General features: G+C 41.4%; 1 protein-coding gene across 1 annotated transcript; it reads right to left on the bottom strand.

Annotated features, from left to right (window-relative positions):
• Positions 1–25,906: 25,906 nt before the first annotated feature.
• Positions 25,907–130,714, bottom strand: epha7 (eph receptor A7). Its single transcript, XM_008287979.1, has 24 exons — positions 130,559–130,714; positions 128,903–128,967; positions 127,601–128,270; positions 108,107–108,262; positions 97,049–97,384; positions 61,427–61,551; positions 59,670–59,838; positions 56,416–56,524; positions 53,836–53,891; positions 51,019–51,144; positions 50,366–50,551; positions 49,956–50,017; positions 49,521–49,730; positions 49,167–49,182; positions 46,555–46,663; positions 43,979–44,034; positions 41,162–41,287; positions 40,509–40,694; positions 40,099–40,160; positions 39,664–39,873; positions 38,141–38,290; positions 33,043–33,236; positions 32,243–32,398; positions 25,907–30,779 (listed from the first exon to the last, which is right to left on the bottom strand). The coding sequence occupies exons 1-24, from the start codon at positions 130,650–130,652 to the stop codon at positions 30,665–30,667; spliced, it is 3,744 nt and encodes a 1,247-aa protein (XP_008286201.1). The 5' UTR covers positions 130,653–130,714; the 3' UTR covers positions 25,907–30,664.
• Positions 130,715–136,419: the final 5,705 nt, after the last annotated feature.

Raw genomic sequence — 136,419 nt, 5'->3', positions numbered from 1 at the left:
ACATTTAGGGCTGGAGAATAGTGTTTTGGTATCGTCTGTCAGATGACCCAGCAGATTCATAGCAGCACAATGAATGTCCAGATGACAGGTCAATGCATCATTTAACAAACATGAAGACTGTGGTTCCATGAGAACGTTCACCTAACTTTTGGCACATGTCCTTGTGTGTGTGTCCTGACAACAACATAGCGAAAATATCAAGTGCATCTGTCTCCTGGTGCCTCCTTCAATTGAATCGCTCTTGAGCATGACACTTAACCTTTAACTTAAAATACTCGAGTGGAGCCCCTCATTGGCCAAAAGATTAAACTGTGGCTGTTGCAGACAACTTCCCGGCCTAAATGTTTCATGTATGCTCAGAGAATCTTACCTGCTGCACAGGTCAGTTGAAATACTTTCCACTTACACCTAGATTTGACATTCTCTAACAAATAGCACAAAGAATCTTCCCTTATCCCCATTGTTTTACCCAGCAGAAGTTTCTCAAGGCAAATAATGTACTTAAACTTTTGAACAGAAATTGAAACTGTGAATAGGGGGGAATACTGATTTATCGTCTTTTGTTATTTGAGTGAGCTGACCTTTCGAATAATGGCAAAATGTAAATCCTCTGTAAAATAGGTTATTACTTCCATAATGAGGAAACGGGACTATATCAGAATAAGCTGGAAAATAAATCTTCATCTTGATGAAAGGTAAGGTGTGCACAGGCAGATTGTGAGACAATCGGCCCTGCAGGGTAAATGCCTAAACGTCTCCAACCTGATACGAAATCATGAAAACTAACTGGTGATGCTGATCAAACTGTTTTATCTGTTCATTTTGTAGAGTAAAACTATTCTGCTTTGAAACATTCACAGTACAAGTTTAGTATACACTGTGCAGTTGTCTGAAGGTGAAACACCTAAAATATTACATCTGGCATGGAATTGGAGAAACCTTAATAAGCAAGAACTTCAGAAACAGAAGCAGAAAAAGTTTCAAAAACACAGTCAGCATTTAACCATCCGACTCATGAAACACAAGTTTAGAGGCTATCATGAGTAAAGTGTACACTATATTCAAATTTTTACCCAAGGACACAGAGGAGGCAGCTTTATCTGATGATATGTTGCTTTTTAAAATCAAATCCAACAAAACAAGCAGCAACAACAACAACACAATTGTTTCTTTCCTCCTCTCCAGTCCCTTGAAATTTGTGGTTGTAGAGGAGTCCCCATTAAACAAATTGTCAGAAGGCAGGAACGGAGGAGCACATCCTGTAGTTTGTTAGGTGACGGGGAAAATTATAATGGGTATATTATACGAGTCAGAAGCAACATGAAGAACGGCCTGGGTGAATGTGTGAGAGATTCTTCCACACGACTGAGTTAGTGTGAGGTGACAGCTCGAGAGAAAGAACTCACCCAGCAGCGTCAGCGGAAATGACATGACTCCAATTGATCTTGGCTCCTCCATTGTAGAGACCTTGTGTATAAAGTCTGACAAAGGGTCAACAGCTTCTTCCAGGCCCAGACAATGAAAGAAATGTAAAATGCCGCATTAGATTGCTGACGGCGCCGCCACCACCACCACAGCCACGGCGAAGGAAGCTCTCGTTGTGAGTCCCGGATCCCCCAATGTTACCATTAAGCAATTAACACAGGTGGAACATATGGGTGCTACACACTGATGTAATCACTTATGCAAATGTACAGAACAATATTGGAAGGATTAATTGCAGTCCAAACATGTGCCGTGAAAGATGTCACGATTATCTCATGTGCAGATGGAAATCAAGATGATGATTACGTCAAGCAGGCTTGTCTCACAGTTTGCACGTTCAACCGTTCCTTTCAAAGCCTGGCAGGTATCAGAATTGAATTCAAGGTTACAAAACTCCTTATATTCATGACTTTCAAACCACAAATCTGATCACTCTTAAAGGATTTTGAAGGGGTACTTCACTAGTTTAGAACTGCTCTCCTATAACATTGTCAGACTCATTATTTTCAAACTTGTCAGAATCAGACATATCGTCTTTTTATTGCCCACATTCGTCTTTCTTTTTAAGAGCTGTCGCCCACACAACCAGCTGTCTAACCCAAACACTATGAAGGTACCAGCAAGAGGAGATGTGCTACAGACAAACAGTTAAAAATGATGAGAAAAATAAATACATATCCCTTTCATGGTGTGACCATGCTATGGTAAAGGTCTGGTTAAATCTCGATACAACACCTTCTTCATTACGTCCATCAGTTTTTCATGACTGCTATAATGAGAAGGTGGTTACAATTATGGAACTATCATGGTAAACTATCAGTTTGATAAGTTCAATGTTTTATCAACTCATCCACTGACCCCAACCTCCTCCCTGCACTGACTTCCTCCTTGGCTCCTGTCATAGTTACTACGGACACTAAAGGGTGCTGTCCCTTGAACTTAATTTGGGTAGATGACATGTTAGAAGTTGCTTTAAACATTTCTACGCCTATATTGCCCAAAACTCTGCTGCTGGTAGTTTTGTCACATGTGTGAGTGTGTTACACCAGCAGCAGTTAATGTAGCCTGGTACCAGTTGCCTCAAGCAGAGATTGTCCGCAGGCTGCAGGGGTCTGATCTTCATTCTGTCTTTTTAAGTCCTCTAGTCTTCAGACTCAAAGACACTGACTTAAGCGACAGTTCAAAACATGGCAATTGTCATCATACACAAAGTACAGCGAAATTAAAAGACAACTCCAGTAGTGCAAAAGTATAAAAGTATAAAAAGACAAATAAGAATAAAAGGAGCCAATAGGAGGTATATACAGTTAGCCAAGTGGTAGAATAAATATATTGCACTGTTGAGGTAGGAACACTGTGGATATATGAGAAATATAAACAATATAAATAAATAGTTATTACAAATAATATAATATATATAAAATATGCACAATATCACAATCATATCATCATTCACTTCCTGTTATGTTTGACAATTAGCTGTTGTAATAACGACTGCCTATCATTCTTTTCAATACATATGTTGAAATAGCACGTAAAAATATCTAGTTAAGTTATGTAAATAACATCAAATATTAATTTTAAAAAGTCTATTTTATTTGAAGGACAGTCACATCTGGATTGTCACCACTGTGAACAATCCAGATATCTCAGAAGTCAAGTTTACATATTTAGAGTCCATCCATTTGTCTTGTTGTTTATTTTTGTATGTGGAAATGCAAATAGTTGCATTTTCCTGTTAATTAGAATTGCACAAATCTCAAACATTAAGGTGGCATTTATTGTTAAGTGTATGTATAAGATGTTTCAAATCCAGCATATAAATCCCCCCCAAAAAAGGGACCAGAGACTGAACCATAGCACACACACAACAGGAATACCTCCGCTGAAAGTCTTATTTTTAGGTCAGATGTAAATCTATGCCATGGATGCCAGAGTTATTAGCAAGAGCTAATATTGAGTAAGTTTTGATGTCTCAGTCAATACCACAAATCTTGGTTGATATTTGAGAAACAATTATTATTACCTTGTTTGTCTCCCTTCAAGCTTCCAATTGCAAAGCCATATTAAAAAAAAACAACTAATATTTGGAGGTGGGTTTGGTCAGAGACTCCTTCTATCAATCATAGAAATTACTCGTCACCTTGCAATATTTATGATAATGCAACCAATGACACAGTGTTAATTGCATCCATTTCTCACCTCTTCTGATGGCGTGACACACGGATCAGGAGGAAGCCTGTTTTGTCTTGCTGCCGCTCGCGCTCAATCCATCATCTTCTACCCTTTGTGTGCGATGAATGCTACATTTATGGGGCTTTATTTTGGTTGTTTGCATGCCCCTGCTGTTCCAGTTCAGCGTTTTAATGTGAAATCAGACTTTTGTTTGCCAAACAGATGCCAACAGAGTATGTCTGCATGTATCCATACAGTATGTATTTTGCATCAGCTTGATTTGTTTTGGAGAGAATGAAGCGCTTACTGGATTATGATTTTTTATTTTTTTTTTTGCAAAATCTTCAGCACCTGCACATGTTCGTATGATCAGTTATGTATCCTCCTTTAGATAACACAGAACTGTTACTTTTAGTAAAAAATCGGCGACTAAAAAATAAATATTAGTTAAGGTTGGATCATGATGGAATAATAAAAAGATCCACAAGTACAGCTATGAGGTTTGGCATGGAATCTGTACCTGTTTTTAGGGTCTTATAATACCTTACAGTTGCATAGAATGCTTATAGCATACAAACACTAAACTGAGGAAAGTGTTTTAATGACTCAGAGTAAATAAGTTTAATGTACTTCATATTGTAAATTTTCAAAAACCTCACGAAGGCACTTTTCTAATATCTTTCCTGAAGTAATTTTGACATGATGACAATAAGAAACTCTAAAAGGTTCAACATTAGCACAGCCCAGACCAATTATTTATCCAAAATATCAGTATTGACACTGAGTTCATCATTATATTGTCATACAATACCTAAGCATGTAATTAAGTGTACTAAAGGACTAACTTGAAGGTGCAATAGTTCTTTATTTGGAGTAGATATAGTTACTTTTAATCATGTCATCTAAAATGATCATGTGATTAATTATATTTATGGTAAGAAAAGAATTCCCGTAGTTCCATCCATCCATTATCTATACACCACTTAATCCTCACTAGGGTCGTGGGGGGCTGGAGTCTATCCCAGCTGACTTAGGGCAAAGACAGGGGACACCCTGGACAGGTCACCAGTCTATCACAGGGCTACACTTAGAGACAAACAACCAAGCACACTCACATTCACACCTACGGACTATTTAGAATCACCAATTAACCTCAACATGTTGTTAGACTGTGTGGGAGGAAGATGGACAACCCGGACAGAACCCACGCTGCATGGGGGGAGAACATACAAATTCCACGCAGAAAGATCCCGGTGCCCCCACTGGGACACGAACCGGCGACCTTCTTGCTACGAGGCAACAGTGCTAACCAACTACAGCCCTTCCTGTAGTTCATTAATTAAATAAATAGTTCATTAATCATCAAAAAAAAAACATTGTGAAAGCTACTTTTTCTAATTAGTTTTATTTGTGTGACAGATTGTGAACAAACAAAAATAAGCAAACAGAGTCCACGGTGGAACATGCAGCCGATGCATCTGACGTTTTAAACTGTGACAACGAATTAACTGTGTCATGACATGGACCGACAGAAAAGTAAAAGAAACGTATAACGTAAAAGTAATGCATTGAAGCTAAACACCTGAAACATCAATGTCACCTTCCTTTTTGTGGTTTGTAACCCTCATGAAAAAAATCCCACATGTCAAAAGGTAACAGCCTGTAGTATAAGCTGATAGTATGGAGTTGAATGTATTGAATCTGTTAATCATCAAATCTGTTAAAGTAGGCAAAAGTAGGGAGTTTCCATTGCAGCTGAAAACTATTTTGTAATTCACAAATAGCCACTTGTTTTTTTTTTTAGGAAATTATTCTGTTACAAGAAAAGCTTCCAGAAAATTATCTGGATATGAGACCTCTAAATAAACAGTTACCAAAAACTTTCAACAAAGTCAAAATAGAAAAATAAAGTTTACTCAATAAAACATTTTGTTATATTTTTATGGGGAGACAAATGTCCCCTTTTCAACTTGTAAAAGTCAAGCAAAAGGATTTATGACATTTTCCCAGACTTTAAAGTCTTATTCTTAAAAAAACATCATACAATAGTTTGGAAGGAGTTAACAATCCAACACTGACGTCTATGCACGTTTAATGAAAGATAGCAAGTGGAAAAAACATCTCTGGTTTTGTGACAGCCGAACTGAGCCCAAACCTGCTGGAAGACATCCATTTTTCCAATTCTTTCTCGCTTTAAAATCGCTCCATGTGGATATCACAAGTTATAAAACTGAAATGAATTATTGCCTGTCTAGCAGTATGTTGATTGAGTCTTTACTGGTATATGAAAGAAAAGAGGAAAAACTTTTGCTTCCTCGGGCAACTGACGAACCATCAGCAGAACAGCAGTTTAATCTTCAGGCAATCATTTTATCTTGCATTTAGTTGACCTTTCTCATAAATCACAGCTGAGTGATCTGATCGAACTCTGCGGGGTGTGGAAAACTTTACGGTATAATGCAGAGTATCCTTTTTTTTTGTATTACAAAGCATCTCGGTGCTATAGTTGGGGGATCTTTTTCGTCCCACATTCTCAATTTGCCTGCAGATGTGCACCGCAGCTGACAGCTGCATCAGTGGCTGAAATAGAACGAGCAATTGCAGGCAAACATTTCATGTTAACAATTACAGTTGAAAAGTGATCTGAAGGTTAATTTGGTAATCAGTGAATCCGCAGTAATGATAGCTGCTGTAAATTATGACAACGGGAAACATCATTGAATCAAAAGAAGAAAAAAAAAAGGGATGTTTCCCAGCTGAAACTTGACAGGATACAAATGTGAAAGCTTTAAAACTGAGCGTGAAGTAAGAAACTGTTTCAGAATTATATGCAAAACAGTTGTGTATTCCATATGAATGTCCAGCCAGTGTGCAAACCATACCACGACTTTCCTCTGTTGTTCGCTTTTTCACGGATAGAAACGGCAGATACAACATTAATAAAGCGCTTGATTTAGCTTTATCTTTATTCCTATTAATGAGAAGATAAATAGGAGTGAGAGAGCTGCTGCCTCCTTCTTTCAGAGAGGAGAAGGTTTGCTCTTCTGTTTTGTCTTATGTTGGTCGGCATCAAGGAAGTTTGTGTTTTTCTCTGATCTTAGGGTTAAAGTGAGGTCACTCTCTGAAACTCTGCCGCCACACTTCTGCAGTAATGGCAAGAACACTAGAATGCTGGTGTCTTTCATAAAGTGAATTAGTAATTAATCACTCTAATGCATGAATCAGACATCAATAATAGCCTCATTTTACACATGATGAACAGGAAAATAGAAATGCATGGCGGGAATAGCATATTGACAGTATATTACAGAGCTCTCGCCCTCTCCTCAAAATTTCACAAGTCACGTTTTTAAGGGAGCTCATGTCTTATCAAGAGGAGCTAAACTCCCCCTGGCTGCCCTGAAGTTCACCGCCTGCCTCCAGCACAAACTTTCCACATCTGTGAAAGTCAAGACATGGACACCCGAGGCCGTTTCTTTGTTGAAAGTATGTTGAAAGTATGACAGTTATAGCATCTAATAGCCATTACGCAGTATCCTTTGATCTCTCTGTAAACTTCATCAATCCTCGAGATTGATTAAGAATTTTTTATCACGTAACTGTTGGTCGAGTCACTAATGGCCTCACAGTTGAAGCGAGGAGGACGTTTAGTTGTTTATACAGAATCTGTTTTTTGTGAAGTTTTTTGATGAACAGTCACAATTTTTCAATTTAGATTTGATTAATTTTCATGACAGAGCAGTTTGTCATAGATGAGTAGTTCACGGACCATCACGTCTCTTTCTGTTTTTACTGTTTCTGACCTTGATGAACGTAAGTTTGTCCTTTCAGACTTGCTGGTTGGTTTTCAAGTTCAAGTTGGCAAAATTGCAAACTATGATCTGTAATAGACAATAACAGTCAGTAGGACAAACAGAAACAGAAAAAAGGAAAAAAGAAAAAAATGATACTGCATAACTTGCTTGAGAATTGCAACATTTTAAAGTTTTCCAAAGGTTTAAATAATCCAGTTAACCAAAACTGCTTTATACATTTTGATGTAGACCTAAAATGTGAGCTGTTATCAATTTCATCAGTGAAATTAGTGGACAAAAAAAACCCAAAAAACTTTATTGTCATATTTTGCATCAAGATAATGTACACATTATCTCACTGTTAATCATAGGCATGGGCCTAAGAAACATTATTACTTGACCACTCAATTTAAATAAAGCGATCAAACTGCATTTACTGTCACAGCATCCCTCAGTTACTGCTGTGTACAAACAAAACCACTTGCAGTCTTCTAATGCAATGTGCCCTTTCCCTTTGAATTAGATCTCTGGGCAGGTGGGCAATAAGAGGCTCCTATATACATATATTCATATAATTTCCCTATAACTTTCTAATGGAAGAACTTTAAAAATCTCCCAACCTCCACTACTTCCCTGCTACCATTAAGGTAGATGAGGAGGTTTTTCATGAATCCAGTTAAATTATGTGTATTTTCAAGTCATGAAAAAACAGTTTGTTCAGCACCTTGGATCTTTTTAAGTCCATGGTATCTGGTTTCCAGGTGGCAAGTCAAACAGAAACTGTGTTTTCATATAATCTCTTTAGTCATGCAAGACCGGACATTTTGGACAGCTCCAAAAGCAACACATATATGCCTCAGCTGTCAGTTTACATACAGCGACATTTACCAGGATCTGTTTTGCTCATTTAGTGTGGAGTCCTGTGTTGTCTGCGAAATATCTTATTCTGTATTTCTTTGAATTTATTACAGAGTATGAGAGAGTGGGTGGCCCGAATGCATCCCCCTCCAAACATCTTCATCATAAACACTCTGAAGGTCTTCTTCCCCAGAGTCTCATATTATTAACAGCTGCTCCTCGGTGTAGAAAAGAGAGAGTCTGTAATGTGCATGTGTTTGTCAAACAAGTCATACAGGAATATGAAGAATCGGGTTATGGTCTATACAAAATACTTGAATATGATTTAAAGCAGATACGACATAAAAGGGAACAGTGTGCATGTACAGATATTTATTTACAGATGATGTTAATGGAACGAAACTGAACAGCAGTTCAATGAAGTTAAATAAAGAGGACCCCTAAGCCTAGCAATACAACATTAAGCCAGGGGCCTGCACTATGAAACAGGATTTGGGGTTAGCAAGGTAACTTAAATTAAATCCTGGGTTTTCGGTCCTATGATGGTGGTTCTCTTCTTACCGGGGTACATCACCATGGTAACTGAACGGCTAACCTGCTCCGCTGTAGGTTATGTTGGAGGTCGAGATCACTGGGTATAAAAACACTTCCACTGAAAATCAGTTCTCTCCCAAAAACTTCAGAAGGAGCAGAAAACGAAGCAGTTCTCAACAAAATGGCATCACCGGCATTTATAGAAGACCCGCCACACATCGGAACAGATGTGAGGGATCACTGAGGAGGGTCAGGGTTTTTCGGGACCAGCAAAACAGTACAGCCCGACGAGGATCTCTATGAGTTCCTGTCTTCATTCATTCATTTTTTTTTCCAGTTGGCTACAGGCAATGTCAAAGCTATTTCATATTTTTTTCATACCAATATCACCCCACAGCAGTAAACTGACTTTAGCATTAAAGCTTGTGTTTGTAGGATACATTAATAAGCTACACCGCTTTGAATTATGTTTGTGTTTGTTGTTAATTTGTTCCCACGTCTTTTTTACACTGCCAGGGTCGCAGCTGAAAGTAAAAAAAAAAAAAAAAAAAAAAAAGTCAGGTATGCCACAAGTGTATACATTAGTCAACAAATTAATCAAAAGGAATTCTCAGATGTGCTTACTGTCTGATACATGCCTTCATGATGGAACAGTGATCATATTTTATTACTTTATAAACTAATGAACTTATGCATCCAGTCAGCAGTTTTCTGTCAGCATTCCTTCCTGGCTTTGGTCGCTGCAACGGTGCTGCTTTTTGCTCCTATGATGTTTTTATATTATTATTCATATTTTGTAAAGATTATATTCTGCTCCTCGCCGGTACACTCAGCCGCTCTGCAGCCTGACTTGTCCATCGTCGCGATTGGTCAGATGCCAATTACTCCGCCCATTTTATGTGCATTCGCTCATACTCAGATCAGACAACCGTAGGTTGACTTGCCAAGTTGATAACCATCGTCGTAGGACCGGTCAACCCGAGTGTTAGGGTTAGTCAAGCTGGATCTCTGAAAGATATCCTGGTTATGTTGATCTTGCTTCGTAGTACAGACCCCAGATGTAGTGATTTTGAACCTCACAACCTTTTTGTTAAGTGATGATTAAGGAAAACTTAGGAAATAAGAACTGTTGAATTACAGCTGGATGTAAAGTACCTCCCTACCTGCTCATCAAATATCTCTGTCTCAAAACTGTTTCTCTCGACTTTACTACGTTGCTCATCACTTGTCTGGCACTAAATGTTGTCACTGGATATAAAATCAAACCTAATTCTGTCATTGTGTCACACGGTACATCTCTGGTGCTCCAGGCCTTATCCACATAAGCTGCCTGTTTATCTGGCCTTAAGACTGACGCTGACCTCTTTAGCGCTGCGTGCCACACTTTATGTGCAAGCATACTCTGGAAGCTAGTTTACATTCAATATACCACATCAAGGTCATTAGGGGACATGTAGGCTATACATCATAGCTGGTGGCTGCGAACGCTTATTCAAAGGGGGAGTGAAGCACTCAAGGGTAGCCTGGTTTTCTATTATGAGCCTCCTCAGCTGCTCTTTTACTATATTAGCTCACCTTTCAGCGACAAACCCGACTCCCAGTTGCTCAAATAAACATCTCCCAGAACAGTGTTGTGCATCTGAAAGGCGAGACAAAGTGAACACTTCTGCCCCAGTGTGTGATCCAAATTCTGAGGGTGGAGAGCACTTTTTTCTGCACTCTTTTCCATTAGTCCCATGGGGTGAACACCATGGGAGGATCAATACAGCCCCCATTAGGGACCCCTATTGGGTCTGGCTTCTAAGCATCGACCCGTCCACCCCGGTCGGTGAAGAGAGACCCCACGGGCCCCGCTGGCTGCTGAGGCCCGTCCCTCTCCATCAGCTGCATCTCCTAAAGGTGCATCACGTGCAGTTGTGACCTCTCGTGAATTCCAGCTGAGCGCCGTTATTATTACAGTGATTACTGGATGCTGTTCGGAGCGCATTTATCAGCTGTGTTTATTGAAAATCAAGCTTCCTGTGAGAGGACAGCCAAGCAGCTGCTTGCCAGTGCGACCAGGCTATTATAAATTCAGTGTAAGAGTTGCAATGAATTGTCGCTGATTTCAGAGGCAGCAGAATGTTATCTGCAAATGTGTTGGTGCAAAGAAAGCAGGGAAGGGACAGATGTTAACAATTGCTGCTCATTTTATGAATATCTGCAAATCTGCACAGTCTAATCATTCCTAAAGGAATGGCATATCATGCACGTTATATATCAGTTTGTAAGTAATCTCCAGGCAGCGCTTCGACTACTGCGACTGTATAAATACTCATCTATTGTTTTGTTTGCCTATCACCACTCACCCAAGCCTTTGGGATCCTCCACCTATTCATTCGCCATGAATAATGCGGCGCATCTCATGTCAGATGGAAAGATAATGGTGTCACAATGCTGGCCCCACATCTCCCGCTCAGCACAATTTACAATAGGCCATTCTCTGATTTTCCCGTCACTTCATGCCTCACATTGCTGCCCAGTGAGAGGGTGATTTGCAGAGAAGCACATCCTGACCTTACACAGGCATACACCCACACAAATCACTCTTGTTGACCTCTGACTGCTGGGATGCTACTGATCAGTCCTGATTGGGCTGGTTTCTTCGCTTCCTGCAGACCCGCTGACAAGACGCTTGGATACTGCGTTGCCTAGAGGGAGATTTGCTCGCTGTTTTGAACATACAGTGTCAATGAACTTTGCTCTTAATGAATATATTGTTTGAATTGTTTGGGAATGAAAACTATTCAATACAGAGCTTTGGCTATGAGAATATAGAGAAAAAGGGCACATACGTATGACATAAAACGCATCAAACAAAGAAAAATATCTGAAATCAATACGACATAAATCATTTAGACTTGGCATTTAGCCCTCATTATTTCTTTTTAATAGCTAATATACTCTGAAGCAACCTCCCAACTAGTTTTACATTCAGCATAAAGAACTTCAAAGATAATCATGAACTTCAGCTCCCAAGTAGAGATCTGTAGTATGTATGTTTCAACTTAAGTTTGATTTACAAGCTTTTTTTATATCTCGTGGTTATGAGCGTTGAATAGAACTGGCTCAAGTGTCAGTCAGAAGCTTGGAAACACATTCAAGGGTTTGTCCTTTTTTTTGTTGTTTGTTTTAAATCGTTTTCCATAGCGTAGAACAAAATTGAAATCATTCAACTATGACGTTAAACAAATGGAATTATGTAGCAGACAAAATAATGTTTCACACTTTAGATTCTTCAAAGTAGCCTCTGTTTGCCTTGATGACAGCTTTTCACACTATTGTCAGCATCTTAACCAGCTTCATGAGGCCACCACCCAGAATGTGTTTTAGTTAACAGGTGGAACTTTTTAAAAGTTAACTGCTCGTTTTTTGTTTTTTTTTGCCTTTTAATATAAAGTCATCAGTTGTTTTGTGCTGAAGTAGTGTTGGTAGACACCAAATTGACTGGTCGCACCCTAAAAAACTACTCAAAATTGCTTTATGAACCTGACAAAGAGCCCGAGACATTAACCTGGCCTCCAACCTCCAGCTCCTTATCTAATCGAACATCAGTGGGATTCACTGGAACAATCCCAATCCATGGCGGCCCCATCTTGCAAGCCAGAGGACCGAAACAATCAGCTGCCAGCATCCCACTGTCATATACCACACAACCACCCCAACGGTCCTGTATCAATGCTTCAGTGGGTCAGAACTGTTTTGATGGTACAAAGGGTACCTACACAATATTAGACAGGCAGTTTTGATGTTGTGGCTTTAACACTGTCAGCAAAATTTTAAGTTTTCTTTTTAATCCCACCTAAATTTGAGCTGCTGCACCCACATGAAACCAAACAGCAGGAGTGTTTGGAGATGCTCACACACGAGACCCGTTGTTTTGCAATTACAATTGCGTTTTCACAGTTCAGAAAGGGCCTTTAAGATTTTAAAGCCATACTAGACTTAATGTGCGCTTAACATAAAGGCTAAAATTGACAGTGTTGACATATTCATGTTTAGCAGTTAATAATTACCTGTTTGGTCAATCCTGCCACACCTACCTGTCAGGATGGGTGACGCATACTTGTTCCACTTACAAACAGAGAGAGAATGAAACCTTTAGGGTCGTGAGGCTCTGAGCGGCTGAAAAGTGGAAAAGAGGCATCAAAGTATCAGATGTTAAATCAATCGTTGTATAACCCGGTCTCCACAAATTTCTTTACAACTGATCTGCGTTCACGATTGTGTTTTGAAGGGAATGTAATTTGGTTTTGTAAGCAACATAATTTGTGATCTCTGATCTCAGCGACAAAGTCAACATAGGAGGTAAGACAGGTTGGATGTTGGCATAAACCAGGGGTTGGGTCCTGTGATGGACAACAGACCGTCATTCTACAAAACAAGCGTTGTTTTCTGCTGCTGTTTACTTTTGGCTTTTATTCGCGTTAGGTTTAGGTACAAAAACTGCATGGTTAGCTTTAAGAAAACGTCATGCTCTGTTAGATGCTTTAACAGGTTAGAAGCTTGGCTAAGGTTAAGCACCAAACTTACTTGGTTAAGAGTTAGTTATTTTGGGGTAAAAATACAAACCTTTTAGCACCTCCTTTAAGTGTCTCCTCTATTTTTTGGGTTAGCAGGGTGACCCGCCTTATCTAATATATGATAGATTGACTAAAAAAGAGCCACAGTGAAGCAGTAAAATACACGGCAAAGACATGCTGATCAGAAGCATATTTGTGATAAGTTACAAACAAAAGTAATCGAGCAGAAAATACGTTTCAATCATTATTAAGAATGCAGTTTAGTAGAATAGGAACCTCAATTGTGGAGACTAGGTAGCATTTCAGAACCATCTTTTCAGACATTAAAAAATGTAGTTCTAATAATGTACCTAAAGAAGTCTATAGGAATCTTTAATGAATACCTTCAACATTATTTGAGTAGGTCTGAGATTTTAACCCACTCCTTCTTTCTTGTTTTTCCAATGCATTCCAGCCATGTGATAGCCTGACAATACTGCTTCAGCTGAAGACTTTTTTTTTTCAGAACTCTTTTCGTCCATTTTAAGTTAAACTAAACACAGCACTGTAATTAGACTGAATATCAACACAAACATTTTAGTTATTCCAAATGTCAGCGCATTATTGCCATCCAAGTGAATCTGTTGAACTTTTCCAAAGATTGCTCCATGGTATTACAAAAGTCACTCAGTCTGATCATCAACAGAGACTGCTGCTCTGCAAGCTGTTGCAAGGGAGTAAAGATGGCAGCTGCTGATGAGGACTGGTATATATTTGTATGTACTGAAAACACACTCAAACTTCAATTTCAATCAATCAATCACACCGTTAACCATCTGTGCCACTGTCTTTGCATTAAGAGACTTTCGCGTACTTTTGTTTTCGCCGCTACAGTACGGCGAGAGCTCATTAACTTTATTACATGCAGCTGCTGTCAGTGTGGCCGGATTGAACTGCAGTTAGTTTAGCTTTAAGATTTAGTTGTTTTTTGTTTTTGTTTTTTTAAATGTGGGATGCAAACAAGATGCAAGCACAAATTTAAATCAAGACAGGATGAACACACTTATTTCCATACTGGTTCTCGTAATAATTATTATTGAATCTATGCACTATTTGCATAGTGTATGTAGTGCATCAGCTTATGTGGTGCACTTCTTTTCAAAGAAGCCTCTCTGGAGCAGGAAATAGAGCTGGGCTACTCTCAGCAAGCAGAAAGCTAATGGCAGCAGCACCATCACTCATTCTGCTCCACTGTGTCTTTGAAGGAACCATTGTATCTGCCAAATCCATCAACCTTTCCCACAGAGGCATTTGCCAGCCTGTGAAACTGATCATCTACCTTGGGGATTGCAGACCATAGCGGGGGGAGCAATATTTTACTGCCTCCTTAAACTTAATGCAGGAAGGTGCCACTGGCCCAGCCATAAAAAGGACCCCATGAATCCAAAGGGGCCAGGCCACTCTCAATCAGCCGAAAGCACCCTGAGACACTCTCGATCCAGACATTTGATGAATCTGACTGTCGCTGCAACACTTAATCAAGATGAAATTTAGTTTCAGGAAGAGAAGCAGAATGGTAAATTAGTGTTCTTCAAGGTAAGGTGGTCAGATTTGCATTAGAAACACATTATCCTTTGATTTGCCAGGAACAAATGACTGTAATCAACTTGTGGTGTACTTATCTATACTATCCTTTATGAATAACAATCTCCTTGCGCTTTGGGCAAGTTTCCCCCTGGGAAATGAGTACGCTGAGATTATTGTAGATGGACTCACACAGACTTAAATTGTATTATTTACCATAATTTCTTCAGCAGGTTTGAAACATTTCTCAATCTGCTGTTGATGACAAAACGGTAATAGAATGGGAATCAGGAATGGCCTTCTTTACCATTTTAGCGAGGCCTTACTCAATTACAATAATTTCTTGTTCCACTTTAAGAAAGTTTTAAAAGTGCATATGAGTAAAAAATTTGCATATAACCCCAATGAAATCAAGTTTATTTTGATTTGATCTGCTGCTTATGGCAGTGGGTTGGACAGTGAAATCAAATTGCCATCAAAGTAGAGTTTGCATCCCCTCAATGACCGAGAAGAACTAACATTTTCCAAACTGTAATCACAGTGTATAGTTGCAATGTGCAGACACAGTATTGTAAAAAGTGGTCATATGAAAAGTTTTGCAGCTGAATGTAAAGAAACAAGATTCTGGCATTTGGATTTAAGAGTTTTGCCATTTGGCACAGTTAGCAATGTGCTTCAGTATCTTAATTACGAGCTAAATGTTAAACAGAAGCTAATAATACTTGCTGCGGTTAGTGACTGACCTCTTTTAATTAAGTTTAGTTATTAGTTTGATTAAAGATTCCAAAACAATTCAGTTATCTCAAAATGAAGGCAAAGTTTGTCATCTTTAAGCTATGATGTATTATTCTGCAACTTGGGATTCAGCTTTTATGCTATTAATATGGCATCATCTAAATACACATTTCATGAGCAGGTAGTTTCTAAAGTATAATTAACAGATTTTTTGTATTTTTTATTTTTTTTTGGCCATTTGGGGGCAATTGAATGCGTTACCAACATAGCCCTGACATATTATCACCCAATAGTGTGAGCATGTTAGCAAATAGCTGCCTATTGACACCCGTAGTAGACACATTGATATTCATTTGGAGCTGTGGTTCTGCAAACCTGACAAATGCCAGACAGACATTTACTCTGCCCTAATTGCAAAGAAAAGTATTTACCTCTGCTGAGTGCTGCACTAATTTCACTCCCAAGTTACATACTTTGTCTGTCTGCAAAGTTAGCAGACAGATAATTATCAAAAGTTTGGGATCAGACAGCACAGAGCTGCTGGGAGTGTGGTGAGACTAGATTATAAGGAGTACATTCGCAAGCTGTAAAACAAAAACACTCCAACACAAAGAAGAAAAAAAAAAGTGGACCTAGGACACTTCCCTGCTGGACCCCGTAGTTTATCGGTTTAGGGCCAGAAAGTATCACAAATTACATTCATATCCACTTGTACTTGTAACCATTTACCTGCTGCTTCACTGAAATGAGTGATTGATAATACAGCAACATTTCATGATTCACAGTCCCAAGTCTGTGTTGAAGATCCACCGTGTCAAGTAGTAGTAGTGTGTTCAGGGAAACACAGGTGCTCCAAATTCAGAAAAATCATCATATTCTGTCAATTTTTAAGAAAGAATTTAATATGTAAGACAATGTGGTAGTCACTAACTTCCTGTGTGATTTCACAGTGCATTATTTGCTAATTTTTTTCCCCCCTAAAAGCATCCTTTCCGTTCAGATGCCCTTGTAGCTGTCAGTCAGGCTTCTTCATTACCTCCGCCACAATCACGTATCCTGATTTGTCAATCAGGAACAGATTCAGAGGAAATGCGAGTGCTGAAAATATAATGTTTACCCTGCTAATGACGAAACCAGAAAGAAGATTAAGCGGAGAGACGGTGTTTGATTTACCGATTATTTTGTTGACATCTGACACTTGGAGCCTGAGTAGCTTTTTACTGAGGATTACACACGACATTAAAGGGAAAATCAGGGAAAAGCTCTGCTGTTTGCTGTATCAGAAAGCACCTCATTGGCTTTCTATTCTGCAAACAAAGAATTCTGGTGCTGGGTGGCTTTTGTTTTATTATTTGAAGACCCTTTCTGAGATTGCTGCATTGCTATCATTGTTATATTAATGATGCATTTATTGATGTGTTAGGTCTGTCCTCAGGCACTTTGGATTGAGGTTAAAGCATCTACTTACACCTTTAATTTAATAGTTTTATATCAACGTCTTTTGCACAGGTTAGGACATATATCCCCGTAGAGACACTTCACATCAAAAGAACAAGGAAAGAGCAGTTGAAGGCCATTGTTTTGTGCCACTTTCTGCCTTTGTGTCTTGCAATCTTGCTCTTTTTTTTTAAAACAAAGTGCAACATTTTCCTTTTTTGCATATGATACCCATCTCTATCCCCTTCTATTCAGTCTCCAATTGTTGAGTAAAGGCAACAAAAATAAGAATGAAGTGTAAACCCTTAGATGTGGTTACAGGTGCGACAGAGCATTACCACACCCATGAGTGTTCCTAGGCGTGGTTAGAGGTGCGGCGCTTGAAACTTTGATCCACTGAGTGCAATGAAACCCAACTTACCAGCCTAATCTTTTGTTTTTCTTCAATGAAGGTCACATGAACAAAATCGATCCATTTTAAATGCTTTTTTTGTTTCAGTTTGAGTTGTTGTTACAAATTCGAACGTCCTGCAGGACAGGAGAAAGACTGTCAGGACATAATACATGAGCTTATCGTGTCCATTTAAAGTGATCCTTTATGTAAACAGGTTTACACGAGAGCCTTCCTGACACTTCTGAGACTGAAACTGATAAAAATCCAACATGTCAGTTTCTGTACTGCAATTTCTCATTATTTACTCGATGACATGCGCCAATGCTGAGTTGTGATAAGCCGATACACTGTGCCAACATTATAGACACACATTGTTCACATCATTGTGACTGATGGAAAGAACGCAGGAAGAGTGATTTGAGATTACTACGTCCAGTTCCTCTGAGTTATTTGAGATGCAACATTTGCGCTGCTTTTATTGAGCTATCAAACTGTTGTGTGCTGACATGACAACTGGCTTGAAATTACTTACTCTGACACCTAAATCAACATGGGATGAACGAAGAACGTCCTCATATCTTGTTAGGTTTGTCCACTATTATACTATTGGTTGTCCATGATCCAAAAATATGACCAATGCTGTTTAAGACACATGCAATTTTTAATATTACTTTCACTGTTCATATTGCTCATACACTGTTGTTGTAATATTTTATTATCAAGCATTTCAAGCTGTCTTTGTACTTAACTGTGCCCTGTATTGTAATCTTGAGTTATTATGTGACTATTGCTCTACAAGCAGCATTGTCCAGAAATATGCGGAACACGCAAAAACATCCACAAGTTCCACATACAACTTGATCTGATTAGCAAAAGCGCTTTCCACATAATGAGAATGAACCTAATGAGAGTGGATTGATGTGCTGCTTCTTCAGGAAAGTCTGGGACTAAACTTTGGATGAAGCACCAACTCTTTTTTTAGGATACAGGGCCCCATTCTGCTGAAATCACCTCCATTTTTCTCCGAAGACAAGAGTAACAGATTAGGCGTGAAAAGTCTACATTCTTGCATCTGTAAATACCACATAATATTTCCCCAAAGGATACACCTGAACTGTGAAAAGCACAGCCTTTGTTTTCTAAATGGGTCGTGATCTGTTTTCCCTGTGGAGTCCAACAGGTAAACCATTTGTCAGGCCTGCACGTTCCCCCTCTAATCAATTTACACAGTTTAAAACCATTCATCTCCATATCCCCTGTTTGACTTCTATATTAGATGCAAAATGTCAGATACTGTAATAATGGTGAAGCAGGGCTCTGGATTATTGCAGAATCGCCAAATACAAATGATTTCTTTCCCTGTTATCTTTCCCTGGCAGTCTGCCAGGTTCCTCTGTTTTTCTGTGGCAGTACATCAGTGTATTGAGGAGATGTAGATGAAGACATTTCAGGCCCTGTTATATAAAGATTCAATATGTGATGCATTGCAGGGCGGTGATTAGCTAACAACTGTAATGTAATCGAGTGGTTCTTGACTCAATAAAGATTACGTCTGCTTTCCTATTTCAATGTAAAGAACATACAGAGAAATTACATTTAGAGGACTGAAATATAATGCTTGTAATCATACAGAGAAGATGGATTCATCTGTGTATGTTCAAGCCAGATGCAATTCAGGCATGTGCTGTGCTTAGCTTAGTATAGTTCAGCTAGACCTTTTTGAATTAAAATAAATACCTTCCAACAGCTCGAAAGCTGTTTCATAACAACATGTGTCCATAAAATAAAAGACACAATCAAAACTCTACCTTGAAAACCGTGGCTCATCATGATTGTACTGAGTAGCTTTAAAAGCTGATAAGTGCAACCTGACTGACTTTTAATCAATACTTGATTTGCAAAATACAAGAATGATATACACCAGTGAATACCATTGCTGGCATGGTTCTGCAAGGACACCTTGGGTCCTGGCATTGATGTAGATGTTACTTTGCCACATATCACCCACCTAAATGTTGCTGCAGCATGAGTTTAATACCATTATATATCTGAAGGGTTCATTTGCAAAAACAGGTAACTTCGTTTTCACAAGCCTTCAGAAAACCCACTTTTCCATCGTCTGTCTGAGACAATATCAATCAAACTAAGGTTATCTCTATTTTTGTCATGTCATTTCTACTGAGTCAAATCCACTTAACTTCAGTTTGATTGATATTATCTCAAGCAAACAACAACAACAAAAAAGGCTTTCGGAAAATCTACAAAAATGGAGTGATCTGTTTTTGCAAATGAACTCTTTATTTGTGATTTTCAGTCATGAAACAAAGTGAAGTTTCCTATAAGTCTGCATCATAAAGTCAGGGAAAGAAGATAAAGGCCATAACTGTGCACAATGTAATGAAAACATGGTCCAATCACATGCGATACATCTGTCTAGCTGATGTTGGTCAATGAATATCTAAAAAATACAACACTGAAACACAAATCCAGATCTAAACCATAGATATCTATTACAGGACTCCCTTTCAGCCTTTGCTTTGACTACTAGATTGAAGTATGTGCTTGTATTTGCTCATATGCAAATTATCATGCTGTTGTGTTTTCTCATCAACAGCCCTCAAACTGTAAGATCTTCCTTTTTTTTTTTTTTAACCTCAACCAAAGTCGACTGATTACTCACGGCTTTGCTGAATATAACAAATAAGGGCAAGGCCAATGGTGTCGAAGCGTGCGATTTAAGGAAACCACACTTGTGCCACTGACAAAACAAACCCAGATCCCAGAACAGAAGAGCTGGAGGGATGAAAGCAATACGCAGGTGTCCATGTATTGTACTTGCCCTGAATATAGATAAAAAATATTAATGATCCACATAACTTCATGTAACTTTCTCTCTACAGCGTGCCAAGACGTGCAGGTGTTCAAACCTCAGAGATAACATTTAACGAGCATGGCCTTGAATGGATAATAAGTTTTGGTCTTTGATGATGGGTTTGAACATGCTCTCTTAAAACTGCCTTTAGGATAGACTCAGCCAAATCACATAGAATTAGCGATTATTTAGTGCCTGTAAATGTTTTTGGATCGAGCCAATTTACAAATTAAGTTATCTCAGGGTACCTAACATAATGATGTCATAACCTTAACATAATATACTTTTTGGAGAAACCCAACTATTCCATTTGAGCAAGCAATTGGCAACAATAAGGATAGAAAAATTGTTTGAGTACATTACAGATATTTGGCATCTAGATTTTGACCTCGTCGCTACCCTTAAAGAAACACTCATCTCTGCACAACAAACACATAAATCTCTATGGAAATATCTCAATTTTTTTTTAAAAATAAAGTGGAAATATAACTTTTCCCGTAGTGTAAAAGTCAAAAAGTTGATGTATGGATTAAAAAGTGCAAGAAAAAAAAAAGCTCATGCCATAAATGAAGCTTCTGCCTTAAATGACAGAAAAGCTTCTTCATTTGCATTTCTTTTTTGCTGATTTTCTAGAAACTCCTGTAAAATTTGAACTCGACACAAAGTTGTCACATCACAAAGCCTATTCTAGAGCTTTCAACCATATCACATAATCTTCTTGAGCAGATGGGGTTTGTTCAATTAGTGTTGCTTTTCTTCCTCTGTATCTTGGTTAGTTGTTTGAATGGGCTTCGTGCTGTTCGTTATGTTTAAATATCACTGGTAATTTGGGTGAATTACCCTTTAAGTGTCTTGTCACCCAAGCTGCTGCTTCACCAAAGCCACCAACATTTTTTTGACAGCAGAAACTAAGAAGAAGGACCGAATCGGTTTTAAAATGAGGCACGTTTGATCACAGATTAAGAGTGCCTCCTTTATCTACTGACTGTTAGGATAAGTATCTATCTTTAGATTTTAAAGCCTGGCACTAAGACAAAGCACCAGGGCACCATTCCTCCTTTGCACATGCTCAATCCCACTGCCGCACTTCTGCAAATGATCTAACCATTGAAGCCGGATCAGACTGTGCAGCTTAAGTTAATGGGAACTGGGGAGAACCCGCAAAGAGAAACACATGGAAGGAAGCCAAATTCATGTGAAAACCAAACTCGTGCCTCGCAGAGACAGTCGAGCAGGCTTGGAGACAGCATGATGAGCCACTACTGGACTTACCAGAATAAATACTGGAAGTGCTGAAAGATGCGATCAGAAGAAATCCATTCAATCTCTTTTGAAGAACTGGAACTTCTGGAAGATTAAAGTACAAAACAGGGAAGTTTGGAGGAGTGTTTGGACAATTCTGACGGTCTTATCATGCATGCATGTTCAAACAAGTTTGCAAGCGTGTCCACACAGTTTCCCAAGCACATCCTCGCACACAAACCTCACTGGTGGTTGTAAACTAGGAAAAGATAAATGTGTCTTAAAACACGTTGATCTACGACTTCTTGGGTAATCTTCTCAAAAAGCAGCCCTGTATCCCTATAATTGTGTCCATACTGGACGATGATGCACGTGTGAATGCTTGATGCCAAACCAGAAGGTAATGAGGCCTTTATGTGGTAAGGCAGGGTGTGGATGTATGCAAACCTACAAAACCTTATCATACTCAAATGCTTTACAGTATAGTTGCCTCACCCTAACTGTCCCATAAAGGTTTCATGTGGATTCATGTTTAAATTAAGTGCTAAGGTAGATTAAGTGTTACTTAGGGTGTCTGGTTGCGTGACTCTCCGCCTTCACAGAGTGAGGGATTGTAGCAATTCAACCAATTGGTCTTAGGTGCAGGCCTCCAGTCAACACGGTGTTGCCCCGTGGCGATAACACTACGCATAGTTCAAACGCCGATTGGTTGAGAAATTTTCTTGACCTGGAAATTGAACTACCACAGCAGAGTTCAAATTAGCACTGCTTGTAGCTGCAAATGCACCAGGTCTGCCAGTAATGCTCTTTCAATTTAATTTCAATTCACTTTTAACACTCAGTTCCACTCCACTTTGTCCACTGTGACGTCTGACTGGCTTTTCCGTGCCACTTGGAAAAAGCAAAAAAACACCAACAACACAGACATAAACATGAATTAGCTACATTTCTGGTTGTTTCACATATTTGTGACACAGTCCTAAGTGGCGGTGGACACCTGCAACAGGTGCATCTGCAAAGCTCCACCATGATGTAGGAAGGTTTCATCCTTTGCTTACCAAATGAATGTTTTCAAGGCATCTTCTTCCCCGTAAAGCACTTGTAAAGCAAATTTTTAAAGACTTTAGATTCAGAGATCCATTCATAAAAAAAATCCTTAACACTATGTTCAAAACACAGAACACCTTTAACCTTTGTTTTTTGCAATAACCACAATCTTTTTGTGTTAACCGAGTAGTTTTGTTTGCTCAGTTAAGGCTAAGGAGAGGGTACCAGTGTCCGAACCCCACATGTTTCAAAACTATAGTTTATTTGCCAAGACCAAGATCATTTTTAACCATACATACAGAGTTGGCACGCACAGATACAGTAAAAAGGGAGAATTGTTAGTTGGATGTAATCCAGAGTTTTGCTAAATTAGTCCACTATCAGCGTTCTTGTCTGTCAGCGGGGTTGCAGTCGAACACCTGCAGTGCAGCGCTAACAGTGCCAGAGCCTGGAGCTATCTGCACCCTACAGCCTTTAGGATGAAGACGAAAACCTTAGCAAGAGCTGAGCTTGGCAGGAAAAAAAACAGGTTTATGTTTAGACTTGGCATGTAGTATGTTGGAAAAGGTCTCAGCAACATCTGGGTGTGTAAATCTGAAGCCGGATTTGAAAGGGTGTGTTTTGCTTGGTTTAATTTGTTAAGTCTAAAAACAGCTTTTAAAAAGTGACTAAAAAAACGTGACTTTAATAATAATGAATTAATAATTTACCAAAATTCTTTTCTTTTCTTTTCTTTTCTTTTTGGTCTTTAGATTCTGAATAAACCAATTTTAGGAACAAATTTATAAAACTATTGGTTTTAACTTGAACATATGACATTTTCAGAAAAGGATTCTGTCAAAAAGATATGTTAATATTTAACTAATGGAAGATCAACATTACAGGATCAGAGAAAAAAAGACACAGTTGTAGTGAGTCATGCTACAGTGAGATAGCTCTGCTGTCTGAAGCAGTCACAGATGAAGCAATCAGCTTTAAGATTTGTTGCTGTTGTTGTTACCATGTGGTTAACCAAAAATTAACATTCTTCACTGGTTGTGACCTGTAAATTTTTGGAACTGAAAAGTTTAATTTCATAGATTTTCCATTTTGTGATATTACAGATAATAACTAGTGAAACCACCAAAACAAGTATTATTTCTAGTGTGTTTGCTCCTGTCTTGGCGTTCTTGTTCTTCTTTGATATAACTGAAAAGAAACAAACTAATTGTAAGAAGTTGTATGCTTAATTTCCCTGCGAAAATGAAATAAATCGACAGATAAAGATACAATCGCTCACTATTATTATATGTAAATGTTATCCTAATACATATATAATACAAAGTAGAGCTGAACACGCATCCCCCCCTTTTGGCACCCCGTCTTAGAATAATGTAATTGTAACTCAACTACTGCGCATTCATCTTATTGGTTGAACTCATCACCTGATCATTTATATGTCTTGCCTTCATATAGAACTAGGTCTGGTAGTAAAAATGGCCGTGATGCTTGAAAAGCCAAACCAACAAGTCATGTAAACTCAGTAGCTTAAGCACTGATGTCTATGAGTTTGCTTCACATGGGAGTACACTATTTAAAAGCGTTAATGGAGAGTTGCTGGATCTGTCTGTCATGAAAGCGCCAGAGATCTCACCCATTTCAAGTGTCCAATAACGACAAACTGAGCTGAAACTGTGTCAGTTACTTGTTTGGCTTATGGATATGACATATTTGGTTTTAGACTTTAAAAGATGTCTCTCTGGCTTTAAGGACGTTGTGATAGATAGTACTGCTAAATACAGTGTGCATGTGTTTGTGTGTGTGTGTGTGTGCAAGTGAAGTATTCAAGTTTGGCCTTCTCATCTTCCCATCTCATCAGTTCGTCTTCAATAGAAATGCAACATGATTCATAGCGAAGTTTTATGCTTTTAAGTGGTGTTTTTATGCTTGAAGTTGAGCTCCAGCTTTGTTACTACTATCATTGTTAGCCACAATGAGCAGTAATGTGTGTACAGTTCAGAGGGTTCTCCCATATGTACATCAGGTTATTTTTGTGGGGATTTAAAGATTTACGTGGATTGTGCGCACAAAGGTGAGTGCTATGGGTAAATCCTTTGTTTGAGCTCTGTCTGGGTTCTTCATAACTGGAAGGTCTCGAGAGCCACAATACCTTAGAAATATCCTGGTCGTCTAAGCCCTACTGAAATCTCACAAATTTACTGTATCGCAATGAATATTTATCGAATTATCTTGTAACAATGGTGTGAAAGCAGTTGGTTCTTGTCAACATATTGGATGCAGAAGTGGGCACGTGTGAAGACGTAAGCATCTTTGACGAAGGCCAGATGAATGTGGCCACATAGCTGGTTTGGAGGTTCAGCAGCGGTGCATACCTGCTTACAGTGGTTCGAGTGTCGGGGTGTTGGGAGATGTGCTGGAACAAGTCTGATCCACAGCGGCTCCAACTTTCAACTTACAGGGGTTTAAAGGATCTGCTGCTAACATGTTGGTGTCAGATAGCACAGGGCACCTTCAGAGGTCCTGCAAAGTTCAGGTCTTGTTTTGTGTTTTGGCAGCAGGAGAAGGACCGGCAGCACGTTGGGCAGGGGTAGTCATGATGCTTCAAGTCATCGACTGCTGCTAATGAGGTGCATTGCATAGACTTCAAGTGATAAATCTCCTTTGTGGTATAATAAGATGTGATGCTTTTTATTTCAATTGATCTGAGTGGAGGTGCTTTCTCAACAAGTTATGCTGTATGTTGCCATTTAAAATATATATCACTAAGTTTCACTTGGGCTCTATAGCTAGAAACCATCAGGTGAGAATAGCTGCAGTTTTGTAGATTTGATCTGGATTGATGTGGCTTTGAAACACTAAAAATAATCAGCACTAAAATGAAGCCAAACCCAAGTACAGATGGTATATCCATGAAGGAAGGACAGCGCTATGTGTTTGTATGTATACTGCATCGAATAAACCTTTTATACTTTATGTTTTGTGACAAGAAATCAGACATTCTGTTTGCATGTTTGAAAAGAAGCATTCTTGAATATTATAACTTGATAAAAGATACCAGTGAGGTGGATTTAAAGTGTCTGCAGGAGCTGAAACTTTCTTTACAAAAACTCACCACAAATAGGAAGGATGTCGAAGAAATGTGACCAAGATGCAAACAGGCTTCTGAGCTGCCGAGAATGTGATAAAAACACTGCAAAGGAGACCTGAAAATTCTATAGAGATTGTATTATATTTCCAAAAATATATGTACAGTCTATTACAAAGGTTACAAAGCAAAAAGAAGTCTATGTAACAAGAAATTGTCTAATTAAATGATCATACAGTTCTGCCATTGGGGAAAATACTTTTGACCAGTGAATATTCTCAGTACTTTCATCACAGAAAAATAAATAATAAATCGACAATTTGTATTACTGTACAACAAACTAAAAGGCAAAAAAAGAAAAAAAAAATCAAAACAAAGTTCAAAGTAAAGATGGGAATCCTATCAGCTGTCTTTGGTCCTAAATGAAAAATTATGTACAACTGAAATCTTGTGGGTGACAATAATTCATCTGCGAGATAGAAAAATATAGTGCATTTTCAATGTATTCAGAGCTCTCTACTGAGTAATATGTGTAAAAAACAATATAAATAAAATTTACAAGTTTTACAATTAGAACATATGCAAAGATCCCCTCAAGTCTCGGCTCTTTCTGACACAATCGACAGTGCTGCACTCTTTGGAATTACCCACCACCTCGCCAGAGCGGTGAATCTAATTTCCAACTGCTGAACCACAAAATTTGAAAAATAACTTCTATCTGCTATTCCTGATTCTGACCAACATTCTACATCCTGCAGATTTATAGAATTTTTTTTGTCTTTTTACTCTTTTTTTCTTTTTTCTGAAACAGAGCCACAACAAAACCTTTTTTTTTTTCTTTTTTTGTCCAGAGTTGAGCAACCTGAAGTTCAGAACGTTGATGAAACAAGCTGAAACAGATAGTAAAGTTACTTCTGTCGGTGAAGGTTGCAGGTGATTTGGACGCTGTATCGATTGTATCCTGGCCTTAATCTCAATTTGGCTCAAACTGCTGTCTCCCCAGCACAGAAAATTACAACAAAAAAAAAAAAAAAAAAAGGAGGAGGGGGTGACAGAGGCATCTACCCTGGAGGTGTGAGGACCCTCCACCTTCTCCTATAGCGCCCTGGTTTTAAAACCAGAGCGGGGAGTCGGAGGTGGGGTTGGTGTGGTGGGTGAGAGACGGAGTGCTGCCTGTGAACTGGGGAGTTTTGTGCTGACTGAATGACTTTATGCCGGTATTCAATTCAAAGGTCTGGCCAAGGCCCAATTGCTGAGCTCTGCTGTATGGATAAAGGGAGGGTGTGTGTGACAAAGAGGTCTGGTCAGGGCTAATTTCTGGTGTCTCTTCACAAAGGTGAATCGCGCAGTGAAAATGGATCTAAGCATGCGTCCACACTAAGCCAGAGATGCCGCTAATCTTCGTTTGTGCCTGAAAACGACATGCATCCACATTAGCTGTTGCAGGTCTTTTTATAGACTTCTCCGCCCGCATTCAAGCACCGAACCCGCAAGAGAACAGCTGCATTCTTCTCTTTCCTCTTTCGACGTGTGCTGAAAGTCCTCACCGACGCTGCACAATTTTGCCATTTTTATTTGTCGTGTTTTTGGAGCAACAGGATGCTCAAAAGCGCTACCTGCTAAAGGAGACAGCCGGGCGTTTTGTCATGCACATTTGTTTGCTTTGTTCGAGCGAGTTAAGCCTGCGTTGTACATCTGCAAGTACTTGAGTGTCGTCCGCCCGAGTCTAAAATTTGTGTCCGTGCAGCCGCCGAAAGCGCTCCGAGTGGAATAGAAAGTAGTGTAATAACACCAACTACACGTCGCAGCTGTCCTTGTTGGCCTCCACACGGGAGTATATTCAAGGCCTTAGATTAAAAGATTGATAAGACTCTCATGAGTCGCTGCAGTCGGGGTGCGGTTCGCCCAGCTTAGCATACAGACACTGTTTAAAGTGCAACAACACACCTACCGGCACCCGCTAAGTCTCCCAATTAACACGACGCATCAAATGGAAATTTAAAAGCAGCAATTTGTGGTTTTAGGTGGAGTTCTTGTGCTGAAACTAGTTCTTGGTGAGGTAGGAGCAGTAACTTATCTATGCCTTGTTTAACTGCATGGTTTCAGGGTGTTACATGACAAACCTGACTTCCAAAATGTGACTACTTGTTAGTTTTACAAGCAAATAGAACTGTGCAGTGCTGTCCAAATGCAGTCTTAACTTGAGATCATGTTGACTTCATTTGCAGACCATAAGCGCCGATCATATACGTCTGGTCGGTCGTGCACAGACATCGATTTTCAGACTATAACCTCCCCTTCAGAGGCGACAGACTTTAGTGAAACACAGCCCTTGACGGTGTCTAGGCAGACGTACGCCTTCTTTGTTTTCATTGCTAGATTTATCCACCACTTTCGTTTCGGTAGCTCAGTGTGGATAGAGGGTCAAAGCACAGAGAAAAGAAAGTGTTCTCAAATGTTTCTGGCTCGATGTGGACGTAGTCGAGGAGGTAATAGAGAGAATGAAGAAAGCTTCAAATGGTTTTACTGCTTGTTAGTGAGCTCAAGGTTGATTCCTGATGTGATTAAACGTTTTCTATGCATTGTAGATGGAAAAAAAAAAACAGCACTTTAATAAAAATGACCGCAGCTTTGAAAATATGGATTTGTCTCTCAGGTTGGAGCAGCAGCAGTAAAATGATGGTTTTCTACTGTGAACACCCCTCCTCTTTACGTGACGGTTGAATAACTGCATTTTCTATCAAAGAATACTGCACTAAAACATACTCAACATAGAAACTTTTCTTTTTTTTTTTTTCTTTGTTGATTTTTTTCTTTTTTTTCTTTTTCTTGAAGTGGAGATAGATGGCACCAAATAGGTTGATTGGCTTTTAGCACATCTTCTGCAAAGCCGCCCCCCCCCCCTCCTCATCTCTGTTCTCCATACAAAGCCGTATGGGAAGAAAAGCAGAGCAATCTTAAGAAAAACTTTAATGCATGTTCTGTCACATCTACGCCTGCGAGGGATGAGCAACGGAGACGCATGAAAAAACAGGGGGAGCCGCATCGCTGCCTGCAGAGCCGGGACGGAGGGATTTAACAGCACGGTCTGCGTCCGACGCGGGCTCCGTCGTTTGGTCCTGCATTTTCATACCCAAACCCTGAAGGGGGCTCTTTGATTTCGGGGCGACGCAATGTGTCAGAAGATGATGTCAGCATGGCTAATTGGCACCTTTCTAGTGTTTCAGATGGTGTCTCTTTCATCTCTGCAGCCACTGAATTCAACATTTCCATGCCATGTACGATTCTCATCAAACTTTTAGCATATCATAGTGGCAAAATACGACATGATTATTTCATTTGATGACTTGGCACGGCAGTTTTCTGAGCGCTTTCCAAAACCGTTTGTAGGTCAAAGAGGTACATTCCTTTCCTTTTCCGGCAGTGACTGAATCTTTCCAAAAGGGTTTGTCTCAGCACAGCACACATATGCATTTTTCTACCTAGCACCTTAAAAAAAAACCTCAGGTGAGGTGACCGTTTCTACCTGGTAATTATTGCTCTTTTTAATCCGACTCTTCCTCGCTGACTGTGTCACTTGTGGCATTAAACCGTGTCCGTGCGCACCAGTTCAAGTTCCACGTATAAAGACATCACGCTACAAGGAAAACAAACAAATGAAGAAAATAAAAAATAGGGAACTTGTCCACCCTTGAAATGAGCCGCAGAAAAGCGTTGCCATTGAAGTGCCTAAAATAGTGGCAATGCTAAATCTAAACACATTTTAAGGCAGTATTACGTCTACTCTTTTCTTGGATCCACCCTTAAAAACTGTATTCGCAGCCGAGCAATGCACTGAAACAAACAGCGTGTGCAACATTTTAGGCAAAATGATGGCAAAACAATATGCGGTGGCTGCAATTTCAATACAATCTTTTCAACTGTGCTGCAACATTCTACTCAATAACCAAGTTATTGTACTAAAACTCTGTTTCCCCGTAGTGAACACTAAGACGAAGGATATTGCTACTCTGATATAAAAGTCTGGTGATTCGAAGAACAATTTGCCTCCCGCATCTCCTCTGTGTTGCACTTATCGGAAAAAATTCCTTAATAAAAACTTTTGAAAAGTCGAAATCATGTGGAGAACCCACTCCGGTAGGCTGCCAAAACAAGCACGTGAGGATTTTCACCATTTTCACTTCAACAGCACATGAAGGAAAACACTAGTCACTGCAAACAGTCCAGCACATCTCAGCACAAAAAAAGTACCTTTAAGTCTGCAACCTATAAAGTTCCCTCTGCGTTTGGATAAAAGAGTTACCCTGTTGTGACGTCCACAGAGAAGAGGAAAAAAAAAAGGAACCTTTGTATGTGACACAACATGTCACTGTGGCAGACACAAATAAAATTAACAAAATTAGATAAAGAAAAGTGAAACCACCGCAAGTAGACAAGTTGTTTTTTTTGTTCTTTGTAAAGGAAAATCCACTGCCATGGTGTGCACTTAAATCATCCATTAAGTTAAAGAAACATAAGCGTCAAACTCCTTTCCAATGCACCGTTTGATATGTGGGTTGAGCTCGTAAGCGCTTCTACAAAAAAGAAAAAAAAACATAAGTCGTCTTGTCCAGGTAGTTTCTTTTTTTGTTGCTGTTTTTTTGCCCTTTTCCTCTCTTTAGTGCCCTTTTTTTTGAAGAGGCGGACCACAATCCTTCACTGAGGAACAAAGGAATGATTTCACTCCAGACACAGCCGGAAGAGTCAGACATAACAGACGTCCGTTTACTTTGACGATTATCCCGGTTACGTCCCCGGGCGCTGCTCCAGAATAAGTTCAGTTTTGTTTTTTTTTTCTTCCCATTTTCGCCCCGTCCGAAGGCGGCGTCCTGTCACAGCTCGTCACACCTGGACTCCCGTTCCATGGAGATGCAGCATCTGGGCTCTCATAGTCTGTATGCTGCTCATGATCTTTTTCTGATGGCCCACCAGCGTGATTCCCAAGCTCATCACGTCCCTGCAAGACGGGACAGCACATCAGTCAGCGCACCACATGACCACGATATGGGGCAAAACAAGCAAGATTTACAGCCTGAGGTTTTTTTTTTTTTTTTTTTCATTATTGTGAGTAAGGCAGCTAAACATAGCAGACTTATTTATGAATCTCAACACATTTTAACATCAATACCAAGGACACTGTAGCAAAATGTATGATCTCAAGTAGGTGATTTTCTTCCTCGGAAAGTTTTGGGAAGAAGTTGAGATGGGGACAGGCTGCACGGAAATATTTTTACCTTCTTAAAAACCCACATGACATGGAAATGAGAGACGTTATCCTGTGAGATGACGGATAAGTCACAGAGCTCGACTAACATGCACAAGTGCGTAGCCGCCCTCAACTTGTGGATGTGCATGCTGATAGAAGAGATGGGAAAAAGCTCAGCTTGCTGGGGCTATTTTGCAGAGGAAATATTTGCTCAAAGAAACAGTTCAAAATTTGTTGTATTTGTCAAATCTGTTAGTTTCAACTCTTGATTCAAAAGCACCTGGCCTCCTCAAAAGCAGCAGTCAAGATTTTAAAAAGCTAAAACAGTCTGGAAAGTTTATTGTTTCTATTCTTTCATTTATTCAGCAGCAGTTCTGTTTTGGTGAGTTGCAAGAGGTATACCTTCTTGCAGATTCTTAAATACTAGCAGTAAAAATAAAAGGCTGAGTAAAAATCAGCAAGGCGATAGAGTTGGCGGTGGAAGTATTGTATTTAGAGTAGTACAGCAACAAAAACACTGTTCTCCTAAAGCTGCACTAACACTATAGAGCCACAATCAACAAAACTCTGTGTAACTATTTACATTAATATCCAACCAGGAAATGGTAGAATTATGCCCTTTGAGTCTCTGAGAGGCTTTTATTGTGAAAAGTCTGTGTCGAAAGTGTTGATTCTCATTGACTTTCACCCTGAATGACAAACTGTAATGTGGATGTGATTAGAAATAGTTAATAATTAACAACTTTTCCAATAAGGTTTTGCATAATTCTCTTTTTGAACTAACCAAATGAGCACTGTAGAAATGTATACTACACCGAGTCTATCAAGACGACAGGTAAACATGCAGGAAGTGTTGAGTGTGCAAAAACAGCTAATTTAAACAGGAACAAATCAATAAATAGGCTTCTTACTAAATATAAAGCATAGTGATAAAACAGGAAATAAAAGTCTTCTTTCTGATATATACCTGTTTGAGATAAAGACGTGATTCTCTCTGCAGCTCGAGTAAATAAAGGCCCAGGGCTACTATTTGAAAATTTATGGTAAGTTACTCAAACTCGTAAATGTCATGGTATGACGCGCGACCACTGGAATACAAAAGTACATTTGTTTACTCAAAGGGAAAGTGCAGGTGAGATCACAGCCCTAAACGTGGTTGGTTTTAATGCTCTCTACTGATGCTTAACCCCCCCGAGGGCTTCATATCCACTTACTCGATTGACATCCTGGCCACAGATTCCAGGGAACTGTAGCCAGCTGCTGTGAAGTTGTCTCTGTATCGCTCCATCTTGATGGCTTCCAGCCACTCTCCCACTGAGCGGAAAGCGGTGAAGTCTGGTGTGCTCTGATCTAACAGTGGGCTAATTGGTCTGCGGGATGAGCACAGAAAGACATTTATGTCTTATGTGAAAAGGAAACATTCGGCTGAAAACACAATCAAGCAGCAGACAAGACAAAGCTGCGACCAAAGGCATCCAGCAGTGCGGTAAATTGCGAGAAGAAGAAAAAATTGCTGATTGGAGGCTTCAATCAATAAGAAAATCACAAATAGATGCAGCATGCCAGCCTCTGCTTCTGAAAAATGCTTTCGTCAATATCTTTTTAATCTGAATACATTCCCGAATACATACCCCGTACAGTATCCATCTAATAAAGTGCTTTTTAACCTGTTATAACCTCTTAGTTCCATCTCACCTCAGGAAAGTATGTTCTGACTGCAAATAGAATTCATTTGACAAACGTCAGAGTGAGGTCTGGAGTTCCCACCGCACTCCAAAGTACTAAGAACTCGTTATAGAGATTGATTTAAAAGCCCCGCTATTGACCATAAAGCCATGGAAGCTGCTTTGGGGTATCGATCTCCTGGGATTTATCTTTCATCTTTGAACTGGAGAAACTAAATCATCCACCGGACAGCTCGGATCATCTGCTAATGCTCTAAAATATAAGTTAAAATTCTTTATTATACGAAGCCGCATTTGAAAGTGATTCATTTGGGATTTTATTTCCTTACCTTGTACACGTTCCCACTGGGGTTTTCAAAGTGTTAGGGTTGCGGATCATCTTGTCGAGGATGCCGACTATCTGATCGAATTTGGGCCGTTCGGCTCTGTCTTTCTGCCAGCAGTCCAGCATTAGCTGATGCAGGCCTGGTGGGCAGTCCATAGGGGCTGGAAGACGGTAGCCCTCCTCTATTGCCTTTATGACCTGGAAAAAGTGAAACAGAAGGATGTCTAAGCATTTGGAACCTTCTGAACCCTGAACCCTTTAGTATCAGCCTTCGGTATTACCCAAGAACAAATCCCTATGGACTAACCCAAAACTTTGACCCGACCAAACTCTTAAGGTTCTTCTGGCATCATCCTTTAGCATCACCTCTAATCCTAACTCTGTAACCTGAACCCTTTAGTATCAGCTTTTAGTGTCACCTCTAACTCTGCCTTTAGTGTCTCCTCAACCTTATCCCTAAACCCATAACCTTTTAGTGTCAGCCTTGAGTATCGCATTACCCCACGCCTTGCTGACAGTGTGAATAATTTACATCTCTCCAGGCACATTTCATCCCTTTAACAGAGTTTGTAAACAGCGCTGGAGCTTAATTAATTCATAGTTACCTACAGCAGGTAGAGCTGAGGAATGAATGGCCTAACCAGATTTGATAGTTGTGTGCCAGCTTTGTTCGAGCAAATGGGGAAATGAGAACTCAAAGCAGAACAATTTAGAGCTGCTACGCTGATATGCTTTGAGAAGGAACGGCGGAGCATCCGGTTTCACATAATGCTGTATTTCTTCATGGCATTACGCCACTAATACAAAAAAATATTTCATGTCCACTAGCTTCTTCTATCGAAACGAGCCTGCCAAGATCTTTCTATTTCCTTCTTGTTGGAGCTGTTAATGATCTTCACTTCTATCTGTGAAGCATGTTAGCAAAAAAAAAAAAAGAAAGAAAGAAAGGAAAAAGAAAATGTGATACAGTTTAAATGGCCCCTTTACAGTGTTTACGTTTTACGTCTGAGTCAATTTCCTCATCAGGAGGAAGTACTCGGTCTGGGAAAACTGGTTGTATAATGTTTTCTGTGGCACTAAAGGTAACTCTGTGATGCAAACTTGGGAGAATTTGAAAGCCATTTTGAAATGTGACTCAATCTAGAGACAAAAAGTCAAAATATCTTGTCAACTACATCCTCAATTATGACTATCCATTCATTTTCTATACACCGCTTTATCCTCTGTAGGATCACGGTGGGGCCTATCCCACAGACTTAGGGTGAAGGCAGGCTACATATTGGACAGGTCGACAGTCCATCATAGGGCCTCAATTATGACTATCTATACACCGCTTAATCCTCACTAGGGTCGCGGGGGGCTGGAGCCTATCCCAGCTGACTTAGGACAGGTCACCAGTCTATCACAGGGCTACACTTAGAGACAGACAACCAAGCACATTCACATTCACACCTACGGACAATTTAGAATTACCAATTAACCTCAACATGTTTTTGGACTGTGGGAGGAAGCTGGAGAACCCAGAGAGAATATGCAAAGTAGAAAGATCCCGGGTGTCCTCACCAGGGCGTGAACTGGCGACCTTCTTGCTGCGAGGCAACAGTGCTAACCAACTGTGCCACCCAACTGCAGCCTAATTATGACTATTTCTAGTTAAATCAGTCTCTCACATGTTTATGCAAGTCTAATCCTAAACTACCAGATATCCGTTAAAGAAATGTAGCCTTATTTTAGATATGTTTTCCATTGTTCCTGCGATCTGTGGACTCCAGTACACCACTATGGTTATACAATGAGAAAGCATATGAACTTTCACAGTTTCAAAAATGTTTGAAACACATCTGAATGTAAATGGACCCTAATGGTCTGCAACAACACATCACTGGGTCGGTATACTGCATGCACATAAACAGCATAGCAAGATGTAATCAAACATTACAATGGACACATTATGCATTAACATTTGGATTCACTTTAAAGTAAATGGTTTGGATAGTGTACAGGAAAGCTGACTGTATGACTCAGCTTTGTTTAACTAGTCACCATGTTCCTACAGCTCATCGCATTTCATATTGGTAATAATGGCCCAAACAAAGGAAATTAGATCCAGCGTGTAATAAATAAACAACATTTCATTTGACAGTCATGTTAAAAAGGTTGCGCAATTTATTCAGCTTGGGTGCATTACCAAAATCAGAACCTTTTCTCTCATTTACTGATCCCTGAAAAGGTTATGCATGCTTTTATTTTGTCCTGACTCTCATCTAACTGGGCTCAGTTGGAAAACAATCTGTTATAGCGAAACTCTGCAGCTAGGCCTTTAACCAACTCTTTTAGTGATCGTATCACAACAATCCCTGCCGCTTTTTGCAGGCCGACTGTGAGTTTTAGATTTTAAGGAGGCATTATAAGGTCAGGTTTCTGGTTTTGTTTAGTTTAGTTCACGCTACAGTGCAGACGGAGTTGTTTCCCGGAGATTAATTTCCTACATTGGTCATGTGTTTAAACAAAATGCTGCATTTATACAGCTCTGGTAAATAATAGAGAAGATCTCTCTGTAGAGTCTTTAAACCTGATCTATTGTCACTCCGCATCACGCATGCACTTTAGCGTAGAGTTCATTAAAAGTCAATGCTGTGAGAACAGTAGATGCAGTGGGCACTTTGATTTGAGCCCCTAGCTCTCCTGCCTTTATTGTGCAGATAAGAAGCTGTGTACGTTTCTGCATATATTCATCAGCTCCTCCTGTCAGGACTGCTCAGACAAGAATGAGTCATGGAGGGAAAAAGTGTCAAAACACTGAAACTGTTGGGAAAAATGCAAATAATGTTCTTCCTGTATCCCCCGGAGGATGTTTGCTGACGTCTTGACAAAGCGCAAAAAAAAAAAAAAAAATCTGACATTGATGTCTGTCAAGTAGCGGAGCGTCAAAACACCACATATGCCACTTTCATGCCCAGCCATCTTGTTTAGCATTTCTAACATCTGATTGTTCAATCAGCAGACCTCTGCTTTGGAGTGCTGGAGAATCTTAATCGTGTTTATCTAGGATGCTGTGGGTGCTAAACCCTGGAAGCCCGTATAGGAATCTTAAAGCCAGAACCCACTTTGCCGTCCGCCATCAATCAAAATGTGTCAAACGTCCGAGAATAAGGAACGGCTTCAAGTGGTCTGGCGACTGGCGCGGTTGGACTCTCTCAGTGGGAGTTGGCAGGAAAGCAGGCAACAGCACTCAGAGAACTGCGGGTGAGTCGATCATTATAGCAATTTGTGACATTTGTACAAAAGAAGTGTAGGACTTAAAAAAGCAAATGCGTTCTTTGAGGAGGCAAATTGTGGACAATGTCAGGAGTCAGCTCTTACAATTTACTTAATGGCAAGACTGCAGATATGCTACAAGTTATAAATTCTAATTGCACATCTCTTATAGGTTATATGTATTTTTGCACCATAAAGACACATATGTGGTAAAGCACCGAACAAAGCCCCTAAATCTCCAGCTCTTGTCTATTGCTTCCATAATATCATCAGACACAATGACAATGTATTTATTATGACTTTATCAGTTGTCTCAGCTAATCTATTGTGAGTAAATCTCCTTTTTACTGCACTGGATTTGAGGTTTGACTCTGTTTCTCCTCTCTGAGAATTAAATAACAGTTATTTCTTTAAAGCGTTGGGGAGCAGCTACAACCAGGTGTTGCTGACTCATGTTTTGGTTTTGTGCATCTCCAGCGTCTCTACCGAGACCTTTAAATATTTCATTTAAAGGTGTCAAAACACAGATAAAAGAGGCAGGAATACAATCTAGGGACACTAAAAAATTATGATATTTGTACAGACCCTAGTTTTACCTTCCCTTAAGACATGCAACGTGCTAATCATGTCATCAGGGTTTCTTTGTCGTACTTGGAAAATGCTCCCCCAGAGCCACAGAAAACATTATCCAACTGTTTTCACAGGTTGAGTCAAACTCTAGGTGATGAGCAAACTGGCCTTGATGCGCACATTTTGCAGCGCACCACTAAAATCGGAGAGTATCGCTGTCTTAAACCCTACAACAAAGCAATGAGAGCGACGCAAACTGCAAAATATGCATGAGTTGTTTGCAGCGTAATTGGTTCAACACTGCTAGTCACACTGGTTCCCATTACCATAAGTCATTATAAACTTTTAAAGACATTTGAATCAAAAGCATTCTGCATGACAAGTGTTTTCCACTCTTCGTTATTCATATTAATAGCGCCGCCAAATCCATGTTCTCAGGACTTCATTTTAATGCATGTCCCACTTCAGGCTTGTTTCTCCTTCAAACGCCATGATTATAGCAAGACTTCTTGAACTAATTAAGCCCAAGGTTACCGTCCCCGCCGAGCTGCTCTCATGAGGGTCTTGTAAAAAAAAATAAAATAAAACCTCAAAAAAAGAACCACAAACTGGGAATTTTGTCTGTGATTTCCTATGTTTTAGTGAGAAGACTTCATTAGGGCATAATTAGGGATGGATCGAAGTAGAATATTACATTCTCACAATTCAGGGCCTGCTTCACATCATAGTTAGTTAAATAGTAATTCTCAGCTGAGACCCTGACTGCAAGTCTCCACAGTACAAACACTGGTTTGCTATGATGATCTTTCATTATCTATCATTATTATCTTAGTCTACGAAGTGGCCCCAATGCCCAGTTTGTTCAAGCATTTTAAAACGCAAACATATCGACTTTGTAATAACATAAAGCAGAGGAAATCTACAAAATCTTACATTTGTGAAACTAAAACTCCAAAATATTTGACATTTTGCTAAATAAATGAGTTTTAAAAAATTAAGCAAAACTGAAAAGTGGCCAGATTCTTGATTCTTAAACTAGATGAGAATTTTGTCTTTAGAAAAAAGGTGAACGCATGCAGAAAAAATAACTACTAATACAGAAAATACTGTAGCAACTGTTCCCAAATTGGAGAACTGAATCAGTTTTTCCACATGTAAAGCTCTATTACATCAGACTTTGTAGAATATTATGATCTTTCTTTATTAGGTATTCCGTCAGCAGAATGACAAACTGTGTTATCCAGGTAATGACTTTATATTTGATAGTAACTCACATCTTGATTGGACATGTCCCAGTAAGGCCGTTCCCCATAGGACATGACCTCCCACATGACAATGCCATAACTCCACACATCACTCGCAGAGGTGAATTTACGATACTGGATGGCTTCCGGTGCGGTCCATCGGACGGGTATTTTGCCACCCTGTTCAGTAAAATGCAGGTCAGTGGCTGGAGTAAAGATCAAATTCATTATATCCTGCATCTTCCCCTAAAACATCAATTAGAGAGAATTTCACACAGGGTTAGAAGACAAACAAACGACAAGCATCCCACAAACTTCAGCAGAAAGAACGAGTTCTAACAGGCCGGTTCATAAGTAGTAATGGCTTTAACTGTAATCAATAAATCATTTATCAATGCTGTATGAGAGCAGGTTGTGAAAAATCCCATTGGCTGGTGTTCAGCTTTTGCTACAGAGCACCTCTACCAAAGTGCATTCATTAACAGCGTATTACCATTTACAGCTGCAGACTTGACGGATTATTGTTACTGACTTAATGCAGACTTAATTGCTTATTAGAAAGCAATAAACTCAACAACTGTGTCCATTAGTCTTGCATTTCTTGCATCTGCATGTGGAGGTACATTGACAAAGTGGACCGATCTTATCCTCAAGACTCTTTTGGGTAGTATTAGTCGAGCTGCAGTCAACTGATATCTTCATTATCAGTGAATCAGTCGGTTATTTATTCTACCACACATTAGTGGGAAAAAAAATCACAGCTTTAGATATTCCTCACATTCATGAATCCCGAATTAACAATTTACCAAAAAAAAAACAACGAAAATTAACACTAAATATTCAGCCATTACTCCAGCAATTGAGTCTTATTGTCCTTGTCTTTATTAAATCACAATGTTTTTTTGTATTATTTATTTCTATTATGTGGATATTTCCAGTTTGAATATGAGTCTGGGACAGTTATTAGTCCTTTTTCAGCATAATCAAACTTCTCTTTTTGAGTAAAATTAAGTTTTTTTGCTTTTCTATTCCCATTTTTATTAATTTTAAAAACATTTTTACTTCATTAATTACTGAAGATTTAAAGTTTGTGACTGGTCCAAGTTGTAACCTGGTTGTTTTATGCTATGAATTTGACGACGGATAAAGGCCAATTACCAAAAACAGTGTATTTGTCATCAACATTTTCCCTAAATGACCTCTTAGCCACTTTTCCTACAGACATAATAACCAGACAAAGGGATTTCTCAATACCTGGCGACACAAGGGTTCCTATTAAGGGCTTATAATTTATCTATAAGGCACTACTAGATGATTAATTGCCTGTATTAGAGACTTACTTACAGCTTATGAAGCCTTTTGTAAAGTCTGTCTCACAAGAAAGTTGTGCAAGAACACAGCTTGTCTCACGTATTAAAAAACGGCGAAGACTACTTGGCCGTGCACTCGTGCTTCTGCTCTATTTTCATGCACCGGCAGTGACTTGATTAGAGAATTCAGACAAGGCTCCTGGTAGAGAGAGAGAGAGAGAGCGAGCACTTTAATTGACTCACAGTTGTTGTGTAGACAGCCTCGGGATCGTCGTCTATCACCCTTGACAGGCCGAAGTCAGACACTTTACATACGAGATTGCTGTTGACAAGGATGTTTCGCGCAGCCAGATCTCGATGGACGTATCCCATATCGGAGAGATATCTCATTCCCGCTGCTATGCCCCGCAGCATCCCCACCAACTGGATGACTGTGAACTGACCATCGTGTTTCTGTTGGGTACAGAGAAAAACACAGGCAGGTCAGCCATCTTCACTGACCATGAGGGAAATGTAGGTCACCAGCACTGCAGCAGCTCCAGCACAAGATTTATGATATTTATGCGCTACACAGATCCTACTGCAGACTCCCTGCTCTCTGGGACACTTTCGAGCAAAAAAGAAAAGTTCGAAAAAGATGCCGCTTTGAGCCTCCTGCGCTTCGAAGGTGATACTTACCCTGAGGAAACCATCTAATGAGCCGTTCTCCATGTACTCGATGACAATCATGACCGGTTTTCCTGCAGAAAAAAAAAAAGAAGAAGAAGAAGAAGAGAGAGAGAGAGAGAAAAATGGACAAAAAAGGAGATGATTAATTAATACCTAAATTTTATTTGCTTACAAAATGCTTCACAATAAACCAGCGCGCCAAAACCGCTTCCAAGTTATTTTTAGCTGTGTGTTTCATTGGCTTTTAATTAAAAGTTACCATCTGCTCCTTTTATTACAGTGTCTAAATGAGAAAATGTTAAACAGGGAATGCGGCTAATTTAATCAGATATAATGTCACTCTAACTGCACCCCCTCCCGAAAGCTAAATATACTCTGACGATACCGAGTTCAGATTTGAGATTTTGGACACTGTTTACCTCTTGTCACAACTCCCTCCAGATGAACCACATTGGGATGGTCGAACTGTCCCATGATGCTGGCTTCGCACAGGAAGTCCCGCCTCTGCTTCTCCGTGTAGCCCACTTTCAGCGTCTTGATGGCGACCGACACGTCCCGCTTTCCGGGAAGCTTCAGCCGGCCGCTGCACACCTCCCCGAACTCTCCTGTGTGGGATGAAACAGCTCATGAATGAGGGGGCTGGTGGGTGTATAAAAAAGAAAACATCAAGCGCTTCGCGATGACAAATTTATTAGTGTATTTTGAGACAAAGCAGCTGTGCTGTGCTGGAATACAAATTGGAGTGCGACATCTTGTTATACTCAGGGGAGTGTAACCAAGACCTATAATAAGACATGCTGGAGATGCATAGATACTGTCATTGACCGCTTCTGTAAAACTCATGTGGCAGCAATTTTTCAACTGTGGGTATCTTCTCCGTGACTGCCTCCACGAGACGCGGCCCACACATTAATTGCAATGAACTTTTTCTCCTCTTCCGAATTGCTCTATCAATATACGATGCATGAAGCTGTGTCCCTTATTCAAGGTGTAAATATTTGCCTGTCAGCGTGATATATGAGAGCACGGATTGACTAAACACAAAGAGCTGAGAGACACAGGATGGGCTCACCTGCTCCAATAACCCGCTCGATTTTAATGCAGGAGGCGTCCAGCTCCTTGGCAAATTGATGGACAGCCCTGTTTGGGTCCTCGTAGGTTTCAGGGTCAATGTAGGTTTTGGTGCCTGGAAATTTGACTGTAGAAAGGTAAGAGGATTACTGTTACGATTAAATATGCACACTGCGCACCAGCGGGCGCTTGACAGGCAAACGATTACTAAGACCAGTGATTCAGAGGGAATTGCTGAACACTCAGCGGCCGGTGTCAAAAAGGGTTTTCACACGGGGAAATTCAGCACAGAGAGGGAGGCAAAGATTTGAATAACCCGTGCGTGGGGCTTTTTTGAGGCTGTCGGTCACCTTTCACCTCCATGCGACTGAGACTACCCCGGTGAAAAACCCTGAAACCAGCTGTGTCGGTTCATTCTATGACATCATTCCAGAGAAGGAGGGCAGTTCCCTTTAATTTCACTTTCAGTTTGATTTGCATCTTTAAATCCCTCTGTCCCACACTGATGAACATTATTACATTGTGCTCACAACATTAATTACTTTTTTTTTTTTTTTATGTAAGCAAAGAATTTTTTAAGCTACAGTTTTCTAGCCTTGAAATATTTTACTATGAAAACCATTTGTCAGATTTTAGATGGTTTGAATTTTTCTCTTTGAAATTTTTAGAAGGCAATTTCAAGTTCTGCCACTGCTTATTATTATTTCAATGAATGTATTCCAAACTCTATAATGAATTTTGGACAAAAGTTCCAGTGTTTCCAATCTTTTCTTTTCAGACCCATGCTCTGTCGGTGACTTACTCAATTAAAAAACAACAACAACAACAACTTAAAAATCAACCTTAATGCTTTGACTATAGTGCACCACTTGAAATTGAATTGTGGAAATGTCAAGGAGGTGCATTAAAACTACACAAAATCAGATAAATGGATCTCAAAATGTAATGTTTCAATGCTATAAAATATTTAGTTCCACATAAAGTACCTACATGACTTTTGTTTTTCTGCCCTGAGATTTGCCTGTCAGGCTGTATGAAGGTTGTCTACCTCTGAATATCTTTTAAACCATCAATACAGTTGAAATAACATTAATATATATACTTTTTAATTCTGATATTTTAAAGTACTCCATCCCTCCAACATTCTCGCAGCATTTCTGCTCATCACTTTCTGTCTGATTGTTGGAGGAGACACCACTCAGGGCTTAAAAAAAAAAAAAAACAGTTGTTCAATCTGCATTTTGATTTACAGATGACAATGAGCAGGTATATGCAAAAACTGGGAGTGAACATGAAAGAAAGAGCGATAAGCTGGTAAAGGACAGATGCAAATGCAACATTTTCCCTTATAGAAAACACTTCTGAATGAAGCTAAATGAGGTTTTGTGTGAAACTCTGCTGCAGCCTTCTTTTGTTACAGACTGATGCCTCAGGCGAGAGATGTGGGACTTCGTTAAAAAGAAAAAAAAAAATTAAGTTGGCGCAATCTCCAACAACAATGATATGGGAACCATTCATGAATATCCATGAGATGGAAACAGTTTGTAGAAAATAAGGAAAACAAACAAGGTTAGAAGAAGGCCAGCGATGGGGTAGGGGTGACTGTTATGTGCGGTGCTCTAAATTAAGAGCAAATTACAACATTATGCACTATTACGTTAACAGACCACTCGTGGGGGCTATTACGCGATGCATTTTAAAAATCCACCGATAACAACATAAACTGTCAACTTTAAAATTTAATGAGTTGGTACAGTCATAACACTCTGGATAAACACTGAAACAACACAACAGAGCAGCGAGCACATCCAGTTGGAGGGACGCTCTGCATGTACAGAAAAGGCACGCTGACCAAGAAATACAACAAATGCATTGTGCTCCGACGAGGGGGAGCCCAGATTTCCCTCCACTTGCTCCCATAATTGCTTCGTCCATCCAAGATGTCAGCGGATCTGATAGGAGATGTCTTATCACGACTTCCTCGCCCCTACATGGCAGACAAATTGGGTCTACATGTTGGATTTGCACGCTATCTAGCTTCTGTCACCCTGGCAGCCTCTCGTCATTTGATATTGTGCGGCGGATCCCTCCATTAAATCCCGACACTACCCTTGTTTGTATTTTCTTCCAGTTTGGGTTTTTTTTTTTTTTCAAGCAGGTGGGACTTGTGAGCTGCTGAGGTGGATCTGTCAGATACTTAGCAGCAGCCAACCTGGGCTCACCGGTGCTGCCTCGGCTCTAGTCGTGCACTTTGTGACACCCCTGACCCTTTGTTTCCAAATCAGCAGTTTGCCTACAGTGTGGATCATTACGGCTCCACTTGGGGAAGCTGTCTGCAGCTGTATCTCCTGGGGCATCATTAGGTGTGGTATATCAGTTAAGAAAAGAGAGAGAGAGAAAAAGAAATAGCTCTTACTGATAGAAGAATGATAGAACGAACTGTGTACTCACCAGAAAATCTGTCACCCGCTAAAAAAACCATCTGACTTAAGCATGGTTCCGTTTTTTTTTAAAAGAACTCTTTCTTTATACACTGGTCAGCCTTTTACCCCATCACTTGAAGCTGTCACATGCATGTGTTTCTAGTTTCCTGACTTCTTCATCTCCACACACGGATTCTAGCCAATCAGGAGCAGATGTTGGCCTGCTAGAGACTGGCTTCGTCTCAAACGGGAATAAAACAGACAAGCCTGCGGGTGCTAATAGGGTTTAAAGCGCCGTTTCTTTGCAGTGTGAAGCGATAGAGACGTCTATACACGTGTGCATGTACAGTTCATACTGTATGTGTGTGTTTGGGCTGATGAATGCAGGCACTCACACTGGAAGTAGAGCTCCTCATCTCCCTCCTGATCAGCTTTGCTGTACCCGCAGTGCCTGCACGGGGGGAGAGGAAGAGAGTGGCAGAATCAACTGATTGTGCAGAGGAAATAAACGCCCCTAAATTACAAGAATTTTAATGCGGCAACTAATGCCGTGCATGACAAATCTCTTAAGAAACCCCAGCTGAGCAGCAGGAACTGTGAGCCCAGCAGCCGAGACCCGGGGAAAAGTAGCTCAAGTCTCTAATCATGTAACATATCAAATAATACATGCACTGTAAAGGACTGTTCAACATGTCTTGTAATATTAATCTGTAATATTAACGTGTTGAAGGTTCCCTCAAGCAGGTGATTTGCTGCACAAGGTTGGTCTTTGAGCACAAATTGAAAAAAGCGATGACATGGGAAGGTGAAATAAGCCGCAAATGATGGACATGCACTTACTTACAGATGAAAACACGCGTGTCGGTAGCGTGTCTCCACTGTTCGTGCTACATGCTTTGACTTCCTTCAACCCCGTCCTTCTTCGTCTAGTTATTTGCGAGTACTTTAAGCTTCCGAAAAAGCAAGTAAGTGCACCGTGAGTTGAAATGTTTCTGCCAGATTACTGTCTCTAGTTTCAATGTGGACTTATCACGCTGCTGTCTTCAGAATATGAGTTGAATACGCGACTCAGAACTGCCATCAGATGTGATGCGACTGATAGCATACTGTATGTGTTCTAGGCAGGCTGGAGAAAGTCAGTGTTTCAGTTATACATTGCATGAACTATGTCGAAGGGACTTTCTGAGCCTAAGTAATGTCACAAAATGAACCGTAAAAGCTCCTATTGTTTCTTTAAGAGTACAGAAGTTGAGGGAGCTATTTTAAGCATCCCAAAGTAAAAGTCCCAATTTATTTTGTGCACAGACTGTGTTTTGTAGCTGACGGTTTGAGAACGCGAAGGCTTTGGAGAGGCATGAAACTCGCGTCCAACTTTTGGAATCATCATCTGGTTCTTGGGTGAAAAAAAAAAAAAAAGTCCACGGCACAAGCCTTAATGAGAATTTATGCGTTAACTATGACTTCAAATGAGCCGTTTTGTTTAAAACAGCCAATCACAGATTTCAGGATGCTTTAAAACAATGTTTAAAAAGTGGTTTTCGGAAGCAAAACTGAAATAAGTCAAACTGATGGCTGTGATGTAAACCTACAATGATGTTTCATTTACCAGGTCTGCTGTGTTAAATGAGGATATCACTATAGGAAAACCCAAAATCAGAGTTTTCAGAATGAAAAAAAACAAACAAAACAGAAACTTTCCATTTGGGATGCCTGCGCTTAAAGCTTGTTTGCATCAAATGTGATGCAAACAGGACACGTAATGCTACCACAGAGCTAGCTGTGAACTACACCGGAGCCCAGATGGACAATTATGTAGACATGCAGCACTGTACAAAAGATTGAAGCTCTTTAGATGTTTCCATCACATTACATGATCCAAAATTCATTCTGCAGCAGACAACAAGTCCAAACATCCAACTAGAGTCATAAAAAAAACTATCTTCAGCAACTAGAAGAGCGAGTAGTCCTGCAACAGGTGGTGCAGCCCCCGCAGATCCGTGATCTCAACATCGTGGAGTCCGTCTGGGATTACGTTAAGATACACTGAGACAGACTAAATCCACAGATGAACTGTAACAAGGTCTCCACAATGCTGGAACAACCTATCTGGCAAGTAGCTTGACAAACTGTTTCAAAGGCAAAGGGCGCTCATTGTGACTGCTGGTGTGATTTAAAGTGTTTTATTGTCTCACTTTAAATGCACTTTGAATGAAGTTACGTGCTAAAAAATATTCATTGGATTGTTTCTGAAACTTTACTTGGTACATATAAAGTCCGTTTGGTTGAAATCTGAAAAGTTTAAGGGGCTAAAACATCTAAATTAAGAAGCAGTTAATGGGTATTGTGACTTCTGAAGAACTAGTTTGCATTAGAAGTGGCTTTTTGCACCTGCTTTTACTTGATCTTTAATTGATAACACTGCAAAGTGAAAGTCTCTTTGGATCTATACCTTAGAAAAGAAGGAGGGCGATTTCAGACACAAGATATACCAAGGTTTAAAATAACACTGTTGCGCTGAATCTATCATGAAAAGCAAGTCTGGATGAAATTCCTTTCATGCAGATGAAAACACAGATGAAACGTGCGAGGAAATGGTACTATTTGACAACGGGCCGGGTGCTTTGTGGTGGTAGAAAAAAAACTAAAATAAAAAATCAGCGCCATGCTTTGTCCTGCGCCCGGGATCTTACACACTCAAAACACAGGAATGCAGAGCCAAAGCTTTCTCACGCTGGAGTACTTGTCTCATTATGGCTCTGCAGAAATGGCTTTGAAAAAAAAATAATAAAAAATTGTTGGGGGGGGGGTGATGCATCACAACCCATTAGCACAGCATGCCACGAGATGATGAGTGCACGTGTGTGCGCGTGTGACGACTCCACAGACGTGGAGGCCTGTGAGTGACAGAAAGGCTAATTGACAAGCGCAGACTCACAGGAGCGGAGAGTCAATGGGGCCCGCGAGAGCGTACCTTCTCCCGATGATGAAGCCGAACACCATGAACACCAGGATGATGGTCCCCGCCACAGCCACCACCGCGATGATGATGACGGGGTTCTGCTCGCTGGAGACGATCGCGGCTGATGACATGGACAGAAAAGACAAGAGAGAGAGAGAGAGAGAGGAAAAAAAAAAAGCTCTGCGTGAACTTCAGCACATCAAAGATCTGCAGGACATACAGTAATCGAGCCCAATGAGCGGCGTGGAGATTGATAACCCTCTTCCTCCCTCACCCAACCCCTTCTCCTCCGAGAGAGAGGAGTGGAGGAGGGACGCTTCTATTTTTGAGCCGTCCTTATACACACGGCTCTACTGTTTCAGAAAGTGGGCTTAATAGTCCCAGACGGCGACGGCGATGCCCTTCATCTCAAACAAAGACACATTCAGGTTGAATTGTTTCCCATTCAGAGCTCTCACAGTGCTCAGACTGTTTGCATTGACAAACTGCCGATCGCTCCGAAGAACGGCTTGCCGTGTGTAAAGTCAACGTGAGTGGTGTATGAGGGGAGAGGAGAGGAGGGTGGGAGAAAATTCATGCATTTTAAATCAAGTGGATCTGCACTGTATAAATGCTGAGAAATACTATACCGTCTGACAAGAGCAGAGGGAAGGAGGGGGGGAGCTAAAAAATGTGCCGACATTCCCTCAGCTGTTACTCAATCAAGCTTCGATATTACCAATCGTCTATTTTTGGGAAGGGAAGTAAGAGCACTCGACTGTCATATTACACACTTGCAGGTCTCCCTCTTGAGGCTGTCACGGAGGAGGCCGGCGGTTCCCCGTGCCGGTCAAGGACGCTTTGACTGGACTACAAGCTTCTAACCTTGTTACAGGACACACTCTGCATATGGTGTGAGTAATTAATGTGCCCTTTTGTGCGGGAACGTTGGATGCGAGCGCGGTTTTTGCGTGGGCGGGTCGGATCGTGGGGTTCTAAACTGAGGAGGAGAAAACGGATAGGTGACTTACAGGTAGTTGGATACTTAAAGAATGCTAAAATTCTGAATAAATAGAAGTATGGAAGCAGCAGGTGCAACTGTTCAATAAAGTAGCTTTTACATTATATGTATCAAGCATTAATAAACCCCTAGGTTATTCCTATTTACAAAAAAAAGGAAAAAAAAATTGGCTTTGTTTATGGAAATTTGAAAGCAGAGAGTGGAATTTAAAAGACATGAATTGTGGCCAAACCTCACGTCTGTCCATGTTCACAATATCTAAAGATGCTTCAGATCCATAACCCCCTTCGCAGCAGCATCATCCCTCAGCAAGGCTCACAACAAGGCACCGTGAGACTCAGGGCTGGAGCTAATGTAACTGATTAGATTTAAATGAGTTTATCCTCATGACACTACAGTAGCTTGTCCTTGTGCTTAGTGATTTTTCCCATGACGTGTTGTCAGCATAAAGTCAAAGCAATTTGTGTTTGCTTTGCTTGAAAGCAAATAATTTCCCTGGGCTATTACTACAGTAGCTGGACACATTAACAGGTTGTGCATAAATTGTTGAGTTAAAAAAAAAAATAAAATAAAATAAAATCTGTGCTGATATACTGCTTCGGTTCAAACTCCTGCATTTGGAGTCACGCAGCCTTAAGTGAGCTTGTCGTGTAAAATGTGATTGGACAGGTGCAAATTCTCTCCGTTTTACTACTTTTGTCATATTACACCCAGTTCATCAGCGCTTTTACAGCTGCGTCGAATCTCCATCAGATTTCACTTACAGATGACTTTTGTTTGAGATTAGCATCGCATGTGCAAAATAAACTGTTTGCACTGATTGTATATTGGCACAATATCAATGAAAAACCAAGCTGGACAAAAAGTGATTCCAGATGATTTCCAGATGATGAGTATGGAAAAAAGAGATGTGTTTTTTTTTTATTTTTATTTTTTTACTTTTTTCCATCTTGACTGCATAAATAATGTATATTCATGCAAAATAGCCATCACCAAAATGTACTTTATACGTGTATTATTCGGTTTTATGAAGCATCTACATTGCTCACTTTTCTGTATTCAGTGTTGTGCTGCCGTTTACACTCCTCATAAGCTTATATACACTCACAGAGCACTTTATTAGGAACACTTGTGCAATATACTGCAATCTGATGTGAGAGCTCATCTGCTATATGTTTAGTTTTTGTTCAAATTAGCAAAAAGAGGAAAATTCTGCTTTCTAATATGATGCCCNAAAAAAAACAACGAAAATTAACACTAAATATTCAGCCATTACTCCAGCAATTGAGTCTTATTGTCCTTGTCTTTATTAAATCACAATGTTTTTTTGTATTATTTATTTCTATTATGTGGATATTTCCAGTTTGAATATGAGTCTGGGACAGTTATTAGTCCTTTTTCAGCATAATCAAACTTCTCTTTTTGAGTAAAATTAAGTTTTTTTGCTTTTCTATTCCCATTTTTATTAATTTTAAAAACATTTTTACTTCATTAATTACTGAAGATTTAAAGTTTGTGACTGGTCCAAGTTGTAACCTGGTTGTTTTATGCTATGAATTTGACGACGGATAAAGGCCAATTACCAAAAACAGTGTATTTGTCATCAACATTTTCCCTAAATGACCTCTTAGCCACTTTTCCTACAGACATAATAACCAGACAAAGGGATTTCTCAATACCTGGCGACACAAGGGTTCCTATTAAGGGCTTATAATTTATCTATAAGGCACTACTAGATGATTAATTGCCTGTATTAGAGACTTACTTACAGCTTATGAAGCCTTTTGTAAAGTCTGTCTCACAAGAAAGTTGTGCAAGAACACAGCTTGTCTCACGTATTAAAAAACGGCGAAGACTACTTGGCCGTGCACTCGTGCTTCTGCTCTATTTTCATGCACCGGCAGTGACTTGATTAGAGAATTCAGACAAGGCTCCTGGTAGAGAGAGAGAGAGAGAGCGAGCACTTTAATTGACTCACAGTTGTTGTGTAGACAGCCTCGGGATCGTCGTCTATCACCCTTGACAGGCCGAAGTCAGACACTTTACATACGAGATTGCTGTTGACAAGGATGTTTCGCGCAGCCAGATCTCGATGGACGTATCCCATATCGGAGAGATATCTCATTCCCGCTGCTATGCCCCGCAGCATCCCCACCAACTGGATGACTGTGAACTGACCATCGTGTTTCTGTTGGGTACAGAGAAAAACACAGGCAGGTCAGCCATCTTCACTGACCATGAGGGAAATGTAGGTCACCAGCACTGCAGCAGCTCCAGCACAAGATTTATGATATTTATGCGCTACACAGATCCTACTGCAGACTCCCTGCTCTCTGGGACACTTTCGAGCAAAAAAGAAAAGTTCGAAAAAGATGCCGCTTTGAGCCTCCTGCGCTTCGAAGGTGATACTTACCCTGAGGAAACCATCTAATGAGCCGTTCTCCATGTACTCGATGACAATCATGACCGGTTTTCCTGCAGAAAAAAAAAAAGAAGAAGAAGAAGAAGAGAGAGAGAGAGAGAAAAATGGACAAAAAAGGAGATGATTAATTAATACCTAAATTTTATTTGCTTACAAAATGCTTCACAATAAACCAGCGCGCCAAAACCGCTTCCAAGTTATTTTTAGCTGTGTGTTTCATTGGCTTTTAATTAAAAGTTACCATCTGCTCCTTTTATTACAGTGTCTAAATGAGAAAATGTTAAACAGGGAATGCGGCTAATTTAATCAGATATAATGTCACTCTAACTGCACCCCCTCCCGAAAGCTAAATATACTCTGACGATACCGAGTTCAGATTTGAGATTTTGGACACTGTTTACCTCTTGTCACAACTCCCTCCAGATGAACCACATTGGGATGGTCGAACTGTCCCATGATGCTGGCTTCGCACAGGAAGTCCCGCCTCTGCTTCTCCGTGTAGCCCACTTTCAGCGTCTTGATGGCGACCGACACGTCCCGCTTTCCGGGAAGCTTCAGCCGGCCGCTGCACACCTCCCCGAACTCTCCTGTGTGGGATGAAACAGCTCATGAATGAGGGGGCTGGTGGGTGTATAAAAAAGAAAACATCAAGCGCTTCGCGATGACAAATTTATTAGTGTATTTTGAGACAAAGCAGCTGTGCTGTGCTGGAATACAAATTGGAGTGCGACATCTTGTTATACTCAGGGGAGTGTAACCAAGACCTATAATAAGACATGCTGGAGATGCATAGATACTGTCATTGACCGCTTCTGTAAAACTCATGTGGCAGCAATTTTTCAACTGTGGGTATCTTCTCCGTGACTGCCTCCACGAGACGCGGCCCACACATTAATTGCAATGAACTTTTTCTCCTCTTCCGAATTGCTCTATCAATATACGATGCATGAAGCTGTGTCCCTTATTCAAGGTGTAAATATTTGCCTGTCAGCGTGATATATGAGAGCACGGATTGACTAAACACAAAGAGCTGAGAGACACAGGATGGGCTCACCTGCTCCAATAACCCGCTCGATTTTAATGCAGGAGGCGTCCAGCTCCTTGGCAAATTGATGGACAGCCCTGTTTGGGTCCTCGTAGGTTTCAGGGTCAATGTAGGTTTTGGTGCCTGGAAATTTGACTGTAGAAAGGTAAGAGGATTACTGTTACGATTAAATATGCACACTGCGCACCAGCGGGCGCTTGACAGGCAAACGATTACTAAGACCAGTGATTCAGAGGGAATTGCTGAACACTCAGCGGCCGGTGTCAAAAAGGGTTTTCACACGGGGAAATTCAGCACAGAGAGGGAGGCAAAGATTTGAATAACCCGTGCGTGGGGCTTTTTTGAGGCTGTCGGTCACCTTTCACCTCCATGCGACTGAGACTACCCCAGTGAAAAAACCCTGAAACCAGCTGTGTCGGTTCATTCTATGACATCATTCCAGAGAAGGAGGGCTGTTCCCTTTAATTTCACTTTCAGTTTGATTTGCATCTTTAAATCCCTCTGTCCCACACTGATGAATATTATTACATTGTGCTCACAACATTAATTACTTTTTTTTTTTTTTTATGTAAGCAAAGAATTTTTTAAGCTACAGTTTTCTAGCCTTGAAATATTTTACTATGAAAACCATTTGTCAGATTTTAGATGGTTTGAATTTTTCTCTTTGAAATTTTTAGAAGGCAATTTCAAGTTCTGCCACTGCTTATTATTATTTCAATGAATGTATTCCAAACTCTATAATGAATTTTGGACAAAAGTTCCAGTGTTTCCAATCTTTTCTTTTCAGACCCATGCTCTGTCGGTGACTTACTCAATTAAAAAACAACAACAACAACAACTTAAAAATCAACCTTAATGCTTTGACTATAGTGCACCACTTGAAATTGAATTGTGGAAATGTCAAGGAGGTGCATTAAAACTACACAAAATCAGATAAATGGATCTCAAAATGTAATGTTTCAATGCTATAAAATATTTAGTTCCACATAAAGTACCTACATGACTTTTGTTTTTCTGCCCTGAGATTTGCCTGTCAGGCTGTATGAAGGTTGTCTACCTCTGAATATCTTTTAAACCATCAATACAGTTGAAATAACATTAATATATATACTTTTTAATTCTGATATTTTAAAGTACTCCATCCCTCCAACATTCTCGCAGCATTTCTGCTCATCACTTTCTGTCTGATTGTTGGAGGAGACACCACTCAGGGCTTAAAAAAAAAAAAAAACAGTTGTTCAATCTGCATTTTGATTTACAGATGACAATGAGCAGGTATATGCAAAAACTGGGAGTGAACATGAAAGAAAGAGCGATAAGCTGGTAAAGGACAGATGCAAATGCAACATTTTCCCTTATAGAAAACACTTCTGAATGAAGCTAAATGAGGTTTTGTGTGAAACTCTGCTGCAGCCTTCTTTTGTTACAGACTGATGCCTCAGGCGAGAGATGTGGGACTTCGTTAAAAAGAAAAAAAAAAATTAAGTTGGCGCAATCTCCAACAACAATGATATGGGAACCATTCATGAATATCCATGAGATGGAAACAGTTTGTAGAAAATAAGGAAAACAAACAAGGTTAGAAGAAGGCCAGCGATGGGGTAGGGGTGACTGTTATGTGCGGTGCTCTAAATTAAGAGCAAATTACAACATTATGCACTATTACGTTAACAGACCACTCGTGGGGGCTATTACGCGATGCATTTTAAAAATCCACCGATAACAACATAAACTGTCAACTTTAAAATTTAATGAGTTGGTACAGTCATAACACTCTGGATAAACACTGAAACAACACAACAGAGCAGCGAGCACATCCAGTTGGAGGGACGCTCTGCATGTACAGAAAAGGCACGCTGACCAAGAAATACAACAAATGCATTGTGCTCCGACGAGGGGGAGCCCAGATTTCCCTCCACTTGCTCCCATAATTGCTTCGTCCATCCAAGATGTCAGCGGATCTGATAGGAGATGTCTTATCACGACTTCCTCGCCCCTACATGGCAGACAAATTGGGTCTACATGTTGGATTTGCACGCTATCTAGCTTCTGTCACCCTGGCAGCCTCTCGTCATTTGATATTGTGCGGCGGATCCCTCCATTAAATCCCGACACTACCCTTGTTTGTATTTTCTTCCAGTTTGGGTTTTTTTTTTTTTCAAGCAGGTGGGACTTGTGAGCTGCTGAGGTGGATCTGTCAGATACTTAGCAGCAGCCAACCTGGGCTCACCGGTGCTGCCTCGGCTCTAGTCGTGCACTTTGTGACACCCCTGACCCTTTGTTTCCAAATCAGCAGTTTGCCTACAGTGTGGATCATTACGGCTCCACTTGGGGAAGCTGTCTGCAGCTGTATCTCCTGGGGCATCATTAGGTGTGGTATATCAGTTAAGAAAAGAGAGAGAGAGAAAAAGAAATAGCTCTTACTGATAGAAGAATGATAGAACGAACTGTGTACTCACCAGAAAATCTGTCACCCGCTAAAAAAACCATCTGACTTAAGCATGGTTCCGTTTTTTTTTAAAAGAACTCTTTCTTTATACACTGGTCAGCCTTTTACCCCATCACTTGAAGCTGTCACATGCATGTGTTTCTAGTTTCCTGACTTCTTCATCTCCACACACGGATTCTAGCCAATCAGGAGCAGATGTTGGCCTGCTAGAGACTGGCTTCGTCTCAAACGGGAATAAAACAGACAAGCCTGCGGGTGCTAATAGGGTTTAAAGCGCCGTTTCTTTGCAGTGTGAAGCGATAGAGACGTCTATACACGTGTGCATGTACAGTTCATACTGTATGTGTGTGTTTGGGCTGATGAATGCAGGCACTCACACTGGAAGTAGAGCTCCTCATCTCCCTCCTGATCAGCTTTGCTGTACCCGCAGTGCCTGCACGGGGGGAGAGGAAGAGAGTGGCAGAATCAACTGATTGTGCAGAGGAAATAAACGCCCCTAAATTACAAGAATTTTAATGCGGCAACTAATGCCGTGCATGACAAATCTCTTAAGAAACCCCAGCTGAGCAGCAGGAACTGTGAGCCCAGCAGCCGAGACCCGGGGAAAAGTAGCTCAAGTCTCTAATCATGTAACATATCAAATAATACATGCACTGTAAAGGACTGTTCAACATGTCTTGTAATATTAATCTGTAATATTAACGTGTTGAAGGTTCCCTCAAGCAGGTGATTTGCTGCACAAGGTTGGTCTTTGAGCACAAATTGAAAAAAGCGATGACATGGGAAGGTGAAATAAGCCGCAAATGATGGACATGCACTTACTTACAGATGAAAACACGCGTGTCGGTAGCGTGTCTCCACTGTTCGTGCTACATGCTTTGACTTCCTTCAACCCCGTCCTTCTTCGTCTAGTTATTTGCGAGTACTTTAAGCTTCCGAAAAAGCAAGTAAGTGCACCGTGAGTTGAAATGTTTCTGCCAGATTACTGTCTCTAGTTTCAATGTGGACTTATCACGCTGCTGTCTTCAGAATATGAGTTGAATACGCGACTCAGAACTGCCATCAGATGTGATGCGACTGATAGCATACTGTATGTGTTCTAGGCAGGCTGGAGAAAGTCAGTGTTTCAGTTATACATTGCATGAACTATGTCGAAGGGACTTTCTGAGCCTAAGTAATGTCACAAAATGAACCGTAAAAGCTCCTATTGTTTCTTTAAGAGTACAGAAGTTGAGGGAGCTATTTTAAGCATCCCAAAGTAAAAGTCCCAATTTATTTTGTGCACAGACTGTGTTTTGTAGCTGACGGTTTGAGAACGCGAAGGCTTTGGAGAGGCATGAAACTCGCGTCCAACTTTTGGAATCATCATCTGGTTCTTGGGTGAAAAAAAAAAAAAAAGTCCACGGCACAAGCCTTAATGAGAATTTATGCGTTAACTATGACTTCAAATGAGCCGTTTTGTTTAAAACAGCCAATCACAGATTTCAGGATGCTTTAAAACAATGTTTAAAAAGTGGTTTTCGGAAGCAAAACTGAAATAAGTCAAACTGATGGCTGTGATGTAAACCTACAATGATGTTTCATTTACCAGGTCTGCTGTGTTAAATGAGGATATCACTATAGGAAAACCCAAAATCAGAGTTTTCAGAATGAAAAAAAACAAACAAAACAGAAACTTTCCATTTGGGATGCCTGCGCTTAAAGCTTGTTTGCATCAAATGTGATGCAAACAGGACACGTAATGCTACCACAGAGCTAGCTGTGAACTACACCGGAGCCCAGATGGACAATTATGTAGACATGCAGCACTGTACAAAAGATTGAAGCTCTTTAGATGTTTCCATCACATTACATGATCCAAAATTCATTCTGCAGCAGACAACAAGTCCAAACATCCAACTAGAGTCATAAAAAAAACTATCTTCAGCAACTAGAAGAGCGAGTAGTCCTGCAACAGGTGGTGCAGCCCCCGCAGATCCGTGATCTCAACATCGTGGAGTCCGTCTGGGATTACGTTAAGATACACTGAGACAGACTAAATCCACAGATGAACTGTAACAAGGTCTCCACAATGCTGGAACAACCTATCTGGCAAGTAGCTTGACAAACTGTTTCAAAGGCAAAGGGCGCTCATTGTGACTGCTGGTGTGATTTAAAGTGTTTTATTGTCTCACTTTAAATGCACTTTGAATGAAGTTACGTGCTAAAAAATATTCATTGGATTGTTTCTGAAACTTTACTTGGTACATATAAAGTCCGTTTGGTTGAAATCTGAAAAGTTTAAGGGGCTAAAACATCTAAATTAAGAAGCAGTTAATGGGTATTGTGACTTCTGAAGAACTAGTTTGCATTAGAAGTGGCTTTTTGCACCTGCTTTTACTTGATCTTTAATTGATAACACTGCAAAGTGAAAGTCTCTTTGGATCTATACCTTAGAAAAGAAGGAGGGCGATTTCAGACACAAGATATACCAAGGTTTAAAATAACACTGTTGCGCTGAATCTATCATGAAAAGCAAGTCTGGATGAAATTCCTTTCATGCAGATGAAAACACAGATGAAACGTGCGAGGAAATGGTACTATTTGACAACGGGCCGGGTGCTTTGTGGTGGTAGAAAAAAAACTAAAATAAAAAATCAGCGCCATGCTTTGTCCTGCGCCCGGGATCTTACACACTCAAAACACAGGAATGCAGAGCCAAAGCTTTCTCACGCTGGAGTACTTGTCTCATTATGGCTCTGCAGAAATGGCTTTGAAAAAAAAAAAATAATAAAAAATTGTTGGGGGGGGGGGTGATGCATCACAACCCATTAGCACAGCATGCCACGAGATGATGAGTGCACGTGTGTGCGCGTGTGACGACTTCACAGACGTGGAGGCCTGTGAGTGACAGAAAGGCTAATTGACAAGCGCAGACTCACAGGAGCGGAGAGTCAATGGGGCCCGCGAGAGCGTACCTTCTCCCGATGATGAAGCCGAACACCATGAACACCAGGATGATGGTCCCCGCCACAGCCACCACCGCGATGATGATGACGGGGTTCTGCTCGCTGGAGACGATCGCGGCTGATGACATGGACAGAAAAGACAAGAGAGAGAGAGAGAGAGAGGAAAAAAAAAAAGCTCTGCGTGAACTTCAGCACATCAAAGATCTGCAGGACATACAGTAATCGAGCCCAATGAGCGGCGTGGAGATTGATAACCCTCTTCCTCCCTCACCCAACCCCTTCTCCTCCGAGAGAGAGGAGTGGAGGAGGGACGCTTCTATTTTTGAGCCGTCCTTATACACACGGCTCTACTGTTTCAGAAAGTGGGCTTAATAGTCCCAGACGGCGACGGCGATGCCCTTCATCTCAAACAAAGACACATTCAGGTTGAATTGTTTCCCATTCAGAGCTCTCACAGTGCTCAGACTGTTTGCATTGACAAACTGCCGATCGCTCCGAAGAACGGCTTGCCGTGTGTAAAGTCAACGTGAGTGGTGTATGAGGGGAGAGGAGAGGAGGGTGGGAGAAAATTCATGCATTTTAAATCAAGTGGATCTGCACTGTATAAATGCTGAGAAATACTATACCGTCTGACAAGAGCAGAGGGAAGGAGGGGGGGAGCTAAAAAATGTGCCGACATTCCCTCAGCTGTTACTCAATCAAGCTTCGATATTACCAATCGTCTATTTTTGGGAAGGGAAGTAAGAGCACTCGACTGTCATATTACACACTTGCAGGTCTCCCTCTTGAGGCTGTCACGGAGGAGGCCGGCGGTTCCCCGTGCCGGTCAAGGACGCTTTGACTGGACTACAAGCTTCTAACCTTGTTACAGGACACACTCTGCATATGGTGTGAGTAATTAATGTGCCCTTTTGTGCGGGAACGTTGGATGCGAGCGCGGTTTTTGCGTGGGCGGGTCGGATCGTGGGGTTCTAAACTGAGGAGGAGAAAACGGATAGGTGACTTACAGGTAGTTGGATACTTAAAGAATGCTAAAATTCTGAATAAATAGAAGTATGGAAGCAGCAGGTGCAACTGTTCAATAAAGTAGCTTTTACATTATATGTATCAAGCATTAATAAACCCCTAGGTTATTCCTATTTACAAAAAAAAGGAAAAAAAAATTGGCTTTGTTTATGGAAATTTGAAAGCAGAGAGTGGAATTTAAAAGACATGAATTGTGGCCAAACCTCACGTCTGTCCATGTTCACAATATCTAAAGATGCTTCAGATCCATAACCCCCTTCGCAGCAGCATCATCCCTCAGCAAGGCTCACAACAAGGCACCGTGAGACTCAGGGCTGGAGCTAATGTAACTGATTAGATTTAAATGAGTTTATCCTCATGACACTACAGTAGCTTGTCCTTGTGCTTAGTGATTTTTCCCATGACGTGTTGTCAGCATAAAGTCAAAGCAATTTGTGTTTGCTTTGCTTGAAAGCAAATAATTTCCCTGGGCTATTACTACAGTAGCTGGACACATTAACAGGTTGTGCATAAATTGTTGAGTTAAAAAAAAAAATAAAATAAAATAAAATCTGTGCTGATATACTGCTTCGGTTCAAACTCCTGCATTTGGAGTCACGCAGCCTTAAGAGAGCTTGTCGTGTAAAATGTGATTGGACAGGTGCAAATTCTCTCCGTTTTACTACTTTTGTCATATTACACCCAGTTCATCAGCGCTTTTACAGCTGCGTCGAATCTCCATCAGATTTCACTTACAGATGACTTTTGTTTGAGATTAGCATCGCATGTGCAAAATAAACTGTTTGCACTGATTGTATATTGGCACAATATCAATGAAAAACCAAGCTGGACAAAAAGTGATTCCAGATGATTTCCAGATGATGAGTATGGAAAAAAGAGATGTGTTTTTTTTTTATTTTTATTTTTTTACTTTTTTCCATCTTGACTGCATAAATAATGTATATTCATGCAAAATAGCCATCACCAAAATGTACTTTATACGTGTATTATTCGGTTTTATGAAGCATCTACATTGCTCACTTTTCTGTATTCAGTGTTGTGCTGCCGTTTATACTCCTCATAAGCTTATATACACTCACAGAGCACTTTATTAGGAACACTTGTGCAATATACTGCAATCTGATGTGAGAGCTCATCTGCTATATGTGTAGCTTTTGCTCAAATTGGCAAAAAGACAAAATTCTGCTTTCTAATATGATGCCCCCTTCAAATATTTTAAAACTCTGAACCCCGAAATCTGGCAGTGGATTTAAAAGGCAACATTAGTTTTAAAAAATTGCCAAAATGGCATGTTTCTTAGAGCCAGAAATTGAAAACAAAAAGAAAATTTGGATTTTCAGCTTCCTTGAAGGCGTTTGAACTACTCATGTTTGAACCACCAATGGTAATACTTCATCAGATTCATGTCATTTTATATATCTTGTTTAAAAAATTGCTAAAGACAAACCTGACCAGATTCCTCGGCCAAACTGAGAAGCCATGACTGACTCAGCTGTGACCAGCAGTCATGTCCAAAAAAGAAAGGAAAAAAAAAGAAAAGACCTTTCCAATAAACTGCAGGCTGTGTTTACAAAGAGCTGATAAGGAGGCAAATATGGAAACAAATTAAAAATGTTGGAGTAAAAAATGAGCTTACAGTGAGTAAAATGTTAAACTGCTTGGGGCTAAAAGGATTAATGCAACAGAAAAAAACAAACATTGGGGACATTTTTCAATATAAAACGTAAAGTAGAATTTACATCTTTAAAAAAAAGTAGGTGTTCCGAGTCCAAATACTTCATAGGAATATTTAAGGACGTTTAACCAGAGTCAAAATAATATAATTGGGATGTGATTTTTTGTTTGTTTGTTTTAAAGACTGAATGCTATATATAATGAGAAGAGGCCTATATGAATGAAATTGATTTAAAGTGTCAATGACAAAACAAAAAAAGTAAGAAAGATTTGTACAAAAAGGGGGCGTCTTAGTTGTGTATGCAATAGGACGTGGGTCCGACTGCAAACAAAGGTGGTGTTAAAAGATCTGATCTAAAACAAATACATCTTAGTTCTACTGCTGAGGCTTCAATGTGAGAACACAGTAAAAAAAAAACAAACACGTGGAGCATCAGTCAAGCTTCATACTGCATTTCTGGTGGAAACGTACTGAGGATAAACCATGCTGTTCGTATCTGCATAGAATCCACTTTCTAACCACAGAACACGTGGAGCAGAACGAACACAACAGCAAACTCTACCTGTGGTCTCTTCCTTGGTGGTTATCTCCAGTCTGGGGCCGTAGGTGCCATATCCTGCTTCCGTGAAAGCCCTGATCTGGAAGATGTAGGCCGTGCTGGGCTTCAGGTTGTTCACCGTGGCCGACGTGGACTTGGACCTCACCGTGGAATAGATCCGATCCTTCTGATCCTGCACAGAGAAGAAATCGTCTTTTCTTATTTCTCCCCCAAAATGAAGTTTTTTTACCAATTAGCTCGAAAAAAGAACATCTAACCGCTCTGAGAAAACTAGCTCATAATTGAGTCCCATTGAAGTGTTGTTATCTTGAAAGTCTTTGCTTTGAACGTGCTGCAGATATACTTCAGAGGATGTAATTACCTGCACTTTCTAAACGGAATGAACCTGATACAGCGATGTTTCATCCAACTGGAGAAACACAACTAAATGGGGCGATTCGAGACAAACTCATCCAAGTTCAGTCGTCTTTTTCATATTCATTTTCCATATCATAAACTGATCTTTACTTAAATAAGGATTTCATTAGAAACAGACTTTCAGTGCAAATTTTTCCCATTTTTAGAAGTTCATGTGGATATCTTGCCAAACTTAGCAAGCTGTATACTTCTCTTGCATTATTAACATAAGATAATGTCATTTTAGCCGCATGATCTGCTGTAAGATTCCAATTTTAATAGCATTGAAACTTCTATTTCTAGTTGTCGATATTTTTTTCATTGCTGTAGAGCTGCCATCAATGAACCTCAAGATTTAATGCACTTCACATTCAAAACCTTACAGTAGCTCAAAGTGCATAGTCTTCATTTTATATTTCTCAGGTGAAGCATCAGTTTGAAGTGTTGCATACTATTAACAATATATACTATAGACGTGATTGAGCTATGCTGGACTCTTATTTGAGAATTTAGGGTATTAATAAAAATGACATCAACGTCATATTTTCCTTGTTGTGCTTTACATGGTTGTATAGCGCTACAATTTTATCTGAAATTACCATCATGCCATCAGGCAGGCCGGCCACACAGAGAACATAAACACATCCAAGAATATCTTCTATATCAAGGAACGCATTGGGATGCACGGGCCGTATGCATTGTGTACTTTGTTGTTGATCTGTAAATGTTTTGCTCGGCAAAAGCCCAAATGGAATGCCAGGGTCTGTTAGGGGTGTAGTCGTTGTTTCCAATTTTCCACTTTTACAGCTGGGCAGACCACAGCCACAGTACGTGACACAGGAGACTGATTCGTCAGTGTGTGCGAGAGGCTGTGGCCAGCAGGACTGGCATCAGAGCTCTGCTACCCTGCCTTTGATTTGCCGGGTTAAATTCGCTCCATTAAACCTCGCTGTAAAAAGCTGATGTGTTCAGACTTGAAACACAGGGAAGCGGCGGTATAATCTATGTGGAAAGGGGGAAGGAGATAACAGTAACAGATTGCTAATTCTGGCAGTGCAACAGCCGTGTGTGTGTGTGTGTGTGTGTGTGTGTGTGTGTGTGTGTGCTAACATGTGCGGGGGGGGGGGCAGCTGTGAAGGACCACAGTCTGATTAAAATCTTATGAGCATCTCATTCATTATTGCAATTATGAGACAAAGAAGGTACTTGCAGAATCTTGTGAATTCCATTCACAGCAGCGTGCAGATAGAATACAAAATGAAGAGTCGGCAAAAGTGGATGTGACGCTGAGAGACAGAAGGGAGAGGGGGAAAAAAAAGGGCTTCACAAAGAGACAAAGACAAACAAATGTACGGCAAACTCACTTTTTCGTAGTATTTGATCTCATATTCTGTGATGACGCCATTGGGCTGCTGGGGCTCCTGCCAGGAGAGCTGAATGCTGCGCTGCTGCACTTTCTCCTTGATGACCTCGCTGACCTGGGACGGAGCTGTTTAGAGAAGAACATGTCAATAAGTGGAGGGCAAACCCTCTCAGAACACGCACGCATAAAGCCGGCCACAAATCAGCCGCAGCCGACTCCTCCGCCAACACTCAGCGGCCCTCGTGAGTTGATGAATATTCACGGGGCCGCCTCTAAATGTTTACACCTCATGATCGAAATTTCAATTACAGCGCGCACAGCGGAAGGTAGCGTTATCCCAGCCAGTGGAAAACTGCAACATGTAGATTATGAATGACAATTCAGTTCAATTAATTCCAACATTTCCAGTGGAACAAGCAGCCACTTACTCTCCCTGATGACAAAGCTATTCAGAAAGCCTCTTAGAGAGGAGAGGGGTGTACCTGTAACCTTCTGACACCAGTCTTATGCACACAAATTATGTCTGGCTCTTTACATGACTCATTTTAAGTGTCTGAATAAAGTGCTACCACATTTAGATTTGCTAAACAGTGTACCTGCACAGTTGTGTTTTCTTTAGTTGTCATACCAATGCCAAAGGTAGACGATGGTACTGAACTTTACACCCTTGTGTGGACGGAGCTTCAGGTGACATTTGTGTCATGTACGGCCACTTTACTGTAACTATCCAACAGTGTACTGCCGTATCAACGAACACAATTACTGCTTCTAGTGAAAAAAACACCTGCTGCAATTACTGTTCCACTGCTGGTGCTACTACACTCATTCTGCGGCACCAACGAGCTATTGTGCTTCTGATTTGAATAATAACAAACCATGACCAGTGCTGGTGCTCTTGTTGCTCATTCTGTTCACAAGAAGGACCACTAATTCTTCTGTAACAAGCATTACTACATCATCATGTATGACTATTACCATAGAAGCACACACGAAATATGATTTAAGGATCTTGTGTCCACAGTAAACAATTGTTAAATTAGGCTCGATTTTAGTGCCGTCTGACATTTATTGTCTACTTAAAACTATGCAATTTTTACTGCATTCAACACCAAACAAGCTCGTTCCATTATGCCTCATATGATTTGTTGACAGGGCCATCTTTGTTGCACCACAATGCTTCATTTCTAATGATAGGTTGTGACACAATGTACCTTTATGAAAAAAATTGCAGCTCCTGTGATCTGAATTTTGCAATTACCCATATTGTGATTTAAATGATATTTTCGGAAAAACTGCTCAGCCCTAGAGCAAAGTAAAAGCTGCTTTAATCAACTTTATGACCATGAGCTTAAATTTGCATCTAGTTTCCTTGTTATAGTAAAAATGACGTGTGTTAAGGTTTTCGCATCCTGGAGTTCTGATTGACTTGGAAAGCAGAAATCACTCTGGCTACTCAGCTAGTTGCATTACCCCTCATATTGAAGATTACACGTAACACTAAAGGTTGGCATGTGTCAAAAAAAGTCTCTCAGGCTGGACATGATGGGATGTCTGGAGATTTTAGAGTGCATCTATTGTATTTGGTCACCACAATGTAACACAAATCAAAGCACCACCAAAGTCAAGCAGTGACTACTGCACTCATAATTCTTTTAACGATGAACTCTTAAAGTGTGGATGATGGAGGATGTCTTCGCACTTAGAATTCTAACAGGCATTTGTTCTTCGCACTTCTTGTTTTCTTGGCACATGCACAGCCAGCGCACTCGCAGTGTGAACAGTCCGTGCAGTCACAAATGTCAGACTGCATGCTGACCTCTTTGCGGATGTCTGTGTGGCTCCTCATCAACTTGGGCAGATGACGAAATGTATGTCACATGGACCCTTGCAGACACGCAGATGTGGAAAGCATGAATCTGCAAACAGTTGTCGTGTCTGTGCACCTAACGAATGTAGAAGTAATATTACCCTATGATTTCATTTTGTTCTGGTTTTCACTAACTCCTAGGAAAAAAAAAAAACAACTATGTCAGTCTTGAAATGCTAACGGCTCCACTGTGTTAACCAGCTTGTGGCTGTCCTGGTAGCAAATAGCAGCAGAAAACACCTCTTTACTGTCACTGGAAGTGTAGTTTACTAAAGCTTGAAGACTGAACAGCAATGAGAAAGCCTAACACCCAAAACACTAAGTTGAAAAACAGCAAAATGTAAAGCTGGAAGGAACAGCAGAGTTGAGTGACAGCTCACTGTGAGATCCTGACTTGTAGCGATGCCTTTCAGAAGATCCACTTTATTTCACATCTTTTGTAAATCTAATAAATTTTGATGAGTTAAATATCTAGCAGTGAAAAATGTTCCAAACTGTTTCCCTTAGTGAAAAAGCTTGAATATTTTCTAAATCAGTTTGTTATTCCTGAATTAAATGCAATAACTGCCTTATTTTTCTCTTGCTAGGAGTGAATTGATATTATGAAAAGGTTCAAACATTCCTTTTGTGGAGTCATGTAATAAAAAAAGGCTTTAAGGTCTTCATAGGATTTGGATTTTCTGCAGTGTGTCGCAGTCACTACGAGCTCGGCAGCTGTGCTCAATGCTGGCAGTACATCTTCCATTACCTTTACAGTACATCATTATCGTCGTCATCTTGATTATAATCACCATCATTTTACAGCACTTTTCTTAAAGACCCCAGTGAGGAAAAAGAGGGCAAGCTTTTTGGATTACTAAACCTCACCCGGAGGAGATGATGCTTTCAAAAAAAATAAAAAAAAATATGCTTACTGCAAATCTGCACTTTAAACATCCCCGAAATCCTTTCTGTAAACATACTGTGAAATCTTGATGACTCACACTGCTCTTGGGGCAAAACATATTAATTAGCACATCTTAGTAAGTTTGAAAAGCCGTCCTGGGGATGACTTGAACTCCAAGGTAAAAGCCACTCGTCAGAAGCCGTGCTTTGATTTGTTTCCTGGGTCTTTGACAAAATCAGTAAAGCGCCTTCAAACGAAACGAACGGTTATGAACGGAGAATTAACACCAAAAAAAAAAAAGTAGATGCAAATTCTTCAATGATACTGTAATGATACACATTTAGTTGATCATCTTATTTTAAGCAATTTACAAATGATGAAACAGACCGACCAGGTTAGCATTTGGCAGTTTCATATGTTCCAAAATCTGGCTAATTGTTCAGTCTCAACATTAAGTCAAGTGGCAGAGATGTCCTACTTTTATTTTTTTTATTTTTTTAATGGAACAACAGCCAACTAGACACAACCTCTTTTAATAGACGAGCAGAAGCTGCTGAAGTGTCAGTGCCATGCTCAGTGACCCAGTGGGAGTGGACCTCTGTAGCCTTAATACAGAGTGACCCCAGATTGTTTTAAGATGACCTGCCACTAATGACTCTGGCTGGATTAAAACCTCATTAGGCCTCATCGGCATTCCTGACAGTAATGCGCACGACAGCAGACACCCAAGACCTTGTCAAAAACCTGCTGTTGTGACACGTCCCCTCATAATCCACCCAAAACACAGGAACAATGTATCCTTTCTCAGTGCTGCCGGCTGGTCAAAGGGACGATTGAGTTTTCTCTCCCGAGTCACAACAAGCAGTTAGTGCGGCTTAACTTCATCCAATTTGGCTGCTTTCTCTGCCCCCATCCAGACGGCGTCCTTGAAATATGGACTTTTCTCTTCACGATCCTAATTCTGGTTCGGGTTTATGGCCGCTAAATGATGCTTCTTGTCTGTATTTACTGCTTTAATCTGACATTTGCTTTCATCCCCTGCTGATGCCTTTTTCTATCCTGCATGAGCATAAAGAGAAACCACTTCACTACTTTGGCAAAGTTCTGCTCTTAGGACCAGAACTGAGAAACTTTTTTACAATTCCTAAGATGTGACAAGATTTATTGTCACATGGTCTTAAAATAACTAATTATTTCTGTGTATGATGTCCATAATGTTTTGGATTGCAACACAGGACTCACAACACCGATTAAATGGTCATTGAGGTGGTTTTGACAAAAAGTTACACAACATTTCAGGACAGTGAAAGTGTACATACACCCATCAGCCACACCATTACAACCACTGTATACAGTAATCATCTTGTTACAGTGCCAGGTTTCTGCTGGTAAACGTTGGGTCCCGGCATTCATGTGGATGCGACATTGACACATAAAAACCACCTAAACATCACTGCAAACCAAGCACACACCCCCCATGGCCACACCAGCCCAAGGCATTGACCCTGCCTCCAAATTCCCCTGATCTCAATCCCTTTGAGCATCTCTGGGATGCGCCAGCACAAGCCCCATCCACAGAGGCCCCACCCCGCAACCCACAGGACCACAGGATCTGCTGCCAACATCCTGGTGCCAGACACCACAGGACACCCCTCCAGGTCCTGTATGCATGCCCCAACGGGTCAGAGCTGTTTCAGCAGCACAAATGGGATTTACACAATATTGAGCAGCTTGTTTTAATATTCAAAATCAATCAATGAGACAGAAAATAGCCCACATGCTTTTGGTAAAAGAAAACACTAAAAACAAAACAATGATTCAACCCAACACTGCTCATAATGCAATCCAACTCTGTACTTTATTCTGTATTGCTTCCAGCTATATAGAAAACATATTATACATTTGTTTCTAGTTCCAAGTAATATTCTTATCTTTGGTCTTGTCTGTCTCTCTAACTATTAAAAAAAGGAGGTTTCCTTGTCACAAACAACACAAAGTATAGTCAAAAGAAGAAGTAGAGAAATGTTTTTTTTTTATTCTGTAGTATATCAAACAACACTGGACCCTACAATTCCAATGCAACTCAGTAGTATTTTTTAGTTAAACCAGAGAAACTTGGGGCCTCTAACTGTCTAAAACCGTGGTTAGATGCAGGCCTGTTGGAGATACCAGGTCTGGGGTAGGCTCAGTAACTGCTGTATCCCATATTTCCCATGATGCAACTTGGAAGTGTCTCTAGCTACTAAAACCTTGGACCAGATCTGTTTTTGTAGATATGCTGAGATATCCTGAGTTTTAGTTCCTCTTCTGGCACAAGCTCCACAACACTGGACTGTATACTTGAGACACCTGAAACCAGGAACAGGCCACAAACTACTGATCCTGCAGGCCAGATGTGGCGTTTTATAATATCCTGCGATATTTGAGATGTCTTCACGGTCACTCCTTTGTCGGATGTAAGCTTTAATATTGCTGGATTCCACACTTTATACAACACAAATTGGTTGTATGTCAAACTACCCAACCAGTGACCAGATTTGTTATTTTTCAGATGTGATGAAATACCTGAGATATGATGAATTTTAATCCTCAGTGTGGGACAAGCTCCAAAACATCGAGATGATCAGTGCTGTCTTGGGTTAAACAAGTCAAAATTGCTGCTTCCTCTTATGCAACTTTGTTTTTTGGTCAAACCGGAGTTCTAAAATTACTGGCCTTGAGCAGGGACCAAAGTATCAAACATGTGCATATGAGTTTTGTCATCCCGGTGCTAATTTAAAAAAAAAAAAAGATACTTCTTGCTGGGAGAGGAAGCACGCCTCATTTCTAAAACCGTGTACTTCTCAGAGGTGCATGGTTTTTTCTGTGGCAGCGGTGATATTGCCTGAGCCACGGAGGAACGAACGGCGCGGCGTGATGAGCTACTTCACCACACAGTTTGCTCTTCTCCCTCTGGAGCGTGACGTGGCAGCCAGATCTGCCCCATTTACCCCTTTTGCCCCACGGCTGTAGTAGCAATGACTCAGCCCAGCCTCGACCCCCTCCTCCTTCACCCCTTCACGGGTGACAGAAAGCCGAGGCCCGGTGTTCCCACAGAGATCATGAGATCAGAGAAGAGCGCTAACAGACATGAGCGAAAAGGTGATCGTTGTAGATTTTCAGAATGGAAAAAGACCACAGTTGAGCATTAATTCTGAGTCAGAATGCTCCTCTGGCTCTCAGTCTCCCTGGCGAATCACTCAGGTGGCACTGTGTGACAGCCATTAATGACTGACTTGATATCATGAAGACCAGAACCAGTGAGCCACTCTCAGACTTTTAGCCTACCTGTGGGGCTTAGCACAGCGGAAAATTGTATAATTGTTATGCCAGTCTTAAAGAGACTGTTTGGGAAGGCATTTGTGCATTCATTTTGCAATATTAGAAAATGTGTTAGTGACCCCGAACACCTTCTCCTGTAAAGCTAACTGATCCAGAAGCCAGTCGCCACCGTGCTCTGCATTTGAATATCTTATGAATACATTAGACAGTGCATTTTTAATATCCTCCTCTTTCACTCAGCCGACTGATTTCGACTCCGAGGCAAAAAGCAGAGCGGAGGTAGTTCATTACATAAGCGTCTTTCTCTGCCTCCGTGCTCGCCTCATGGACCGTACGAATGCTATAAACTCATATATTAATTACTGCTGTTTTCAAGATGTGCTCGTGTATCTTAACGCCTCCGGCACCATCTGTGTTGAGGTGCACAAGATTTCTGGTGTTTAACAGTGTTTAAAGGTTTTTAACAGGTTTTTAATTTGAACAGGAGATTACAATGTCTTTTTTTTGAGAGAGAGAGAGAGAGAGAGAGAGAGAGAGAATAATATAAACAAAATCCTATGGGTTCAGTATGGGCACAAAAACAAACAAAGAGCAAGACAATATTAAAGTATGGAAATGAGATGTGTTTGACAGAGGAGACAGTGCAGACTTTTGGAGGCTTTTTTCACCTGGAACATTATGTGAAACAACTGACGCTATATGCTGGATAAAAGCAAATTAGAGGCATGAATAGAAGTATTTACATCACCTTAAGGCTGTACAGTTTTTTTTCTTCAAGAATCTATGTTAACATACTTAAAATCAAGGCTTTCCAGCTGGCTCAGCTCTCCATCATATCAAGTTTTTCACACATTGGCAGCTATTGATGCATTTAACATACTACGTAGGTCTATTCAGGTGGTCTTTTTTTTCCCAGCACTGCAGAGCTGAATACATACAGTTCTGGGGAGTCTGGTTATTAGGCTGAAACCTTTTTAACACATCATCTCCAGCAGCCTGTGAAACAAAAGACTGGCGACTGTTAGGTCCCGGGCTGGGTTGACACTAACAAGGAATGACATAATCACGATTACTTCTACTTTATGTTGTGACTCCCATAACGGTGCAGAAAGTGACTGCTGTTAAATGTTGGCAGCTCAGGAGAAACTGACATTTGAGGAGTGATGTCGGCATGATATCCTAAAAACGCTGATTACTTATTGTGGAGAGTTTCAGACGTGCTGGATCGTACAGTTTTCATGATACAACTCAGTAGGTGTCTAAAACTAGACACCAGGAGGCCAAATCATGCTTTTCAGATATGCTGGGCTTTTTTTAAAGTGCTAATTTTCAGTTCTGAGTGTAGGGTAAACCCCAAAAATACGAGATACACTATTCCTATCATGCTAGGTAGCAGTGTAGTAGCTTCTGTCGGTGTCGGGGACCAGAACTAACCTTTTAAATAAGATAAATGGTCTGTACTTATACAATATAGGGCTTTTCTACCTCAGCAGCACTCAAAGCACTTTACAGCGTCTCTTTTTACCCATTTAGACGTACCCCCACACCAGTGGTAACAGATCTGCCATCGGGATCAACTATGGGATTAGTTTCTTAACAAGGAACAAATCGACACGTTCGGGGACCAAGGATCGAACTGTTAAAAATTAGTGGACAACCTGCTCCACCAATGGAGCCACAGCTGCTCCCATATCCTGAGATACGTGATATGGGACTAGTTCCAGACCTACTGGATCCTCCATTTTCACCAATATAACCAACCATCTTTTTAACAGATTGACAGATTTTGTAAACTTAACTTTTGTGTGTAAAACAGCTGGATTCCCCCATTTAAGTCAAAGTTTGGTTCCTGGTTAAGTTTAGCTCATTGTTAAAAAAAAAAAAAACAGGCATTTAAACCTGAATTGAAGTCTGCATTGTGGCTCAGACAAATTGCTTGCATTGGTTGGGTTGGGAATTGTACGTGGGTTGCGCCCTCACTTTAACCACTACCTGCTGCTCTCCATGTTGTCCTCTCCCGCTGGGGAATGTTTGTTGACTGCCTGCATGGGGGATCTAATTTGAATTTTAAGACAGTGTGATAATTTTTCCAAATTTCATGCAACCCCAGCTGGTTTTTTACAGCCGGAGTGCCTGCGTGTATGTTTATGCATGTTGTGTGGGCATTCACTTGTCTGTGGAAAGAGTGTGTGCATGGGTGGTTGTCATCTGCCCCCCAACTACTCTCCACCTGTCTGGCTGTGGTAGCTGGCCAGACTGAAACCAGCTTGCAGCTAGAGGAGGCCATTCACCCACTCAGTGGGCAACGCACCTACAGCATGCTTGAATGAAAAGCAGATTCCCCTTTAGTAACCGGAGCACGCTCAGTGAGTCACAGAGTAAAGGATGGAGGACAATAATAGACCTGAGCTCTGATGAATGTGAGGGGAACTGTCAAAATTGGTGTGACAAGCTTCTTGCTCTTGGGGCTACGGAGAGAGTGTCTTCCCCGATGCCACTGCAACTCTGCACGGCATTGCATTTCACCAGCCGCTGCCATGTCACCTCTCCTTAGACACAAACGGGGAGAAACGCTGAAGGTGTTGCTCGTGGAGACGGCTTAACACATGACTATTTATTGCCTCTTTTTTTGTTTGTTTAGGTTTTCATCCCAGCCATCTTTCCATGAGCTGAAAAAGATCTGATGACTTCACCGCCTCCCCTTGCTGTTTAAATCCAAACCAACACCCTTGCAGGTACTGACGTTATCCCGTCTGACTGACCTTATTCTGCGCGGCTCCCCATTGCAAAGATCATGTGGATTGTGGCCAGGCGTAGCTAAAGCTGCAGCATGTTTCACAATCAATGGCTAACAGTATCATTTCTGAAACATTTTGATTACCTGATGATTCCTATTCACTGCCAACACTTTAGGTAGAGGTGTGCAAAATACCCTTGAACCAAGCGTGTTTGAAAATAGAGATTTAAAGAGCCTGGCAGAGGACAGAGTGCTCACTGCATAACAATGCTGGTTGAGACAGGGACACCTTTAGTGACCATGCGGGGAGGTCAAAGGCGGCTCCGTTTGAAAGCAATTAGCTAGGCCTGATTTGAAGGAGACCTAGGCTAGGTCTTTCATGTTCTATAGGGCTGACAGCTCCAGAGGTGATGGGATGATTACTAATACATATCTGATGCATTCAGTGCTGACAGCTCAACACAGCCATCATATCCCTCATCCTTCATTATTTCCCAGTTCAAGGACCCCACTACCGTATATTCACATCAGTTCTGTGGATCAACAGAGAGGAATCCAATCCAATTCTTTCTGCCTCAGAGCTTTTTTCTTAAATGTAACAGTGAGGCCTAATAGAGACATGCTTATCAAGTGGTGCTGGGATGTGTTTGGCCATAAAGGGAGCACATTACATGTCAATGAGAATTTCTTCACTTAATAGAATCCCTCCTTGAATTCCCCCCTGCGCTCGAGCAAGTAAATGTTTTTTTTTGTGTTTTTTTTTTTTTCGTTTGAGTCGCTGAGTGCATCACCCACACCTAACAGCTTAAGTATAGCCCAGCGCGCTACTGTGAAGCCAGGAATCAGAATCACAGTGGAAGGTCAGCGGGGGAAATTGCATTCATGCTACACTGACATGCACACACAAGGCGCACTGTGCATGATTGCCCCTCCAATGCCTCCTGACAGGGAGTTCATTTTAACCTGCAGTGGTGCTCCGTGCCACTCGCTCTCATATAATATCAAAATGCCATTCAGTAGTGTAACAGATGCAGAAATCATTGGTCAGCTTTGTTACATAATTGTTAAACCAGCAGGGACCCCGCTTATTGAAGAAGCACTCAGCTTTCCTGTGTCAGTGTCCAAATTAGGGAGCAGGGCTGGCAGCCTATCATCAGCAGCTCTTAGCACACTCCCTGATTTCTTCAAGTCAGCTAGAATTGGGTCTGAAATAGCCACATTTATTTTCTGTCTTGTAGGGCAAGAATGGAGGCATTTTGACTTTATTGTAGCATAATCGCCTACCTGTAGTAGTGGACATTTTCACACCGAAAATGCATCATGGTGCGATGCTTTCACAAATAGAGGCAGATATAAATACAGACTGACCGCATACAAGACGGACGCATGTTTGCACACAGAATACATATTTTTGAAGAACAGTTTTCCCCTTCTGTTGCTGTTTTTTTTTTTTTGCAGTTTTATGTCACAATCAGGAGCCCAGCCAATGTTGGATGCTGGAGACTACTACTGTTAATGAAGCTAGTATTTTTAATGATATCTGCCCAAGATATACCGTAGTTCAAGTTGGTGGACAGATGTCACTGGCATTGTTTTTAAATTGCACTACAATGTCTTGTTTGGGGGGAAAATTCAGTTGATGAACTTTTTTTTAATTAAATTTAACAACCATGTGGATATGACTGCTCTTAGATAATCAAGGCATGCTTTTGGTTTGCATTCTTGTAAAAATTCTGTATATTCACAGAATGTAAATCACTCTCCACAATAGCTGTATATAACCATAGCTATAAAACAAATACAAACAGGATACAAATTGTGCACAGCTTCTATTTTCAAAGCATAAAAATCATTTAAATTGTCCATCATTTATTTTTAAAATTATATTTAAATAAATAAAAAAATTAAAATAAAAAGATAGCATCCTCTCATGCTGCCAGTGAAAGAAGTTGAAAGGAAAAAAAATTAAATAAAATGCAAAAGCAATAATTATACTACAGAGACATCCAGAAACATCATTACTACTCAGGAAAATCTCCCTGGACTCATTCAGACTGGTGCCAAATTCTGAGGTGCTCAGGGACACACGTGACCACATGTAGTAAAACCTCAGTAATCATCTTTTCTGGCTTTATTGCAAATGTAGGTTTAATCATCTCACGGTTTACCACATACAATATAACATAAAATCAAAGCAGCAAAGCAAATATGATCACAAGCAATCGGTCGAAACGCATTTTAATAATGCCAGGTGTGAATAGTAATTTCCTCCTCTGTCTCTCAGAAATCAGGTCATGTTTTAGAAGGTCGTAATGATTAGCTGGAAAGACGGGAAACAGCGGTATGACTCAGAACAATGACATGGAACATAAACTAAATGTGTACTGCAGCTTGATTGTACCAAAACCATGTATTTACCGCAGACATTAAACCGAGCCTCTTGATTTAAAATCCTGAGCTGCTCACATACGAAACACAGGGACCAGTTGTTTGTAATGAACGTCCCAGGCTGCCAAATAAGAACATTTGTTGACTTATTCTGGCAATCATAATTATCATGACAATACACAGCAGGCTAGCATGTGTGCGCTGGATGAAATGTGATGTGAGGTGGCGCGGTGGGACGCAACTGAACACTTTGAGATGCAGGCTCGTTTCAGGGAGGTCGCTGGAAAGAAAACGACACGGTCAGAAACAGGAGGAAAAGCCCCTCGAGTTTGTAAATAATAAACCTTGGTTTTGTTCACGGACCGTTTTCCATCTGAACCCACTTAATCAGAGTAAATCCCCAGGAACTGCCTGGCGGTATGATCTACAGCCTGATATCCTCATTCTTAATTGCTGAATTTCCTGAGATCTGCAGAATTCATTGCCCAGACAGCCTGATGAAGTCATGAAAATATGCCATGCTTGTCCAAATCCCTTTTGCTGGTGAGCTGTGTTATAATGATGCTATCTAACTCCAGCTCAGCACATGGACTGTCAGAGAGAATACACTGTGAAACAAACAGGCGCAGGCCAGATGAGAAATGAAAGCCCTGGTACTTGTTATAATGTACATGCTTGGCTTTGCTTATCCGCTGCCTCGCTGACCTTTCTGCTACAAGCAGCTGCAAGGCATGTCTTTTCAAATACATGACCAGGCTAAGCAGAGATGTGCGTTTGCACACACAGTGGCTTTATCGTTTATCTTAATAAAACAAAGACTGCCGAGTGAAAATTCACAGAGCCGATTACAGCGAGAGCCCGGTGCGGTGACTGTGGATATTTACAGGAGCTGCTAAGCAGCCAAACGGCCTTCCACCTCTTTGCTTCCCTTATATGTCAAAGCACAGCCTGAGGGCCCTGCGCTCCAATCTGAAACCCTGATTAGACATCTGAGCTCCACGGGGATTGATAAGTGAGATAATTCACAAAATGCACTGTGCTGTGGACTGATGGTGTGCACCGGGTCAGAATCCCGAGGCACTGCTATTATTTTGAGATTGCGACCCCTATAGTCACACTTATCTGCGGCTTCACACAGAGGCAGCTGCTCCCAACACTGCTCTCATTCCCTTATCATCAGCGAATAAATCTAATGTTTGGCATCCAGCAAGAGAAATATTGAAATTTCAAATTAAACCCATTGTTGGTGTTTTGCAGAATGTGGGGACATATGATCGCTGAGGGCTGGCATCATAAACATCCATTTATTATAGAAATGCGTCTGTCATCAGGAAGATGATCATATTAATCAGTGCTCATATGCTCTTTAATCACAGTCTTGGACAGGCTCCATCCCAGGGAAATCACATCCAGGGCCCCTCCAGCCGCCTCTGTAATTTTGCACGGAGCAGTCTAGTCCAACATACTGCTGATTGCCAACAGATCTAGGCCAGGCCTGCAGTTCTCTGAGACAAGACACAGCTAAAGCAGATCACAGTCCAATACGAGTCCGACAAGCACTGAAAATGACCCCGCTCATACTGACTGCGGACAGTTGTGTAAGGTGCAGCGTTCGCTCCCCTGGCGCTGCAGTCGGGTTGCTGAGCACCTCGAATCTGTCAACAAGTTCAGCGTTCCACCAGATGAAGTGACAGACACACATTCCAAGTTTGGTTATTTCAGCACTGGGCTGCTGTTTTGATATTTCATTTTGCAAGAAGACAGAAAACAATCCGCCTCACAGCAAGTGGGACAAATCTGCAAAAGTGCAAACGCACCTCATTCTGGGGGGATCACCTTCATCTTTTGAAAAATGAAAATAAACTAGCTGAAGACAACAACCAGAAAAAAGAGCAAAAAAAAAAAAAAAAGCCAGGCAACTGTTCAACTCCACTGACTCCTCAGCACAAGTTCACACTGTGTGGTCAAGCTTTGTTTAAACCTGCAGACCAATATTATAAATTCCAGGCAAAGTCACAGATTTTTTTGCTGATATCAGATATGACAGTCCGAATGCTGTTGAAATAAACAAACATCTAGAATATGTCGAATGGATAAAAAGGTGCAGTTAGAGTTGCACAACCAACCTTTCTCAGGTGTAACAATCTACAAACTGCACATCTACAAAAGCATGACATCCTTTACAAAAGTGGGGCCACATCTTTCTTATTGAACAGCCTTTGAAAAATAAAAATTAAAAATTGACAAAGATGCCAAATACTGAAAGCCGAAACACAAATTAAATTGATTATTTGAGAATTATTTGTTTAAAGAAAACTCTGTATATCCACTATGCAAAGCAGTCAATGCTCTCCACGATAGACAAAACAAATACAAATAGTAGATAAAGTGTGTTTAATTTCTATTCTCAAAGCATAACTATCCTTTAAATTACCCAAAAAGGCAATTTTTTACATTGTTTACAGAAAATAGTACGATGTCGTGTTGCCAAGGGTTCAAAATGTGCTTCCAGTAAAAGATCATTTTAATTAATTTTGAAAAAAGATCACTGGTTCCAGCTTTGTAAATGTATGTACTCCCTTGTTTTTGTAGTCTTCTGTGATTGGATAAAGTTCTGGGATGTTATGAAGGTTTTTTTTTTTTTTTGCTTGCGTGTTGATTTTTTGCTCTCCTATTATTCAAGTGATAATAACTTGTAAATAATCCCTACGGAAGATGACCATTAGCTGCAGCCCCTCTTTTTTCGTTTTCTACTCCGTGCACTGTGTTCAGGAATGAAGGGGGTCAACAGGGGGCCCTCAAGTTCTCTCTCGCCCCGGGGCCCTGTAGCAGATTAATCCGGCCCTGGGTGCAGTCAGTTAAAAACACCCAGGGCTCCCATGCATACGCTAATACAGAATATATATGGTAGTGTCAGACAGCGAGGAGCAAGATTATTTTAACAGCCTTACGGGGAAATAAAAGTAGATTTTAGATGATAGTAAATTAGCGGGAAGGGACATCTCTAATGAAGCAGTGACTCCTGATGCCCTTGTGATTCTGATGTCTCTGTTTTAAAAATACCTCATGCTGAAAGGTATTAATGCTTGGGTCACATTCACGCTAGCAGTTGTGAAGCTTTGACTTTTCTTTTTCTTTTCTTTTTTATATATATATAAATCCCACCTTGATCCAATACACGCCCGCTTCAAAGCTCCGTTTAGCAACACACCTAAGTCTGTCTGAAAAAAAAGAAAAATTACAGAATCCGGATGACGATAGCGACCTAACACGGAAACTATGGCGCTCATTCGACTGCAACACTTCGGTTTGAGTCAATCGAGTGCATCTGCAGGAAATCGAGTGCTGCATAGCCAGGGTAAATGTACCTGGTGATAAGGGATAAGACTGGAACGCCCAGCCGACTCAGCAGCAGCCCTGTAATCAAGGGGACGGCCTGATGCCGGCAGCTGTGTTCGTGATGAGTAACCCCGGGCCAGACACTCCAGACAGGCCTCCAGCCAGACGGCATGTGAGAGGAAAAAAAAAAGAAAGATTGCACAAAAGCCTACTTAGTGGCTGACTGTAGTTTTAGGGATTGGCTTCTCTTTTTTTTTTTGTGTCTGTCATCAGCAGTGAGCTCTTCTATCACTCAACTGTCTGCCATGAGCTCACTTGATGTCTTCTTTATGCGCAGACAAAAAAGCAAATGACAGGATGTTAAGGGAACCAGACGGCAGCGCACGAATGCTTACGACTGGGTGTGTCGCTTCACGCTCGGCGAAAAACACACGCCGAGCATATTTGCCCTGGAAGAATAGTTTACAGGGGCGACAGCTCATGTGTATCGCTGCGCAGAAAGGGGCTGATCCTTTAAACGACTGATCTCCTCTGAGCTTTTTTATGTTCTGTTAAGTTATGGAAGCAGCTAACTGATTATGATTAATGGCTGCTAAGCATAGAGAGAGACAAGCCCTAACTGTGTGAAAATTGTGGGGGTTTAGAGAAAAGGAAAAAAAAAATACACATTTCACGCGTTTGAAACAATTTCAGAGTCGGTTTGTCGCAACTCACTGCACTAACAATCTGCTTGGATCAAATTCATAACTGTGATTTATTATCAAGTGTCATGTAAAAGCTGTTTGCGGTGCTAAAAAGCTGCCGAGTCTAACAAGAGCTGATTATTCCCAGACTCAGGACAGCGCAGGCTGCCCTCTACCCCTCCGAACGGTTTTCAACCGAAACTGCGCTGAGTGATCGGCTGCTTGTGGAGACAAAGCCAGCTCTCAGGTTGCCCGGCTGAACTCGGCACAGATCGGCCCCCCGGCTCCCCTCTCAGCACTCTACAAAGCCTCGGCCACTGTCCTTTGTCCCACATATGCCCCCGTATGCTGTGCCATGTTGACTGCGTTCAAACTATACAGGATGTGATATGTAAAAGTCATAACAACGAAGGCAGATCCTTGATTTTACTTAATATCGACACACTGTGTGAAAGAAGGCCCATGAGAAAAATACACTGTCTAGCTTAGATTGTATGCATGTAGTAGCTGGGCTTATAGATCTTGTAGAACCTTCTATCACAGCAAATATACAACTTAATTATGGCCGAATCAAATTTCACATCACTTTTTCCACAGCGGAAAGTCTCACCTTGAAATGATCATTTTCTTCTGTCAAACATTTTACACTACCTTCAGACATAATTCAACTTCAGATGTGAGGACATGTTGCTTTTTACGGTAAATTAAATCCTTGGGGTTTTAGACCGTGGTTCAGACAAAACAAAACAGAAAAAGAGAGAAAGCAGAACTTTTTCTTGCCATTTGAAGACAAACTGACAAAAGTATTCCTCCAAAAATGATAATAATTGTTGGTTGTAGCTCTGGTGTACAGTCTGTAATTTTCATGTCCTGATCGTCCATATTGCCATTTGACTGTGTCGGTCTATTGCATGCCATTTTCTTATTGTTTCCATATCCAAATTGAGGGGTTGGACAGATTGTAAAGTCCCATGAGACAATTTGTTTTATTTTTTTAATATTGGGCTGCTTAAACAGAACTGACTTGACTTGAGTTGATTTGGAAAACAGACATTTTGCTTCAAGAAATTATTAATTGCTTTTAGAATTATCAGTAGTGTTGCCAGCTGGGTTCCTGTTGTGCATCCAACTGATCCATCACTTCAGCTCTATTGTGACACAGTAAACTCTCTTGAAAAACTATTCAAAATACTACACAGGCGTTGTCTAACAATATCCACAAAAATCTTGACCACAGTGTGGCCAAAAAAATCCCAACATCACCATTCACTGCTTTAATTCAGGTGAAAAAGAAGACGACTGTGGCTTCTTCAGCCACCGACAGGATTCTTCGCAATCACAAAAAACTATTTCGGTCAGGGTCACGACTTTCACTTTCTCTCGACTCGGCTTTTCCTCTTGCTGCTGCACTTTCCACCTGTGCACAAAACCCACAGCTGACAACAACAAGTTCACGCCGCCTCTCTGCGCTGTCAAAAGTCGGGGGAATGTAGAAAATCACTTAACTGAGCTGAGGGAAAAAGCGAATATCCTAAAAAAGAAGAAAATAAATTGGAGTGTTTCGTTTTATAGATCTATTGGGTGATGTGTACGTATGTAGGCTTTCGTTCCTGCTTTAAAGCTTGTGTCTAAATCCATAAATCTTAGTAGAAACAACTCGAAGCTTGTGTGAATTTATTTTAGTTATTGTGTGTAAAATTATTGGCTTTCAGCAGAACAGAGACTGTTTAGACAAGGCAGTATGAGTGAGTGTTGTGTGAACAAAAACAAAAAAACTTCATTCTTCAACAGCATGAGCCCTGGCTCACTATCATTATAATGATGTCATTATTGCGAGATAATTAGCCTTGAAAATGTATCTTGGGAAACAATCTCATAGTTTGTACTTTCTCCTTCGAGCAAAGTGTCCCTGTTTGGCTGCCAACTATATATTGGACTTGATAATGACTCTTTTCTTCTTTGGCTGGTTACAGAAATTTACTCCACAATATCCAGCATGATCTTTTAGGGGAGGGTAATACGAATAACAGACACTCTAATGAGATGTCAGAGATCATCAGTGAAGCTGGGGAGAAAATAACGGGGATATTGAGAAGGACTTCAAAACACTGCTATGAGGCGAGCAACATAATACACCCGGCGCTGCTCAAGGTGGCACCTCGTGGCATTAAGCAATCCAGCAAGGTAGTTTTTGTAACAGCTCTATTAGCTGTATAATGTTTTCTCAATTTGGCTGTTTCATGGCTTTGTGGCGAGCTTATGGAGAGCTGCTTATAATGAAAGAAGCAGGGAACGGTCACATAAAACTGCGGGCTGAGCAGACGAATCGCTCTCCCTGCTGGGGAGGGAGAGAAGCCCGTGGAAAGTACTGTACCTCCTTGAAGTCGGAGGACTGATTAAAGTTTGGAGATTGGCCAGACAAAAAGAAGAAGAAAAAAAAAACTCAATCTGTATTTAACTGCTTTTTTTTCTGTTGCCGGGAATCATATTTCTATTTTCTTTAAGGGAGGAAAAGAAACAGGTACGGCGCAAAGAGGAGCTGTCAAAGCGGTTTTATACAGAGGAGAAATAAAAAAGCTATTTCTTAATCTATCCCCGCTGCAAATACCGTGCTCTGGTCAAATAAATTCTCATCCTCCACATGGAAATAATCAGCAGTCAATGCCTTGAACACATTGTGTTGTCTCCCAACATACCCAGCCTAACACAACGGCTATTAGTCACACAGGGACAATTAAAAAAGCTGCCCCAGCCTGTCCTTTGTAACTCTGTCTGAATTGCCTTAATCCCTCACTATTAAACTCAAGAATAGTTGGTGGGACCATTCATATCTATATAAGGCCCCTGATCTGCGTTGCAGTCGAGCAGAGCTGTGTGGATTCAGGCTCAGAAAGCAGCAGCATGGGGTTGTGTTGGAGGGGGGAAGGCTGTTTGTGATGCAGATTCCCTACTAGAAGAGGACCACCAGCAGAGTGGAGCACAAACACACAGACTCATACGGTGCGCTGGTTTGTCAGTATATCAGAAAGATATGGCCTAGTAGTATAAGTCATACATCAGCCAGTCAGTGGTGTCTCCTGCTGAGGTGATGGAAGCAGGTTTAGGGTTTTTACTCAGCGGACGGCAGAGGAGTCGATCTGCCTCCAGCATCATTTAACTAAACTGAATTCATATTGGTGTGACTTAGGACTGGGATGATAAGAAACCGGACCACTGCTAACAGATCTTGCCAACACCCTCTGTTTTAAAGCTCTTGTTTCTGTAGATGTCAAGAGAGTTTGCTGTTGGGGAATATCTTCAGGGATTTACTTTCACCGCTGTGAGCAAGCTCATTTGCACCAAAAGCAGTCTGATTCCACTCACATTTTTGTTGCTTTAAATGCTGGCGTGATCGCGCCTTTAAAGAAAAGTTTTGGACAGCAATGACGGGGGAAAATAATCCAAACAACAGCCAAGAGTAAAAACAATACTTAGACTTGTTTGGCCCGAAAATGGAGAAATGTTAAAAAAAGTTGGCACCAAATATCAGCTATTGGCAGCTTTAATCAGAAATCCTACCGATCCTACAAAAGACCATGTCGGTTTAACGTGACGCACAAAAACACACGCCTCCCCTTAATCTTAACGTCTTCACCCTAAGATGCATTTTCGTCCAAACAGTGAGCCGTCAAATAATACGGCAGCTATCTTGTTGTCAAATCAAAGGACAAAAGTGGAAAAAGACAGAAGCTGAAGTTTTGACAAGATAAGAAGCAAAAAAAAAAAAAAAAAAGTTTCAATGCGATGCTTACAACATCTGAAGTTAATGGCCGTGAATACACAAAGACGAACTCCCTCGCAGACAGTTTCTCTCCAAACAAAGTCCAAACAGGATAACTGCGCCATGTGAAATTGGGCCAAAGAAGCTTAAAGTTGCGTACCAAAGCGAGTGACAGCGGAGCTCGCAAATTGAGAGATGAAGGCCGACATCCTGATTAAGGCTGGCAAGGTGTCACATCATTGTCTGCCTTTTGTGTATTGGCTGCAAAATTTGCCATTACCGTAATTGGTGATTCCTGCTCGATAGGCAGGCGAGGGAGACCAGGCTTAAGGCTTGGTGGGAGGGCTTCTGGGCGAGAGTTTGCCTTTCAGGGTGCTGAGCATCTCCCAGACCCCATCCCAATTACCTCTGGGACAATGACAGACAGCGGCTTTTGCCTCTTTGTGTCAGACGTCCGGTATGTTTACTTAGCGGATCTCCAGTCCACTTTGTCACCAGTTAATTGGAGAGTTACTGAGTTATTCTAATGTAAATGTCAGACGTGTTCACACCATTCAAAGCGAGCTACCTTCGGTTAGCTTGAGGTGACGGAATAACAAAAAAACTGTGTTGGAGAAGGGGTTGGAGTCTTTGCTTCCCGCAACACACCGTGCGTTTGACTTTACAGCATGCACTCGTTTCCAGGAGCTGTCAGATGCTGCACACTTTGGACTTCCAGACTGAACGCATCTCGCGTTATCAACTGCAATTTAATTTCAGCCAGAAAGCAGAGGATGTTATCTGTAATATGTCAGATTAACAAACCCATACAGCTGAAATACATCCAGTCGATGCATTAAGTCACCCAATCTCGCAAGCTAAGATGTAATTTAATTTCGCATAGCAGACAAAATCAAATAACGTCACGACATTAATAAGTGATTATCTCTTCTTTTCGAACACTAGAGGAGTAACAAAAAAATAAATAAAATAAAGTCAAAGCGAAACCTGCTGAAAACACGGGGGTCTCTGCAGGCCTTTAATTTCATCTCTCATCTAGACGTCTGCTGCCAAAGTATACTGGTCTTAACACATTGTGACATACTTTTTGGCAGCACTCGACGGCGAGTCACCAGCGTGATAGGGAGATGATTTGGGAGGAATTTACAAATTTAATTAGCTCGGTCTCTGAGGATACAGGCTCTTCCAACTTTCATTTAGATGTAATCTTTCTTCTGAGAATACATTTCAGCACACAGTTCCTCGCAGAAGAATAGCTCTTCTCTGTCTTACGGCTTGACGACATGAAATAGAAAGTGGCTGCTTCGTTCCAGAGTGTGTTGGCAGCATAAAAAAGTGACAATACAGACACTCGATCATAGAAATATGGGGGGAAAAAAAGACAAATGTGAGTGAATAAGGAGTGTGGTGTTATACAGTCTTCACATTTTGGGGTTGGAGAAAGCAGCTGTCAATACGGCAGATAATTCCTGGACACCTACAGCCACCTTCCTATGATGATGCCCATAAGTAAGAGCATTATGGAGGGGCTCGGCTTATGTAATAGAAGTTCTTGGATGATGTTGTGGCAGAGGCTTTTAGGCATGTTTGACAGTTTTGGATTTCCAAAGATAGTTTTTTGTTCCATTCACCAAATTCTCCAATGTTACAAAGATTTACTGGAAAACCACAATAGTTCCAAGTCTTAGATTAACAACAAATAACAAGGGTTCTTCTGCCAACGCTTCCACAGCAAGTTCTAGGGCTGCAGCTAATGATCATCTCCATTATCCGTTAATCTGATGGTGATTTTCTCAATTAATCACGTCTTTAGATTGCTGATTTCGTCCAACTAGCGGTCCAGAACCCAAAGATTTTTGGTTTGCTATCAACAGAAAGAAAAACAGAAAATCGTTCAATCTGAGAGGCTGGGGCCAGATTTTTTTTATTTTTTTCGTTTTTTTTGCATGAAAAATGACTTAATGGCAGTTAATCAATTTTTCAAATTACGCTCCACTTATTTTGTGTCGATTGATTAATCAGTTCAATAACTAATCATTGTCGTACTGGTGTGTTCCACAAGTGCCAAGACACTGACCTAATTAGTGTGTATTGGACTAAGTTCGCAGTAATTATTTGCTTCATAGAGTGTAGCGAAGCAAGGACGGTCTGCCAATCTGAGTGTCCTGTGCTGAACAGTTCAGGGTAAATTAAATACGCTTACATCCCCAAACAAATCTCCAGTAAAGGAAAAATATAAAGCTTCAACGTGATTTAAAAAAGAGCTTGCTGGTTTCATCGTGGGCCAGATGTCCTTCCTCAACTATCTCTCCAAGTCTCTCTACTTTAAAATAAAGACATCAAACATCAGATTATGTCTAAAGGAAAAAGAAGCGTTAAAAAAACCTCATCAGGGTAGATCAGAAACATCAATTTCTCCACTAATAACAGCCTTAATAGGTCATTAAACAACAACACAAAGCTATTTGAGGCGGTAAGATAGGAATACGTTAAGTGGAAATAAGGTTAAAGAAGATACAATGAATAAGCAACAAAAAATGACTCAACACATTAAAACCTGCAGCGGTATAACCCTGGAAAAGTGTCCAAATGTATTTTATTTCCTCTCTGAGTAATGTAACCAAATATCCTGCTTCTTCAAAATATTGCCATAACCACCTGCCTGTGAGCTGCTTCTCTGGAAATGTCATCTATTTTCAGGTTTAAGAAAAAAAAATATGTAGCTCTCTTGCATTTTGTCAACAATCTCTGAAATCACAAGGTTAAACGGGCAATTATTTTCTTCCGAGCGGGACTCGCGGCGCTTCAGTCAGACCCAAACACTTCCCGCTAAAGTCTTTGTCCCAGCTGTCCAAGGATACGGCAGAGAGAGCAGAGAGGACGGTCGGGTGAGGAGAGATCATCCAGACAAAGGGACCGAGAGACTGCACAAAGCTCTCGGCCACGTTACCTTGTCACAGCATCCCTCTTGCCCTCACTAACTTCCTCCAGCCCCAGATGTGAAGCCCATCTGCTCCACAGCCAATACCGACGTCCTTTCGGATCCTCGGCTGCCATAATCTTTTTACCGTTGTTTTTATACCAAATAATTAAAAGCAGCCTACCAGATGGCTGTCACACACTCCCTCTGCTTTGATAAGGAAAAAGGTTTTTGGTGCGGCTCTGGTTTAAAGCAGCGAAAGGTACAGATGAGGAAGCGAGCAGGTGCGCAGGACTAAACCAAGTCTTGGTCAGGCCCTGAAAGAATTTGAGGCGACAGCTTTCGAGGGTCAAAAGGTTGCCCGTAATTGCCAGCGGCCTGTTTGAGTGAAAGCAAATGGACTTTTCTGAATTTTTTATTTTTTTTCTTCCCCCTTCCTTTCTCCAAAGCCAAAGTGGTCTGCCACAAACTCATTATGATTTCCAAGTGTGATGATCTGAATAAAAGGGGAGGGGGGTGAAGCAGGGGGTTGAAGACATAATTAGTTTTCCTCACTGCAGGAGACAGTATGCTGATGAGACAATGAAAGACGGAAAAAAGCCGAGCTGTCAATCTCCTCCGATTCTTTTTCATCTCACAAAGCACCAGTGAGTAATGCTCGCAGACCCCCCGAAAAAAAAAAAAAAAAATCCCCCCACACCCTGCGACTGCGGGTGCACGACTGTGTTACACAACGTCGACCTCTGCCAACTCTGCAACCATAAAGCATTTCATAGACCTCGGAAGGAAGGAAAAACAAACACTCTGGAGGCAGAGGATTTCTAGCAAACGGAAACCAGATTTTATTAAGTCATAGCGCTAGAAATAAACAAAAATGCTCAATAGATGTCAGTTGCGGCCATATAAGGGTTTTGTATTCGTCAAAGCTGTGATAACCTTCACCTTTGTACCCATCCTTCACTCAAAAATTATCTCAAAGTACAAAATTATCAACTAAAAGTGTCCTTTGAGATCCACATATCTCTAAAAGAAAAGAAAAAAGTAATCTTTTCAGGGGTTTAGAAAAACAGTCCTGTTCCCAGCTTTGGGACAATGCATTTTCCAGCTAATTCAAGAGGAGTATTAAACAGTTTACTTAGCTTATGAAGTAGGAGCAACTTCTCAAATCATAAAGGAGCACTTAATCCTTCAGTCTATCACAAACTTTTTTAAATCACCACATTTGGACATATGCAGACTTCACTTGCACGGAAAACTGTAAATTGAAAAATAGCTGTCAGACAAATGCAGTGAAGTAAAAAAGTGCATTATTTGCCCCTGAGGTGTAGTAAAGAAGAAGGTTTAAGGTACATAAAATAGAAATGCTTAAGTAAAGTATATATGTACCACAAATTTGCACCACTGACGAATTATCCATACAAACAGAACATTGCCTTAAAGTGGGTGTTACATATAAATATATATATTACTAAATCTTGAGAAGTAATGTTTATGATACAAATACGATTGCACTTTCTTTTTATACGACAGCCCTCTATGATCCTAGCCAGCAGCTCGTAACTAAGTTGAAACACATCTACTTTAAAGCTGCAAAAAAAATGTTTTTTAGCGACTTGGGGCAGAATAAGCTAAAAACATAATGTCAGACTTAGCTGACCTTAGCTAACATGCTAGCTAGCTTGTCCATTGTCAGACAACTGCACCTTGTATGTACTTCTTTAAGTCGATTCATTTTCATTCAGCGATGTGCAATCACTCCTGTTTTGTAGTTTCGAATACACAAAATAAGCTAAATTGCTGTTTTCAGTGACACGTGTACATATATATATGTTCATATCTAATATTTGCACATTTCTCATGGTACTTTTAGAAATGTTGTCTGAGTTTGTAAATGTAGTGACAGAACTGCTGCTTAGTTTTTTAGCACACCGCGCAATAATAGTAAAGAAATTTGATGCTATTCTTTTCCGCCTGTGTTTACCAGACATGGAGCAGAATTAGCTTCAAACAAGTATCAAGTTTCTGAGAAATGAAACATCTGGGTGTTTAGCTGCTGAATGTTCCCATTTTTAAAGTAGGTTTTATGCAAAGCAGGTAGAGTAAAGTGAGTGCTTCTGAGGATTTTTCAATGAAAACAGCTGCGGGCCCAGAAACCACAACAATGAGTTAAATGAGGACGCAAACCTCAAAACACTGAGAGAGGTTGTTCGAGATGGTCACATTTCTTTGTGTTTTTTTTGTTTTTGTCACTACGAGTGGCACCATTAGTTTCGACACAACTATTTAATCTGTCGTTTATAATAAAAAAATATTAATTAGTGCAGCTTTAAAGCTTCTTTGAGTCAAAAACATGACAAACGGTTGTGCACCTACAGCAGGCTCTGGACATTGTTGTTCTTTTCCTATATGATTGATGAAATGCACCATCTCCAGCTAACGCGGCGACGCTCTCTGGGATACAAACAGCTCCTGTGCACCACGACAAGAATATATATCATTGCCTATAGGATACAGCGATCAAAGTGTAGTTACTGACTGGGGATTGCTGCTGCTGTGTGTGTGTGTGTGTGTGTCTGTGTGTTTGTCCAGTAGGGGGAATTCTGTGCTATTGGGCACCTACAGCATGCAAACCCTGCTTGGCTTTTTTATTACCTTTGAAAGTCCTTTTAACTCCTTCAGCAGGAAATGAAACACTCGAATGGCTCTATTGCAAAGTGCCGGAGCCATTTGCAGCCAGGGCCGTGACATTCCCGAGCATGTGTTCCATATAAAGAGAGGCTCTGGGAGTCACAGGTGCATGCCGATTGGGTGTGTGTGTGTGTGTGTGTGTGTGTGTGTCGGGGGGGGGGACATGTGTGCATGAATGTATATGAGGGAGCAGAGCGCAAGCGAGCGAGCAGATAAAGAAAGACAAGGAAAGAGAGTATTTGGGTGTTTACTGAGGCCTTACAGTCACCCGTGGGCAGTAAACGGAGGGCTGCTGCATTCCAGAGCCGAAGCCAGCTGCCTTTGCTGACTGGTAAACGCTTGAAAACACACAGGGCAACTTTAAATATGGAAGCTGAAGTTCACTTTTCAGTCGGACCATTTCGGGGACGAGGGAGGAGGGAGACGCTGACTGTTGATTTTCACGTGATTTACGGTTTTGCTGTAGCACCGCAAATAACAAATGTTTTTATTATCAATTACTTTCCTGATTACTTGATTACCCACTTAGCATATAAAACGTCAATCAGCGATTCACTCGGCCCGTCTTCCAATTGATTGTTTTGTGCGGCTGCCAACCTGAAAGATGTTCGCTTCACAATAACAGAAAAGAAAAGAGTATTTGAGAAAGTTAATCTAGTGATTGTTTGGTACATTTGACCAAGTAGCAACAAAACCCTGAGAGTATTGAAATAAACAAGGTTTTTCTTTCCCCCCACTGACCTCAACTTTTCATTTGTAAGAGGAAGAACATGTTTCTTTCCTTCAAAAAATTGCATGCTGCGGCTTTAAAGCCATTAAACGATAATGGCGGCCCCTCCCTGGTTGCTTATTTAGTTTGCTTTTGATGCACTTTTAGAATTTCGAATGCCAAGCAGCAAATAAAACTTCCACGGCTCCATCCCCAACTTTATTGAGATGTTGCTGCAGGAGATGATGATTGCTAAAAAATGAAACTTTCACGAACAACAGTGGCAGGAAAAAAAAAAAAAAATCATCAAGATTTAGAGACAAAAGAGGAATAATCGGGTGCATTGTTCCGCCACAATGAGGGCTTTGTTGCCGGGCTTAAGAGCACTGTGTGTCTGGGTGCTTCGTAGCACTGCTAAATATGTATATTCTCATCGTAGCTCTTTTGTTCTCAGGTCACACTGTTATTTGTCCCACGCTTCATCTGCCGCACCAGACTGACTGCCTTAATTAGTGGCACTCACTGAGAGACATTAATAAGTGTCCAACAAACCTGAGATGGAATATATTAGAGTTCCATTTTTGTCGACAGTGACATTTCTCATCAACTGCCCCTCAGGTCTGTAATTTCACTGAGCGAATACTCTCTGCTCGTGATCTGTCACCCTGTGGTGGTGAAGGAGGAGGAGGAGGAGGAGGAGGAGGAGGCGTGGAGAGGGCTCCTGCCTTTATCTGCTCGTGTGCTGTTATCATATAGATGGAAAATTCAAATTGAAGCATGTACGGATCTGTTGCTCCTTTAATACAGTTAGTTAGTGCCTCTTCACATAGCAAATGCATTAAAGGATTTGTGCTTATAAATTACTTATTTTTTTTAGTAAATGCAAATTTTTTCTGAGGGTTTATTGAGAAAAAGACGCACAACTATCTCCACACCAACATAATATAGGTGAATGGGATTTTGACTGCTGTCCTCGCAGGTATGAAAAAAAATATTTGAACACAACTTTTGTAGATTTACAGATTTTTAAGGATGCTTCCGGATTCGGTTTAACTGATCTGTACAATGCATGAGTGCAAATCTGATACAGTTTGTACAGTTGATTTTACAATAGAAGACTATTTCACATTGCTGCTGCTTTCATTTTTGGATGCGCAGACAACAAGGACACTTAGAATCTAGAATTAAGAGACAAAAGTCATAAAATGTCCTCAGTGTGCTGTCATCTAACCAAATATGTACTAACTATTTAGTTTCATCATGTGGCCATGTTTGAAAAAGTGACACCGGAGTACGGCTGATCTGGACCGAAGTCTGCTTCTTTCTGGGACATCTAATTAAAAAAAAGAGAGCAGACATTGTCAAGAATTGCTGAGAAACTGTGAAAAACTATAAAACTACGGACAAATATGACAGCAATATGAGGTTGTATGTAACTTGAATAAGATTTGTCAGAAAGTTGCACCACTTAAGCACAATGTGTCATGCCAGACCTTGTCCATTTTGTCTTGTAGAAGAACTCAAAGTCTAGTTTTAAAACCTAAAACTATTTTTGATCATAAGGATCTCACTGATTTTAAAGTAAGTTTTTTCAAATTCTTTTCATTTTTCCTGAAACAAAGTAGTATTATTCCATCATAGGACATCTGCACAGCTTGTTCAGGGTAGAAGATATTAGAAAATAGTGAACAATTGCATAATAATCTTTTTTAAGTTCTTTTCAGATCAACAATGAAAAACCAAAAAGATCTTGAGTTTCGAACATCATAGAAAACTAGCTGGTGTTCACACTGGAGGAGCTGCTGTTGATGCATTTGGGTTATTATTGCTTAAGGACAACTGTAAAGAATATTCAGTTGTCAAACTGGAGTTTATTCCACTCATGGATCAACACTAGCGACTTTTTCTGCTTTTTAAAATCACACATAATTTGTGATGGAAAGTCCTAATTCCGTCCTATAAATTGTATTTTCAGTGAAAGATAACCTTGAACACGAATGGAAACTGCTGAAATTGAGACACCCAGAAAGCCTGTTTGACATTATTGCTGAAAATTTAAATAGAACTTTAGATGATTTTAGCTGTAAAGTTAAACTTCTGAACACCTCTGCTGTGTTGTGAACATTACAGAGGCCAACGTCATGGGAAAAAAAACCAAAACTATTCACATGGTACACAGATACATACCACCAAGTCAGTCATTTGGGTGAAACCACCCTTTAACATACTTGCTCACTAAATGTCCTCATTGTGAACCTTTGAAATCCATGTCTGGAGCGTTGCTCTGAGTCACATTAAGGGACACAGCAGAGCTAAAAGCAGCTGCATTTTCACCACTGTATCAAGTAACGGAGCGGTGACCATAATTTGGAACTGAAATGAAACGGGCTCAGCTTAACATTCTGAATGAAATGCTTGTGCTTCCTCCGAGAAGTTTGTTTTTGCTTCCACATAAAGACAGATCTGCTGATAGAGGGATCACAATAATCTGAGCTTCGTTGACACTTTGATAACTTTGCATATTAAAGGCATTCGGCTCATTTTATCCACAGCGACGGAGCAGATTAAATTCTGTGACGCGAACTCGCAAACCTTTAACTCGTCAGCTCGAACCACTCGGGCCAGCCTGTCGCCAACATGTAAACAGGCAGCCAAGTCTAGTCAAACATCCCTCCGTGTCTCAGCTTCCTGCTTTACGCCTGCAGAGAAATCTTTGTGTACAGAAGATATCGTAAAAATACACACGCACAAATGTAATATCCCCAAAACGATGATAAGTGCAACAATACGCTGGGAAACTTGTTTAGAGGCCAGAAAAAAAAAAAAAGAGTTGTCAAATGTCTCAGCTGATAAATGAGAGCAGCTGACGTCTGTGGGAAAAAAAAAAAGATTCCAGAAAGGTGAGGGTCTGACTGAAAAGCTGAGCTGCTATGTGGAAGGTAAACAGCAGATTGAATGCCAAAAAAAAAAAAAAAAAACATTGCCTCAATCTCTTTCTGCTGCCTTGCAGAGGTCTGAATAATTAAAGCTGTGTCTGTGTCTGCTCGGGGGGAACACAGCCTATAGGATGAGGCTGAATGCGAATCAGCGCTCCCTTTTCAAATTTCACATATTCCCAGCTGAGCCCGAAACATCAGAATGTTGCAACTTTTCAGACAGTTTTCAGAATGAAATATCTCTCTCTCGCTCTCTCTCAGCAAATGTTCCCAAATTAAAAAACACTGCATCCAAAAAACACAAACAAACAGAGTTGGAGGCAGAGTTTTCTATGGAAATAAACTAAAGTAATCCACAGAATATAAGAGTTTCAAAGAAAAAAAAAAAAAACCCCTGATAAACAGTCACTGGAGTTGCCGTTATAATAACAGCACAAACACCACTATTAGAAGTATAGCTGTAGAGGTAGACTATAAGGGCAATTAAACATGATTTTCTTTTCTTTCAGTGTTCGTTTTAATTGTTAAATATGTTTTCCAACCAGTAGAACCACCTGTTATTCTGCTGTTGGACCAAAGGGACATAGAATCAGGATATTTCTGTGTGTGAGTGTATTTCAACTGCACATCTTCAATCATTTCCCCATTTTTGCTGATATCTTGGTTTCTCTTTGGCCCACGACATGGATGCTGACTCCCTTCTTTCTATCGCTGTAATGTTTAGTTTCATGTTGCAGGCACATCTACATTTGCGGTTCCATTGTTCATCGGCTTTAGTAAATAACAGGACTGGATTCCTCTGTCTTAACTCACTTGATCTGGTTTTGAGAGCTGATTACAGCCTTGCTGTACGTACAGCTGGGAACTTTTTCTTTTTTTTTTCCACTTTAAAGTCAGTTTTGTCCATCTGATGTGATGATCTAGCAACATTTTGAAAAAAAAAAAAAACACAAACTGCAGGTTCATCTAAAATCCACTGACGCTCCCTAGAAGTTGAAGCCTTTGTATTTAAGACTCTCCATGACCTTTCCTCTAATGATGCTGTCAAACCAAAATATCCGCTTTAACCAAGAGGAATTTTCCTCACTACTGAGGGTCAAATTTAGCATATAAACAGAGATTTCTAGGGAGCACATTTAGGATTTTAACTCTGGTTGTATTCTCTATTCTATATTTTCTTTGTTACCTGCAATCACATAAAAAGGCCAAAACCAACCATGTTTTAGTGAGTCTCAAAATACTCCCCCTACACATTCACAGCCCAATGGTTCAAATATAAATCATTAGAAACAGACCACATATACAGTTTTTATCTTACGAAAGGCTCATCTATGCCTTAAAATAGCTGGACACTAAAGTTTTTATCAAATGTTACTGGTGCAAGAGAGAAAATGTCATTTTGGGGGGACTATTTTGAATAGCGGATGGATCCATACTTAGTGCTACAGTGAGTATTTCGGGCAGCACAGCAGTGTAAATGGGACGGAGTCAAATTAAACTGTACATTCATACTAATGGTGGAACATGTCACAGTGCAGAAGTGCGGCACATTCACCTATTTTAATAGTTCTGGGCACCAATAGAGCTCCTTGGCACAGAAAAATAAGATACATCAAGCTTTGGCTGGACACAATACTTCCTCGTAGGACACGTTTATGGTCTTTTCATACAATTTCATAACAAGATGAACAAATACAGATGCTGAATATCAGCAGCAAAATATCTGAGAGCGACCATATCAGCCCTCTAGAGCCCACACTGGCTGAGGCCTATTCTTGCCTGCAGCCCCGCATGGATGTGTCTGCCTGTGTCCTTTTCCAAGTCGGCGAAACAGCCGGTCGCTCTGACAGGCTGCCTGCACCGAGAGAAAGGACCGTCCAATGGCTGCGATAGGGACCAAGTGAAGGGGAAAGAGGCAACGCCAGCTTCTGTGAGGGAGGGCTCATTCAAGCACGGCAGATTCGGGGGGATTTAGGGAGCTCGTCTGCCAGCAATAAAAGGCTGAAACAGGATACTTGGTGAGATTAATTACCTAGATAGGCCACGATAATGCCATTTAAATGGGAAAGTAATTAAAGTGCACCTTCCATGAAAATTATTCATTGCTGACGGATTGGGTGACAGACAAATCAGGAGGCATTTACAGAAAAGCTACAGGTTAAGTGCTCCGAGCTGCTGCTCTGAGACCACCACAGTTTTATTGCAGCTGTTGAATCTTACTGCTTTGCCCGGCTCTCATCAAATTACTGCGAGCATGTGGGGTTGGCGCGAGGGGAGGCGGAGGGGGTGAAAAAGAATGGGCTCCCAGGTAACGTAAAACCGGGGACAAATGCTACAAAGGAGGATCCGCTTAACTAGAAAATTACACTGGCTGGCATTGGTCAGTGGGGACTCCTCAGAATCAATCAATCCTTCTGTTTAAGGCCACCATGGCAGATTAGAACACAAAAAGGGATAAATCAATGGCCTTATTGTTCCCCAAGTGTTACTTTCACAAATGCACTGAACAATATCCATTTAGTGATGATAAAGTGTCAATAAAGTGGACGTATAGGTTACCGCCGAGGAAGGCGCGGATCAGTTTGCACCCATGGACGTTTAATATTTTAATGATCATTGCTCTCTCGTAGCGATAAATAATTATCAAACCATGCGGCAAAACTTTGCAGCCTTCCTGTTCTGAAGCGCAGACACGAAACTGCTGCAGGACAGTGAATCAGACTTTGACTGAAACGGCCCAACTGAATGGGAATATTTGCTTCTCACGCAATGCAAAGGCACAGAGGCTTTTCAGATCAAAGTAAAATGCTTAGCTTACATTCTTGTGTGCCTCCATGCTTTCTTTCTTTTTTTTTTCTTTCCCTCCCTCCTCCTCCTTTTTTGCACCGAGAGATTGTACTAAAGGGAATAGCCTGTTGTTCTCTTTGAATGTTTAAGTAGGTTTGTACTTGAGGGGGAACTATAACATCAGCCTACATTCACACAATGTTGCACAACAAATGAAGCAAAGAATGGCTAAAAATAAACACGGAAGACCTCTGATGTGGAGGGAAAAAAGTGTGAAACTCGCATCACGCGAAGGGGGAAAAAAAAAAAAGGCTGATTAGAAATTGGACGTTTTGGAATGATGGCCACGGCATTCGAGGCGTTCTATTCAAAATCAGTGACTGCCATTTTGTTGTGTACACACTAATTAAAGAGCAAGGATCCATTGTTGCTGCGGTAACGGTATCTAAAAACAAAATCTTTGTACCGGTGCACTAATGCCGAGGACACTCTGACAGCTGAAGTTAGTCATGTTAAATATTCCACATCTGACTGATCTAAAATCCCAAATATTAGCAGGACAAAAAATGATCAAAAATATTAAATTAAGTGGGAACCTGTGGTCGACTTGAAACAGAACGTCCCCACAGTCTAAATAATTCATCTGGCATCGAGTCACTCAAATCACTCCCCCTGTTTTCGACTCCCCGACGGAGCCTGTGAATACTTTAGGTGCACAGCTCAACTTTTGCAAAAGTTGCTATCGGAGGGGAGCAGGCTTTGTGCTGCTGCATAATCCAAGCAGCGCACATTAAAATCTATTTCCACGGGCTCCTCCTTTCACTCAATATATTGTTTATACCTTGAGCTGATTGCACCTAAGCCACATCTCACCGGTCTCGAGCTGAATGTGTACACACAACATGCACACACAAACACGGGTCCTGTAGCCTTTCCAATAACCAATTTCCAATCCTATTTCTGTGCCCTTTTCCCACTGTGATTTTTTTTTTTTTCTGGCTCCGAGATGTGAGCACCCGCTTGAATAAATATTAATGGTAATTCTACGAGCAATGCCCACTCACGAGTGTGCTGGAAGAACAAAAGGCCTTGTTTACAAGTGCGCTTGAGAAAAAGCTAAGGTGCGGAGGGCCTACGAGGGCCTCCGAGGTTGGCTCTGCGGCGCTGTTGACTCACAATGGAGTGCTGATTGAAACACACTCTTAACTTCCAGCACAGGGTGGCAGCGAAGATGGCAAAAAAAAGGAAAAAAAACCTCAACGCGACGAATTCCTATTCAAGCGCCGCGAGGACGGAGCTGGAGAAATCAAGCTCACGAACTTGCAGCCTCTACTTAAACTCATTTAAGACAGAGCTGAAAGGTAATTAGGTTTCTGGGAACAATAAGTACTCAGTACCTTGTGTAGCTCCAGCCTCGCTCCAGACATTTTCTTTGGTATAATTAGGGGAGGTGTGAATTCCTCATCAGATGGATCACCATCTGCATTCACACACCACTTGCTCGTTCCCCCAATCCCCAGCTACGAGCCCATGTTCGTGCTGATTATCATTCAGCAGGTGGAGATGGGAGGGATGGAGGCGAAGGGCTTCACTTTTTTAAGGTTCTTTCAGTGCTATGGGCCTCCAGCGGCTCGCCATGCAAAGGTTAATCAATTCTGAATGATGAGCCATAAAAGCTTTAATAATGCAGTCATTCTCTAATGAGTGGTCCTGCATGCTTGCCCAGGAAGGCCCGATTGTTTTAGGAAGCTCCGACGTTCCAATTACAAAGCATTCAAGCATTCGCCAACAGCCCAGAGAACGCTGGACACAGTGAGGGTCCAGTGAACAGGACAATGAGCCTGGCAGCGTAGAGCTAATGTCGGCTGAAGATGGGAAACAAAAGAGACCCATCACACGGCTGTCAATATAAACCTAATGCTGACTACTGACTTGCCCTTCAGCGGAAAGTTTTGAGTGCCCCTTTCAAGTTTTAGAAATCACCTCAGAAACTCTCCTCAAACCTGGAGCAAAGACAGAACTTATCATACACGCTATAGAGCCATAAAACTTCAGAGAGAGGAGATTGGGGCGGAGAGATGGATTAACAAAACATCCAACGTCAACAAAGGGGCGCTTTTCGTTTTATACCAACAGTCAGCGGTAGTTTCTTTTAACCGCAACCACTTCCGTTTAACCAAGTAGTTATTCCTTTAACCATGAAGACAACTATTTTCTTTTAACCCAAACCATAATTATTCCCAAACTCTAATCAAGAGCAGTCTTTCTCGACAATGGAAATGTTTGGCTACTTCTCACGTCATCATTAAACAACTGGGGAAACTACATTCTTAACTAAAGGCTATATTGGGATCCCAATCAAGTGGTATTAGTGTGCAAAATACCCAGGCAGCAATCAAACGAATGCTTTTCAAAGGGCACACGGTATTGTATTTTTTTTCCAGGACTATGGATTAAAATTGAGATTATGAGATTTTCCCATAAAGAGAATTATTTTAGTCTCTCAATCAAAGAAAATCATTGTAACTACAGACAATCCCTGCGTCCTTGTTGGAAAAGAGTCATCTGAGGTCAGATCACTACGGGATGAATAGTGACCTCTTATTAAATATCTCATATCACTCAGTTATGCCACGTATTATAAAGAAAAAATATATTAAACCTGCGCTGGTTTTCTTTCCGCACATTCAATTTATTCTTTTCACTGCAGTCTTCTGTAATTCCAGCCTTCATTTTAAAGGTATTATTCTGTCCTGCTGTCCTGCCATTGAACAGATGGAGAGGGTCGCCTTGCCTTGAAGAGCTGCTAACCACGGAGGAATTTGATTAGTCTGGGTTTCAAAGAGGAGTTCTAGCAGCACGTTATGATCTAAATACTAATTCAGGGACTAATTCGCCTCCCATACCATAAAACAAGAGAAAAAAATCAAGGAATCATTGTCTAGTTTACACACATTAATGATCACCAAAAAACTTAAATTCTCAGCTATCTGATCCACGCGGGTCAAATGCGCTGATTATAGTGTTACAGCACGTTAAAAGGCGGCACTTACTCAAAATGATAAACATGACACTCTTTTGGCCAACACTGCACTGGCTTTCACAACGGCTAATGGCTAAATATTCCGCCAGGTTAACCGCATAATTGTGTGTTGTCAACATGCCACGTGCAATTATGAGTGACCACAAAAGAGCATGTGTTAATTGTTATGTTTCCCTTTTTGTCCTGAAGGTTATCCTCCTCCCGACATCCTCGCGTCCTTGGCCATGCAACCCCTTGGCACATTCCAGCTCATGTCTCTGTCACGAACCGAGCCACGCAAAATACATCATCCCCAACGCTACATCCCTCCTCTCACATTCATTCAGCCGATCGCCTCCATCTCTTTTCTCCGTCTCTCCCGCAGACACACACATCTCATAAAATGGGATATTTACTGTGTTTTTTTTGCAGCGAGCCACATGCAGCTAGACATTTCTGAAGAGAAAATTGGAACATTAGCAGCTTATTTAAGACGAAAATGATGACATGAATGTCAGCGACTAAACCAAAATGATGGTGATGTAAAAGCAGCGGGACACGAGTTACCCAAACATGGCAGGGGACAGGTGTAGTTATCCAGAGACAGAAGTTGTATATCCAACTAAAGCCTCAATACTCTCTGTGCAGCCTTCTTTTTATCACCATAGTCAGAACATAGTCTTTAGGGCCAACTGTGTTTCACGGATGCTCAAGCATGAAAGAGGAATCTTGTTGGTTGGATCCATAGAAATAATGAATAAAAAAAGGCTTTAGAGTTTGTCACTGCGAAACACAGCATTTTAATTACGGCAAATTCCCTCGAGACCGAGCTGCAAATACACTACTAGCTCTTTAGGTACCGCTGGGATTCTGCATCATTGCTAAGCTAATAATGTTTGCTACTGCACTGCTGATGTACACATTAAATTAATCTGGGTAATATGCATACTGGAAATATTATGGATCATATCAGACTATAGCCATTAATGTTAATGGGGAATCATTACCGTAGTTTGCATATGAGAGGTTTTCAAAATTAAGCTGTCAATCGACATGGTCCTAATGTCTAATGTTCTCTCAACTGTGGGCTCCTTGCTACCGTAGTGCATATCATGGAAACTGTGCAACGAGTGGTACACTTCAGCTTTGAAGAAATAGATCAACGTTATGGGGAAATGTAGTGATTTACCGTTAAGACTGAGACTACTAAGGGCAAAACTGACATAGGAGATAGTCCGCTTAGGGGCTAACACCTAAACTTAATTTGTTTGTTTCCATATTTAAACAGTTTTTAAGAGGTTACAATAAATATTTCTTGAGGTCTTAGATCTTTAAGACTTGGTAAGTGAAAATTGTCTCCTTGCATTTTTATTTGTTATTCTATAAAAAAAGCAAGACACAGTGTGATATTTCTTGAGAGGTGTTGGTAGGTATAGGTATAGGCTCAGCAATTCTCGATTCAGCTCCATAACTCACACACACTGGCATCCATGGAACTCTTGGACAGAGAGAACACTGCACTGCATTGAAGCTGTCCAAATCCACATAATTGACAAACCTCTCAATGTAAAACTCCTTACCTGCTTGACCAGTAGCAATGCTGACCGCCGCAAACAGCCTCTGCGTCCGGCTCAGGTCTGACACCCCGTTGACAGCCTCCACCTCAAAAGTGTAGTTGGCATGGGCGAGCAGGTCCATAATGGTCACATAAGTGTCCACTAATCCTGACTGCGCAGGAGAGTATCCCACATTTGGCCCACACGGTACACACTCCTCGGGTTCCCAGCTGCAGCGCCGGCATATAACCCTGTAGGTGACGTCGTTGCGACCGCCGGTGTCGGCTGGCGGGCTCCACTCCAGGCTAACGGTGGTCTGGTTGATGTTGTAGACCAGGTTCTGTGGCGCTGAGGGAGGTCCTGTCAGAGGTGGACACAGGAGAAGCCAGAATTAAATAACCGAGTGCCAAGGAAAGTGACAGCCAAGAGGGTGCATTGACTGGATCTGTGCTTTCACTGTTCTCTGAGAAAGAAAGAAAGAAAAAAAAAAAAAAAAGCTACAGGACATGCCAGCTCCAGCCCCAGAGCCAAACACTGACACTCAATTATAATAAGACTCACATCCAGAAAAAATGGTGCAGGTATACTGAAAGGAAGTGAGCTCTGGCAGGTACCAAGGTCAGTGTTAGAGGGCTAAGAAATAAAGTGGTGGAGCCCAGACTTTCAAAGAGAAAATAATTTGGTAATCAGAGTTCATGCCAGTTCCTTTGCCACTGTTTTTATGAATTATCATTAGGGGAGCAGTGCATCCGTCGAACACCTCTACTTCCATCAACATCCCTAACACTGTAATTAAATAGAAAGTGAGATTATAAAGTCCAAAGGGTCTTTCATTTCAATGCAGGTACACTGACATAGCCAGTACAATTCAAATCAAAAGTTTCTTGTTCTGCAGCTAGAAACAGTGAGTTGACTAAAACTGAAAGTGAGACACAACGGATCAGAAAAGCTGTTATCCTGAGAAAACAATACGACTAGATGTAATGTTTTAGTATTAGATCTGCGAGATTTTAGCTTTTAAACTACTATTATCTTCAAATGCAGATAAATTAGGCTCAATCAAATTAGTCCAATAAACTCAAAGTTTTCTTTGGATGAGCCGCTTCAGTTTTGACGTACTGTTGTAAACATGTTGGCAAACTACTGCCTTTTATCTATATATAAATCCTGCAACTGTAAGATAGATTAGAGTCACTAAGAGGAAATGAAACATACTGAATCAAAAAAATAATAAAAAAAAAAATAGATGCAGCATGGCTCAAAATGTGTATACAGAGGACAAACTGTTGGACGATACATTCTGCATGGTGAAACAACTTTATAGAGCTGATGCGTAGAGCAGCAGTGAAAAAGTTTGCAAAGGTTATAAACATGTAAATAGTTAAATATCTATAATTGTAGCGTCTCAATTTCCCCCCCAGTGTTAGTAACACCTGTGGACACTTTGAGAAATGTTGCACATGTTGATTCCATATTTTTTTGAGAAATTCAACTTTCTTATTGTTTTGAACAATGATTTATAGCAGCCAAATATCAGCATAAATTAGGTGTTGCTTTGAGTCCAACATTCCCTCGTCTTTGCATTTTGTTTTGGTCTCCACCAACTCCTCAGCAAAAGATCCGTCTCCATACCATGTTGTATGCTTCACTAGTTCACCACAGCATTTTCAAAAACAAAAGCTGTTGATTTAAGTCTGTAGAAAACCAGTAAGATTAACTAAAAGAAAAGCTGCCAAACTGTTAAAAGGGTAATTTTCTTTCAGTCTGCCACCACAAGTGACCCTTTTCAAAAACTACAAATGGTCATTTGATCCACTGTCAATATTAAAAATAACGATTAGTGCAGCCTTAAAGCAAGCCTGCTTCCTCGTATTTTAATTTTAAACCAGCCTAATGCTCTTTTACAGTGTACTCATGCATGCAAACATAGCTGGTGATTCATCCAGATGGACTAAAGGCTTTGTTTATATTGTGAGCGTTAACAGCATAAAATCTGCAGCTGCTATGGAAATGATTGAGACAGGGCTGCATGGTCAGACAAATGCTTAGCAGGAAATCAGAAGCCACAGACAGTCACTCGCAAAGTCTTCCTGTTCTCCAAAAATATATGCAGCTATCCCAGCTGGAGACAGCGGCTTTACTGGGTTTCCTCGGAAAGGTATATCATGTAGACAGCCGCGCACTTAAAATTAATGTCTTCCAAAAAAAACTTTAAGGCCTGTCTCACCCGCAGAGTTTATGAACAAGATTTAAACCTGGATTATCACCGCCCTGTAACTGCCATATACAATTTCACTTGACATACAACAACAACTAGCTCGGCGGCATCAAGAGTGCACAGGACTACAGACCGTTTGCCTATAAATGTTTGAATAACGGCAAAGAGATTAGCTCATCTCGTAAAACAATGAATAACAAATTGCTGCTTTCATCTTTCACATTCCAGGTTGTTGGCTTTTATGGCCCAGATGTTGATATAAATAAACTCCCCCTAACATAGTAAAGATTATATGACTTGTGTCCTTTGTTTATAAATGTTTTAAGAATATCTTCATTTTTGTTGTCGGGGAGTTTCTCAGGAAATATTCTTGGTGGGAATCTAGGGGAGGGACCTTGCAACTCATGAAATTTGTCACATTAGCTAACGAAATAGGTCATGCATATGCATTCAACTGCTATCACAATATTCATTAATGCTGCACTTAGCTGTTTTTTTCCCCCCTTTTCCAGCCATTAGAACAGAGGGCTCAGCGGAGACATCCATATTCATGATTATCAGGTAAGATAAGAGACAGGCAGTGGACTGGGAAGATGAAAGAGCCACCTGTGGCAGGTGAAGTGGAGAGGAGTGACTGCCAATAGCACCACTCGACTTCAGCCTTGGCATTGACACTCGACCCACACTCTCAATCTTCCTCGTGCACAAAGGGAGGGGTGTGCCTCGACACAACACCCCCCCTCCCCAAGACCAAACCTCAGGGATCTTTTATTCTGCCATTTCCATGGCCACAGAAAGCAATGATAACATCTCATTTCACTCGTGCCACTCTCAGTCGGGTCTCAGGTGCCACAGATCAAAGCAGTGATTTCTTGGCAACAAGAGGCGAAAGGAAATTAGATTAGACTGACCCTGGATCTGCGTGACCTTTGTCTTTTGTCCTGTTTTTTTTTTTTTTTCAGACTCTGAGATACGAGCTTTGTCTTTGGTCTGTGAAGGCCTCGGTAGGTTTGAAATGAAGTGCCTGACAGACGACTGGAACTTCCGAGTTCTGTAACTTTTCTTAACCGTGTGCAGAGTTGTGGGAGTTGGCGAGGTTTGAACTTCTCTCTTAAGCCGTCTTCATCATTTATCACATCCCATCGTACAATGACGGCTTTCGAGAATGCTGAGAATGGATGGTGTCGATTGTCGTGTCAAGGCTGCGAAGACGAGCAAAAGACACAAGTTCTTAGAGAGCGATAAAAGCAGAGAGAGAAAGACGACGGATGCCTTTTGCCCAGCCTTTGAGGGTGTCCACTTAAAAAAAAAAAAAAGGTGTACACATTTTTCCCTTGACATGGTAGAGAAACATATTACACAACCAAGTTTGTTTGAAGCATACTGAACACCTCAGCTCTCTTTATTCTTCCTCTGTCTCGGCGCCTCTTTGTTTCTCTAAAAAAATGCTCTGTCTGGACTCAGGAACACGAACCTCTTCTTGCCCCGACGTCACCTGCAGCACAGATTTGCACCACATCCTGAGCCCTCCGCTGTCTGTCTGTCTGTCTGCTCATCCTTATAGCTCAAGGGCTTGTCGCGCTCCTTCTTCTTTTTTTTTTTTTTCTTTTTTTTTTTTTTTTTCCTGTCTCTCACTCCCCCACTCTGTCTTATCTTTTCGTGTTCTCTCCTCTCACCCCTCCTCCCAGTCAAGTTTCATTTCACGGATTAGCCTGCCAGAGCCCCCACAGCCTGAAATGTCTCAATCACTTGCTAGCTTCCCTCCAACTCTGCCACTGTGACCAAGCATGGGTGAACATGTGTGTGTGCGAGGGTATTTTTTGTTGTTGTGCATAAATGCGGAATATGTGCATGCATAGTTGATGCTTCCTGCTACAGCGTTTGCATGCTAACATAGATTTTTGAAGCAGAACCTGAACTCCCATGTGTAAAAGCTGTGAGAAAAAAGACTTCAGCTGCGCAAGAAGTAACTACAACATCTAATAATCTACCGTATAGAAAACGTATAGCAGCAGATCGTTTTTAGGTCATGTTTCAAAGCCCATCTCCACTCTGTGCAGAGTTGTAAGACCTGAGTAAATCCAAGCTTAGGAGGGAAGAATCTGCCGCTTATCGGCCTTGAGAGGTGCTCGGGGCTAACTTAACCCTCCACAGCCTATTAGCTGGCTGTGGTCTAATTGGGGAGCTGTGGGGAGAGGGGCGGCAGGGGTGAGTGGTATTCAAATCGCCCATGAGGTAATCCTCACTCTACAAATGTGTGTTGTGACCCTGTGACTTCGCCTCTACTGATGTGGCTGCAGCAGAACCCGTATGAGGGAAGACAGGGCCAAAGAGGGAAAAGAGCTCGGAAGAAGAGTTTTTTTTTTTTAGCAGAAAGGTCTTTCGACTGCCGTTGTCCTCATAACCAAAATATCAGTGCTACTTCAACCCCACACTGAATTCAATATTGGATTTGCTACTCGCACACAATGCGTGCTGCAAGCCGAAATTCCATTTCAGTCTCCATCTCTGGAGAGGGCACGATGGCACGTGGACGGGAATAAAAAATTAAAGCAGAGCATGGCTAAGGCTGTGCTAGAACAATACGCAAACTCTTTTGTGCACCTCAGATGCATGAGCTAAGAGCTTTGAGAGTTTTTTATTTATTTATTTTTTTCTCTTATGTGGCTGCTGAAATATATGCAAAAAAATACACAAATCAAGTTCCAACTTGGTGGAGCGACACGGTGCTGGGTCTCCCATGCCCAGCAATGTTTGTGAAACCATCCGCCTTTGAACAATGACCAAAGCCTCTGAGATGTCGTAGATGCGCTTACATGTGGTAGCATTTGTGATTCTTGTTTTGAGTGAACTGGCTGTATTTGCATGGCCTCATCTAATTACAGACTGGACACAAAAAACACACAGTGATTTACATTGAATTTTCATGTGCATGACCAGGGCATGGGCCTTACAGCTTAAAGGATAAGTCTGGTTTATTACAGTCAACCCATCATTTCTACCAAAAATTTCAACCTTGTGCATACCAATGTGACAGCTGGATTATCATATCACCATGCCATTACATGTTTCCCAAAGCAGACATCTGCCCCATATGTGAAAGGTCCCCAGAGGCCTTAGATTACTTCTGCAGCAAGTACTTCATGCTAATTTGATGCATTTCTTTGGTTCAGTTTCAGTACTAAAGGCGTTCTTTGTTGTCCTTGCTTGTTATTACGCTTTTAACAAATGTCATACTTCTTGCATTTTACCTTCAAATTCCCCGCCTCCTACTCTGTGAAAAGGCCTTGTGTTAAAATCAAGACTGAGCATTTGAAGAATGCAGTTGACGAAATGCTTTTGTAGTGCATACTCTTGAATGGAGCCACTTTCAATCCAGACATGAACAGAAAAGGGGCTCATTTTGGACCTTTCTGTGGAAAAGTAATTGCAGAAATGTGAGAACATGGTGACATTACTACAAGATCTAAAGGGGGGAACAACACCATCAGACAGGCCAAAAGTGTGCCCAGATTTTCTATAATGGATGAAAGTCAGTGCACTTAAAATGCTCGTAATATTCCCATTTTAAAAGAAAACTGTACAACCACAACTGATCCATAAGCCTACAATGTACTGTAGAAAGCTGACTCCTACTCCTACTGAGCTTAACCGTGGTTCTGCTATCTGGCAGCAACACTAGCCCTTCCATTCTGCAGCTCTTTAACAGTCCCCTAGCAACCCCAGGCAGTTTGGACTCCCTGACGGACGTCAACTTGTTGAGGTGGCACATTAAAGGGGAGTGGCAGGGGGCCGGGAGGAGGAGACGACTGCTCACAAATGCCCCTTTCAGGCCCTAGGTTGCACCAGCACCGCTCACAGCTGTTGCATGATTGATGCCCAGCTCCCCAACCTGTCAACAACTCCGGTCTGTGCCTTGCCTCTGGAGAAAATGCCGCCCGATGGCCATCCGCATATACCTTATCTTCTCACAACTTTGCATATGAATGGCTTGGACAAACATTCGACAAACAAAAGCATTTCTCCCTTCCGCCCCCCTCTCTCTCAACACACACCACATGGGGAAACAATGTATTTGGAGCTATGTTTTTTTGGAACTTCTTCTTCATTTCTATTCAGCGTGGATTTGGCTTTTCATGTCCCCACATTATATCTTCATCTCATTTCCTCTCAAATCCTCAAAGACACATCCTTAATCTCTGTGTGCCAGAGATCCATCTCACTGTTTTGCAAAGGCATACAATATGGTAGCTTTACAAACCTCTATTTAAAAAAAATCTGTCAATCAAGCTATTTATTCAGGCAGTGCAAATTCATTTTCAATTACTATTCACTCTTGGTCTGGATAAGGCTTGAAAAAAGGAAATCACAGTGACTATTGGTCACACTGACTTAATCCAGCGATGAATGAGGAAATGCACGTACAGAAAGCCATGCAAAAAATTGTGCTGGGTGAATGAGGAGGAGGGCGAAGCTATTCATACAAGTTAAAAATACATATTTACATATAATGGTATGGGGTCACCAAGTGTAGACCCAAAGTTAATGAAAATGAATAATGGAAACTGTGCATTAGGCAACTTCAGTAATTACTGCACTACTTGGCCAAGGTGATTACCCAGAAGGGAACAGCCAGAGGACACTGCAAAGAAGTGGGAACTTTATCCTGTTCTTACCAAATGCTTGTGTGTCCTGCCCTTGATCAGTGGAGGATGTTAGAGTGAAGCGTTAACATCCGATTAGGATGGTTGGAGAAGTGAGTAATGGACCTGTCTTTTAGAACAAGATCTGTATGGTTGCCTCCGTGCAACACTGAGAGATTGGTGGTTTGTGGTCATTGCTCGGCCTCAAATTTGCTTAGCCTGAGTTATGTCCTTGTCTGTGTCGGACGGCGATGTGAATGGAGTTAAACAGACAAAGCTAAGTTTGGGAAAGAATTTTAACATTCAAACTGCAGCCACTGAATTTATTCAGGAGACGCTGGAAAGACAAAAAAGACCTCAACAGACTTCAACAAGTCCAGAAAGAGGCTGCCGCGCTAGTTTTAAGATGCCAATACCACAGTAGCGTTGCTGAAATGGACATTTTCTGTTCAAGCTAGACTTCACCATAGTTTATCTCTGTTTATAAAGAAAGGTGCACCCGTTCATTCTCTGACCAACTGCAATATCCAGATCTAATGCATACCTGTCCCACACATTGCTCAAGTAACTGCAGCTTAATAATTCACCATCCACAAAGTTGTTATTTTGCTGTAGCAGCAAAATCCCTGAGTCTGCTGAATTCAGCACGAGTATGTTTTATTGCTTATGAGCTCAACATTGCTATTTCTTTGGGGTTTTTTTTGGAAAAGACTCTGACAAGGCTATTTAAAGGTGCCCTATGCAAGTCTAATTTGATACTTGTTGTTCATTCAGTGAATATCTAATGGTCCACAAGCTGACCGTTCTGTGGGTAAAATAATATCCAGTGTTCCTGCCCAGCTCTGGCTCTGTAAGTGGGAAACAAACAAAGTGGCTCGGACCAAGCTACACAACACTATTACAATGTGTCCTGTGCACATTAATGCTCTTGTAAGCGGGCGGTGGGAGCGAGACGGACTTTAGGTCTGGCACATACTAATTAAATACGCTAACTCGCTAAATATCAACATTTTTCCTGAATTACAGCAGAAAAGGTGTCTCACATTGGCTGCAATCCAGCAGCATGTAGTGAATCACTTTACAGCGTTAGGTGTGAAGTCAGAGTGAAGAAATGAACATCTGGACTCTGGTGAGTCTGTCTCGTGACAAGATTCAATCCTGTTTTTTCTACCTCAGAAGTATTAACAAAGCTGGATACTGCTCCACCACTCAGGTTTTCTGCCAAATGTTCCAAGTGGTAGCTCGTGGTATTGCAGCTAAAAAAAAAAAGTCCATCCCATTAAGAATTCTCAAATAGGGGCGCCGCAATAGCTCACCTGGTTGAGCTGGCGTCCCATGTACAGGGCTACAGTCCCAATGTGGAGGTCATGAGTTCAAATCCTGCTCATGGGCCTTTCCCACACGACCTCCCTCCATTCTTCTCCCCCACTTTCCTGTCTCTCTTACTTTAATATTAAATATAGGCACAAAAAAATAACTTAAAAAAATAAATAAATTCTCAAATAGGCCACAAGTATAAAGGATGATGGCAGGACAGCTCAAACTGCAAACAAGTTCAGGTTTTATTCATTCTATTACGATTACTTTGAATCTTTCAATTTGCTAAGTTTTAAATTTGTGGATTTTTTTTCCCCAGTGCCTGAAAAAACCCGTTTTACTTTCCACGACATCTCCACAATCTTTGAGCTGAGCAGAAACCCACAGAGGAGCAAGAGGAGGAAACACAAATGCAGTTGGCTACACAACGTAGAGGTAAACGTAGAAAGCAAGAAACTTTTTTTGGCTCATCTTTGCCATTTATATCCAGTTGTCTTTAATGCATCCAAGGTTTCTACTCTGAGTCTTATAAAAGCCTTTCCACAAACGGGTGTTGCAAATTAGCATTTGCTATCAACTATGCAACTACAGTACTTGCACTGGACAGCTGTTTTCAGTTTATTTATGCATAGTGCATCTGTACTAAATAAATCATAAAATAAATAAATAAAGTTATTTATTATGTTTCCTGTTTCATACAAGCAGGAAATGACACTGGCCAGATTAATCAGGGCAAATATTTGCTTTTGGCTTCCATTAACCCCACCATCCCACCCACCACTATCCCCTGTCGCTCCCTGGACATTGAGCTTCACCCATCATTTCAGCTGATGTTCAGCTTTGCATATTCACAAACAAATTTGTTATTCATGAGTTGACAACTGATGAACTGGAGGGGTGGGGGTGGGGGGGGCACTCGGGGGTCTGGGGCCCCGGGGCAGTTGCAAGAATCCAGCCTTGAAAATGAAACAAGCCATATACTGACAGAATCCGCAACATAGGAATTAAATTTTAATTTGATGAAAGTCCAGTTCATTAACAGTTGTGTTTGTTGGTGCTGCTGGAGCCGGAGCTGTTACATCATGGTTCACTTTCTTTTCACTTTTTTTTTTTTGAGTTGTGTGTAGCGCTTTCATTTCTGTTCTACACTGCAGTGTGGTACAATAATGTTGTTGTACAGTTAACTAGCTACACTATATGCTCAGAGCAGGTTAGACTGATTACATGAGAATACAGCAGCACACAACACAACGCAGAGAGTCGATTCTGCTTCTTTTCGGAGATCTTAAATCCAGCTCTGTTACCGTTTTAGCGCAGGGACAAAAGGGAAACGGCTGACTCTCTGATCTTGCTCGTGCACTAAGGGGGCAGTTGGAGACACACCCGAATGCTGCAAGCATTTCTTCCAAATTTGTCATACGTTGAGAGGAAGACAGCCGGCTAAAGTGCATAAGCAGATGTTTGGAAGATATTGTTCGTAGAAAAATCCCATCTCATTAACAGATGATTTCATCAAATCTAAGCTGTCTTAATATATTTTTTCCTGCAAACTTCTAGCTTACTCAGAATTATTAATTTAAAAAAATATGTGTTTCCTTATAGTGTATTTTCACATGTAAAAACAACTACTGAACCAGCACAGTGGAGTTCAAGAATCAAAGAAAAAAAACTTCAGGAGCGAAGCAGACATTTCTGGCAACTTCAGCATACCTGTGTATGTTAAAATAAATGGGAGGGGGGAAAAAAAGTGTGGGATCAGGCCGAGGCAGATTTGTTGCTCAACAAGCTGCTTTACAGACAACCATAAATAAAAAAGAATCATTTTTCATATGGAATTTACGACATTAAATCCAAACTCCAATCCGTTAAATCCTCTCTTTGATTCTCTGATTTCATGCATAGACAAGCCAATGCAGTGCTATAAAATTCTACTATTTGCATAATATCTCACCAGCAGTCTCACTCTGTCACACACACACACACACACACACATTAGAGATTCTGACTTGGCCTACTTTGGGTGCGCAGGGAAAAAGCAGCGCTGCTCAGGATGTGGACCAGGCATGCATATTTTTCTACACATGCATATCTGATTTTGTTGCCTTTAATCAACAGAAAAATGGTACAAACTAAATTACTGCAATCTGAAACGCTAATTTATCAGCTCTCCTTAATAGACACGTCAAATAAAAAAGAAAGAACGACAGGAGTGTTACGTGAAAAACAGCCGGAAGCCTTTGGGCCGATCCGGGACTCCCGCGATACATTATCGGTAGAAAGAAGGCACACAGATAAGGTGCAGAGATTATGTTTAGGGGTCCTGTTTACCTCCAGAGATAAAGCAGAGCACCAACATAACCCTGCTGTGGTGTGCCACTCCCCCATTCACAGTAGCTGAAGGCAAAGACAAAAACCAAAAAAAAAATACATCTACCTGCACCTTGAAATAAACATGTTTGAGAATGGATCTGGAAGCAAATGAGCCCCACCCATCAGACTGAGTCCCTGTGTAAATAAGCCATCAATGGCTGTCACCGAACTGTTACACTAGCCAGGACAAATGAAGACACAGGGTGCTGCATGGGCTGCCGCTGCCGACTGTAATTGCAATCTTTCAGACGGGAAATGGCAAATTGCTACTCTCATCATTAGCAACCAGCTAAGACAGAAAACAGACACGCAAGCCTGCAAACATAATTATAATGACATACTGGGAGGCAGGGGGAGCTGCTATGGAACACATCTGGGGCTTTCATGAGACCACTGCAAACTGACTGAACAGGTCTGGGCTGAACGTGTTGGTTTTTGTTTTTGTTTTTTTTCTCCTCTCGCATGTGCCGCTGTTTAAATGCAAGCGAATCCGAGCTGTGTGTTTACCTAGCAACGGGCATGGCATAGACTTACTTGTGCAGGCCACAGAAGCAGGGTCAGAGAGTGCTCGGTAGTAGCCGTCCTCACAGTCGCAGCGCCAGGAGCCCTCGCGGTCGTTGAAGCTGTGCGCCGGACAGCGAGAGCACTGCAGGTCCTGGGACGAGGACTTGTAGAAACCACGACCGCACGCTATGGAAAGGGGGAAAAAAAAAAGAAAAAACACTGTGTCACGACCAATGAATATGCACATTATTTCCTTGATGAATAGTGTCGTCCACAAGATGCCCATGGTGGCGACTTTAGAGGTATTGTTTTGTCCAACTAAGAGTAAAAGCAGAAATAATTTGCTGCCAATCGACTGGTCGTTGCAGCGCTAAATCTTTTTTTAAAAAGATGACGGAATGGGGAACTTTTTGGAGTGTGACCATCTTTAAATTCAAATTAAGACTCTTTATTCTTTCAAAACTGTCAGACTGATTCATTCTAGTAACTGTTAGAGGCCAGAAGAGGTCAAGCTTCACAGAGTTGGGCAAAAAAAATGTTTATGTAGTAGGACCTGTCTTATTTCCTGTCCAATTCATCATCTTGCAACACCTTGTGCCCCAGACCCTCAATAGGAAACCAGTGGCACAGAGGGTTCCTTCAGTATGAACAGGAGTGCTGACGGGACTTTTAAGAACATCTTGGACAAATTCTTGTTCAAATTCTTCCATTTCTTGTCCAACTACTTGTCAGGGACGTTTAAAGAAAAGAAAAGAAAAAAACATGTTTGTGTTACATGGAAATGCAGCATCCTGGCTGTGAGGTGCCCCAAAAAGCCCTCAGGTGTGTCATTTGGTTAGTACAGCCAAACCAACTTAGATGTTTTGAAACCCGTGTTGTTGCAAAAACACATTTTTGACAAACATCACATGATTTCTGTTTTATTTCTCTTGTCAAGTTTTTAAAATCATCTCTCAGTGCTGTGAGGCTAGGAGGTCTGGGACCGCAGTCGTCTGTTGGTGAACGTAGCCAGAGTGTAACTCCTGGAGATACAAAGTGAAGACAAACATGAGCTTTTGTCCAATTTCTAATCGGATTTTCCAATTCAGTGACATGACTGGCTTTTGTGAAGCCACTGCTTTGTATCACTCAGACAGGGTTGACTTTTACATTAAAATTCCTCACGGCTGTTTTTCAGACATCCCAACACTGTTACAGAAGGAGACGTGGATATTTGGCATTTAATATGCAAGACTAGACAGGACAAAAAAGGCATGTTGTACTGTATGACACTTGAGTTTGCTCTCTGATCTTATCATCGGACCAAATCCTGAAGCATTTCTGCAAAATATTTTCTGTTATGCTGTTGTCCAAAATGTTCATCTTTTGCAGTCGAAGGTGGCACTGAATGACATCTTGAACTGTTTTTTAAAACATCATTCATAAAAGTTGTGTGTTAGCGCATGTACAGTTGCTTTCAATCTGATTTAATTCATGCTAGAATTGATGTAGAAGATTGTGGTAATGGAAAAATGAACAGGATGCCTATTTAGACACGAGACTAACATGTTAAACCAACATCAGAATAGTCCAAGGTGCTTCAGTAGAGGGTAACTGGGCGTTTCTTTTCTGTACTTCAAGACATGTCACCTCTCACCCATCTTCAGTTCTTGGATGAGAGGAGAAATCTTCAGTCTTCAAGACCTAAAAAGAGAAATCCAGTTGCCTTCTACTGAAGCTCTCAGGATCACCATGACCTCGCTGCCTGAGAGTCCACACAGACGTATTGCCTTTAGATTAGCAGAATATCTGGCAGTGGTTATGAAAAGAAAGAGTCAGTGGAAGCGTACAGTTCATTTTCGCCCCTGGGTCACGTATGGCTCGTGTTGGTAAAGAAAATCTAGACTTTAAGGATCCCTAACCAGAAATTAAAGAGGATAAGATTCTCGCAGCATTTCTTATTCGGTATATCCCAGCTGAGCCCGGTTCACACAGGATCACATTTACTGATGATCTCAGCTGTCATTAAAAATCACTGAATGTCTGGAGGTGATATTAGTCCTGTGCAAACACAGTCTGAAAGAGAGTCAGATCAGACCTGAATTCCCATCATGGAGAGGGCATGACAGAACAAACCACTCCGCTCACATCTTGATGCAGCCGGTATTTGAACGAACCTGCCCCCCTTGGGCTTCATCAAGCAGGCTGAGCCAAGAAACGGCATTTCAGATCTCATGATGAAGCATTCGCCCTGGGATAAACTACAACCTCTCACTTTGAGAGGGAAAATAACAAGGCTATTTTTATTCTGATGAATCTTCAGGTCAGCGAGGGGGTTCGACTTGTTTATAACAAGTCCTATCTGTGAGAGGAAACATTCTTCCATCGAGCACAGAGATAAGAATACACATCAAGTACAAGCGCATGGATCACTTCAATGTCTTACCTTTGACCATGCAGGTAAACAAACCCAAGGCTGCTGATATGACTAATGGAGACAGACTCAATGTGCCTGTGTGGTGAAATAGTAATTTAGGAATTATGTCCTTAAACCCGACTAATTCATACACCCATCATTCTTCTTAAACTGTTCTCATGTCCCGAACGAGCCACGGAAGCAAGTCATGACAAAGACAGAAAAGGATAATGTAAAACAGATACAGTGATTCATAGCAACCTCACTATGAATCACACGGTTAATGTTTAAACACTCGCAAAGCGTAAAATGTCTATTCTGGGGTCTGGCTATTTTAGCCTGGGAGTCAGCTTAATCCACACTGGCCGGCTGTGTGTGCAAAACACGGCTAAGCCTGGCGAAAAAACTGCAAATCTAGGCCACATGATTTTCCTAAACAATCTGCGAGAAATCTATACTTCTGTGAATAGCTCTGCACACAAACTATCAAATTATACCCCCCAAAAAAATGCATTTTTCATGAGCCACTGGGGGAAATGAGCAATGATTTTCATACTGGCTTTCCCCCCCTGTATCAGATCTCAATTCGGTTCTGCTGCTTTTTTTTTTTTTTTTTTTTAAATTTCCTTCGGCCACCACATCTTGTGACAGGTCCGGAATAAGAAGGACAGGGGGAATCAGAGCGTTGTGGTTTTAACACTTCCAGAGCGGCACGAAGACGAGGCCGAGACTCAGGGTATCCCCATTTCAGCTACATGAAAGCCCTGTCATTCTCTATTTATCGCGCTGCCACAGCCTTGTGAAACAAGACCTTTTCTTTCTTTTTCTCTTTTTTTTTTTTTTTTCCAGGAGGGGAAAAACGACATGATTTTATCTTTAATCTTGCTTTACCTTTTCGAGCCGGTAATTGAAAACAGAGCCACGAGGACGCTGCGAGCGGTTGGTCCCGAATGCTGACCGGGCGAAACGCATCCGCGGAGCCTTCCAAAGTGCTTACTCATCATATTTTGCGGTTATTTACTGTATGTACAGTTCTGATGAGCGATAACGGTTTGACAAACAGCAAAGCAAGCCGTGTCTGGTTGCAGCATCTGATACACAGTGTCAACACATTCAACCCCCCCCCTACGTGGATGTTGATAATGACACTGAAGGGCTTTCTCCGGCGAGTTAAAGATTGGCCAGATCCCACAGCTTTCGCCCACCATGCTGGGCTTTTAAACATTCCGATAAGCCGGCATGTCTGTTTGCCTTTGGGTTTCCGAAAGCTCATCTGCTGGGTGGCCGGTGTGCAGAGGGGAGGAAAAGCCGACTGGGACTGAGGCTATCTCCCACCGCGACCTCCACTCCAGCAGACAAGAGGATCCACAGCGCAGATTAAGACGAGTGCAAGGCCTTTGAGAGGGAGGCATTGGATATTAAACACGGCTTTGAAGGATAACTTTGGTTATTACAGTTTCACTCATATATATATATATATATATTTTTTTTTTGCATCTGTCACAGCATTTCTATTGGAGTTATGCTTGTTCAGTTTTTTTGTTTTTTCCACTTTGCCACCTAAAACGACACATTTAAATAGCTGTAGCTTCTGGACCATTTTGACTATATGCATGAGCGAAAACAAAAACTCCTATAGTTTTTCATGAATATGTCAGAAAAGCTCAAGGTGATGCAGACACACAGTAGGAAAAAAAAGTCTGTATTAATAATTTATACACTATTTGTAATCCTCTAACTTTCACAGCCAAAATGCTGCACAGCCCAACTGGCAGCAATCACAATGACTGCACAGGCTGTGTTTAGTTGCTCTTGTTAACACCCAGCACATACAAAATAAAACAAGATTGCTGCTGTTTTTGCAAAGACAAAGACTTCCTAAATCCCACAATATCTCACTTGTCCGTGTTCCTTGAAGTAAAGCGCGTGGTTGAACCGAAAGAACTGAACGGGCGCTAGCAGTTTATGGGGTCAATACTGATTCCAACAACCAAACTCACGGTACCCTCCAAAACTGCACATCAAATATTAACTATAAGTGGCGATTTTCATAAACCAACATCTGTTTTAGGCTTGTGAAAATGTAAAAAAAAATGATATTCGCCGAAAAGGCTTTGCTCAGCACACACAGGCTCCTCCATCTGTTCAGCAAACCACTTCACCTGTGGGGGTTTTTCTCACCAACCAGCATCGAACTGTTTAACTATGCAGCTACCATTGTCTTTTTTCTTTTTCTTTTTTTTATTGAACTCCAACTGCTTGAATTCCATTTGTAAATAAGATGTAACCCCTTTCTTCTTGATCAGGTTTTTTCTCAGATAAGTTTTGTAGTTTTTTAAAATTAAATTAAATAAAAAATATGTTTATAAAAATGTCATGATAACAAACCTTTTAAAGCCGTTCTATTTAGTTTAACCCTTTCCACCCTGGAGGTCCCTGTATTAAACTCGCCGCCATTTTCAAAGCATGCCAAGCGTAGTGCATTCCATGAAGATGGCGCCGGGTAATGCCACGATTAAAATAAATGCAGCATCTGTTCTGCTTCATTTCTCTTGCATGAGATTTGGTGGCGTTCAATAACAACAGTGTTTAGTGGCTCATTGTTATAAGGCTGTTATTTAGACTTTTTTTTTTTTTAGACCTCACTCCGCCTGGCGATGGGGAGAAGGAGACTCATTGTATTTCAAAATTCATCCATAAAGCGTCGTGTCCTTTTGGCTTTACAGCAGTTTTTACTGACTGAATTTGGGGATGTCTTTGTCATCCGCGGACTTAAGGGTCTAATTATATGAGTATTTGTCAGGAACCGTGTACCAAAAACACTGCTCATACCAAGAGGTGCTTTCTTTTTTTTTTTAGGAAACAAGATTTAGTGACCTATTACAAGGCAGGTAGACAGAAATGTTGCCTAACCATGAATGTCATTTTCAACGCTTCTGATCTCAGTAAAGACTTTTTACTGCCTTCATATCAAAACGGATTTCATGCTAAGCACATGCAGAAAGTGGGACGTTTCAAGGAAGCAAATGGACAGAAAAGACCAGAAAAATGTAATGTGACCAAAAGCTAATCCCATTAAAATGGTCAGTATTAGCCCTTACAGCTTTACCACCTGTCGGACTGTCCAACCTCATTGGGCTCCACTGTTGCCGTGTTCCTCTAAATCTGAGAAATTGATGCGTTCAGTGTTATCACATTGGCCCAAACAACAAGACCCCCAAACCGGACTTGCCCTTTAACTCAAGCTCACAAGCAAACACATGGTTCATTCCCCATGCTTTTCTTTCTTTCCCCCAGTGACAGCCTATGTGTTTATCAGTGCGTCCAACTGGGTTTGGCACCCGGAAATGTTTACAGAAGCAACAAGGCGGCAAATGAGGCCTCAAAAATCGAACGGCTGTATGACACGGGAAACTAAGTGTTTCTGCACCTCTCCCCACCACCGGCAGCGCATTGAGTGACAAGTACAAACACAGCCGTCCCGTCCCGGCATTCCTGTCCCAGCGAGCCGCGCACACCGACTCGCTGCTGGCGAGTTCCCCCTTTTTCCCTGGCACCAGATGCCGAAGAGACGCTGCTTCGGCTCGAGATGGGGCTGATAGCGAGCGAGAGGCTCTTTGTCGACTGTCCCTGCAGCAAACTTGTTCTTTCTGCGGAAATATCTATGAAGCAATTACACCGAGTCTGTTCACCCGATAGCGCTCTACGCCTGACAAAATGACTGACACCTCACCGGCAAACACTGACACACAAACATGTTAAAACATTATACCAAACCCCAGACTCTTTACTATTTGCGCCGACTTTGACAAGAGGACTTATAGCCCAACGTGTAATTACATTTGTAGGGATGAAGTGTTTCAGAGTGACTCTTTGGAAAAAGGCCCATTTATGTAAGTCTGGTCTTCTTCTTGCACAGATAAAGGCCGACTGTCGGCTTGCGCTTGTTGACACGGGGCCCGTTAAAGAAGCTCAGTGGCAGACACAACAGCAGGCTTATTTACGACACTGAGAAATTAGTCAGTCCTTAGAGAAGCGGGTTGAGGTTTAGCAGGGAGGAAAAAAAAAAATACAAGTCTTACATTCCAGCCAGTTCCTCGGCAGGCTACAGAGCCAGCATCTGTAATTTCCCTTCCAGTGGTCAAGCACTTTCATTCAGTGATGTGTGGGGGGACAAGCTGCAGTCAGCAATTTTACACAGAGCGAGGAAGAGAAGCCTGAGAAAGGAGAGGTCCTCCGAGTAGCCGGATAGAGATAATCAAATGCTCCTGTGACTATGCCGTCTCAATCACTGCAGACTCTGTCCCGGAGAGTAAAACAAAGTCTCCTTATCTTATGCAGACACACATACACCAAAAAAAAAAACGGACTTCTGTATTTTCATAAGATCTCGGTTTATTTCTTTTTCGTCCGAGTTGAGCTTCTTAACATTCTTGAATTACATCCAATTTCGCTCACGCTTTGCCAGTGTCATGACACTCGGGGTGATGGACAGAGAGGGAGGGAGGAGAGAGAGCGGCAGCGACTCCTTATGCGACAGCCCGACATATCCCCTCTCTGGCCAAAATAGAAAATAATTATTTCACTAGTCTGGGGGCGAACCATGGCACTTTTTTTTTTTTTTTTTTTTCCTCTCTCACTCACTTAATCTTGTGCCTTTGCTGACAGATTGGATTCCAAATTTGTTCCTTTAATTTTCTGTGTATTTTACGGGGGCTGGATGGTAAAGTGCAACCAGGAATAAGTAAAGGAGCAACACTGGTCGGAATCGGACGAGAGAGATTTTTTAAGTCACGTGGCAGCAGAAACTATATTACAACTATTATTTAACTGTCTATAGGATCAGCTGTCATATACCAAGAACAGCCGGTAAGATGTGATTTATGTGACTCTTGATGTCTGCAGAGATGGATGTGTTCACACAGGTGCAGAGTGTATGATATGAGCACATATTGGGCTGTTCATAACGCTGTTACTGGGAACCCTTGTGGCCAGATGATGATTTATGCTTGCAGAAAAGCAGACGCGGTATAAAAGGTGTTTTTCCTTTATCACAAATCCCGTGTACTGTATTGGTGTCAGTGTCGACAAACTTCTGACGATATCCTGTCCTGAAAGAACTGGAAACTAAGCTTCCTTATTTGCTTACAACCCACAAATCCAATCAAGGTTGCAATCCTTATTACTACTGAGCACGGAGGGGACTAGCTGGTCCGAGCAGGGCAGCTGGGATATTGAGTTTCTCCCCCATCTGTCTCAATATTGCTGCGGACGCGCTAAAAGTGAGCTGCAAGTGTGGGAATGTGGGAGATTCCCCCTGTATTTTTTCGCAGACTGCCAGAGCCACAGCGAGAATGACTAGTGTGGGCCTTTCTGTCTCCACGGTCCTCACATGATGAGTCCTGTCAGGGCCGGGCCTCCCCCCTTCTTCTCCCGCTGCCCTCCCGTCTGGCCTGATTATGTGTTAAATCCGCCCGTGTGTCGGGATGGATGTGGAAAGAATGCGTGCTGAAGGGAGCCGAGCAGGGCTGCGGAGACCCGGAGAGAGCAGCCTGGAGATAGCACCCCATTAGAGTGATAAAAGAGGCAGAGGGAGGAGAACAGCCGACAGGACCAACATGCAGGCCCGGCCGCTGATGAATGCCAGGTGGAACGGGTCAAGCGTGATAAAGGAAACAGTTTATTTTCTTATTTCAAAAAACACCATTGCTTTCCGTGTTAAAAAAAAAAAAACGCTCGCCACGGTCGAGGCTGCTCTGATAGGGAAATGTCTTTATAAATATCAGCTGTAAACACAGACGTGGTACAATGTGGAGCCTGTCGCCGATCGTTTATGAGCAGGTTTCCTCTCGGTGTCTTTTCCTTTGTCTGCGTGATTCTCCGCGTACTTGGGGGGGCTGTATTTTCTGAGATTTTCTTGTATTTTTTTTCGATGTTCTGCAGCTGATTACAGAGTTTTGGCACCAATTCCAAAATGGCACTCTCGTAACAACCCTACCTCCTTACGCCAACATGTTTTTCTAGCTTAGCAATTTCCGTTTGCTGAGGAGGGGCCATGGGAGACGACGGTCAAAAGCTTTAGAACAAACGCTAGTCGGTGGCTCTAGAATGTTTTATCGTGGCGGGTTCAAATGTAATAAAAGAAGCCCAAATTCTAAGAAGCCGGATTACCAACCAAGCGGGCAACTGCCCTGCACCTCCAGAACTCCGGGGGCCTCAAAAGCTTTCCTGTGTGTCAACTAGTCTGTGCAAATTTGGAAATATGCACCAATAAAACCCAAAAGTGGTGGGACCCTTAAAGTAGGTCTTCCTTCTTGGCGCCCTGACAGAAAAACTTTTCAAACCCTTTAGTTTATGAGTGTTGTGAGCACAACGTGTATACTCCAAAATGAATGTGCTAAAGTGTTAAAGTTTTCACACATTAAACCTGTGGCTGGAAAATATTCCAGCGTAGGAACACCAGACGCATCGCCCGGAAAGTGGGAGGAACGGGGGGTTAATTGGGGCCTGGCAGCGCAATTCATTTCTCCCTGGCAGGTTAATCTGCAGATGCTCAAATGTTAAATATTTGCTAAACACAAGCAGGTGTACAAGGTGTTTGGAGTCTAAAACCAACTGATTTTCAATGTGAAACTGCCTGTTTAAAGAACAGGTAACTTGTTAACTGATTAATGTGACCAGAAAAGTGAAGCCAGCTGTGTTTTGGGCTTCTGTAAATGAATTGAAAAGAAATTAAAAAGAGGCATTTTCTCCCTCCGACATGTCCGATCGCTTCTATTACACTTAAATTCAATGTTAATGCTGCCATAAACATTCTCTGTTGGCTATTTCAAAATGTCCTGTGTCTGACTGGATGTTCAGACAACCATGAAATGCTATTTAAATGCCCAACTCCTACTTTATGTTTTCCACTTTTCAAAGCATACAATTAGGACCATGACCATGTGTTTGGACTATAGAGAGGGATGTCAATAGCTCACACGGAGCTTATTTCTTATGCATTAATGTAGCCCAGGGCCTACGTGCGTTGGTCTTATTAGATGTGACTTATGTTCTTTGCCTCAATAAATGGTAGGCATCGGTGTGGACATTCATCAGGCTCTGTTTACTGGCATTTTATGCATGCTGAACTATGGCTGCATCTCTTTTATGGACTAAAGCCTGTGGTGTTTTCCCCTGCAATGTAAGAGGCAGTATATCTTGTGAGTAATTTCAGAGCCGCACAGACAGGTAGAGCTGAGAAAAATCCTCGCTGAGTGTATTCCTTCTACTTTAAGAGCCAAAGGACAGCTCGATTGATCTCATCTCATGGACTTTTATGGCTGCAAAGGTTTTTTTTTGGGAGAAATCAAGTGCACCTTGAAGGAAGACATGAGTTATTTATTGGGCTTACTGCAGCGCTTGCTAATATTTTGTTTACAGCTTTGCATCATCTAAACTGCATTCAAAGTCCTTTAATATTATGCCGCAGAATTCTTTTGGCTTTTAATTTTTTTTTGCTATTTAAACATGTTTGGTTTCTGATCACAGGAGTAACAAAGAAAGCAGCAGGTGTTTTGATGATTTTTTTTTTTTTTCCCCCTCTGAGCCCGATGCACTGCTCTAAACCTTTTTATTTTTTTTCTACCAGTAAAGAAAGAGATGCTCAGCAGCTGGGTTTCTGCCCGCAGACATGTTAATCTCCTACCTATGAGAATCGAGGCGCCTAACCAGCTCGGGGAAACAGTGGCAGAACACACAAACAAAAGGAAAAGAACTGCTGAAAATCTCTTCATGGGACCGAGATAGAGTTTCAATGTCAAACCCCTTCCAAATAAACTCATTTCCAACACCTCCCATGGGCTTTGGAAGGAGTAGGAGGGAGGCTTGGCTACAATAAGGCCAAAAAAAAAAGGGGGGGAAGAATTAAAAAGAGCCACTGAAACATATATTAAACGGGTAAAGAATCTGATGTCATACTATGCTGGATCCTCCCTCTACCCCATGCATACTTGGAATGGCTCTGTCTGGCTGCCGCTGCACTCCACACATCCGCACAACCGACCCATTCATCCGAGGTACCTGTGCTTAGCGGGAGATAAGTAGCTTTCCATGAGAAACAAAGAGAAGATTAGCATTCCCTTACACTGTGTTGGAGGGCATGCAGCTTTGCCCTCTAAGCAGGGAAAACCCGAAGGAAGTGCTTGCTTGGTTGTACACAGCAAAGATCAAAGCCAGACACTGATTAAGTTATACTAAAATTCAAGCAAACGCTCCTGCTGCGGGGATAAAACTAATACTACAGCCGGTCCAAAAAGTTGAACCCAAAAGTGGGACAATTTGGAATTAAACAGCAAAACTAAAGAAAGCTTTATCGGGTCAGAGTCTATATTACTGTCGCTTCTGGTAATCTCAGTTTATATTTGTGTCAGATTACCTTCAACAGGCAACTTTAGCACCGCTAACTACAGTCAGTTTCACCCCAAATTACAAAAAAAACAGGAACTATTTTTGCATTTGCTATCATCTGACTCGAAGATTTTTGCCCCTAACCCAATGAAGCAAGCCTCTGCTGTGCAAATAGTCCCTATAAAACAGTTGACAGCATTTTCTTGCAGTTTTTCAGAATAACAAAGATATTGTTTCCTCTAAAATGTCCCCTTTCGATCCACTGAGAACCACGAATGATATTCATTCCCCCTTTATTGTATTGGAAGGAAGGCAGCAATCTCAGAAACAGACAGGCCGAAGTCTGTCTTTTTTATTTGATTTGAGAACCACACAGAATAACACCAGGCTTATTCTTGAAACCCTAATATTTAGGATAGATGTAAGATTTCGAAGCCAAGACTATCAAACAAATGCATCTACTAAGGATATGAGTGAAATTTAAAGTAGGGAGTAATACGATCCCACCAAAGACAACTGCTTCAGCTGCGTTAAAGTCACTGCTGACAGCAATACAAATGACAAACAACAAACTCCAACACCTGTTTTCTCTTTCGGCGCTCCTCCTGATTTACCGCACGGATTTAGAGGTGGAAAATGAAGGGCATTTTAAGATTAAGCCCATTACATCAGTAAATTTACAGCCTCTCACTCTGCCAGAGCTGCATTGTGAATCCACACACAGTCCTCCCCTAAGAGGTCTCTGCTTCTTTAAGTTATCATGCGGAGTGAGCTTTTTGAAATGGATTCTCAGTGACATGGAAAATGTCCCTGCCTAATCGTCTTTTGTTTAGTTCATTTAACTCACATGGAAACAGGAGAGTGGGCCCTTAAGGCCAGCCAGGCAAGCTACCTTTAATGGACGGGAGGTGGTCAGCTCTAAAAAAAAAAAGATCCGTACTGAAAAGACACTGCAGATGAGGCGAGGACTCTACATTCTGGGGATGAAAGCACGGGGTCTAAAGGTCTGACCGATCCAAAGCCCCCTGCAGCCCAAGCAGAATCGCCACCGAAAATGTCCCCAGTCAGCAACTGAGCATTATCTCTGAATTGTGCCAATGCCTACTAACCCTCCTGAACCCAGCCCCCGCCCATCGCGGTCCAGGCTCCCCTCCACCACCACCACCACCACCACCCCTCCTCTGGTCCCAGAGCTGCGACAGAAAGGAATGGAACAATGTCAAACCAGTCACTGCTGTGGCCGGGCCTCCCTATGACACACAAAGGCACCAGCTCGGCCTCGGTTGCCAACGAATGCTTGTGCAGATCTGGGACTGCTCTTAAAGGGTCGGTTCAGTCAAGTTACAAACCACTTTTTTTTTTTACTGTAGTACACTCTGGGGAGCCCTTTTCACTATTTTCTGACCTGTTGTAGAGCAAACATTTCAAAATCCCCACCATATAACTGAATCAACTACAGCCCTAAACACTCCCAAACACTGGCACTCCCTGTTTTACAATTCATTTTGAGGCAACTCTCTGGAAGAAACAGCCGAATTTCCTGCAACAGAGCCATCCTAAGCACATTTAAAGTTCTGCTTCCTCTGCTCTGGGTGTAAGTGGGGGGAATAAAAGAAAAAAAAAAAGTGTGAAGTTATGTAATAAGTTATTGATTTTTCTCTTAAAGGAAGATTGAAGCGCAGAGCCGGTGGTGTGAAGCATCCCAGAGGATCAGCTCCACTGACAACAGGGGCCCTCCCCGCTGCCTCTTAAGGTGGCGAGACCCTAGGCCCAGTCACATATCACTTTCACCCTCATGCCACGGGGACACAACACAGAACACCAAAGACATTGTCTTCTGACATGCAGTTCGCCTGTCTGATCACATCCCTCTCGAGCAGTCGGCCGGCGAGCAATTACAAAAAAAGACATCTGCGCCACAGTTTGGATAGCTAAAAAGGGCAAAAGCTTAGAATTGCAAGAGGTATGGAAGCAGGGATCGATGGAGATGTCTGAACCTGTTAGTGCAAGTGGAGATGAGAGCCACTGCGCTGTGGGGAGGGCTCTTTTGTCATGCGGGGAGAGGGAGGGAGGGGGGGCCGGAGAGGTGACTCTTCTGGCGATCAGGGGTCAACTGCTGCGATCATCCATCTTCTTTTTGACAGTGTCCTGTCAGCCGGGGTGCTCACGTTACTAAACACAACCGGCGGGCCTCCTTTGTGGCGCTGCGCCGGTCTGCAGCCATGTGTAAATGAAGTTAATATTCACTGACCTCATGCATGGTCAACTGTGGCCCTCAGTGCCACCTTGGAAATAACGCTATCTGACGGTAAGTCACAGAGGTCTCCCTTTGTGGGGGTTACAAAGTCTTGAACCAGTATGGCCGACCATATGCCTTTGTTTGCGTGAGAATGAGGAATGTTTACTTGGATTCTGTCTATTCATGTGAGGCAACGTAGGGTCACAAATTTGGACTGGCAGGTCAGATTCCAAGACCTCGATACCGATAAGCCGTCACTTGCCTTTTTTTTTTTTTTTCCTTTTCTTGCTGACTTGTGTGTTTTGCATCAAAAATCGTCGTAGTAGAACGCACATATTCCAGATATACTCCTAACGTCATCAGTCACCGTCAAATTCAGGCTTTCTCTTCGATGCCAAACGTAATCCTGTTTCTTGTTGTCTATGCGTCCAATTTTCAGCGACATAATCCTATCAAGTCGAGTCAACAAGTCAATTTCGGTGTCGTCTGTACTTCCTTTGATTCACTTTCCTCTGTCCATTTGAATTCACTGGTTCGCCATGTGTTGCTAACCTTTACCAAACAATTTCTTATTCCATAAAAGTTGTATTTTTCATAAAACATCTGTCCTACATCACGTATAGTACAACTGGCATGCCGAGTGGTGCTTTTCTGAGTGGACTAAATTAGACTGAAAATAACAGCACTCGCCTGCCTGCCTGCCTGCCTGGCTTACACCAGCTGTGACATTGCCATGAGCCTGCAACAGAACAGAGCGAAAACTGAGCAAACGAGTGTAGAGGAAAGACCACTAAGGTTGCTGTTATTTATAAAGATATCTCCATTAGATTTGTGTTTTTTTATGTTCCTCAGTGTGTTTTGAACGCCTACAGCGTTTAACTTAATTGAGCTTTTACATCAATTTCTTGACATTCATGTGTGCATGAGTCGGTAGCTGTGGGTTATCAGCAGAGGTGAGAGACGGGCCCATTACACCGAAAGCCTTCCTGCCCTCCTCTGAGCGGTGTTTTTTGTTAGATCAGCCTTTACCTCGATGCGACATCTGTAAATGTGGAAGGCGGCAAATAATTAGCTCGGCTTTTTTGTTTCCTCTGCTTTAGAAATATCGCGGCTAATATGAATATCAACTTTGAGAAGAAGTCAAACAACTTCATAAATGAGTCTCACAGCGGAACTTTATTCGTATGTAAAATGAGGCATTTGTGTTTAATTTGATGTGTTGACAGGGCAGGCCGGATCCCTCAGAAAGCGCTGCTGGCAGCAGCCCGAGCGAGCGTATCCCAGGAAACAATCTCTTCTTGCTCTTACTTCTCCGTATATTTAAAAAAGGGGAAGGGGGGGGGTTGCTGGATGTGAAAGTAAAATAAATACTCTTTGTCGCAGCCTGCCAAATCACAATTTCAAACGTTCTGCACTCTTTTCATCCTCTGAGGAAGGAGCTGTGGTTTTAGTCGCTTCTAATGAGAAGAAATTAGAACTGTAGGAGTACATGTACATCTGTTCTGCGGCAACGTTTCACCTTCTTTTATTGGCCGTTGGTGTAATTTGACCAACTATTGTTCTACTTCCGACAGAAACGTACTATTTGCATTGTTCTGTCCGCCTCCGTACAGAGAACCAGTTTCTACGGAGACACTGTATATCCTTGAACGCGTGAAATCGGAAATAAAACACTTAAAGCAACTTTTAGGAGACTGTACTTGGTCACAAAATACATTGACTCTCACTGAACATCTAAATCATAGCTAGAAAACTGCCATGCGCCCGACTGATATGTCAAATTTGAATTATCTATACTTTAAACAATCATTTAATTCACTGATTTGTAGATTTCTCTATGCAAAAGAAATCAAAATTCCACTTATAACTGGTTTTTCAAATAGGAATATTATTGTTGTTCTTCAGTTTTTTGATATGACAACGCTTTTGTTTGATTTTTAGACCAAAAAAATCACTTGACAAGTAAAAAAAGAAGTGCCTGTATAAATTAATCATGAAGAAGTTTCATTTTTTGCCATGTTTAGTGACAGAAAGCAGTAAAAACATCTTGCCTTGTCCAACTAACAATCCAGAAACACAAACAAATTTAGTCTATGCTGGTATAAAATGAAGGAAAGCAGCAGATTTTCACATTTTGAGAAGTCGGAGCCAGTAAATGTTTGGCATGTTACTTGATAAATAACTTAAATTGCCATCCCATGAAGCGGGTCAGAGCCAAACAGTTTTGTCTCTGTTCGTCTTAGTCTTGGAGTCCTTCCCCCTAAGTGATCAATTTTAGGACACTGCCAACTGTATTGGTAGAAGCATCCTGGGCAGAGAATACTACATCTGTGCGTCTGACTGCTACCTGCCAGGCCAAGACAACAAGGAGGAGAAAAAAAAGCCTTGGGCTGTGGAAGAATGCTTCTATTCACAGGAAGCGCACCACTGGCAGTGATCGGATGAGATCCCATCCATCACCAATTTATTTCAATCTGGAGTGATTTAGGTCCATTTGGGTCTCCTGCGGATTCGGTACACACCTGTCATTTGCATAATTAAGCTCCGGAGCAGTTGTGAAAGACAGCCATTTGGTGTATCAAATTCACACCTTATCAATCAGGGGAGCATCAAGATGTATGAAGACCTCCTGACTCTTGGCTTCCTGGCTTCATTTGAAATGCTAAATGCAGCTTTTTTTTTTTTTCTTTTTTTTTTTCTCCAGGCATAAAGCTTGGCTACCCGGGCTGCCTGGTGGCTTCCATACATGTTAGCTGTCGTGGTCAGACCCCGACTGCTCAGGCTTTTTTTTTTTTTTTTTTTTTGCCTTCAGGGGGCTCAATCATCAATCAGTCTCCAACTAACTTCTGTCCAACTCCCTGACAGTCGAGATGGATGATGCCAGCGTCTACAGGATGCTGTATCCTCTCATTAATTCTCTTGTTAGCATGCACAGATAGCAGTGAGATACTGCCTTTTTTTTTTTTTTTTTATCAGTTTTCCACCAGATAGAGGCCTCTCTCCCCTTTTTTTTTGGGCAAGGGTCAACAGTTAATCATTTCTCAGGCACTGGTTACTTAGTACCACAATGATGTGATGTGTCAAAATCGGACAACATACATTCCCGGGATTGAGCGAAACAAAGACGCCAGTGTCCCTCCACAAGAGCCCTCTCTCTGTCTAAACGACTCAGTGGCTCCATTGCAACCAGTAGCCAGCGCTAAACAGAACCAGCGGATGAATGGGCGCTATTTTCACAACACGCACTTCGTCGCAAAATGAAGCCCTCGCAGGCTGCGGGGACACTTCAACTGGCCTTTTTCAACACCCATTACACTGAGACCACTGAACGAACACAGCGGGCAGAGAAGAAGAGTGACATTTACTGCCACAGATTGCCACACAAAGAGTTAAAGACAGACAGACAGGGGACTGGTGGGGTGGAGAAGAAGGGGGTGGGCAGAAGTGAAAGACAAGGGGTCCCTCTTTACTGACGGTGATGAATGAGTGGATCACAACAAGTTTGGGGAGAAGGCCTTTGCATCCACACAGGGGGCTCCTCAAATGACATGACTGACAGCTCGACTTCGCTCACTCCACCTGCACCCACCCGCCACCACCCGGCTGAATATTTTACGCATGTTACAATCATAGCACATGCAGAAATAGACCAGTTAACCTTAAAAATTTAGAAGTGCTTGTCAGATGATAGAATCGCATCTAAAATCAGATTTCCGTTGTCGGGTTACGTCGGATGTGTCAGACAACTGTGATCACGTCAGGAGATTAAATCAACACAAAATGTGTTTAAAGGGTTAAATGTCCCAAATGATAATCTGATTTATTTGTCACGATTATCGATTCATTTTAAAGGACAAACAGTTTCTTTTGCACTTTAATATTTAAAAAAAAAACGGAGCACTTTTTTCACTGCACTAATGCACTTTGCACCAAAGAAAAAACAAAAATACAAATCTACCTCACCTGGATACACCTCCTAGAACCAAAATATAAATTAAATTGTACTCACTTGCTCAACATCTGTTTATCAATATATCATTCACAGATAAAGACATTACATGCTAATTGACGTCGGTGAGGCAGGTGCGCACAAAGAAGCCTCTAGTCTCCCCGCTCGGTTCATGCAGCAACTGTGAGACATTCTAATGTAAGATTTTCCGTAGTGGAAAGCAAATCGTTGTATCTATGAGAGGGATCTTCTATGTGTGGACTTTTCTATAAGAACAAGCGTCAAAATCGCAGCCGATCTCATATGTAAATATATGGCAATCATGATTCATATTAGATTCATTGTGCACCCTTAGTGGCGAGTCAGATATTTCGAAATCCTTTTTACACCACTAATGCGTAGGAGCCTGAATTTGTTGAGACAAAGTACCTGTTGGATCTGCTGAACAGAATCAGTTAAACGTGCAACAATTGTGTAAATTTCCAAATCCAACACATCATTTAGCTGTATGCTGTGTAGTGGTTGCAGAGGACAGTTTGAACATCTCTCTTTTTCCAATATCACTTTTCCTAAGTACGAAGACGTGTCGCACTATAATTGCATTAGAGGGGAGACTTTCAAAGTGTGCGCTTATCTTCATTTATAACATTTTTTTGTGTGTCTCCACAGCTTTGGAACATTCAGATCAGACTGATTGGACCATATGTCACACAAATTATTTTAGTTTAAGCACACTGAACCTTTACAGTAAAGGTGCAGCTTAAACTATGAGGTATCATTAGAGAAAACCCCCTGAGCTGAAACATGATGTAGATGTATTTTACAGCGCTAAGACAAGCTACTCCGAGGTCCACGAGGCAGGATCTCACTTTTTTTTTTTTACGGTCACACACACTTGGACTTATTGCTCTGCTGTTCAGCTGATAGAAATACTTTGAATAGCTTTTAGATTGTTCTGGGGGAAACTACTGAATGGACAATTTGATGTCAGTGGAGCTACTGGAAGAAGTGCTGATGGTGCACCGTGATTCTCATTTTATTTAGATTAACTACCCCTTAATACAAAAGCTTCTCATGCCTCAGTGGAGATAAAGCTCATAAAAGTGCAGTGTCAAGACTGGAATTTGATCCACATACACATTAAGGAGCCTGCTTCCTCGGGCTTTAAACAACCTGAGCGCGCGCTCATTGTGCCGCTGCCCATATCTACGTGGGTTTGTTTTAGTTGACACATAAACAGATTAATTAATAGAGACATGCAATAGTCGTCTGTTCCGAGGGCTTTGCACCGAGACACAATGAGAAAAGGTGGCTGAAATTACTCTGACAAGCCGGAGCTATTGGTTGTTACGCTGCATCGCTCTCCCTGTGGAAATAAATCGTGGGCTTTCTTTCAACCTGAGGGCACAACTGGATCTTACATCTATGCATATTAAAACAACAAAAACAATAAGACGGAGCTCCGTGGGGTTGAATCAGCGATAGCCTTCTAACATTAGAGACATGGCACAACTTGAGGCAGGCTGTGTTGCTCTAAATTACATGGCCTAATATATTTCATTAACACACCTCCCTCAGAGGGGTCCCTAATGGATGACAGCGTGGCATAAAAGCTTGTCTGCCAGGGACACTAATTTGTTCTTAGACGCATTCCGTTCACTTATTACTGGCTGCTGCTCCTTATAAGCTGCTTAGATTGAGGTTGCCCACTTTGCAAAAGAAGAAGAAGAAGAAAAAAAAAAAAAACAAGGCTTGGCTGACAAGCCGGGCCACTTAAGTTCTGTGACCTAAGTCACCCCCTTTTAATCCACAGTGATTTCTATCGTTCGAGTCAGGTGGCCACTGAAAATAATCCTCGGAGCATTAGGAGTGACAGAAAGCATATTATTGTTAATTGTAATGGCACGATCCGGAGCCGCAATAACGCAAAGAGCGAACTCTTCCTGTTATGCTCCTTCATAAATATCCCGAGGGCTAAACGCCACAGTGCGACGGCTATTTGTTTTCCCTCTCTGTCAGGGTCATTTGGCCGGGGCAGAGAGACACCGAAAGACTGGCTGGACTTCCTCGAGACCTGTGTATTCTGCTGGTGATTGTCTTGGCTCACAGCCAGTCAGAAAGAGAGGAGTGTTTGAGCCGAGGAGCTAAATTCAAGTTATTATTTAATCCCAGTGCCAACAGAATCATGCAGATAAATTAAGAGCCTCATAATCAATTAACAGCAAATCCAATTATTACACTGAAGATGTCTGGCCTTAATATTTTATTCAACTTTACTGCTGTCAAATCAGCCACTTTAATCCCATTTGCCAACCAACTATTCAGCCACTGGTGCCTAAATTGTCATTCACCTGCTTTGCATAATCAAATCACGAATGCTCCCCAGTGTATAGTCTGTTGGTTTTTTTTGTTTTTTTTTCTTGGCACACCTTTTGTTTTGTGGAATCTAGGAGGCAGCTGACTAATTTCTAGACAAGAATCAACTCTGGGAATGCGAAATGAGTAAATAAACTGACTCTTAAAAATAGATTTTTTTAAAGTGAAGGCACTCACGTTCACAAGCGTCTCCTTTCTGATGAAATCCAGCTTTGCATATACATTTCCCAATGGGCACCAGCCATTCCCCCTCAGCGCTGCAGTGCATCTTGGGCGAGTTGTCGGCCTCCTCCTCGGCGTCGCTCACGCACATGCCCTCGACCTCCACCAGCGAGGAGAACTCTGATCCCGTCACGGTGTCTGGGAACGTGGCCAGGTTCTCGATGATAGACCAACATTTCTTGTAATAAACTTTGACAGAGACCAGGGCAATACACGCCCCTACATCCTGGAAGGCCAGGTAGAAGCCTCGCCTGGACAGGGGGCCAATTATGCGCACTTCTGTATTCAGCTTCATCTTTCTCTCGCCCAGGTCGCCCTGGGTGAAGCTTTCATCTGCGGCGATCGTGTCAATTTTTACGTACTGGTTCTCCCTTAAGCTCCTGCCAACCTCCGAATCCGTTTCCTGGTAATACAAGTTGAATGTCTCCTTGCAAGTGCCAACCACACCGGGTAGGCTGTTACAATCCCTCAAGGTGAATTTCAGTTCCACAAAAATTCTCTGGGCATCGCCCTTCTCTATCCAGTTAGTCCGAAGCCAGTTATTCTGATTGGGCTCCATGACTTGGCAAACTTGGTATGTGCGGATGGGCGTATAGTTCTCATCCAAGCCACTGATCTCTTCCCACTGAAAGAAGATGGCAAACGTTTGTAAATGAATGCAGCTATAAGGGAACAAATATAAATATGAACACCGTCAAACAAAGATAGACATCTAATGATTAGCAATCAAACCTAAACTGGAGATGATTACTCTGTAATGAATATGACAACGGTATATGAAATGCTGTCATTTCAGTCACTGTTATGTACAATAAACTGCAGAGAAGGGAGGCAGATTAGCAGTTGCGGCTTTTATCACACAAACACATCTTTAAAGAATGATTGTGCTCAGTTTATCTGCTTGCGCTCACATTATTTATTTAAAAACTTTCTCACTGCCTGCTTTTAATCAGACCAGCAAGTTGGAAGAGGTTTGCTTAAGGCCCTTTGTGCTCTGAATGTCAAAAGCCGAGAGAGTTTAGATGCAGAAACAGTCTGTTTTGCATCCTTTATCTTTTTCTTCTTGGTCAGACTTTTGTGAGCAGAGGAATATAGCAACACAGATCCTTGTGGATGTGTCCTTTAAATATTATTATTCCTATCACAAATATGAGACATCACAGAGAGCAAGGGTGGGGGGGGGGGGTGGGGGGAGAGAGAAAATCTACAGATATGGAGTACATTTGTGCAGGCGATGCAGAGATTCTGCAGACTTACCCCATTGGGAGGATAGGAGATCCACTCCAGTTCTGTCTGCTGTGCCTTGGAGTCCAGCAGAATCACTAGTGACAGGAAACCAAGAGGCAGGTGGTTAAATCTCACCGGGGCACCGGGCCTCGGAATTACTGACAGGCCACACATCTATATCTATAGCGCATATACCTGTGACCTAATTTCTGCCAGCAGCAGTTAAAGCGAAAACATGCAATAAGGACGTACACACTGCAGCAGACAGGTCCTCATGTCTGCGGGGAACTTTTTAATAGACAGATTAAGACACTGGCACTGTGTATAAAGAAGAAATGAATAGTATATAAACATATTACAATGTGCCAGGCGTCATTACGCACGGGATTTACGCGCATTAAATGTATAATTTGCCGCTTCTTAAAACTCGTTTTTGGAGTGGAAGTTGTTGCGTTAAGGTCAAAGCTGCCGCTTCCATCGGCGACGCACAGACACCTGCTTACAAATGAAGGATATTTTCAGCTCGAAACGGCCACAAAACTACAGTGAGACCATCCGCAACATGCGGCTCGTTGGCAGTTGAAATCAGCGGACGAGAAATTGTCAAGGCAGCCTGTTTTATGTTCTGGACGCGTGCGAGAGCGCAAAGCGGCACCGCGTCGGCTTTCATAAAAATGAAGGAAGTTGTTGAAATTGTATTTAATATCAGCAGACAGTTCCATCATGGGAAGGAGGGGAAGCAGTCAGGACGCATCGCCGTAATTTTTTTTTAAAAAGAACGAAAGAAAGAAAAGGGAAGAGAAAGAAAGAAAATTACGTTAATGATAATGCTCCGGTTATATTTTACAGGAGACAGTATGATATGGAGGTTCACGAAATCCCGCATATAAACACCAAGGAATTACAATTCATATCAGCATCCGCACCGCGCTCCGTTATTATACTGTACGAGTTTTTGGAGGTGAAAATCAATATCTGCAAAGTGAATTTCTGTTTTTACGCATGCACCAATTTCCTTAATTTAACAAATGGCGTCAATTAAAGGTGCCAATTTCCAGCTGTTTGGAGTTATATGAACCCTCTGTTATTTTTAGGGGCTTTTAGTGCCTTGATTCTGACCAAGTTGCGCGGCTCCGCATCAATCTGCTGTATTTTCCTTCCAAGAAACAACACCAGACAGGACTGTCAGAGCCGAGGCCACTTTGGAGGAAAGCAGCCTTCCGAAACTGCGTCCTGATGGACGGCGCACTCGCTTGCTGGAACGATCGATCCCCCTCATATTACCTAGTTTGTCTTGATAGATTGTTAATCTATAGCGAGCGGGCTAATTGTGCCGATTGCGCACTGGCGCTGGAGTGAAGTAAAAACGGGAGCTTCTGCGTCTAATCCGCGTCCTACGGCGTTTAACCGCCGTGCGTAAAAACACCGAGAGGTCGCTGGCAAAAAAAAAGAAAAAAAAACAGCCCCGCGAACAGACAGACAGCGCTGTCATCCCCGCACGTCCGACTCCATCTGACATCCAATATTTTTTTTTTTTTTTTTTGAGTTGTTTCAAATCACGGAGAATGAAAGCGCGCAATAAAGTCAGCGGGCTGTCTGCTGGCTTTAGACGCATCGCTGTGAAATGTGGAGGATGTCTCCAATATGCGACAGGATTGAAGAAGAGTCCAAACTTTAAGAACTTACCTTCCTTCGCATTCTGTGCTTCCCCGCTGTCCACATAACAGCATAAATGAAGGCAAAACGTAATCCACAGACACGGAATAGACGTGGAGAGCATGGTGCAGCTGCGGATTTCAATCTAGACCGTAACTCGCTTTGCCACCGTCTCGCGTGCTTCCCATTGACGACACTAAACCGGCTCTATGTACAACAATCCGCTGGTCCCCACTCAAATAGCGTCTGCTGCCGCTGGGAGGAGACTGAGGCTCCGGTGCTGTCAGTCAAGGAGACGAGCGCAGGTGTCAGCCAATAGGAGCTCAGAGGAGAGAACGTCACGAAAGCGGAGAGCCAATAGGCGCCTAGGAGGAGTTTCTCTTTTGGCGAGGGGGAGCACGGCGCAGGAAATGTTACCACAACTTAGATCAGATATTTTTGGGTTGTCTTTTTTTTTCTTTCTTTTTTTTTTTTTTAGGAAAACGGCGAGGGATGCTCTAGAAGGCACACACGCATTCTCACACCACCACAGGCTGCTGAAAAAGCTCCCACATATGAAGCTCCGTGGAGTAAACAAAACTTTTAAAACTCCCCTTCATTTCCTTATTATGTCAATTTTTGCAACTTAATTAAATGCTCCTCTGTTAGTTCTGCAGCACAAAGGCAAACAGTGTGGGCCTAAATGAAGATAAGAAAGAAAAAAAAAATCAAGCTCTCAGCCAGAAGTTGCGAAACCACAATAAATTCATCTTTAATTAAAGACACTTGATGATTTAAAGTAGTTTATCATGAAAGAAAAACCACATGTGTTCCAGTGAAGTGCTGAAGATGTACAAGCCAGGCTGGTTAGCTTTTTATTGTTTAACCATGCAGTGGTGGAAGTGATGAATTACAAATGCTGCTGTTACTTTAAACATTTTTGGGGTAAACTTTTTTTTATTATTATTACAAGTCTGTAATATTCTTTTAAGGATTCACAAGGCACATCCTTAAGCGGAGTTAAATGCAACATGTACATTTACGTAGCTCCACAACTTGCCAGAAGATGCCTCCTGCTAATTTTTATAGTGTTTGGGTGTATTTGTAGAGCTTCTGGGCGATGTGTTTGAGCACATTGCGAGTAATCACTTGTAAAATGAGACATTAATCCATCAGACTGAACTGAAGTTATACCTCTGGCTCCCGAACAGTGTTGTGTGACTCATTAATGTCTTTTTAATACATGATTTTCATGTGTGCTTCCTGAAAAAGTCAGTATTTGGCACAGTTTTGTTTAATATTCATATATTTTGAATGTGTACATTTAAAATGCGTTGTGATTATGCTTCATCTGTCTACATCTATCATTTCATCTATTTGAATATTCATTGATAACAGAGCAATAGATTATGGATATATAGACCTGTATAGATACCTGATCATTCATCCATGATGTATATGACAGAGGCCCACACGTGCCGATATACATCATCTATCATGGATGGAAAGTGATGGATAGATTGATGATATCCATATATATCCATCATCTATATATCAACCTTTTCCATCCATGATAGCTGGACAGATAGATGTGTGAATACCCATCAATCATAGATAAAACCACAAACAGTCTCCACTTTTAGTAAATAGGTACAATTACACTAACTTAATTGCTTTCAAAGTGACTTTTCTCGCAATGTTTCCAACTACATCGTCCAGTTTTCTGTAGAATTGCACAAAATGTTAGTTTTACTGCTGTGGAAGTTTTGAATTTGATGCACTGGCATATCCTTCTCTTAAGCTACCACAAATCAGTAAAAGTGACTGAGGTAAATATCAGGTGGAGGAAAAAAATGCTTTACACACAGGTGAAGGCGTATTTCAGTTTCCTTTTGCTTTTATTTATTTTCAGTTGCGCAAAACTACAAGCTGTAAACTGTGGTTTATCAGAAACCATTTAACGAAAGTAAATAATGCAACTAAAAAGTGTAGAAGAGAGAAATTCGCTCCTAGAAATGTAATTGAAAAGAGAATTGTGAAGCCAGAAAAAAATGTATTAAATCTTTAACCTTTAGTATAATTACATCTTTTTTTTTTTCTTTTTTTTTTAATTAACACTTCCAGTTTGTTTACTAATTTATAGACATAATTTATTGATAGAAGCAGTAACAAAAGAGAATATACTTGATGAATGAATTGCATAGATCACGTCGGTGCATCTTAAATACTAAATTATCAAAGCAGATGAAATATTTTTTGGGATGAGATCCTGTGTTTTCTATTTTTCCACATGCCCCGTGTCACTTTTCCATAGCGTGGAGCAAAAACTCCTGACTCAACAGCACTGATAGAGTGACTTATGCTGTGCAACATGATTAAAACAACCCCTTTCCGTGAATACGTGTTGTATTACGTGTGTCTGCTTGTTTTATGTGCTGCTCTCATATCTGACATGTGTGAGCCGGCTGCTGAGTAGAATTGTCCTCCAGCCAATCAAACACAGAAGGCACCGAATAAAGAAACAAGACTGTGTGCTGAATTGGAATTTGCAAGAAAAAAAATCAGAAGGCAAAATAGATAAACTGTAAACCTGTGAGATGCGGAGTTAGGATCGACACAACTGTTGTGTCCCTGAAGACACTGACTGCATCCATTAGAGTCCACGGTCTACAGCAGCAGTATGCCTCGGTGCATCGTGTTGCAACAGCTGCGTCGTCGTGCAGCCACTCCCTCCGACAAGTCATTGTTGCCTGTTGTGACAGAGCACCTACTGAACCGAAATTAGCATGAAATGCTCGACTGACGGAGAGCCGGTGCACGCAAAGCTCCGCGCCTCCAACGGCCCTCCGAGTGACCTTTTGACACGTCACACGCTTTCGCTTTTCTCCGTTAGCCAATCAATTTTGCGACAACAAGGCAAGTCGGTAGCGGCTTCATTACTGTCAGTGCTCAACATAATACCTCTGATGCTTAGTGTCACTTCCATGAGGATAACAGGAACACTTTAATTAGGGGACGCCATGGCAACAGTGAGCATGTTTAGGTTAGATACAATGAGGTGAAACAGACAGGTTCCAATTTAGTGAGACATCTCACGGTAACCCAGCAGTTACAGCTGCTGGTATGAAAAACAGTGGGGAGGTTTTCTCCACTTCAATTGTGTCCTTCCCTCAAAATAGAGAAAAACCTTCAATGTCTGAGCAGTATGAGGGGAGATACTTAAGAAAACTCACATATGATTGATTAAAACTCCATTAAAGGACAGTATCCATTCATTTTAAGGCCCTGCTTTAGTATTTCAGGCCATCAGGTTATGACAACATTGTATTTGTAGTGGCACTCTGTTCCATCGTCTGCTGTAGCACCGTTTGAAGTCAGTCTAGCAACAAGTATTTGAAACGCGAGTGAGACGAGAGAAAATAGAAAATATACAAAATCACACGGTCAAAAAACTGTCGCTTCCACCTAATGCTTCAATCTGATGAATTAAGCCTCATCAGCTGCTTTACAATGGCGCAGCGTTACCTGATTGGAAGCTCAAACTCAAATCAATTTTAAACGTAGCATGACTAAATTATGCATGTTATTAAATGCATTCTTCCAGAATCGTAATAAAGTTAGCAATCTTTAATATTACCACTTTACTTTCAACTGAAATATAACATATATAACATATAACAGTATTCACTAATGTAGCGTCAGAGAAGTAGTAACATCGCACTACTAAGAAGGAGCCTGAAGGTAAAGGAACACAAAGAGTCACGGGATCATCAGCCCTGATTCTGTCTCTTGAACATGTCAGTCATTCAGAAAAAATGCAGAAAGTGGTTGGATGGGAGGTGATCTTTAAAGTGACTCAGTGGGTGGGAAATGACAACGTCGGGAGGATGCAACACAACAAAAAGATTATTTGTCTCGATCAACCAACAGTTCTACCACTGAAGTCAGTACAAACAGTTTGAGAGATACCGTCGAATATCTTCCACAGTTCTGAACCCAAACCTCCACCCAGAGTCATAAAGAACTACCCTTAGTCACAAGAGGTCCTGCAACAGATGGTCTGTCCCACACAGAGCCCTGATCTCAACATCATGGAGTCAGTTTAGGATTATAAGACACTGAGACAGCCTAAACCCACACAAGAACTCTGGCAGGTTCTCCTGAACCTCCTACCTGCCAAATAACTTGAAAAACCGTACATACGTGTACTGAGGTGAACTGATTTTAAAGGCAAAGGTTTGATATGAGTTTTTCTTTTTTTTGTCTTTCTGCACTTTGTATGATGTTAACTGACAAATAAATTATTCATTGCATTATGTTTAAAATCCTTTTAGTGCGGTAAATGTCTGCACAGTGCTGTATATTACAGCAATATCGCTGAATAAAAGATTTAAAAAGTACTGAGGTCATGAGTCTGAACTCCTGCAGTAAAAACCCAGTGCAGTATTTCTAAGAATTACAGAGAGAAATAGCGGCGAGTTACAGGCAGAAAGAAAGAGAAAGAAAGCTGAGTAGAAGGACATGCAGCACACCTGATCAGAGTTTGTCTCTATATATTGTACTACATATTGTACAGAGACCTGTCAGGGTCTGGAGGAAGAGTGCTTTTTCATCCTGTAGATTGAATCGTCACTCACATGAGAGAACTAACTCCCCTCAAATTGTATTTTATGTGCATCAAATTTTAATTTACTGGTCACTTATTTTGACACGTTGTTGGATTGTCATCGAGCGAAGACGGTTTTTTTTTTTGGCTTGACAGCTGTCCTCTCCAGGCTGATGAGTTACAGAGTTGATTTGAAATCCAGCACTGGTGCTTTTAACTGATGACTCTTCTTGAAGTATGATTCTCCATCAGAAGCGTCCGCGGCTCACTGGTTGTGCAGCGGCAGGGAAATTGCTCGCACTGCGGTGGCAGCCCTCCTCATTCTTTATCAATACTCCGGTGGGCGCATTGTCTGTGAGACACTTTAACTATGGAATATTCATCAGCTGAATTAAATGGGGCAAGTACATAAAACCACTGAGGTTTGGAGAAGTTGCGTAGTCCAGGAGCACATCTTTGAAAAGTTGTTCTTGTGTGCTTGTAAATTTGGTCATCACACACACACACATGTATAATTATACTGTATTAGAATGTATCTGTACTGTGGGTGTGTGTGTGCAAACTGTGTACATTGTTTATTATGTTAATACAGAAACATATGGGTGCTACATGTATATATCTACATTATTTTTAGTATTTTTTCCTCCATTGTCACTGAACTTTTGTGCAATCCTCTAGTTTCACTGTTTTGGCACAACCATGTCCCTCACAGAAATGTCTAACAAGACCCAAAAACACTGCATTTATTAACATCCCTCCATCCATTATCTATACACCGCTTAATCCTCACGACGGTCGCGGGGGGGCTGGAGTCTATCCCAGCCGACTTAGGGCGAAGGCAGGGGACACCCTGGACAGGTCGCCAGTCCATCGCAGGGTGCATTTATTAACAGTTTTCTTGAACTTAAATCTCCCAAATGTTGATCTAAATGATGTTTCTCCGCCTTAAAATCACTCCCTGGTCAATTAAAGCCCTAAAAATGACACATTTAGAAGCTTTTATTCCATTGAAATAACCCCACCCCACCTTGAAATTGCTTAGATGTATCTCTACATCTTCCTTTAGAATTTGCACAAGTATATAGTCACCATCTCTCCCCGCTCGCTGCAGCTTCAGCACACCAGCTCCTCCCTCAACTCCGTCCAAATGTGAAGCGAAAGCAGAAAGGGGGACATTTATGAATATTCAAGCGCGGCTGATTGAAAGCCTCGAAATCAGCACAGAATCTCACATCCCGCCTCTCGTGCCGACTTCACACGGACCGAGTATCGATGTGGGAAATGCTGCCGTACAGACAGTTTATGA

Source organism: Stegastes partitus, unplaced genomic scaffold (assembly GCF_000690725.1).
Source record: "Stegastes partitus isolate 25-593 unplaced genomic scaffold, Stegastes_partitus-1.0.2 Scaffold533, whole genome shotgun sequence".
NCBI classification, from domain to species: domain Eukaryota; kingdom Metazoa; phylum Chordata; class Actinopteri; family Pomacentridae; genus Stegastes; species Stegastes partitus.
Note: the sequence above shows the minus strand (reverse complement) of the source record. Positions and strands in the feature narration are given on the sequence as shown.

What these genes read in the sequence shown, in the direction of transcription:
- epha7 (XM_008287979.1), bottom strand. Translation starts at nt 130,652, where the DNA reads ATGCTCTCCACGTCTATTCCGTGTCTGTGGATTACGTTTTGCCTTCAT. An exon ending in TGAGGAGCTCTACTTCCAGT is followed by an intron (nt 51,145 to 53,835) that starts GTGAGTGCCTGC and finishes ACCTTTCTACAG; the next exon opens with TCAAATTTCCAGGCACCAAA. An exon ending in AGGCTGTCTACACAACAACT is followed by an intron (nt 38,291 to 39,663) that starts GTGAGTCAATTA and finishes TTTACTGAACAG; the next exon opens with GGTGGCAAAATACCCGTCCG.